The sequence below is a fragment of the Malurus melanocephalus genome, unplaced genomic scaffold (assembly GCF_030028575.1).
Source record: "Malurus melanocephalus ecotype Western Australia unplaced genomic scaffold, MMel_1.1 scaffold_653, whole genome shotgun sequence".
NCBI lineage: Eukaryota > Metazoa > Chordata > Aves > Passeriformes > Maluridae > Malurus > Malurus melanocephalus.
The window spans coordinates 181199-325377 of NW_026623885.1; the positions used below are offsets into that span (position 1 = coordinate 181199).

At 39.4% G+C, this 144179-nt stretch overlaps 2 protein-coding genes across 2 annotated transcripts; one reads left to right on the forward strand and one right to left on the reverse strand.

Moving 5' to 3' along the window:
* The first annotated feature begins 41481 nt into the window (after positions 1–41481).
* Positions 41482–50122, forward strand: CSRP2 (cysteine and glycine rich protein 2). The gene is made up of 6 exons (XM_057383691.1): positions 41482–41555; positions 45124–45242; positions 47169–47337; positions 48333–48465; positions 49135–49228; positions 49817–50122. The coding sequence occupies exons 2-6, from the start codon at positions 45131–45133 to the stop codon at positions 49891–49893; spliced, it is 585 nt and encodes a 194-aa protein (XP_057239674.1). The 5' UTR covers positions 41482–41555; positions 45124–45130; the 3' UTR covers positions 49894–50122.
* A 2300-nt stretch (positions 50123–52422) lies between these two features.
* Positions 52423–118011, reverse strand: ZDHHC17 (zinc finger DHHC-type palmitoyltransferase 17). The gene is made up of 17 exons (XM_057383687.1): positions 117922–118011; positions 101643–101746; positions 92707–92829; positions 88995–89072; positions 87505–87649; positions 81289–81353; positions 79825–79987; positions 75196–75321; positions 73801–73943; positions 71420–71522; positions 65266–65388; positions 63348–63410; positions 62117–62210; positions 58782–58865; positions 58250–58407; positions 57362–57456; positions 52423–55533 (listed from the first exon to the last, which is right to left on the reverse strand). Exons 1-17 carry the CDS (start codon positions 117982–117984, stop codon positions 55395–55397), a joined length of 1869 nt encoding a protein of 622 aa, XP_057239670.1. The 5' UTR covers positions 117985–118011; the 3' UTR covers positions 52423–55394.
* Positions 118012–144179: the final 26168 nt, after the last annotated feature.

The window sequence follows — 144179 nt, forward strand, 5'->3', positions numbered from 1 at the left end:
GTCTAACTGCCACATTGGAAGTGCAAATACCTGCCTAACCACAGCTGATGATACTCAAGCTCTTTTCTAATGGGAGTTCATTTTTTTATGTCCTTCTTATCCTTTCAGGTTGTTTCCTGTCTGCTCATCAGCAATACAACTTGTTTTCAGCAGCCTGAAATTGTAAGTGAGAGGGGGGGGAAAAAAAAACCACTGAAAACACTTTGGAGGACAAGATGCTAAACTGAAACCAATGTTATGGAGGAGGAGAATAAGAAAAGAATTTCAGAAACCTTTGTGGTGACAATAGCTAGCCAGTCAGCTGCAGCTGAATCAGATTAGGAGGTAGGTAATTTCCATTTCAACCTAGGAAAATGTGAAACAACTGAGATGATCACAGCTTCAGAAACAGTTCTGCAAAGGGTGAACAATGCCAGCAAATCCAAGCAATCAATCACTGAGTATTGCACTGGGATGTTTTCTCATGCCAGTCCCCTGAAACTGTTCACCCGGTTATCTATGGGATTGCAATAGGTGGCACAGCTCTGGTGTTTCTCCAGCCCTGTACAACAGTTGGAGACAGTGCTGCCTTTGCCTGCGTACATCAACTGAGGGTTGATGTACAACCCTTCATGTCAAACACCCCACATGTACAAAAGAGAACCCCTCAAATGAAAGTCTTCTCYGATGTGTTCCTGTTACATCACTGCATTTCAACATATTCTGATGGGTCCCATCTCTCTCCACGGTGCAAACCAGATGCATATCCTAATTAAGTTCCATAAAATGGGGAAGATGCTACAACTTGAGATAAATCCGTAAATGTGCTGTCTGGAATGTGGGGCACAACCTCCCTCACCCATCCATCTTGCTTCAGGGAGTAATTTTCTCTAGGACTGCCCACCCTGTAGTAGCTTTCATGGGAGCAAACAAGTTGGACCCCATGTCAGGGATGTGTGCTCACATCTCTTGAGATGGGACTAAAACGGGCACGTAACTATATCGCTTCTGTAGGGACAGTCCTTGCTTCCTCATCCCAAGTTGTCATTTAGAAATCAGCAATTCTAATACACAGGAAGTATGGAGAAGCTCCTGGAAGTGGAGAGAGGGAATTTACCTCATTGCAGCAGTTTTTGAAAGTGCAATAGAGAATACATCTAGTCCTGATAACAGAGGACTGTTCCACACTATACTGTCTCCAGAACACTTATATGCCACCTCATTACTTTTTAAGGAATCTAATTAATCTGTGTCAGTCTGATCTCAGGAACTTATCTGCTATATTTTAATTGAGTCCTTGTTGCATTATGGTTGAACTTCCGTAAATAAAGGGTAGAAGTCCTTTTTCTTATTTTTTTTTTCATTTCCTATACAATCAAATCATTGATTCTATTGGAATTGCAGAATAAAATTTTTGCTAGTTAAGATAAATCATGAATACTGTCAGCAGAAACTCACAGATTCAGTGTGAATCCATAAATCACATTTGTGGTTTCTGTTAAAGGAGTCAAATCTTTTTGTGCTTTCTCTCAGGATAGTAAAAATTATACCATGAGTAAAATATCCATATATATCTAGATATAAAATGCCGAGGTATTTTTTAAACTCTCAATTTAGTGGATTCAGCATTCAGCCTTACCACCATCACCTCCTATTTTTACCAGAATATAATTCAATTGTACAGTTTTGGTTTGTTTTTTGGGAGTAGATTTTTTTTCAGTGAATATCCTGTTGCATAGTGTCCCAGTTCCAGGGGATTTTAGGGAGGAATGAGTTACTCCTACAGGACATTGGTCATGCTGTAACATAGACAAAAAAATAATCCCACTTTGGACCTGGATTCGTTATTACTGGAAACACATCAGAATTCATATTCTGACATACTACAAGGAGAATGTCTGTTGACAAACAGAAAGATTGTCAAAGGGGCTTGTTTTGATCTCTGCTTCCTAAAGCTTTCAGTTTTGTGAGGCTGGTGGGACTGGGACAGATTTCTCTGAGTACAGGACAATGGGTGTATCTGGAGATGCTTAGAAAATTAGTGCCTAAGAAAAATATCTTGACAGCATGCTGGTTAGGCTAAGGTGTCTCATTGCAAGACATTTTTTAATGCCTGCAGTAAGGTCATATCATATAAGATTGTTGTCTCACTGCATTTATCTCAATTAAATTCTATCAACACCTTTTCCCTGGAGCAAAGTGTGACAAGATGTTCATAGCTTCTGAGTTTAAGCCATTGAAAAGCACATCTGGAATGGGAACTGCACACACTGAGAATATTTCAGTTCTTATGAAACTAAGCAACATTTCTACATAGCAACAAATTGCTGTGAGCACTTCACTGCCATGCCCAAACCACAATCTGCTATAGCCAGGAAAATCACATTTCTAGCCATACCAAGTATTTTGTATTTGAAAAGCTGAGACAAGTATTATATGGGTTTTCTGGCAACACTGATAGATGAATTCCACTAAACTACAAAACTAAAATTTGGCTATTAGGACTTGATATTTTTTTCAGAAAGGTAAGAATGGGGAGATAGAAATGGCATAGTCTCCAGGAGCTTTTAACAGCCCAGCTGGCAGTGTTCCTCACAATCTATTCAACATATTTCTGTCATAGTTTTTAGTGCACTTGCAGCTGATTGCTCTTCCAAATGCCTTCTCCAGACAGAGCATTACGAAGGTTTCTTTTGGCCCTAAGAAACTCACAATTTCCAGAAAGTCCTAGACAACAGATGTATCTCAATAAAGGGGATCTCAGAGGACAAGCAAGTGGTAACATCCTTCASTGCAGAAGTACTGACATATTCAGGCTGTGCCAAACTGTGTCCACATGAATAGCTTGCTGATTTCAAATGCCAGCTGTGGTGTTGAGCAAGAAGCTTTCTTAGCTCCACTTTAACCACCTCCAAGTCTCCAGCAGCAGCAAAACTAAAGCCACTCAGTTTCAAACCATAGAAGTTCTCACCAACTCAAATTGATGATGGCCTTTGATAATGAAATCTGTCATGCTGCACTTTAGACCCATATATGCTCATAACTCAAATGAACTTTAACCAAAGTGTTTTGTTTTCTTTTGTTTGTCTGTTTTTTGGGTTTTGGGGGTTTCTTTGCATGTGTGAACCCCCCATGTAGGGGCAAGAAGAAGGACCCTGAGCAAGTTAGTGCTTTAGTCTGGGATTCTGTCAAGCCACTAGCATTGTCCCCAGCTGGAATGAATGCACAAGCTGCTCCCAGAAATGCAGCGTTGCTGACAACTCACCTGAAAGAGCAAAACTCGTCTCTTGGTCCAGCCAGCTTGCCAGTGCCTGCCCTCCTTTCCCCTCTTTGTAGCCAGGTACATATAGTTCCTTGGGATATGTGCAAAGCATAACCTGTTCAGTGAGCATTTATTCTGCAGGATGAGAACTTCAAACAGCAGTTAAGGTGCATAACTGCTGCCTCTTTATGTAAAGCTAATAGCTACTAACCTGACAGTCTTTGGTCTCAGATGATGTCAGACACTGGCTGTGCCAAGGATCAAATGATGCTACTGCCTCCAGGGACAGTCTGTATCATGTAAGGCTCCCTACTCTTTTCCCCAGCATTACAAAGTGATCATATTGCACTCATATTCCAAAAAGCAGTGAGTGATTTCAGCTTTCCTTAGTAAGCAAGAAACTAAATCTATGCAGGGTATAAACAGAGTGGGGGTTTTCCAGTTTCCAAACAGTTTAAATAACATAGATGATACTGTCTTGGAATCTCTTTCAGTGTTTCTTATGTTTATTGCTCTTCTACCAAGATAGGAGTTTTCCCAAGCTGCCATAAGTCCTCTGAGACTGGAAATGCCTCAATAGCAGGGAAGCACATACCATCACTTTTATTTCTCCAAGATGGTTTCCATCTTGGAGAGAAAGATGCTGTTCCTCACATTTTCTGCATTTTTTAAAATGATTTTTTGCAAAACATTTTTTAAAAGCTTCCTGCTTTTTAGAATTTTCAGAAAGCCTTGTCCTTGATAGCTCTTGACATCTTGACATTCTTGACCACAAAGTTGTCAGTCTTCACTTGACAGAACWGTTGCAGTGTGGGTAACATCATGCTTCAAAGGGTGGCCTCTGGACCACCATTCCATATCTGTTCCATGACTAACTGACACCTCCTAAACACTGCTGGAAGCTAAAATGTCCATTCAGTTTTCTGCACATAAACAATTGTTGGTTTGAGTGAGCAAGTGAAAACATTATAGAGAGGACATTAAAGAAAAAAAATCTACCTTCTCCTCATCTGATAAAATAAATGTTAAAAGGAATAAAATACACTGAAGAGTGAATTAATATCACCAGGGTATGTTAGAAGGCATAAATGCACACTTTTGTAAAAGAGATGGTGGTAGTTTATGCAGCTTTGCTCTTTCCTGCTTTTAGTCACTTAGCAGTAGCCCATAAATCCATCATTTATTACTGCATTTTAGTAAACTTATTTTAGCCAACTCCATGCTGGTTGGACAAACTGTCATTTTCTGAACAATACCTTACACCCTCTATAGAAGGAAAGACACTACTTTTTGCCTTCTCTAGCTAGCTGCATTTATTGCTTGCATAAAAAACATGCTGGGATCCTATACTGAACCCATAACATGATACACACATCTAAAAACATAACTCCTGCCCTGAAAATTTATTTGCAATTAAAGTATGCTCAGAGCATCACCAATAACGTCCTACAGTTAAGGAYACCACTAAAACAGACGAGGTCCATTCCCATCATCAGACCAGCTGTAAGGAAATTACCACAGAAAATGCTTACAGGGCTGTGAGTGCCTTAATGAAGCCATCAGTCAGAATAATGTAAGGAGCATGCACATAACTCCTCTTTCTTTGAATCTCATTGGTGCTTTCCTTTACACGTTTTTTTGCTTTTAGAGGTTGGTTTGGACAACATATACAAACTCTCTTTCCAAACAACCCAAATTCCACCAGTCTCAACCTGGTGAACATAAAAAAAGGAATGTTCTCTCAAGTTTTCAGGAGTTCCTAGCTCATACAGGAATCATGCACTGGGGTGGACTTCAGAAAAACTGAAATGATTGTGAAGGCACCAGTGTGTTGATGCAAAAAATCAATTTATTTTAATCTGGCTTTAAATCATAATTGTACTGACACAATAGTGTTGTTTAAATGGCTTAAATGCACATTTCTGCAACATGAGACACTCTCCTTTTTGACAGAACACTCTATTTGAGTTAACTGGATTAAAAATAATTATTTGGATGACACTGACACTATGCTTTGAAAACTATTTAGTTTTAAAGCTAGAGTTACTCTCTTATTTTCTCTCGGTTCAAGTCATTTATTTAAGAAAACATGGATGTTTTCCTTCTTCACTGGGAGAAGAGTCCAACCATGGAACTCTGCCAGGCTGAGCCCCACAAAGAACACATGCTGTCCATGTCACTGCCCTGCAGGCACTGCACAAGTGCGGTGAGCTCTTCAGGGCTCGGTACTGGGGCTTATCTCAGCAGAGACACCACTCCCTTCTGACCTACTGGACATGGGGAAAAGGAATACTTGAAGAAGACTTGTGCAATAAAATGTCTTAAAATATCCCTACTGCAAAGCTAAGAGGAGGAGAGCCCAGCACTTGTAATATATAGGACAGGACAGGGTCCCACAGCAGTCAGGCTTTTCCTCCAGGCAGCCCACGCATCCTGAAGGGCCATGATGGTTCCTTGGACACCCTCAGTGCCCAGCTCCCCCGTCAAGCCCATCACTCCAGGGGGCTGAAGTGGATGTTTGTGGGCTGAAGGCAGTGCCACACTAGCCACAGGCCCCAGCAAGTGACATCCTGGTGCACAGCACACGGAGCAGAGCTGTGGCTCTGGAGCTGCTGAATGTGTGAAACAGCCCCTGAGAGCTTCCCCCTGCTCTGCTGAAGGGGATTGTCCAGCTGACAGCTCCCCTGAGGAAGGCAAGACGTGCCCCATCTCCTTCCWGCATGGAAGGGTGTTCAACATTCGCTACCCAAGGCATTTCTTAACTACTTAACATATATTTGCATTCATATGCTACCTAATGTAATTTAGAGACTTAGAATGTAACTTAGTATTGAATTCATAAGCCCTAGGAAAAAGCAGCATCACAGAAACTCAGCTGAGTGGGGGTCTCATTGTTTCTCATGCACTCCTCACAAGTAAATGGCCTTTGCCATATTGTGATGTCCAATAGAAAAAGAATGGGAACAAATCTTCTCATTTTATCTTTTAAAAATTCAATCTAATCAGATCTGGCAGGAAAATTATTTACTTACAATCATATAAAGAACATAGCTACATGGCAAACTTACCTGCATGATTCGTGTGTGTAGTCCTCTATCTTAACTTGTCTCAGTTTCTTTTAAAGCTTAATTTTCAGATTGAGTGATCTAGTTAATCCTCAGTTTGAGCCTAAGCACAGCATTATCATGATGTTTCTCAGCCTCACAAAAACACCTCAACTCAGGTTTAACCAATTTTCCTTCCCAGGACAACATATGTGAGTTCAGTTGTTCCAGAACACGAAACATTTCTTTCTGCAAATTTTTAGCCTGTGTTACATTAACAACTGAATTTCCCCTCAGCAACAGAACCATAACAAATGTTCAGTTTGCACTGCACAAAAGGAAAATCGGAGTCTGCTTTGCTTCCTTTGCCTGTGAGCTAATTAACATAGACCATAATGACTGTCTGCAAGACATAGTTATCTATCCCTGTAAAAAGAACATACACTGCACAAGAAAATGAGATTGCAAGAAAGAGGGAGGCTGGAGGATTAATAATAACAGGAAGGAAACTCATTTAGGAGCCTAACACGATCATTACGTAACTAAGCTTTGTTCAGGACCGTTCAGATGATAAAGCAGCATAAACTCAGAATCAGCTAATGACTTGCTTGAAATGCCTTAAAAAATGAAGGTTTTTTAGCATGAGCCTTGAGCAAACCTTGATCAAAGTGACTGATATTATGAACTGATCATATTTAAATGTGGTCTGCACACACAAAGAGTGGTTTCCTTTCCACAGAGAGGAAGGTGGCTTCTCTTGCTGAGCAGGTATTTTTATACGTGGTCTGAACACATAAAAAGTGCTTTCCTTTTCACAGAGAGGAAAGTGACTTCTCTTGCTGAGGAGGTTTGTCTTTAGAGGGCATAGCTGAATTTTCCTAAGTCTCGTTCTTCTTGCTGCACATCTTCTCCAACCCAACACTGCCAACAGGGGAGCACGGTCTGTTTCACTCCTCCAGCAACAGGAGCGAGTCTCAGCCAGCTCTGCTTCTAAATCTGCTCTTCCAGAAGCAAGCCACCTTTTGAGAGTCAGCTAGCCAGAATGGCCAGCTCAGATCTCAATCATAATCCACATTGTCCCCCACCTACCTCAGCAATCCAACATTCTTCTYTGTCCCAGCAGGTGGATGGATGTCAGGCTGTCCATCTTCTGCTAGATGGCAGCAAAGCCAAAAAACCTGTGACTTCATGGGTTTTTTTTTTTTTTTTATCATCAGTGAAATGATGCTCATGGTTTTCATGGTCTCCCTTCCTACTAATCCATCCTGGTAAAGGAAAGTAGCTCAGCTACCTCCTCATGGTCCATTTCATGACATTCCAGACATACAGCTGTTTTCCCTGTATCTCCCTTCTTCATGGTGGAAAGGAACCCATCTAGCCTCAACACAAAAAAGAAGAACATAGGGAAATGGAGGCATGGACAGTAACTCTATGCTTATCAACATAGAAACAGTGTTGAACTATTCTAATAGATGATAGCTCATCTTTATTTCCATGGTGCTGCAGTTCCTTTTGCCAAAAAATATGCTAACAACCAATTCGGGACAAAGCCTGACTTAACTTTCCTAGGTGGAAATCTAATGTTCAGCAATATATACTATTTTTACTCTGCTTTTATGAGTCTGCATATTTTTTCAATGGTTTTGATTGTTCTATTGCTTCACTGTGCTAGACAGATCTCCTGTTGCATATTAAACTACAACATAAGAAGTGGCGGTACATCAGTGGAGGAAAGCTCAGAAAAGACACTTGTAGAAATGCCAATGTCTTCCAGAGATATGGCATGAAATAAATTTATGAATTTCAAGCTTGCTTCATTTTAATGGCACTCCCAGGTCCAGATAGGATTCTGCTGTTTGCCTGGGAAATTAGGTGCTATGGATTAGATGAATGAAGGAAAAATCGAAACCAAATCACCCTRTGTTTGCTTGGAGTGACAAATCATGACAGTTCATGCAAAAGATTTTCGTCTCTAGTGTGCAATTTCTGCAAAAATGAATATAATTTATTCTTTAATTGCTATAAAGGATTGGCYACTCACAGACAATGGATAGCCAGTCACCAGTCAGATTTATAGCCAGTGATATAGCTAGTGATGGCCACATTTGTAATGGCATTTAGTAGAAGATAACAGCTATGTGCAAAGATCACTGTGAAAGATGCATTTAGTTATGGACAGTTACTGTAGCCCCCAGCTGGTAAGTGGGATGCAGAGGGTAAAATGCCCTCTTAATCTCAAAACTTCAGCATTGTTGAAGTAATAACTGTATTTACGTCTTCAAAGCACTTTGTGAGCATTAACTAATGAATCTTCACAACATATCTGGGAGGAAGATGTTTTATGGATGAGCATATGCACAAAGAGATGCAATGATTTATCCAAGGTCACTGCACAGTCAATGTTAATGGAGATTAGTGCACAGTGTTCATTAGACCACATTCACATTGGGAACAGAGTCTTAAATATTTCATAAAAAATTACATTGCACACCCTTCTCATCCAAAGCAGAACACTGCTGCAGCTGTGACATATGTCCCACACAGAAACAAAATTACCTTCTGTTGGGTCATCTACTCCACCTCTTGTCAAATATCCACTCTGCTTGGTTTATTCCCATAGTATCAAATACAAAGAGAAATTATAGTACAGTGCAATTACCTACACACTCTTCCACAACTTGAATTATTTTTAGTTAGTAATTTATATGTATAAAAGAAGAGGATTTCTTGAGACAAAATGCTTTTAAGATCTGTCTAGTTTCTCAGTTGTCATAAGTAATTCTCCTAATGCAGTTCTAGCTGAAAGAGTTGGTAAAAATGTTGTAATTATATGCCTGCTCTTTGAATTCACAGTTGGAGCCATCTCCTTGTTTACAGGGTGATAAATTACTGGGCCAAATTCACAGGGCCTGCTACCAAGGACAAATGCAACACTGACAGCCAAAGAGATGAGTGCAAGTCTTTTGTGACGTCCATACTCACAGCATTGCTCATATTTTAATTTCCCTTGTTCAGGATCTCCATCTCAGCATTGTCTTTGAAATGTCTCACTTATAAGGTATCTCATTTAATCTTTGTATTGTTAATTCATTCAACCCTGAAGAACAAGGAGGATGTCTGTCCTATTTTACTACATCATTTCACTTTTTGAAAATTTTCCTTTCCTGTCTATAGTGGAAAGTGGTTTTGTTTCACTGCTTGTTTTTATCTTGCTTTTTCTGTATGCTAGASTTCATCCTGCTTTCCTCCAATTGTAGTTAGGGTAGACAAAGCCTTATAGGGAAAAATTAGTTTGAACATTGGCAAAATCATACAGGGATAACTCTGAAACAGAGGAGGTGTCTATGTGCCTACCTGAAACATCTGCAAACCATAAGGTAATTATAGTAAACCTTCTTTCTTTTTCCTTCCCAGACTGTTCCAACCAGTTCACTTTTTGGTGTTTGTTCAACTACAGCAAAAATATAACTGGATATTTATGCCAAAAACACATGATTTTTTGTTTCAGGCAAGAATAATTTTATGCCTTCTCATAGTAAAGCAATATTAGCTCACTTCTTGCCAGAGCAGACATCCTTTCTTTCCATTAGCTTCTGCATGTTCTGCCTCAGGTGAATGGTTAATAAAGGGTCAAAGTTGGATCAGTTTATTTATCCAAATAATCCTATTAAGAACAGTGGGGAGTCCAAAGACTGGTAAGAAAAATAACCCACTTGTTGAAATGTTTGGACCAAGTAAGAGAAAACGAGTCCCATCTGGTTTTTATATATTCTAAAGGCAGTATGAATAGCCAATGCAGGAAAATATATTTCTGGTGTGTTTTAAAATAATAATTTAAAACTAGGAGGCCATTTTCAGACAGTAGGGGAAAAAACGGTTTTCTGGAAATGAATGCTCTACCAGATTCCTGAGTTTTAACAGTAGGGCATGGAGATTCAGTTTGACAGAAAGCATCGCTGAGCGGTGGGTTTGCTACTCTTGGAAAAGTGGACTTCTATTTTTCCATGCACCTTTTGAGCACCTGTTCTTATAGATACCAGCAGGGTGGTAGATTGTGTTTCCTAAATGTATGTAATTATATTTAATAGCACTTCAATTACAAGCTGGGAATGAAAGGAATGCCTGGGAATTAAGAGAYCTGCCAGCCCTGAAAAAGAGAAAGCAATGGGGAGAAGTTACTTCAAAACTGGATCAGCCCCTGCTCTAATTGATTGGTTTTCCCCAGTTTCTGAACAATTCCGTAAAGTAGAATATTATTTCTTGTACATATAGTTCAAGAAAAGATAATGGGAAAATGCCAGGAGAAGAAAACAATTGCCAAGGCACCCATCCGAACAGCTAAAGCATTCCAGAACCTGTTACAGTTTATTGCAATTGGGATTAGAAATGCCACAGAATACCCTCCTGATACTTTTTTACAGACAAATCTTTGTGCTCTTCCAAAGCACTGCCTGCCAGATTAGGCCTGCAGTACTGATTTCCAAGCAGACATATGTTAGGACCCAGTGCTGACAGGCAGGATTCAAAGTCCCTATCACTTTGTATAGGCATGTGGCACTGTGAATATTTCAGATCAGCATCATCTAGAGGATAAGCAGGGCAGGAGAGCCTATTTATTTTTAAGTGTTGAATTACTGCAGCTTAAAGCCCCATGAGTCTCCAAAACATTCTCCAGAACCAGCCTGGGCAGCCAGCATTCCAACAGAAGCTTTGTGTTACATCTTTTTGGCCTCTTTCTCTCAGCTATGTGTTTGCCCAGGCTGTGACGAGTCACCTTGGGGTCACTGAGGTCCTGGACCCCTGGACCCCACCATTTGTGTCACATAATGTGTGGGCACTGTACAGAATGTGGGTGCCAAGATGTTGCTTTCTCTTATACAACACACATCCTCCAGATGATTTCCAGTGAGATGGAGCCCACTCCATCTGTAGCCAGGCCCAGCCATCTGAGTCATCCCTGATTAATCCAACATTTTGAGTCCCTAGGGAGAAGTTTGGGTCCCTCAGGAATGTGTGGAAAGTTTCAGGCATGTAATACTGTAAAATAAGGTAAATACAATCTACTGAAAGGCAACAAATATGTTAATTCAATTAAATGTCTGAGATTTTTCTTCCACTTTTTCAAAATTTCCCTTTTTGTTTACACAAATGGATTACATATCCAATAGATGCACAATGAAAGGAAAAAGGATTTCCTATACTTAGAGATACTTTTATACAGACATGCAGTGTACACTCAAACAAGGAAAGAAGGAAACTAACACTCAGCATGGGCTTGTGACTTCAAACAAGGGGGTAGCTGTATGAAACAAAAGTTAAATGTGTATTTGGACATCTGAACAGGAAAGCCAGCGTCTTTTATGGGTATCAACACCTTTGTTTCACAGAAACAACTCTTGAGGCCTGGGATGTGTTTCCTAGGCTGCCAGCAGGAAAGAGGATTTCCAGGATGCAGGCAACCTCCTTCAGCATTTCATGAATTGTGGCTTAGTCCAGCCCTGGTCTAGGGAAGGTGAACAAGAGAGAAAGATGGACATTTTCTTATGGTATCTGAGGCAAACTGAAAAATATCAACTGCCACTTGGAATTAGCTTGATTTCCTGGGCTCTTTAGAACAGTTTTTAAAAAAAATCTTTCCTGATATCATTGAGAAAGCTTGTCTCTGTGGTCCCCCTTTCTTTTTTCTGACAAGAAATACTCTCCTTAAAGTTTGACACAACTAGCATGTCCAGAAAAACTGATTTGGTAAATGTGATGATTGTGGTAAATGGAAGGGGAGACATTACGGCATTCCTTGGAATGGGAGAAGGAAGACAGTGCCATTTTTCAGAAAAGGCATTTGGAGATGGTGCTGCGAATTAACATGATTGAATCAGCTCAGGTCCAAGAACAGCCCACAGAAGCTCCTAGTAAAGAAACCTCTAGCAGGAGGAAATCCAGCCCTAAGGAAAGGAAAATGTTATTATCCTCAACACTCAGAGTGCAAAATGCTACACTAAAGGATGTTACCTTACCCATCTGTTCACAGCAGAGTCACTGAGGCTACTGATTGCTTTGTTTCCTGGATAGACTGGACAGAGTGAATCAGCAGGGTTTCAGCCCCAGGCTGGCTCAGAACATCAAATCATACAAACAACAGAATTAACCTGGAATCTTACCACAGAAAAATGTCTAGATCCTGACTTTCATACCAAAATGAAAGTTTCAGAGTGCCTCCCTGCGTCACCCAAGGCTTTCTGAGCATCCAGTCTGAGACAAACAGCCTGAAAGAGTAATTGAGGTTGTAAAGGACTAAATATTCCAGAGTCCTTTGACTACAGGAATAAGAGAACTTAAAGCATTTAGACTCTTAATTTAGATGCCACATTAATCATCAGTGATGGGRTGGGATGAATTTGGGCAAGGTGTTCATGCCACTGCAGTAACAGGACCCTAGGACGGTTTCTGTTGTGTTTTTTGTTTGGAGAAAGTCTAGCTCATGATTTTCCCACGAGCTYTGATCTCATCTCAGTGGCTCTGCTCAAGTCACTAATCCCCAAAAGCACAAAGCCTTCCATTTTCAATTTAGAAAGAGAGTGGGCGTATAAATGAGTGTACCAAAATGGGTTTTGGGTAACCAGAGCAAGATGGAGAAAATAATTTCAAAACTCTGTTCCTAGCAAGGGATGTGCTCCCTTATCCTCTCACATGATTCAGAGGGGAACATCAGACTTTCTGCTGCTGCTGTAAAGGCCAAGTGTCTAACAAGACATACTGTTCTCTTGTGTGAGGACACCTGCAGTACACAAAGTGCATTTTAAGAAATCATTGTTTTTATTAACTGGAATTATAAAGGCCAGTAAAGTAAGCTAGAAAGGACTATTACCCAGTCCCTCCCACCTACCAAGAGTCATAGCAACCAACATCAATTAACTAAGCTATAAAGAAAATAGTTTTAAGACAACCAGAAATATCCAGGGCAGGAGTGTAACTGGCCAAACTCCCAACCTTCACACACCACATTCATAACCCTCTGCATACCTTATGATTTCATGGTAAATGTTCCTGGCTGGGGAGGGAGATGACTCTGTGTGGAAAATTGAAGTACTGTCTAAATTCCACACTGATGTATACCTAGATAGCGGAGTCTTTCATACTTATTTTCTGGGAAAAAAAAGTTAAGTTATTTAAAGACTAAGCTGCTGTTGAGATTGAAGCTAAAGGATCAGGGATATGTGGGTTGGAATAAACATTTAAGTGTACTCTACCCCAATCTCCTGCTCAAAGCAGGACTGCTGCTGTCTTTCTAATGGAAAGCTACATTAGTTCTTGTCTTATTTGCGAGTGAAATAGGGGTTGACTTATTTGGATTGAGAGTGCCCTGTCAGCACCCTCAGAAACACCCCAGACTTTTTGAGCAGGACTACCGCTAGTCAGACACTTCCCAGCCTGTGCTAACACTTGGGGTTACTCTGCAAGAGGTGCAAAACTCTGCATTTCTCCTTGTTAAACTATTTGGCCTAGTGCTCATGTTTAGCAAAGGTGTTTTACATTGAAGCTCTGCCACTCATCTTCTCAAAGGTTGATTCTAATTAAATATCTTGTATAAATTAGCTCATTCTGTGTAATCATTAAGGCTGCTGATGAAAATGTTAAGCAACACCTGCAGTCCTCCTCTCATAAGTGACCCTAGCCAGGTGTGAGCCACCCTTTGAGCCCAGAGGTTCAGCTGCTCTTCAGTCCACCAAGCATTTTGTTTCTGTAGCCCACATTTCTTCAGTGTCCAAATGAGAATTCTGTGGGTGATAGCACCAAAATCATTAATAAAGTCAGAGTGTGTACAAGCCCATTGTACCTTCATGGGTAGGATCAATACAGCTCTACAATTGTCTGCTTCTGTCTTCTGATGCAGTCTCAAGAAATATGGCCTATGAAGATGTAACAWTGACATCTTATTGCACTGCTGCTTTTGGCGCCTTGCACATTCTGTAGTCACTTCTGCTCATGAAAAGCTGACAGAATAAATAAATTAAAAAGCCAGCAAACCCAAGGAGTCATTGAAGTTATTTATTAATTTTTGTTTCCCTCTGATTTCAAGCACTGGTAGTGCAGAATAAGGGCTCCTATATTAAATCGTATTCCTGAAGGATATTTATAAGAATGCACACATTTCCTTGTAGAGAATACAAGAAAAAATTCTCTAGTATAARAAGGAGCAAGAACTTATACTTTCTTGGGAGGGGAAGGCCATAACCATGTAGGCTTTGTGTGCAAAGGGGACAAATATAACCTCAGGGAACTCACAGAGTTTTACCAGCATCTGAAACTATCAGTATCCTGGCAGTGTCCCTGTCCATCCTCTACCTAGGTAGTTCAATCTTTTATTTTTACATAATCTGGATACAAAATACTTGCTGGTCTTTTTCCTTTGCTTTGTTTTTCTTTTTTCCTTGTGTGTCTGAGACATTCTCAAAGAAAGGTCTGACAGGACTTACTCTCTGTCCTATCATCCTAGTCCTTCCCAAAAGCATATGCTTTGGCCACAAAAATGACAGAGTATAATAAAAGTAAGGGTGTAAGGGSTGTGTCTCTGCTTCTTTCTACTCATATGGTTACTTTTTCATTGACAATAAAATCTTTTTTCCTTGTTTGCATTCTGCACCTCAGATTGTGAAAATCAGAATCCCATTACCCTTGGAAGCAGAGTCTCTTGCAGCCTTAACAGCTTTTTGGATCATCTTCTTGTCTCTTAAATCACTCCCAGCCCCTTCAACAGTGCTGTGTTTGTTGGCCTCTTTCCTTATCTTATACACACACAGAGTTCCTTTAACTCCTTTCAAATGGGCTTTTGAGGTTTTCTTTAGCACTTTGGATATCAAGTTATCCATTAATTCTCTTTGCTGAGGTTAAGCACTCAATGGTTATATTTAGCATTGTTTCTCCAGCCTCCCACCCTAACCAGGATGTTTATTTTCCATAAGACTCTTACAAGTTTAATCTCCTCACTGGAATTTGCATTTGTCTAGCGAGCACAAATCCCCTCCCACTGCACCCGCTCTCCTCTAACAAGGTAAGCCGTTCTTACAGGATGTCCAACAGACAAAATCTCTTCTACCGAAGATCCCTTTGGCTTTTGCAATACGCTGGCTATGGAAACAAGTTGATAGGGGTGCTTTCTGCAAGGCCTTGAGGGTGCTGAGTCTGAAGGAACAGTCAGTATCAGCTAGCTCAGCCTGCTTCCGCCAGCTGGCCGTGACTCTTGCCAAATAGAATGGCTGTTTACCAAGATTTACCCTTAGCAGAATTTTGTAAGGACTTACCAATAATGGGGATTAGTCCTGATTTGAGCTTTTAGGAGACCAGATGCCAGGCACATCCATGCCATCCCCAGTGCACAGCAAGAATCTTCTGTGCCCAAAGCTTGTCCCGGACTGGAGGTGCAACCTGCTTCACCCATGGGAAGCACTGGTCTCTGGGCCGTGCTCAGGACAGCAGCAGCAGCTGCCATCCCCTGCAGGAGTGTTAAGCCCAGTTCAGGGACAATAACTCTGCCTCCAAGGCCCCAGGAGCTTGCACAGGAGGTTCTAGCTCAATTCCCTGAAGGGATGCCAAGCGCTGGCAAGGCAGTGTATCGGTGCCATGCTTTGTGTACGCTGTGCTGGCAAGAGCCCACGTGTTAGCACGGCTGCATCTGCACCGGGGTGCTGCTGGCACTGATCTCCTGCATTAAACACATGCTTTACCCCAGCCAGCATTACTGCTGCAGCCAGCATTTCCAGGGTAAGCCTTGCTGGAACTCCCCAGGCTATGATCCCACAGCCCACAGCATCTGTCTGCCCTCCTCCAGCACGGCATTCCAGCAGTGGAATGGCTCAGCAGTGATCCTTAACCAGGCAGGGAAGGCTTCTGCACTTTCCACCTTTCAGCCTAGAGAAATGATCTCAGGAATGGTAGATTTACACTCATTACATCACTACGAGGATTCCTGCCTCACTGGAAACCTTTCCTGGACCTCAGAGAGAATGGAAAGTTTGGAGGAGATTTGTTTTTAAAGCAAAACCATTCCAAAAGACTCACCTCCAGCCAAACACTAGAGGTTTGGCACCATCTGTCACAGTCTAACCAGCTTCCAGCTGCATCTGAGCATGCTTGCAAGAAAGAGCCATGCTGAGAGACAGCTACTGTCACATATGGCTAAGGAAAATGAAATACAGCGAAAAGCTCTGCTTCTCACCTCCCACTGATTCCCCCATGATAAWTTTTTCCAGAAAATTAATTAAGGTTCTTTGTGTTTTGAATTCTATATTTGGCTGCAATTCTTTGCACTTGACATTCTCTAAGTGCCACAGGGAAGGAAAGTGCTATAAATTGTTGGATGTTATGTTGCAGGAACCCTTTCTTTCCAAGGCAGTAAAATTACACTCACTCGAGGTTAATCAGGCTATCTCCCAGGGCCTGTACTAACAGAAAACCTTCCTGAGGTTAAGCAAATGTTCTGAAGATATTAGATATGTGCTGCAGGGATGGTTATAGACAGTCAGTGTAAACAAGTCCAGCTACCTGCAGCTCAAGGACACCCCTCTGAGGGGTGCCCACTTCAGAGGACAAGGACAAACAGATCCATCAAACAACAGCAATCCCCAGCAGGGGCAGGCAGGGGTGAGAAAGATTGGGAACTGAATGTCTTAGGTCTGCTGCTGCTCCACTCATGCTGCCCTCAAGGCAGGTCTTCTCCAAGTGATATTGGTAAATTTTAGTGGCCAGGCTTTACACCCAGTGCAGGAGAGCTCAGTCCAAGCTGTGTTTTATGGCTTCTTTATGTCATTGCCAAAGGGCTGCCACCAAGCTCACAGGTGTCAGGACAAACTGTTGTACCAGTCCATAGGAAAGAAGACTTTGTGTGGAAGAGGCAGCACAGGTGCTGAGTGGCAGTGATGTCCAGGGAAAATGGAAGGGCACCAATCCATCACTCAGGATGCAAGACGAGAAACTCCCTAAGGGAGTTTTGGTTTTCATCCCCAGGATTTTCTCAGCTTTTTCTTTTTTTGATAGTCTCTTGGTTCCTGCTCAGTGACAGTGTGCATAACGCCATTTACCTAATTCTGGCTAGGATTTAGCTTTTCTCCAAAACAACTGAACCTGTGGGTCACAGTGCACAGAGCAGAGTTGCCAGTAGGAGAGTTGCCTGTGCAGGCAAACAGACCCAAAACCACAACAAGCTGCTGCAGTAGTGACCAGCTTTCAGCTGGCTGCCTTCCAGAGAGGGATTTACAGWCCTTGATTGTGCCAGCATTGGAGGTTAAGAGGCAGAAACCCGAGCTAGTCAAAAGGAAATGTTTAAAGGAAGGGCGTAATATAACCTAAACCAGTTGCACTCATCCTGGGCTTGGATGTTTTCCTGCAAGCTCCTGGAACTGGACTCCCAGCCCCTCCTGGCTGGCTGTCTGAGCAGGAGTGCATTCCCCTCCGTCAGACACTGCTTGCTGTGCACCAGGGATGTGACCTCCTCTTTCCAAATCATGGTCRAGCAACTCCTGTGTTCAGCTCTGACCTCCTTCCCGTTTCTTCTGCACCCACTGCTCACTTGTTCTCCCTCCCTGGCAGCACTCTGTGATGCACTTTTGGGAGAAGTTGCTCTGTGCTCGGGGTGGTACCTCAGAGGAATCGTGACCCACATCAGGGCAGGGACACTCCTGCAGCTGGTGAACAGATACAAAAAAGTAAGAAGGAACTAGAAAAAAATAAGAAACCCTTATGGACAGATCCAACATCCAGCAGTGCCTATCACCTCACCAGAGGAGCTGGAAGAGACTGGGTGTGAGAGCCGGCAGAAACAAAGGAATCTGAGGCTTGGGAGGTGTCTGGTTTAAGTTGTGTTAGGACAATGGGGAGGAAAGGTGTTTTCCTGATTGTTTGATCATCTTCAGTTCCTCAAAATCCAAATCAGTAATAAAAGATTTATGTCAATTTGCCAAAAATTAAACTAATTTACAAAGTCAAGCCTATTTTGCTAGAGTCATACCTCCACATGTTCACTCCTCCCACACCCTCACCGGTTGCACAGCTCATCTCACCAGCTGGGGAGATTTCCCAGTGTGTACAAAGAACACTATCACCATGTACTGCTTCATTTTATGCAGAAAATGGGGAAATAGTTGTGCAAACCAGTTATACATATGGAAACTATCATACCCAAACCTTGGCTAGCATCACTGGAATTCCGAAAGTTTTGTCACCTCTCCAAGGACTGTTTTCCTATACTATTTCAGTCTTACTTGCTCCCACCCATTTTGACACCAAAGCTGTTCAAAACAATCTATTACTTTCTTCTTTTTTTCCTTAAGATGAGGGGAGATTTTCCCTGCCTACAAGAATAGCTGCTCTTTGTTAATTGCACATCTAAATGAAATGAATCTGGGGTAGAGACCTGGTCTAGAAAGCTTAAGCTCAGAGGCCCAAATTTTCAGCAGGTAATTATCATCCTACAATAGAGCTGTTAAATAGGAAAAAACATACATCCCAATTAAGAATGAGGGGAAGAAGCACTCTGTTCCAGGCTGAGCTCAGATACCTATCCCAGTGGAGGACTGGGGGGAAGGGGAGTGAATAGTGACGCTTCATTGTGAGTCCAAACCTGGGGAAGAACTGTGCCTGCAAGAGCTCTGTTGGTCCTTAGTTGATGTATTTTAAGTACTTGTATTCCCATTCATTTCTGTGATTGAACCACTCCTCCCTCTTCGTCATACTTGGCACATCTGAAGCAGAAAGGCTTTTTTCCCCCTCTTTACAGAGTACTCCATGACAGGGATACTGAGATTYGAACCCTCAAAGGGATTTTGTTTCCTAATTCCAAGAAGACTCAACAACTCAAATGCATGTAAAGATTTGGGATTAGYAACCTTCAGAGGCTGTGTACTCACTCCATGGCCCCAAATCACAGGGCTTGTGTTTTGACAGCTAATGTTCCTGAGATCAGAATACTTTCTTGCTAAAGGACCAGTGCACACATGACATGGACAGACAGGCACAAGGAGCTCCTTCACTGCAGGTTTCTGTCTTTGATGCTTTGACATCAACTCTGCATCAACTCCACATCCAATGTCTTTTTGCCTGGGGAACAGGGGCAAGCACATGGACACACACCCTGCCTTCGCCCTGCTCATGGTGTGTCACTGTTCTTGCCTGACCATAACCTCACATCACCAGTAAAATTTCGCATTCGCTCCTCAAACCTTCTTCTTTCTCCCTGTGAGGCCCAGGAACAGAGGAAAGAGCTGAACTTCACAGAGAGCTATTTGATGAACGTCTTCAACAGCCACATTTAGACCCAGTGGCAGCAGATTTTCAGAGAATTAGTTCAGGTGTTTGTATATTTTGAAACTCCACTGATTTATTCTTAAAGTTGGTTCCCGAGAATCACACCTTCAACTTCCAGAGCGCAAAAATATCTCTTTTGTTAGAGGATGTAACTACTGCTTAGATTCATTAGTGAAGGTAATTTTGACCTAATTAGTCTTCTAATTTCTATGTTATCCCTTGTAGGAATATGTCCTCAGAAATTAGTAAAATTACTTATAATATATGCTAATCACCATAATCTGATTTGTCTTTAATTATACATGTAATGGGGAAACTAATTGGAAGATAAAGGGTATTCAGAAGGGCCAAAACATGTAAATCAGGAAAAGAATAAAATATTATCATAAAGCACCAAAAAAAAAAAAAAAAGCTTTTGAACATGTGGAAGACAATTTGTTTCCTACAGCAGAAATACCAGATGGCTTCACTTCTTTTAGAGTTCCTCATCGTAGCAAAACTGATTCATAAATCTAATGACAACTGGGGGTTTGGCCTTACAACATCTGCCTGGCCTCAAATGGAACACCTAATACGAGGACAAAACCATGGAAAACTTACTTGCAGAATAGAAGGCAAAGTATACATAAACTTACAATTTATAATTGTGGTTTCTAAATGAAATTTTCTTGGTTCTAGAATTTCCTGCTTGCAGAAAACATCACTGAAGTTTCCTGAAGTTTCCTCTGTCTTTAAAAACCAGATTGAGCTGGTGGGTCTTTTACCAATTTTGCAGTGTATTTGTCTCCCTTTCCATGGATTTAATGGGCAATAACAATAAAACCAGCAGTTTCCTGGGCATTTATTATTTCTGTTCCTGAAAAGTACATTTGGTATGAAATACTGTCAAATTCTGTCCATGCTTTAAAGGTTGCAGTGTAATGCTACTTTACAAAGCCCAGAAAAGAAGAGAGAAAAAGAAATTATAGCTTTTCTATAAAGTTTTCAGAAGGGTGTAATTTAAAAACACCTTATTACACAAAAGGACATCAATCAGCAAAAATGAAGACACTAAAGCTACCCATGTCCTTTTGCATAAATATCTGAAAGTATAAATATTTTGTCATCTTAGTGCTTTCTGACTACAGGAGAATTGAGATGCAGATTTGTAATTTGTCTTGATGAAAACCATTTTTTTCTTGTTTAATACTGGGTGTTATTATGGCATATTGTTTGGCTGKTTTTTTTCCCTGTCATTAGACTAAACTGACAAACTGCACTGAGATGTGAGCAGGGGGAGCTGATGCACATGCTCTGACCCTCTCAGCCCTTTGCCAGGGCTTGGCTCACAGTCCTACCTGTCCTGCCCCAGAATTGCATCTATAATGGATTTTCTATTAACAAAGAACACCTGCAATGGTTTCAAAGCTTCCAATACTTATCTTGGCTGATCCCATGGGTAAGATACACACCTGTGATCTAGTATGTGGGAAGCATCCACACCAGATTTTCAGGTATTTTAGGAAGCTTGAGTTATTTAATTGAATGTTCAAGTGCACAGTTAAATCCAGCGCGTCCTTTTGGGCAGAAGCTTCCAGAAGGCAGAAAAACACCCTGGCTCTTCAAATCTACCCCACAAACCAGCTTCTGTAACCTAATGAAGAGGAAAAGATGCTGTCCCCAGGAAAAACACACTGTCCTSTCTTGGTACAGCCTGCTGCTCTACCTGGTCATGTTCTCATCCACAAAATAATTGGACCAACCTGCCCCAGCAAAGTGTCAGTGCTTTGCTCAGGTACAAGCCATTTTCCTTCAAACCAAAGTTCTCAAGGAAACTCCACTGAAACACAAGCTGCATGTTATTTTTCATGGAAAAAAAGAATCAGCATCTAATATCATTCTACATTTTAAATCAGAACACATTGAAATTATAAGAGACTCATACAAAATTTCTCTTTGGTACCTTCAGACTGACAAATAACTGGAAAGTGTGGCTGCACCAAGGTCRTGAGTTGGAGAGGACACCTTAAAGCAGAACACAGACAGTAAACTTCACATCATTACCTAGTACAATGTATCATGCAAAGAATCTCACCTGCACTGACCCGTAGTATTTAAAGATAAAATTATAATAGCTGATATTTTTGTTTTGAAATAAGAAGCCTTGTGCTAAAGGTCTTACTCGATCTTTAGAGTCAGTTGCATCTCTTTCTGTGGCTTTTTGTCAGCAAAGGATTTGAACTAATGACTATCATGCACATCTCCCACTTTAGGCAATATCAGGACCTCTCCTAATTTAAGTAACCTTAAGTATCAACAACTATATTTTTTAATGACTTGCACATCCCAACCTTTCAGCCACTGGCAGCTGGGATCACAGCACAGCTATGATTGTCTGCTAATCTTCTTAAGAGAACTAACCATAAACACACAGCAGGACGTGCCTTACAGCTTGTTTTCAATTTTTTAATAYGTTTTATTAAATAGGGAATTGGGGAATCAGAACACATTCATACATTATTTACTTCCTCTATCAATAGGAAAAAACCARGCCAGCTACACAGAAGAAATAAAACATGAGTCAGTTGAAATATTAATTTAAAATCATATTCTGCGCAGACATAGATCTTTCATGATGCCAAAATATTCAAATGTTCTAATTGTCTCAGAACTTGCAATATTTGTTAAATAATTTGAACAATTAACTTTCCCGTGAGGTATTACAAATTGTTTCAACCATCCACCAATCTTCTTGTTTAGCTGGTGACTTAAATCATCTGGTATTGATTACTGCTATTGTAACTTTAAATGGCAGAACAACAAAAAGCAGAACAAACACGTACCTTGTATAACTGCTCACAACAATGAACCAGCATTGCTAGAATTGGGAAGCCTTCAGCACAGTCTCACAATTTTGGTGCTTTTAAAAGAAGAATCAAATGGGAAAGATAATTACCATCCCTGTGGGCTTCATTTGACCTTCATCTAATGTTTTTCCATGGGTGTGTATAACTGAACAAGCCTAAATGTGACCACACACCATAAATTATGAAAATATGCCTAGAAAAGAAGCAGTGCAAAGGAGAATGATATGAACAAATCTGGATGACATTTAACATACAAGTTAATGGTCATATTGTTCTTGGGTTTTACTGAAAATTACCAGGCGGCCTCTGGAAAATATGTGCTATTGGGAATCTGTTCAGAGTTTTTATCAAAGCTTCTTTGCAATTAGTGGCAAATTATTGTTCATTCCTCTGGAATTCCTTGSAATAAGATCACCCTGATTTCAGCCTTATACTTTCCACAGCCTTGCAATCTGCAGCTCTATAAGRAATGTGCTTCCATAATAAATGTAGGAGTAAGTATTTGTGCAGCAAGCAGCAGTGATAAAGTGTTAGCAGAGTTCAACAGCATTTTCACTGTCAAGGGACCTGACTTGCCAGCCTTAGTCTCTGCAGCTCCCAGTGAGGGGAGCATGTGATCAGTTTATCTGGGTAACTACACTGATAGGAGTGGCTAATCTCTCCATCCCAAGGCCAAGGGTCACACCCTGTCCGGCAGCTCGCTCTGGAGTCACGGAGGTAGGCTCAGCTGGATTTAGGTACTGTTCAAATATGCTGTTCTTTTCTTGTTCGAGTACCTCACAGCCCTGTGAGTTAATTATTAACATTTCTGCCCAGAGTGAAGGCACACATGGGAGATGCTCGCCTAAAGTTGGAGCTGATCAGTTGTCAGTTTAGGAAGCCCTCTGTTCTTGTTTTCCCAGTGCTTGCAAAGGTTCCACTGTTCACCTGACAGCTTCTGGGCTGCTTCTCCATCGCTTCAGAAAGTGGAAATATTTGACTTTCTAAGTCCAATTTCTCCCATGTGGTCACCCTAAGTTGTGTGGGACTGGAAGTATGGGCATGGTCTGGTGCAGCCTGGCCAAGCTACCGAGGGTGGAGGTTCTCACTGGAGGTGTGGTGCAGCCCAGCTGCAGCTCTGCTCCACCCTCACTCCTTCCTTCCCACCACCATTGCTATCCAGGGTTGCAGGAAAAGGTGGGGAGGAAGGAAAGCAGAGACACCTGGCCAACCTATCTCCTTTAGGGAAGGTCTCCCTCCCCATGTCACCCATGGGCCGTGCCACTCTGTCCTTTCTAAGGGGACACAGCAAAGTCACTTCAGTGCAAGAGAAAATTGCAATTAAATGTTCCTCCATTGCAGAGCTGCACAAAGTCTTCATGTTGCCACATCTACCTTTCTTCRAGCATCATGGTGATAGGCCACAAGGGTACATTAATAGAAAAATAGATTATTATTAGCTACACCACTGAGAAAAAGCTGGCATTAAAAGTAGTAGAAACATCTAGGATTTTTTTCTTCAAAGCCATGAGGTATGAGGCAAAGAAAATTAACCATGAGGGAAATAGTTGAAGTGGTGTCACTATTTTCATGGTTATTCCTAGCAGCATAATTGTCCATAGCATGAACAATGGGAGAGCATTGTTAATTTAAACTGCAAAATATTTTCAAGCAACTTATGCAGCAAAAAAGGAGCCAGAGTGAAGGCATGCAAGGATTTTAAAGACAAAGATATGAGAAACAGTTCAGTTTAAACCATACTATTTCTTTTTCTCAAACAACAAAAAATGTTACTAATTTGATTAATTATGAACCTTCAGAAATAAAAAATGCAGCATGAAAATCTTGATTAGCAATCATTGCTACCCTAAGTTAATGACTGCTAATGATTAATTAACAATTGCTCAAATGAGTTCCTGCAGCAGTTGGATGGAATTATATAGGAAATTACTGTGCCATGGTACATTAGACAAATGATTCCCCTAGTGTGTATTTATAGAAGTAAATTACACAAAGCAAGCAGCAGAACAATTATCAAAACTAATCACTCCTGGAACTTAGGATGTTGTTTATCTTTTATCTGAGGGTGTGAAAGAGTCAGATAATAACCATGAAAACCATATCACCTGTGGCAAGACTCAGCATCTGGTGATGGATGCTCACCCAGAGCGCCAGCATTAGAGCAACATATGCTTTCCATGCCCCCTTGCAACTTCCTAGTTTTGGAAGAAAGTATAAAAATTCGTGGAGACTGTTTACTTCAGTGGTCAGGGTCAGGAACTTTAATGATGGCTTTGTTTCTCTTTAAGGGCTTTATCCAGCAGAGAAATGCAGTCAGGCAACTTCATACACAGCTGTGTGACCATTGGTTTCAAGGAACACTACAGCTCTATTTGCACTCATCTCACCGCAGGATCAGTTCTTACTCACTGATTTTACTGAGGTGTGCTTGAAACAAAGCGAGGCTGGAAACTGCTTTCTATTACACTGAAAAGAAAAGGAGGGGGTAAAGAGGAAATATAATGCAATCCGCAGAAAATTATTTGAAGCAGCAATAATACATTAATAATCATGAAAAGAAGAGACAAACCTACAAAACTTGTCACATGGTTGTGTTTTGTTTAATAAGAGAATTTATTTTTAAGTGAATGGATGATTCACATGGAAAAATATGTCCTAAGTATTCATCATCTGTGGGAGAGTACTGTTACAACATGCATAATGTGGTTTCAGGGAGAACAGTTTGGCTTTGTAATGAAGATGTGGGCTTCAGTGGTAAGAAATGTCTACATTACTTTAAAAATCTGTCAGAGTACCAGAAATTAAGCCTACATTAATGGAAAAATGTACTGGTATTATTCCCAAGCTGTTATTACAACCTAGTCTTGTCATGCAGAGAAATCTGCAGTTAGTTATCCATGCTACTGGATCACTTGATAGTCTCCTTGAAAGATACCATTCCATCCATTTTATAACATTATAGCAATGCAGCTATGGTTAATCACATTCCCTTTCACAATATAGGAGAGTCATAACACTGCAGTGGGGAAAAACCTAAAACTTTCATTGCTYCTTCTGGGCTATTAACTCCTTACCTACATCTGTTGTTGTACTTAATTCTCCTTACTTCCTTCATTCATTTGTTCAACACGGAAATCTACTAGCAAATAAGCTTCTTAGTCAGTTTTCCAAAAGCAAAAGCTTGTTTCATGGGTGCRAAGGGAGGACAAGTTCGTTGTCTCATCCAAAACCAGTTCTGTCCATGACTGCATTTGATGGGAACCCTTGGAGCAGTGTTTATTCGCCACAGGGCATTTGTACACAGTACGTGGGGGAATACACATGTGGTCCTGGGCATAAATCAACATGTTCATGTGGTATAACCCCCAGTGCCTTCAGCTGAGGTGACTTGCTGAAATGGGTATCAGAGACACAAGTAGGGGGCAGTTTCTCCATATCTCAGAACAGAATGCTGGTGAGTACTGAATTGAAAATAAATGTATGAATTATTTTTTTAATAGCCCTTTCTGAGGGACAAAAGCATAAAAGCATGACATTTATCACTTTGCTCATTCATTCAAAACATTGCAAATCAAGTTATTTTCTGTAGCAGAAATACACTTATTGCTTGTACAGAATAACATGGGCCAATCTGAATTTCCATTCCTAACTGTACTACTATCTGGAAACAGATAATTTTTCAGTTTTGCAATTAAACCAAGTTACAAAGGCTTAGAGAAATTGATAGATATACTTGAAACAAATAGGTGAGCTGGGAAAAGGAAAAAAGAGAGACAGAATTTGTTACTGCAAAACAGCCATTACCGGATTACCATGCATTTCAGGCTGCCAGAGTCCAGGACAGGAGAAAAAAACTTCAAAAAAAAAAAAAAAAAAAAAAAAAAAAAAAAAAAAAAAAAAAAAAAAGCGCATCATTTCTGCTCTTTGATCCTAACTTCCTGAGCAGTGTTCTGGTTTTGGCTGGGTTTAGAGCTAATTGTCTTCACAGTGGCTGGGATGGGGCTGTGCTTTGTGTTTGTKCTGAACACAGGGTTGATAACTCAGGGATGTTTCTGTTCTGCTGAGCAGGGCTTACACAGAGCCAAGGCCTTTTCTGCTTTTCATATGGCCATGCTGGTGAGGAGACTGGGGGGGCTTGGGAGGTTGGGAGGGGACAGAGCCAGGGCAGGTGACCCCAACTGACCAAAGGGATATTCCAGACCATGTGATATCATGCTCAGTGTTTAAAGTGGGGGGAAGAAGGAGGAAGGGAAGGACATTTGAAGTGATGGCTTTTGTCTTCCCAAGTCACTGCTACACATGATGGGGCTCTCCTGGAGATGGCCGAACACCTGCCTGCCCATGGGAAGTGATGAATTGATTCCTTGTTGTGCTTTGCTTCTGTGTGTGGCTTTCRCTTTCTCTATTAAACGGTCTTTATCTCAACCAATGGGTTTTCTGGCTTTTACCCTTCCAGTTCTCTCTCTGATCCAACTGGTGGGGGAGTGAATGAGTGGCTGTGTGTGGTGTAGCCCATGACTGAGGTAACTGCAATTAAAATGTCCATATACCTCTCTTTTCACCTGAAAAATTGAATGTGTTTCATTTCCTCACATGAGATGTGATGCTAAGAAATCTCTAAGGAAGAGAACACATCCACTGCCAGGTACTGTAGGATGGTGACTACGTTTCTTCAACATTACTTACCCGTTAAAAGATATTAGGAATGCACACATGCAATTTTGCACCAATTTTGACCCAGGTTATAGCTTTGTACAATAGACATCACTGACCACACCATAAAATACCTATCTAGCAAAAAAGGSAGCCCATTAAATGTGTATTTTTAGTAAGTAATAGTCAAGAAAAAAAAATGAAACTGAAAACTTCAGAGCACTAGAAGCCATGTTAAAAGAGAAAAATGAACCTTTTAGTAATGTTTATATTAGTGACTTGTTTCAACGATCTTGATGCAGACTGAAGTAAAATTGCAGCAACCAACTCTAATATATTCTGCATAGAATTTTAAAAGATCAATATTTTGACACCTTTCTTTTGGCTAAATTTAAATTGAGACCCAAATCCTATGCATTACCCTATGGAGTGCTCCCATTTGCTCCTTCCCCCAGTAATTCAAAGCCCCCTTTATAGCAGATGWTTGTGCAGATCTATTTAAAATAATAGTAACATAGGTTCCATTTTTCTCTTGGGTATCATGCTAAACCTGAGGAAATTCAAGTTCAGGTAGAAAACTTTTCCTCTGGTGATGGGAGAAATCTCAGTTCCACAAAATGAAGCTGCATACAAGTCCCCAGACTTCCCCCATGGGCCAGCTGCACCAGATCTGGCAAGTCACCAGAATGCACAAACTGAGCACTGTCTCTAATGATGAAGTTGAAGGAAATGGCTTTAATTGGTCCCTTTGAAAATGCCAAAGAACTGAGCAAAGCTGATGAGCCAACGATGACCATGGAAACAAGCCCCTACAGCTACTCAGCCAAAAACAAGCAAAGAGATGAGTTGGCCAAAAYGCAGAATCAAAAAGCAGCTGAATCTTCTTGTACCCACAATGCTTTCAATGTATTAAAATTCATTTTAGCTACAAGCCAGAAAACCTGCCCTCCTGATCAACCCCTCACCACCTTTTGCCCTTCAAATTGCCCTTTTTAAAGCATACTCTTTACTTGTAGAGGTTTACAGTTCCCTCYCTCATCATAATACATCAAATACCGATGCTCTTACTCTGTATATACCTTACCTCATACAGACAAACCCTCTGACCTTACCAGCTTCTTTGAGCTAACAGAAGCATGAGGACTTTAGGCTGTGGCCAGCAAAAGCACACTTGTACCTTCCAAGCCCTGATCAGGGCTACTCAGTAGCCTGCCGGCATCAGCTAAGGGCTGATCTCTTTGGATGACCTCCCTCCTTGGAGTTCAATACTCCCTGTCCTGTCACTTCACAGGAATAACAAACCAGCGAAATGGCATCTCTAAGATTTCAAAGCCTTGATTGCAGAATTAGGGGGCTATATACAAGAATGCTGGGGTATGTCCTTCCTCTCAGGCCCTCAAATGGTGGGGGTACAGCCAGAAGCCCAGGCCTCAGGAAAACAGGGACCTTGGGGGTAGTGTACATACCTGTGACACTGCACTGCYTGCATCGGATCTTTCAGCTGAGTTTCAGAAGACCCAGATGCCTAAGCCTCAAGTAGCCACTGAAAGGGCAAGTTACAGCCCTACATTTTACGCAACACAGCAAACTGACATTTAGGTATCTAAATTGTACAGACTGGGCACATATTGAATAAAAATTTACCAAGCGTTGAAATATATTTTCATCCCTCTAAAAATTATTTACATTTTTGTTATCRGAGCACCTGCAGCACAGGGCATCAGTGACACCCACCTGCTACATTCCTGAGGGCTAGAGTGAGATCCACATGCTGTTGAAGTGACATCTCTAAATAAATGCTCTCAAACCATCATAAATACTACCAATATCGTATCTCTGTGTTCAGGCTTTTCAAACACATGCTAATGCAAGCCAGAGTCGTACCAGCAAGGCTCTCTTGGGACTTAAAGTAAATTTGTGGGTTTTTGTTTGCTGAGTTGGGCTTTTTGCAGTGTGGCTTGGAACTCGTGATAAATGAGAATCCTGGAAAACTGGATTCCTGGAGACATTTTCATTGATTGGYATTTTAATAAGTGCCTTGAGAAAATATGGAAGTGCTTCAGTTCAAAAGGCTGAGGTGTGAAAGATATTTTATGAGCCCCAAATGAAAAAATGTTTGACATCTACCACCTCTGTTGAACTCTCTAGAAAACATGCCATGGCAGGAGAGTAAAGAAAGACAGCACAGTGCCATTTCTGTGCTATACATCCAAAGGGGTGGCCATGCCTTCTACTAAGAATCAAAGCCTGAAACCCTCACATAACTCCAAGACCAGCCCCTGCATCCCACCGAGTACAATGCCTGAGAGTCACAGCTCTGCTCTGCAAGGAAACTATGGAAAGCCTGCTCAATATTCATTCAAGCTGATGGGACTTAAATATGTGCTTAATTGGGCATTTTATCAAGAAGYTTACTTACCTCATTGGGGCCAAACAAAAAGCATTGCTGGGAACTTCTGCAATRGAAACAGCTTAAATATACAACCTGAATCCACCAAACTGCTCCCACTGACCTGAGCTTCCCAAGAGTCTGTCTCAACTGTGTAACAGGATGAAAGCCTCAGCTGGGATCAAGACCATGGATCTGGGAGCAGTACAGGTGTTCAGACCCCTATGGATGCTCTTACAGGAAGCAGTCCCTGAGTGCTGAACTAAAGCAGCCCTGAGCATAAGGAAGAGCAGGGTGGATAAGCCCTTATTCCAACAATTCAGGCTCCTTCTGCACCCACAAGTGACAGTCCCACTCCCACAGGACAGCTTGGAGCCTGGCAAGGGCACCGCTGGCATCCTTTCTGACTGGAAAGAGAACCAAATCCGTTTCTCAGTCTCTTGTTACTGCTCTAATTGCAAGGTTGTCGCTCACAATAGCTCCACAAGCTGCCTTCAGGGAAGCTGGCAATGGCATTTCTGTGAGAACAATCCTGCCTGTGTCCTAAGCACAGCAATGTCTGCAGGGCAGGAACACTTTGCTCAGGATCCCAGATGGGCTCAGGTATCCTCCACACCCCGAGGCAACATCTGTGCCCTACTCTGGGTCTGCATAAATATGCAGGTCCAACCATCTTAAAACCAGGAACTGAGGAAGTTTTGCSGTCAAGTAAAAATCCCCACACTTTAACTGTGCAAGACCTCTACCAGATTTGACTCAAAGCTGTACAYAATGAGGTAACACTTCTATGTGGAAAAAAATACGATTCAGCTTCTCCAGGTGCTATTGTATAATATGAAAATCATATCTGACATCTAGTGAATGTCAGCAAGAGTGACAGCTGCTGGTTTTAGACAAATGCTGGAGTGCTGACACGGCAAGGCACAAGCACAGTATTGTACATTATCTGCACGTGTCCCCTCCCACCCACCTGAAACTGAGCCTTCTGGGAAGACGTCCAAGAAAGAGTACACCTAATACTCGGGCCCCTTGTCTCCTTTGACAAAACCCCACAGACCGGGGCAGATTTAAGAGGAACAGAAAACCTTAGCCAAACAAAGAAAACCATTTTTAAGAGCTACACTGAGTGCCAGAAGGCTAAACAAAGACTTTATCTACTCCCAAAATAACAAATTGGTCTAGTGCCATGAGTAGTCTAGCAGTTCTGGAAAGCGTATCACTTAATGCCAACAAAAACAGATACCTTCAGTCAAATATGACCTCTTTAGAGAAATTTACCATATATGACTAATTCGGACAGACAGTAGTAAATCAAAACGCTGTTCCTCATCTATACACAAGATTATTTATAGCACACTGAAATTCTGACATTAGAGTATATTGCATGATATATTTGTGTATTAGTGGTATACTGCACAATAATTTTATTTCTTCCTTTTTTTAAAAAACATKTCTTCCCTGATGTACAGTTGAACTAGGTAAAAAAAGACTCAAACCAAAAAATACTATATAAATTCAACTGCAAACTTGCTACTAAGACAAACTAAAATAACACTGAAACTCCATGTGAGTTATTGGAAAAGGTCAGGGCAAGAGATGTGAGATGATGTAACAACCATGTTGTCCTCCCAGTCCACATGAAAATATGTTTGTATGCACATGTGTGCATTCCACACCAACCTGAGGCTGATCTCAGGCAAGAAGGAGTAAAATGAGTCAGATGAAGGCTTTGGGGTAAAGGCTGCAAAAAAAGACTGCCAGGCAAAGGGGAAAATAAAGGATTAGGCAACATGGTAGGTCCTGCACTTTCCATATGGCCGAGCAGGAGGATCAAAAAGGCAATTAAAGCAAAATGAGTATCAGGAAATGCTTGTATGAGTTAGCAAATAGCCCCTAGAAACTACTTCCACATACATTACTAAGGTGATTAGCACAGAAGACACAAGGATTACATTCGCATAGATTTGAATATGATATGAAGTTACAGTAGCTAAAGTAAACAACTCTAAGAACCACTGACTTTCCTCATTTAATAAGGAGTTTTTCTGGTTGTACAAGCCTAAAGCAACAAGAGCAGTGTCCTGATGGCARCCAAGCTGTCAATGGTTTCCACTTGCAGGACTGGCAACCCACTGTTTCCTCATTTATACAAATTCATTTCAAACAACAAGGCCCCAGAAATGTGCTGACCCCTACAAACATCCACAGGCAACTGCAGAGTCTCCATCCACTGTGGTGAAAGTTTCACAGAGCTGGCACAGGCTTGAGCACACACAATCCTGCTCCCTGAGATCCCAGCACAATGAACAAAACGTGGGCAAACAGGCTAAAAAATGTTGGGCGGAGTGCCATGCCAGCCTTGTACTTACTGCTGGGCTGTGTAAAAACTGTGCTAACCTGCAAAGCAGTTTTATTTTGCATTATATCTTTTGCAAAAACAAAAATACTCTTCTGATTGGCATAAAATAGATATTTTTGAGGAGAACTAATTACTTTTGATTTCTGTTAATCCTTCTGCTGTGAATGTATTTCCTAATTGGCAAAGTATCTGGTTGCCTGACAACAACTGCATGTAAACAAATCCAAACAAATTTTAGCTGTGAATTTCAGGCCCACGTAATTACTCTTGGAACATTAAAAGCCAGGTTTGGAAGAACATGTACAATGCCAAGGGGCCTTTTAAAGGCCTAATTCACACCAAATAATCATGGGTTAGAAACAAAAGCCTTTTATTTCTCTTATAAAGCAAATACARAGGTTGGATTTTGAAAATTAATAAGCTTTTAATGCTGTAGTACCTGCTGAAATCTTTCAGTGTTTGTTGCACTTTTGCTTCACTGTTCTTTCTGCAGGGTGTGGCCTGMGTTGTGCTGAAAATTTGCTGTTGAACAAACAGAAGTTGTTGCTCACTGCAGGAACAAGACTGAAATCACGTATGGTGGAGGAGAGACAGACAGCAGGCTGCTTGCTAAATGACCAGCACCATGAAAGTATTGCCTAACATTTCATCTTCAGACTAGTAGACTGACCTTTAATTAGTGACCTTTAATTAAAGTTGCAACCAGCTGTGATAGTGATACAGCTCTCTAAAACTTACTGCCCCTGCCCAGTGATCACAATGTTGGTTGCCATCTTCAGCTGACAGGGAGTAAGATGGCAAAGAAAAAGGAGTGAACAAACATCCAAAACTTACTGAAATCCATGAGACTCTTTTAGCTACCATGGAAGGAAAGTTGGAACGAGACAAACTTTTAAGTTCCTTTCCAATCCAAACCATTCTATAATTCTGCAATTAGTGGGTTCCTGATTTGGCCTCAGCCTTGGCTAGACAAGGGGATCACCTATTCTTAGGAGGGTTTTGCAGCCCAGCAATAGCCAGCAGCCAGAACTGCTCTAGCATGGCTGACACCAGCCCCTGGGAAAGAGAAATGCCAAGAAAACTTTTACTGTTCCTCCCACTCTGAATCATGTCTCCGAGGGAGGGTACAACATGGTAATTCATGGGTTTTCAACTGAGAGCAGAATTTTTTTGGTGATTTACATTGGACTGGTGGGTGTGTACTTGKGCTGAGCAAATGAGAATAAATAATAATGTGTATAGCCTAGGATCAAAAAAAAAAACACTGACATCACTATCACAGAATCATAGAATAGTTTGTGTTGGAATGGACCTTTAAAGGCCATCTAGTCCAACACCCCCTGAAATGAGCAGTGACATCTTTTACTAGACTGGGCAGCTCAAAGCCCCAGCCAACATGGCCTTGAACACTTCCAGGAATGGGGCAATCACAACTTCTCTTGCCTCCTTGTTCCAATGCTTCACCACTCTCACAGTGAAGAATTTCTTCCTAATACCTAAACTAAGCCTGTCCTACTTCAGTTTGAAGCCGTTCCCCTTTGTCCTATCCATGCCCTTGTAAAAMGTCCCTCACCAGCTTTCTTGTCAGACCCTTTTGGCGCTAAAAGTGCTATGAGGTGTCCCTGGAGTCATGTCTTCTCTAGGCTGAGCAGTTACAACTCTCTCAGACTGCCTTAAGAGGAGAGGTGYTCCAGACCTCTGATCATTGCTGTGGCTTTCTCTGGACCCATTCCAACATGTCCACATCTGTATCCTGATAGACAGATAGACAGACAGACAGATAGATAAACACAGATAGATAGACACATAAGCTATATACATTTCTGACTTAAAATTCAGTCCCTAACAAAATGTGCAAAGTCTTTTCAGTTAAGAGAACTTAACTTTTGGTGATAAGAAAAGATCACCCTTAAACCCTTAAATGCCAATTAATGTGTTGTGTATTAAAGCTGTGAACATCTGGACTGCTGCAGAAAAACATCTTAGGACAAAAGAACAAAATCAAAGATAGATCTAACTGTGCAAGCAGTAACATACCTTGCAAAGGAATACAGAAAATACACAAATTACTGCRTCTCAATAGCCAGTTGGGAGTTAATACACTTTTGCATTTTTAAATATTTTTTTAATCTAATACTAAAACCTCTCTCATGCTGATGACTGCCTCCCTAGACTGCTTCAGTCTCAAACAGCATTAAATGCTGCTTCCCTGTCCTCCTCCAGAATATTTTCCACTAGGATCTTGCATATTATCTCCCTACTTATCTCTGTTCCAGTTTCCCTTAATGCCATTTATCTTGTTCTCTTTATTTACACATTTACCCTTTTTACTCTTTGTTTCCTATGCTCGCTCTGAGCTTGACACTTTCTCTTCTGCCTGCCAATGTCCCCACTTACGCTTATGAAACAACCTCCAGAATATTCTCTTTTTAATCCTTTAATTCCCTACCCTTTAGACAATAAATCACTAATAAATCTCAATCACCTTCCCTTCAATCTCTGTTAGTACATCTTCTCATTGAGGTTGGGTTAAGCAGGCTGTCTTCCCAACCTCCATGCAATCTCTCTTATGGTGCAATGTGTGTTTTAATTAACTGTATGGAAGAATATAGACCTCAAGGAAGGCTAGAAATAAGCCTGTGGTACAAAATGGCAATCCACTAATTTTTAAGGTTTGTGTAGATAGCTATCTCATCTGTGCTAGAAAACAGTTTACTGTGCCTAAGGTCTAGAAAGATAAACTGACTTCAAACACAAAGCAGAATCAATAAGAAGCACAACAGCCTCATTCCATTGCCTCGCTTAATGAAGTGTAAAATAACAAACTGACAGCACAACAAAGAGAAAAGAATAATTGATTTCTAAATGTATTCTGAAGGTGACATTTGTAATCCAATTAAGGAAAATATTGGAAATTGTTTGGGTTTTTTTCTGACCATGGAATGTCACTGTTGTTGATGCTGGATCTTCTTTCCAAGTGATAAAATTTCTATAGGAATCCTTTCAGCTCTTTCATTGCTTTTTTTACACCCACATTTCTCAGTAAAAGAGATCTGTACTTTACAGGCACTGATCTATCTTAGCAGGATGGTATGTGGCTGTCACAAACCATGGGTTACATGACTGTGGTTGTCATAATTTGAATGCAGCATTAACGATGATGACTAAGCCAAGCACTGAAAGCTGACCATCACCATCAGCACCGTGCAGACGAGGTTCTGACACCCTCAGCCTCCTAGAGCTTCTGAATCTGTGCCAAGAAAAAAGGGATTCACTGCCAAGACTGTGTGATGTGCAAGAGCTGGCTCAAGTGCTCTTCCTAAGCACAGTTGTTTTCCCTCGCTGTCTGTGGAAGGGGTCATGAATTGCTGTCCAAAGAAATCATAGAGAAGCRGAGTGCCTTACAATGATTTGTTCCCGATGATGCAGCATTGCCACTAGGTAGGGTTTTGGCACAGTCGGTTTTACCTGGGAACTGTTGAGCACCCTGATTAATGCTGTGGGCAATAACAGGATAAAGCATGGGCAGGAATGGGAGTAGAAAAGAGCAGTGGGGCCAAGGACCAGGGGAGTAGAAGTGTGAGTGCTGGGTGATGGTTCCATCTGCAGATGGGGGAAAGTAGAATCCCAGGTGAGCAGCTTCTGCTGTGCAGCTCACATCAGGTGCTCAGTGTCCACTACAATAGCTTTTATGTTAATACAATCACAGACACATCTCCAAGCACTCAGTCTTGACATTCTTTCCTTGCTGAAACCCTTGCATATAATCAGCATTTCTATGGTACTATTATTACCTGGTTTTACTGGTTCAAATAATTATTTAGTGAAAGAAGCAATTAAAATACTCTGACCAGTGATGATAACTGAATTAATTAATAACCAGATTAGCTAATTTAACTGATGAGGTATTCTTTCTTCCTCAGATGGCACTGAGGAGAGCAGTTCAGCTTCAAAATGCAGACGTGAGGCATTACTGTTGTGTCACACAGTCACAATAATTTGGAGGGTGGGGTCATCTTTCCATTCTAGGACAGTTTCCACCTTCCTTGGCAGATATTTGTCTCTTTTAAACCCACACAGCCACACAGCTGCTGCCTGCACACCACATATATGTCAGAAACAGAAATGGGTCCACCCAGAGCTCAATGGAAGCTCACTTTGATGGCAGGAGCTAACGCTSCCTCACCTGGTCCTTGGCTGGTATTCACTGAAGAAAGGCACCACACAAATGCAGTGCTCTCCTGGTTCACCACAGGAGTTCAGATTCACAGCTGCTACACACCAAACCAGGAGCTCTGCAGGCTGGGAATAGCTCTCAGGCACAGGTCACCCTTGGCAAGCTGCCTGCAGCCAGCATACCCTTGCTKTTTTAGACAGAGACTGCTTCAGGTCCTCAGTTTTCAGGAAAAGGAATCAGAGGGGAGCTATAGTTTACAGCTGGCTCGTTGTTGCTGCCACACTGAGTCTTAGAAGCACCAGTAAGGTGGTGACCAGTGCCACCTGTTCCCCTTCACTGGACTGTTAATGAAGCACAACCATATTTATGGAGAATCTTGTCTTTGTCCCACCAGGAGACTCAGTGTGAGATGAGGTATGCCTACCCTTTCCTTTTCTRCTACTGGAGAAAAACGTGCTCCACAGCATGCTCATGCACTCCCAAATGACACRTGTTTGTCACCAGCATTACAGCCAGTAAAAAGGAGTCTCATGTTGTGTTCAGATGAGAGCAAAATCCCACCAAGCCCCTCTGCAGAGAGTGAGGGTAATTAAAGCACTTCTGGCTCAAGGAGACGTGTTAGAAACTGCCAGCCCCACCACTCAATAGCTTATTCCCCTTCAGGGGGACAGGTTTTCTGCCAATTTTTCCTCTCCCCTTCCCTACATCTGATGTTTCTAGCCTGGGAAAGGTAAAGCATCATTGCATTTTAGCATGTTGTGCTGCCAGATGCAGGGACACCTTTCATAGCAATGGTTTCCAGCAAGCACCAGCACGCTGCTGAATTCACTGCTGACCACCGCCTGGCTGCTTCTGTGGAGTCTGAAATGCTTTTCCTTTGATGTAAGGATGTTGGAAATTTCACATAATGGCAACACAATGCAACTTGGAAACCATCTGCCGCCTTCTTTCTCACAATGCTTAGCAGGGAGCTCTGGCACAAGACTGCCAGTGGCCCTGAGGGAGGTTGCTCACAGGTGATGTAATGCCCTGGCATGACTTGCCATTGAGCTTCCTCTTCTTATCAGGACAAGAAGCTACATTCAGGGGTGCTGCCATGGTGCAGAAGGGTGTAGAGTCCTAAGAATTACTAGGAAAAGGGATGATAGGAAAAAAAAAAAAAAAAAAAAAAAAGATCACATGTGCTCTTTTTTTAGCTTTTTGACATTATGGATTTGTGAAACTGTCATCTGCCATCTCTGGGTAACTGCCTCTGTCACCTGATGGAGCTGGGAAGCTTTCTGAAAACAGCAGAGTCAGACTGTTTCACTGGCTATCCCTTCTGTGCCTTATATCTAATACTAAACACATTTCCCTGCCCTCCTCAAAATCAATAAGGGTATTATTGGAACAAGCTGTGTGGGTTCTCCAGTTTTGTCCTGCGCTAATGATATCCTGTCAGTCAGCAACAGAACTTGTACATGGTTGAGATTACTGAAGTTCTTGCCTGCAGGTTTTTCCATGCCACAACACAAGGGATAATCTGGCCTTGTGAGCGTACAGAATAAATCCAGCTTTATTAAAGAAATCAATACTTTCAGCCTAAATTATGCCCCCTGCCAGGGGAGGTGACATCATTACTGGTCCAGGTATTCATATTCTGCTGAGCTGGCATCTGAAATAGAGCTCATGTTTCACCAGCCTTTTCAGAAACCTCTGTTCAAACCCTCAGAACTTCAATACAGTAACTTTAATGTTTTGCTGGCTTTTTACAGTGCTGTGTAACTTCATCACTGTCAGCCTACACTGTGCTTTACCTCACTAAATGTATTTAGGATTAGATGCAAACCGTGTGTTTCACTTAGAGAAGCCTGACATCAGGCTGAAAGGTTGCATGCAAGATCCTTGGAATGAATGAATCTGTCTCCCTAGGGCACCACGGACACACTGCRTCCCGAAAACTTCGCTGACCTGGAGAGGAATCTGAGAGCTTGAGTCAAAAAGCTGTCTCCTTAAAATCCCACACCAGCACCCGTAACAGTGGGCAGCTCTACAGCTGCCTCCATTTCTGCTGGAGCCCCTAAAGCAAAGTAAAATMAAAACATGACCAATAATAAAGAAATCAATAAGCTTAAAAAAGCACAATCTTCTCATACTGAGAATGTCTTYCATATCCGTATGCTAGACTTGCAGAGATGATTTTTAAAAGAAATCACAGCTCTGGTAAACTCTAGAATTGTCTGCTGTGTTTTTATTAATTCGTGCAAACTTCATTAAYTTATCATTATCATATTTATAGTAGAATGAATGTGTCACACTCTTGAGATGCATGAAAGTTTAGATAAGCAAATAAACTAAACACACAGTACCTTTTAGAATAGGGCAAATTTGGATAATACTGGGCACAAATTAATTTTTCACTAGCTGATACTGCATATAACTCACTTGAAAATACCTTTTACTAGGGACAAGTTTGAGGGATGGCCCRTGAGAAATTAACCAAGGTACCATGGTAACCACTGCAAAGTGTCTSACCTCCCAGGCTGTTAAATCATAAACTCTGACGTTAGCTCCAAAACCCCTCTCCTAATAGGAAAAATTGCTAAAATTATGCTCTTAAGAGAATATACTCGAGGGAGCTCTATCTGTAGCAACAGTATTTGGACAAAACTAGGTCTGRCAAATAAACAGTATCAGAATATGACTACACTGCCTGCAAACTAAAATCTAGACTAACTAGAAGAAACTTGCAGAAAATTACAGCAAGGATTACCAGAAGATCAGATTGACTGCCATAAACAGACATGGGGCCATGCTGACAAGATCAAACGAGGATAAGATAATCCCAGGTGAGTGGAAGGTATTTAGTGGATGTGAAAGGCCTGAGTAGGTTCATGTGTGACAAGTCTTTTGAAAAGTAACTAGGTCAAACAAGCTGATGATTTACTCAACTTTTCAAACCGTGGAAAACAACCTTTGCATAAAATTATGGCATAGCTAAAACCTTGGGAATTTTGTTCTGAGATGATAAATGCACTTCAGGTGAATTTTACAAGTGAAGGAAGAACTAGTTTTCTGTAGAGCCTATAGGCTTTCCCATGGTCAAGGAAGCAGAAGAACAGAGAGGAAACACATGTTCCCCACCCACCCTCGAGGTGCTGAATCAGCAGGGGAAAGGAACAGGAGCTGTTAATACACCTGAATGCTGTTTTCAGAAATCAACTGTCCTAATTATAATCTGCAGAGCTCAAAACAGCTAAAACCAGACAAAAAGCTGGCAGACTGCAGGAGCKAGGCTGCTTACAGGGACTTGGCACAGTGGTTAGGTGGGAGCTCCTCCCCAGGCCATGGAGAAGAGGCATCATCTGCGATTTTGGGTGAGTCAGAAAGAGTGATTTACAGCATGTGTTGGGCAGGAACACAGGGAAGGATAGGGTCAGGTCAGGAGGATGCCGAGGAGGGTGAAGGGGGCAGCGGGGCTGCTTGGGCAATGGCAGGGATGCTCAGGGTGACATGTTGAAGGAGTGCAGGACAGCAAGGAGGAATGCAGCAGGGTTGGATTCAGGCTTTATCTTGAATAAATTCTGAACTATGACCTCAGGAAAGAAACAGATAAAAAAAGAGACCTGCAGATGAGGTAGAGTAAGTATGCTTAAAAATAAATTAACTATGCATTTATAGATAATAAATAAACATATTTATTAAATGTATTGATAAAATGTAGTCCATATCAATAAAGTATATGGTAAAAGTTTTCACTCTTGGTTTTCTTCACTATAAGGCATTATTTACAAGTGTTGCAGTAAAGTATTACTTAATATTGTTCCTATAGTAATGGACTTACTGATACATTTATGTCTGACCCTCATAGTTACTCTGACAAAGTACTAAACATGAGAAAATTAAATATTGGATGTCAGACTGTCTGCTAGCTCACTCAGCATTGCCTCACCACTGAAGAGTGTTTTATTTCATACCAGCATGGCCCCTTAGTCACAGTGAGAATTTCCTTTCTTTGAATATGGCCAGACCTTGCTAGGTCTGTAATGCTTCTCTCTTCCTATTGAGAGCTCTGCTGTTTTATTTTTTATAGACTGTAGGAAATGTTATCAAAAGAGAAAATCTATTAGCTCTGGAGGCTACCTGAGGAGACATGGTAAATGACTTAGCATCATCACACGCAGTTCCAGCAGGGTTGGGAGCAAGACAGGTTGGACAAGAGAGCACAGGCATTTCTTACAATAAATGGAGTCAGCCTGCTCTGACTCATACACATCTTACTTATCCAGCTTTGAGAGAGCCTCTCTCTTCACGAAACCTCCAACTTGAGAAACAACAGTTGCTAACACTTCTGCTTCTACTGCTCACTTCCCTCAAAGCCTAGGCTAAAGATTTTGCTACAATGCTTGAGGTCACACTCTTGGTCTTGCTCACAGGGAGCACGAACTTGTTCCACAGGAACTGATACTGGTTTGCTTATGGAGCAGGACTCCGAGATGCACATAAATCATGCACAATCTGGTAATTCAAAATTTCATTTCAAGTTAAAAAAAAAAAATCAAAAACTGGAAGGAAAAAATCTCAGCAAGTTGCAGCTGCTAGCACACAGGCTTGAGCACACAGAAACATTTTGAAGGGAGAGAACAGGTAACGTTTTACTTTCTCAGATCTGATGGGGAGGTCATTCTCAATCTTCTCACAGTAGGGGCACTTTAGCCCCAGCTGCTGGACAAGGCAGGCTCCATGTCACSCAGCCGTCTGTGCCAATAGCTCTGCGGGGCATGTTTCACCCCAGCCTGCACACAGCCAGCTCACTGTGAAGCGCTTGTGGGGGAGGGTTTGTAGGTGCTGGGCTCCATTTCTGGGGCTCCATCTCTGCTGCACATGAAGAGATCGTTCTTGCTCTGCCCTGACAGAGTCACCCGGCACTCCTACGGCGAGGTGATTTGGTGCTGGATTTATAAAAAGGAGGGGATAACCCCCCCCCCCCCCATCTCCCTCTAGGCACAGGGAGCCCAGTGCACAATCCTGAACCGATAGAACCAGTGTGCGACGGCCCTGGGAAACTGGAAGATGGGGACGTTTTGAAAGAGCAGCCGAAGCCTCGGGGAGTTTTCTCCAGCATTGTGTAGATAGTCCTAATTGCTGGCCTTTTGTGAAACTATTAAGGCCCCACCGGAGCAGTGGTTCGGGATGAGCTCTGGTGCCGAATTCCCCGAGGCTCCTGCCTCAGCCCTTTCCTCACGTCCTGGGAAACTTCCTTCGCAAGCCCTGCACCCCTTCCCCGTACTCCGGGGAAACACGGTCACGGAGCCTGCAATTACTTTAGAACGTAAAGTAAAATCTTAAAATTGGGTAAAACCACAGGCTGGGGTCCTGCGGTCCGAGGCTGCAGCTGGGACATCTTCTGCCGCCCTCCCGGGTGGCCAGGGCAGGAGCTAACCCCTCCGTCCCTCGGCCGGCCCAGCGCGGGCCGCGCCAGGAGCGGGGCCGGGCCCCTCAGGGCTCCGCCCCGGCCCTTTAAGCTGCCGCGGGGCCGCGCTGCGCTGAGACGCGCCGAGCCGAGGTGAGGTGAGTAGCGGGAGCAGGGGCAGGGTGGACGAGCGGCAGTACGGGAGCCGGTGCCGGCGTGGGGGAGGCGGCGGCGGGGGCGATGCTCACCCCGCTCCTGCTGCTCGGCTCCTGCTCCATTGATGGAGCTGCCGCGCRCCCGGCTCCCCCGACGCGCCGCCGAAAAAGCCGTCCAGGATAATCGGATAGCCTGGAATTCCTGTGTGTCTGCCTTGCGGCTGGCTTAGGTCTCTTGAATTAGAGCTGCTGTTAACAAATGGGTTGGAAAAGACTTGGCGGCTGCCGTGGCTTGTCCGGATGACGTGCTGGCTRCAAGCAGCTGCCAACAAACCGCAGCCTAGAGCCGGAATTGTTGGTGCTGGCAGTGAGATCAGCTGGATGTTGAATTGCTGCTCCTGAGCTCCCCAGAGGCCTGCATGAACGAGCCCGAGAGTCTGGASGGAGCCGGGCAGGCTCGAGGCGCGACTGGAGGTCCGAATGTGGCACCTGTGGAGCTCTGGAAGGAGCCCCGGGCTGAGGAACGGCTTGCGGGCAGCGGGACGGGCTGTCCCAGGGCACAGCTGCTGCAGGGCACCAGCCCCTCGCCCCCGAGGCCCCCCCCCCCGGGCACCGCTGCCGGGAGGGAGCTCCTGCTCTTGGGTGTTTGAGAAATATTGCCGATCTTCCCACGCAAGCCGTTATGGGAACATCATGGGGAGGATAAATGGAAATACCTTCTGTGGAAGAGAATATGGTCACCTTGAAGTACCGACTTCCGTTCCTTTTTGTTTTTTGTTTAATTGCCAAAGTCCTTATCAGAAGATTTGAGTTAACTAATTATCGGGTCGTCTACTGTTTTGTCTCTCTCGGGAAGAAAGCGTGGAGCTGCACCCAGTGTTGCCCAATRTTGCGTGTGAAATCTGGGGCAAAGCTGGGGGAACCTGATTCAGGTCCTCAGCTCTAGAGTGTATGAAAACTAAATTATTGTTTGCTAACAAAATGATTAAAGTAATGTAGGCTCATATAAATGCACAAAAGAACATGAGCATGGGGGTAATGAGAGGAACAGACAGAAGTAGTTCTGGTACCAAGTACCATTTACAATTTGGAAAGCATACAGAGTGGGAAGGAATCTCTTCTCCTTTTTTTTTTCCTCTTTTTTTTCTTTTTTTTTTTTTTTTCCAGTCCATGCATTCCTTTTCCAAAGCATTGTGCAGCCTGTATTCCCTTTAACTAAGGACTCTCTTTGTCGTGATTGATGTCAGCTGCTGTGCGGTACCACAGCCAAGCATTTGAATAAAAGAAATGGAATCTTGATTTTTAGACTGTACAGTTGTGACAAGAATGACAAAAGCAAAGTGGGAAATGTCATAAAACTAATTTTATGAGCTAGGTCAGGGTATTAGTGCTAAACCATGGAGCAGTAATGATGCTAATCCCATGGAAGTATTAAACAAAGGGCTATCTCAGTAATTGGTGTCAGTGTGCAAATGGCACTGCTCAGCCACTCTGAGGAAGTTTCCTAAGCTGTTGCTTAGGAATGCACCTAYGGTGCCCCAATTTAGGTTAATAAACTAATCTTATTTTCCCACATGCCATGAATGGCTGTCTGCTTGTCTTGGACAAAGGTCTTGTAGCAGCTACCTGGCAGCATGTCTTACTTGGAACCACACATCCCACCCTGCATCCCTAAAACTTCTGAACTGCTGCTCATGCTGCTGGGGCAGGAGGCTTGTTTTACCAAGCAGGATGGGTCACGTAATTCAGGCTTAGCCAAAACTGCTGCTCTCAGTTGTGATTTGACAGTCTGSTCTTCCTTGCCTGGACTGTGAGGTGTCTTGCTCTGCACTGAAGCCTGTCCCACACATTGGGAGAAGAGCCCCTTAGGGAAAGGAGCTCTTGGAGAAAATTCTGGCTCCCTGTGGGGGCATTTCTAGTTTCTCTCTGTTGGCCAGGGAGGCAACTGGAGATTGGTAGTACTCTGCTTCTGGCTCAGAGGTATGATTGGCAAAGTTGACTCAAGGCAGCAGGTTGTGGACTTTGTGTTGTCTGTACCTTCTCCTTGTCAGACCTAGGAGAGCTTCTAAGGATAACTAAAGGTGAGTTTTGCAGATAAAAGTCAGAAGCCACCAAGAAATTCCTTCCCAGCCTCCCTCCTTGAGAGCTGACCTGTACTGCAGTGCTGCTGTGGGGACTCTGCAGGGAGGGAATGGTGCTGCTGGTGGGGCAGCATGGCAGAAGGTGCTTCCAGTGGGCAAGCCGTAGTCCTCATCCAAAAACCCTGTGTGAAACGAGGATCAGTGAGGAGCAGTGGGGGTGATGAGTTAAGCTGGCCAAGGCAGTAACCCTGTCTGGCTGCTGTGGGCCTCTGTGCTGGTGAGAGGGTCCCTTGGCAGTGAGCTGCAGGAGAGCAAACCAGCATCAAACAGCAGCCACATGCCAAGGGCTGACAGGAGGATGAGCCTTCAGCAAACACTGCTGTGTTAGCTCATGGTGGTGTCCGCAGGAGGAAAGTCCCAGGAAACCTGAAGGTGATGGGCAGTGTTCCACTTTGGAAGTTTAACCGTGGGTGGTTAATGGGAGGAACTCCTACTCGAGCAGTGGGAACTGCTGCTGGTGGTGAGAGGGAGTACAGGGGARTTTGAGAGGGACAGATTAGATTGAGATGGGGCAGCCACTGCTTCTGGCKTAATACTAGAGACTGTTCCTGAGGCTACAGGTTGACACAATGGGTCAGGTGCCTGTCCCCACGGGTTTTTGAGTGTCCATTGTAAGTAATGCATGAGAAGGGGTTTCACTTCCTTTTAAATCAGCTGTGGCTGCTTGAGCAGTTGGGTTTARTTGATATACCTACCTGGTAAAGGTGCAGTTCATGTAATAGGGGTGGAGTCCCTGGAAAATAATGCTCCTTCTTTGAAGTGCAGGTGTGATCTCAAAGGAGTTCAGAATGTTCCTGTAGCCCTAATAAGTGATTTTCTGGTGATGTGAACTTTGGCTTGTACCACATCCCAAATGACAGGCCCTTTAGTAAAACAAAATGCCATTGTTGGCACAACTGGTTTGCTTSTATCAGATGAGAGACCCAGCATTAATGAAGCATAGAAACTGAAATTACATCCCTCTGGGGGGAGGGCATTTGCTTCAGGTACAGTAAAGCTCTTGTGCATGAAACTGTAATTTGTGCATATCCAATTTATGTAACTTTCAGAATCCCCAGGCAGGGACAGGGGACACGGCTGGTRAAGACTGTGTCTGTTTTTCTTGCTGTTCAGCAGCACTGGTCTCTGTTCCCCTTGCCAGTTCATCTGCTTTTACAAAAGCTGYAGAGAGCCTGCCTAAGCCTTTAAGTCTGGTCTGGCATCTGAAGAGCTGGGAAGTTGAATTGATCCCAAAAAACCTCTCACGCAGTAAAAGGTCACGTTTTTAAACAGTTGGTGAAGCTGCAGGGTTGTGGTCTGATGCCACACAAACTTTGGAGATCTGGTTTAAAGGAGCCTGTAACCCCAGCTGTCCTGGGGCCAGCGTGGTGGGGGACACTGTGTTTAACAAACCTCTCCACTTCTCCCCTCCTGCCTGGCTGGGCACACAGAACCACCATGCCGAACTGGGGAGGTGGAAACAAATGCGGTGCCTGTGGCCGCACCGTCTACCATGCCGAGGAGGTGCAGTGTGATGGGAGGAGCTTCCACCGGTGCTGCTTTCTCTGCAGTAAGTATTCCCCTACAAAATCTCTCCTGGCACAGTTGCAGGGATCACAGCAGCAAGGTGCTGGTCTACAGGAGGTGTCCCAGACTCAGCTGGTACTTGTGATGCACTGAGGATGGCAGCAGCCAGAGGAGACTTTGTCCGTCATGAATTRGGGTTGATTCCTGCTTCCCCACTTGCTTCCTCGGCCTGGCAGTACCAAAGGGAGAGATAAAATCTCCTGGAGAGGTTTTATCATACCAAGGGGTGGGATGCACATCTCAGGGCAGATCACATCCATTTGCACTCTTGCCAGCCTTTTCCTCAGGAGTCAAAGGATCTTTAAGATGGAAACCTGGCTTAAATGTTGCTCAGGCAGAGGAAAAAGCCCAGTGGCAGAGCCCTGTTTGAACTGATCTCAGCTCAGCTGGGCTTCTCCCAGTGGTCCTGGRGCTGGCAGCAGCTGAAGGAACAGTTATCAAACTGCGCAGACCAGGACACCAGTGCGCCTGAGCACAGCCAAGTTGTTGATGMTCCAGGACAGCCAAAAGCCTAAACTTTCTTGGCACAGGGGCCTGTGGTTTATTTCAGATGAAAGGAGTCCAAAGCATTGTTTTCCAGTCCAACCAACAAGCCCAGTGAGCCATTGAAAATCACTTTCTCTGCTGAAAATACCTCTGCTTAGATGAAGGGAACAAAAGGTCCTTGGTAATCGGAGGCTTCTACTGTGTGCGCAGAAAGCCTCTCTATCTGAATCAGAGAATTTTACATTATTGCAAATACGAGGTACTGTTTTGCCCCACTTGTTGGTGATTAATACTTGTGGRCAGAGTGAGGGTTTAGCCCTCTTATATAGGCTGCAGCTACATCTGGGCCCCTCAGACAAGTCTGCTGTTAAGTTTGCTGCCTAACCTTGGTATGCTGTGCTGGCATTGAGAGCCTCGGCACACCTACACTCCTTTCCTTGAGCTCTACAGTGGTCACAAAAAMCCAAAAGATTAGATGTCTCAACTGCCTCATTTTCAGCCTTTTATGAGAGTTACTATTAAAAGAAACGTGGAATTTAGAGTCAAACAATGACTCTAGTGTGTCTGAATACATGCTTTTCCTTAGTGCATACTTCTGTTGGGGTCAAAGTCTGTAGACTTAACAGACATGCATTAGTTAATTTACTTATTAGTGTCTTATAAAAAGAACCTTGGAGCTAATGAATGCCATAAGCAAAGGTCATCCAGTGTTTTGAAGACATTAACATTTTTTAACAAAAAAAAATTCGTAAGCGTGTTTCTTTTCTTTCTCCCCAAATTCTTTTTCATGGGCATAATGCAGTTGCAGATGGAAAGGGCATGCCAGTTGGCATACAAAGGAGGTTTAAGAAGGAAATAGTTCTCCCTTCTACTGTAACCTTGAGCAGAGGGCTTGCCTTGTGCTGAAGGACAATGTAGGAATGCCAGAAAAGCACAGCCTCTCTGGTGACAGCTGTGAACCAGCCCCAGCTCTGCCCTGAAGCAGTGCTGAGGTGGGGGTGGGGGGGAACCCTTGAAGATTTGTTTTCATTCCCAGCCCCACCCTGRCCAAAAGGGCAGGACAGGGGCTCTTCTGTACTGATAGGCTTTTGCTTCATGCTGCATGGCATCTGTCAAGGGAAACTGCTGACTGCCCATTCCGGGTTTCTGAGCAGCCTCATTCATCAAACCACACCAAGTTTCCAGGCTTTAAATGTCATGGTCATGAAGAGGTGGGAGGGAATAGAGCCCTTTATGGTTCTAAGCATAATTCACAAATTCAAATGGCAACGTGCTCCCTCTAATCTCTGGTGGTCCCACAGCCTAATGGGAAGAATTTTGGGTAAGGAAACGCATAACATCACTTCTCACTTGATTTTTGGCTTACTGTGTGTGCTGATGTAAATAGTCCCTTAAGGCAGTTTAACTTYTTTTTAACCTCCAGTGGTCTGCCGGAAAAACCTGGACAGCACAACTGTAGCAATTCATGATGCTGAAGTTTACTGCAAATCTTGCTATGGGAAAAAGTATGGCCCAAAAGGTTATGGATATGGCCAAGGGGCAGGCACGCTGAACATGGACAGGGGAGAGAGACTAGGCATCAAGCCTGAGAGGTGAGTGAACTGAGTTGGGAGGTGCATGGCCCTCATCCTTCAGTACTGTCTGCAGTGGAGTCTTTCAGGCTGGATTTTGTTTATGTTCATGTTTGGAATAGAAATGCTGCAAAACACCCCAGTCTAGTTGAATGCAGGGCGTTGAACCTGCATTGCACAAAGCTCCCACTGGTGGCTATGGGAGTCAGAACAGCACAAGCAGGAGTTAGTGCACGCAAGGGTTACACTCATCCTCTGCATGAGCCATGAGGGGACTGGATTTATGGAGCTGCTGATGGCGCTGCATGAGCCCACAGAGGTGACTGTGGGTCTCACACCACTCTCCTAAATAATCTGGAAATGGAAATGTTCAACAGGTTCTTGCAGGGATGGATTTGGACTGCTGAGAATCTGGGGCTAAAGAACAAATTTYTAACTAGCAAATGAAGAACCATTTGTGCATAATTATAGCCAAAACCAAAAGTCACAGTAAACAGTAAACATGCCTAGTCTGATTAAGTTCTTGCTGTAAAGCAAARCACGTGGAAGGAAGCTGAGGTATGTCTCACAACTTATTTCATGCAAGTTCCCAAATTATTCCTTAATGTKTATATGAAGTATGCTCTCCAGCCAGGTTCAGTGATCAATTCAGGTTTCTGATTATCATCAGTGGACAGAAATTTAACAGAATTGTTTGTAGCTTACTATCTGAAAAATCCATGTCCTGTTAAAAGAGTTCATCTCTTCTAGTTAAATGAAAAGGAGCAGGCTTCTCAGGAAATTAGCCTTTAYATCGGCTTCTTTTTATCCTTTGAAATGTGGCCTTTCTCTTTTTGTTGTTGTGGCTTTTTTTTTTTCCCCTASCAGGTATAATTGGATAGTCTCTCTGGTAACTTACTTCTCTGCAGCAGTACTGTATTCTGTACCAGGTGCTGGATGCTGGTCCGTTTGTGTTTCTAAGAGCAAGAGATCATTTAGTAAAAGGGTGGAGAAAACAAATGTTCTGTTTCTTTCAGCACGCCTTCTCCTCACCGGCCCACCACAAATCCAAACCCTTCCAAGTTTGCTCAGAAGTTTGGAGGGACAGAGAAATGCTCTAGGTGTGGTGATTCTGTTTATGCAGCAGAGAAAGTAATAGGAGCTGGAAAGGTAAGAAGCTGCATGGGCTGTTTTGTACATGATACATGGACTTTAAATTGAGCAAGATGTGTAWTGTCGGTCCCAGTAGCGAACCAACTGCAGGGCAGTTACCTTAAAATTGCTTTTCTTTGCACTGGAAATAGTTGACTCAATTAACTTAATTGAAAAAAAAAGCATTTGAAATGCAGGATGATGAGTGATCACCTTAAATTTCAGAGGTGAAGATTCAGTATCATCTCATGCTAGAGACTTAAAGGAGACTACAGAAGCCCTCTCRCCCTCAAGAGGGAACAATCTTGTGATGTGCAGTTTGTGAGGGGAGCTGAATGTTTTAGCAGAAAAGGGATGGTCTCCGAAAATACCACGTAAATCTGCATATCAGTCTGCTGGCTGTCCRACTCACTTGCTACAGAGAACCAAGATGTGCTCTGCATCGGTCAGAGCAAGCCCAAACCTTTCAAAATGCTGCTCTGAGCAGGATGCCGGGTGGAATTTGGGACTTTGTGCTGCTCACAGAAATGCAGGAGCTCTTGTCTACTACTGGTGCACTTCAGCTGGTTTTCTTTGCACCAGTCTGTAATCAACACTGATGCAGACATCTCCAGTTAATGTGGTTTTTTATCAACATGGCATCCTGTGTATTTGTACTATCTTTTTTATTATTATTTTTTTCTCTAGCCCTGGCACAAGAACTGCTTCCGATGTGCCAAGTGTGGAAAAAGCCTAGAATCTACAACCCTAACTGAAAAAGAGGGAGAAATCTATTGTAAAGGTGAGAAAAGAAGCAAAGACCATTTGTTTATGGTTCAAGGTAATGTCCGACCAGGACAGATGGTCAATATATTCAGAAACCTTCAGGCTCATGTTAACATGGAAGTGCTCTGTAATCRTAGGAACAGAGTAAAAAATGAAACAGATATTACTGAAGCTGCTGGTGTAGTTGACATCTGCATCAMGCAAAACAGCACATACTGAGAAATGCAGCAGCAGCCTGTGTCCTGTGCCCAATCAGAGTAAGGAAAAAAGCCAGTGTGTATGCTGCCATGCCTTCTTGCATGGTTGTGGATATGAACTTGATCCACAGACTGGTTTGATGACAACAAATGCCTATTTAACAGATACCAAGCTGTGTGTGAGCTGCTCTCAAGAGTGGGTTGGGAGCTATACAGACTCAACAGTCCTGGCTACTGAGCTCAGCCCTGGCAGTCATGCGCTTAACAAAATGTCTCTAAACATCGCTTCCCAGGGGGATATTCTAGTAGTGCCTAAGGAGAAGCAGCTGAGAGGCTTAGCCTAGAGAGTGCTGTTCTTAATTCATGTGCCAGAAGACTCAGCTGCTGCATGTTCATCTTTCTCACAGGTTGTTACGCGAAGAACTTTGGCCCCAAGGGATTTGGGTACGGCCAGGGAGCGGGTGCCCTTGTTCACGCCCAGTGAGGGGGCTCAAAATGCCTTACCGCTCTGCTGAAATCCTGCTAGAAGGAACAAGAGAGTTTCCTAAATGTTACTAACTACTGTGAAACAGATACTAGTTACTGTAGTTACCTTCAGCCAATGATTTAAAAAAAACCCACACAGACTGCTTTTTTCCTTGCTTTATCGCACTGTAACACTTTTAATACTGAGTATCAATTCAATAAAGCTTTGCTTGTTGATATACCCTAAATCCAAGTGTTGCCTGCTTTGTCAGTAWAAAAAGTGAGGGGAGTGCTGCTGGGGTACTTCACCGGTGGAAAAACAATGCTTATAGACTTGATGCAGACCCTTGCTGAAAGCTAGACATAATCAGTCATGGCGTTCAGAGCTGAATGACTCTCCTCCAGTATCATACCATCATGTATGCATGTGCAAGGCAAAGAGCTGCTTGCTGCATAGAAGTAGTAAATCTTAATCTACTGCTCTCCATGGTGACACAGCTCTAAAAGTGATAAAGGGTAACTGTGTGCTCAAATGGCTGCCTGGCTCTAGTAAATGAAAACCAAACAATTTTCACCATAATATTCTATGGGGCTGTGCATGCTTTGGTATTGAGGTGCTGTTATGCACAGAATTTTCTGTGCAGGAATACTTCACCATGACAACTGCAGATTAATACCATCTCTTCTGAGCAGCTGGCCAAGCTCTGGACTATCACATCCAACTGAGCTCAGGAGCAGCTTTTGACCTTCCTGTGGTAGTGCTAGGACCCTTAGTTCCCTGAAGATGGAGGGTTTGGGCCTCTTGGGGACAGCATCTGACGAAGCAGCTTCAGCATGACGCAGAAGAAAATCCCCTCTTCAAATGCTCTGACAGAAAATGCAACAAACTGAAGTTGTGGCCAGGGAGTAACTGCAGTTAAAAGACATGGAATGCAGTGTAGATCTGGACCCTGTGAACGCATCACATGGATGAAAGCCACACCAGGGCTTTGACTGCTAATCCAGCTCTTCAGGAACTGTTGCCAGTAAAGGTCTATGAGTAGGAGACAACTTCTTGTGCCTCAGCCAGATCTTAAAAGTGGAAAGCTCACAGAAAAGCTTCTATTAGGGGCTTCTATTAGGGGCTGCAGCAGCTCCCAAGTTTGGCTGATAATTCTTTGGGATAAAAGAACCCTTCACAACACKGAATTTACAGAAACACATTCAAGACTGGGAATGCTACAACAAAACATTAAGCAAGTTGTGTCAGCGTGGTCTAAAGTGGTTTCAAGCAACATCTATGACCGTGGTCTGAGGCAGTGAAGCAGTTCAAGCCAAAAGACTAATTAGAAAAATATGTATTACTCAAAATACACAAAAAGAGCATTTTGTAYAGGTTTAAAAGGAACCATGTGGATAGGAGGAAAAACAAGCCAGCTCAATCTGACCKAAGAGCTTGTTCAGTTCATGAAACAGGTAAGATTAGAAGTGAAAAAGATGAACAGTAAGTCTGAAGCAGCACATTTCAGGTGAGAGTGAGGCAGCAAGCAACAGCATAGCCTAGGAAACYGAGGGGAAAAGCCTTGGCACAGCTACTCGTACCACAGACACTGCTTTCACAGCAAAATAAAATCTGATTTTACTTACAGTTAATTGAAGGTGCAAGGCACTGAACTCTAGTCAAGGTGTAATGAGGGTGAAGAGGACTGGCTTCTTTCCAAAAAAACTCCAAACCTAGGAACCAGCTTTCAAATCATCAAGACTCCCAAGCACAGCAACTGCTCTGATGGAGCACTGCAAATCTTGGATGGAGATCTTCAGAACAGAAGCTCAAATGCCTTTTTTTTAGAAAGAAAGTACTTTCCCTGGTCTTTACCTGACAAGTCAAAGAGTGGTCAGCCCGGACATAGCCTCACCAGGAACACTGTCTGGAAATGGGGAGAACACCACCACCCATCCTCAATGTAAATACCGTACCAACACTCAGTGCAAAATACTTTTTTTCCCATTAGATGTGGTTTTAAGTCCTAGTCTTAATTTAATTATTGCTGGTTATAAATATCCTGATTAAATTCCAACTTGGATTGCTACATTGTTTCTACTCAAACTTTAACCTTTAGTGTGGATCAGAAGAGTCAAAGTAGTCTGTCTCCTCAAGTGCCACCTAGAAGCATACATCTTGGTGACGCATCCTAGCCCTATGTGGATGTCTGCCTGACCCTCAAATATACCTCAAATGTCATAAAAAAGTATATTAGGCCATGTGAAACATTCTCTAGATGGAATTCTTCCCTAAGAAATGTGACCATGCCAGCATGCTTTACTCAAAAGACAGGCATATTTAATTAGTGAATGCTACTTTAACTGGTAGTGCAAAGGTGTAATTATCAAAACAGTGTAGTAACTCACAGGATTTCACATCTGTACAGAATTGGGTGCATGCCATGTATAAGACACCCATACATCTTTCCAGAAAGGCCTCTGAAATTGGACAGAAACTACACTATATGAAGTCATACCCCAAGTCAATACAAACACTGCATCTAAGAGTCAATATTTATTTGATTAATAACTTACAAAATTTAACAGATTTAATTTATGTAAGGAGAGCTAGTTTATTAAACATTTTACAGATTTTTTTTTGTTCACAATGTAATACACATCAATATTTTGACAGTATTAAAATAATACTTGGCACAGTTATAAATAAAGAATATACAAAAAAAAWTCCACAGCTTAAAATATAGTGATGCTGTTTTACACATTAATCGAAAAAAAAAATCTTGTGGACATCAAAGAATACAAAAACCTGCAAAGAAACAGCACATGTTTAGGGCCAAGACAAAATTCCTATTTATTCTACCTATGTCAGATTAAGTTGGTCTGATCTGCTGTTGGTCTGGATCAGCTTAAGTTTCAGAAGCAATGCAGTTTTGGTTCAACAAGTGAATTTCACGTTTGATAACTTGACAGAAAAAYGCTGCATAGTTGGCTCCCCCCTGCTTTATGATTTCACATCAAACAATTCAGTGTTACTCAAGACAAGTCACATTTCGCACTGGAAACTTCATACATCCCAAATCCATATATGCATGTTAATTTTCACAACTACTATTGCTCAGGTTCTGCAGGTCTCAACAAAACTGTCACCAGAGAGCTACTGACATGTAAATAGTGCAGAACTTGCTACGTGCTACCAAGGATCACCTCTTCTTCTGCAAACATTTTTGTCACRGAGTGCGTGATACAACTCATGGCCGCTAATGCTACTGGGCATTATGACCAAACTTGTATCACACACTGAACTGCTCTTCTGGTGGCTGGGTGATATTTAATAAAGTGTATTTAAGCTCCTCAAGTCAACCAACCCCCAACAGAACTGTGAAACAAAAAAAAAATTAACACATATGCAGAACATCATTGGTGATTAAATCAAACCATACTGTTAAAGCTTTCATGCTTTTTTTCTGATTAGAAAAAAATATGAATAACTGAAGTCAACTGTTTTCACAAAAATAGACCATGTCTTTTTTTAGGATTACAAATTTTGTCTGACAACAGTAGCAAAAGCCTCTTGCCACCCCTATACCCAAACCTCTCCTGTTAAATGTGTCCAAGCCAACATTGATTTTTCCAGTATTACACATTCAAGGACTCCAATGCTGCACTTCTGTAAATCCTGATATCTGGTACTTGCAAACTAAGTGTGTGTCTTGAGATCAATGAATAACTACAGAAAAGAATGTTTACTTGCAAATACTTAACATCAACTATTTACAGTTTCACTGCTCCTCTTACTAAGGCAAGGGCTGGGAATACCACTAGATTGCTTTATTACCTGTAATCTGCGTATTACAGAAAACGCTAATTTTGCCAAGCATCAAACATGCAGTGAATTTGCAGGGCATAATGCCTATTAACAGCAATATTTAACATCACTAAAAGCTCATCAGATATCTTCCTACACTTTTTTGGTTGAATAAAATGAAAATGAGCAGCTTTAAATACACTAAACACACACTCACAGAGAAAAACTATTTGATAAATTAGTTATATACAAATACACATTCTTTACACTGGTCTTAGACATCTGCTTTCAGGTCCCTCCCCAAACTCCCCTCACAGGTTCCTCGAACCACTGGGTTGCTACAGCACTTAGAAGAGAACTAACCTGATTCTCAGTCTCTCTGTAAACAATAGTTAAGGAAGCAGTGAACAATTCACTATGAGTATATGAAACCATAACAAAAATCAGTGCATCACATTCAAGAAAAGCCCCTTTGGAATGCAACTTCAGATATTCCTTACCTTCCAAACACACCTGTAGCATGAGAACTGAAAAACACAAATAAAGGGTGATTTCCACGTGCCAATACACCACCTTAGAACACTCTTTGCATTTTCTGTGGGCACGTGTTGTTATGGGGATCCTTAATTTATTTTTTTTAAGCTTTAGTTCCATTTTTTCACATCCAAATGAAAGAAGCATTTCAGGCAACTTTGGGTTCTTATTCTGCAATTACATTCAGTTTAAAACCATCTTGTCTTTTTACAGCTGAGACTTTTGCTTTCACATCTGTGGTATTCCCCATGCAATTCTCTTCCAACACGTCTCCAAATACACTACACTGTACTGTATGAGGACCAAACCTATTACTAAAACATTGCTAGTTTGTAAGTTGCTTATACAATTACTTCAAAGATAATTATTTTTTCCCCATTTTTTCCCTGAACATTATATACTGTAAACTAATTTTACAGGTGTATCATGCATTTAAGCAGGGCTTTAACTTTGACAGAAAAGCTTTCCTTATTGGCGCAGTTGTTTATTTCAGACTACATAACTTCAGAATAGGGTTATTACAAGTATTTAGTTGTACCACTAACTGGTGGCAAAGACAATCACCAAAAAATGTGGGCAACATATTTTTACTCAACATTACCTGACGTGCCCTACTGCTATAACTTAACATGTTACAGGGGATCCCCATCATAGGGTGTTTATAACAGTACTGAAAAMCACATTTTTCAATGTACATCTTACTAAAGAAAATCTGTATTAAAAAAAAATCACATTACAGGAACTACAACATAGCGATCAGTGAACTCTGTATCATAAAATTTAGTTTTATATTCTAGATTCTTGTTTCAGTGGAATTATTGATATCGGGACACAAATTTTTCTGCTCAGCACAATRTAACTACTTATGTCAATATTTCAATAATCTCATGCCCCATTGTGAAAGACCTTAAATWAAAAACCTGATAACAAATACTGTGAATATGTTGTCATGAATAATTCTCATGTTAAGAACTGTTAAAATCCCTTTTTGATCCTCCTCCTCTTCCTTATCAGGTTTGGCAGTTTATTCTGTCCATTTTTACTCTTGTTAATAAAATTCTGATGAAGAGAAGGTACCTTTATAATTCATCATCAGCCCTACACATAGCATGCTACTCTTCAAGGGATGCTGAGTCAAGAGAGAGAGAAAATTTTTCAGGCACCACTCAGTATGATATGCTCACAGGATGAAGGTGGTGCTACACCAGCTGGTAGCCTGATCCTGAAGTTTGGTCATATTCTATTGTATACTGCCTTGTCCAGTCCACAATAACAGGCCGAAAAAGACCACAGCATCTGAATTCAAAGAAGTCTATAATGTTCCTTATACATCCATGGCTAAAAAAGAAAGAAAAACACATTAGCAAGCAATATCATAGCTCATCTAACGAAGTACAACATATTTTGCCTACCTACGGATTTGATTATTTTCCCTTTATGTTTCTAACAAGTTGATGAGCAAGTACTGAAATAAGAAGTAGTCASCAGACTGGTGAATGTTTGATCCTTGGACACAATCAAAACACCAACTTTCTTCCACTGTCTATCAAAACTGTACAGAGAAATGTAACATATTACTAGCAGTCCACTACCATGTAGCACAGCATGGTAACTCAGATCCTGTTCTAAGAGGACAATTGCATTGTACAGATGGATGCAAGACAAAACAGCATGAGGTGAAAGTATTCCTAGAATTATTTCCATCTTTATTGATAATCTGTTTCTGCATACATACTGGTTCACTAGCCGCAGGTCTAGGATCAACCAGGTCCCTTTGTAACACAAAATTAAGAAAGCATTATCTGAATTAAATGAAATATTCAAGCACTTTCTGTAGCTGAGTCAAGTAACTGTCAAATATTTAAGAAACCTACATAAAAACTCCAACATGCTGGGGTTTTTTAACTTAATTACACATGGGCTGAATACATCACGGTTTTCTGGAAGAGAAGCTCATGTTACGATGTATGTGAGAGCAGGTCTAAACAAAAATGAGATGACAACTATTTGATGTCAATGCTTCATGTGACAGGTGATGCTAAGTCAGTTATTTTAGACATCTGGTGTTATTTACAGAAATAACTTTTATAATAGCAGCTATTTCAGTGAAAATGGTTTGTAAATGTGACAGTAGTTCGGGTTCAAACCATCATTTTTTTCCTATACTCTGCATACCCTGTGGTTTTCAGGCAAAGTAATTATGTGATTTTGTTACAACTCTAATCTATAGGAACATTGTAGCTATACTTGCCTGCTTAAGACTACAAGGTCCCTATGAAGAGATATTAAAAAAAAAAAAAAATCACACAAATTTCTAACACAGAAACAGAGTTACAGAATAGGTACGATTGAAAGGGACCACAGTGGGTCACCTGTTTCAACCAGGGTCATCCTGGAGCACATTGCACAGGATTGTGTAAATCCATGCTGACTGCTTCTGATCACAGTTCCCATCTCCTATCTCCTTTTCCCAGAGTGACACCTGAAAGAGCAGCAGCTCCCACAGGAGACACAGCATATGCAGCAGGATGAGACACGCTTTTGTCTTTTCCCAGCTTCTTTTGTAACATGCTCTCAACCCATCACTATACCAGCCTCATGCCTTCATTTATGTCCTGCTTTGGCTCCACCAGTTGCTCCATGTCCCTGTATTCCCATCCCAGTGCTATTTCATCCCTGAGTCTTTCATCTTGCACCCTCATCACTACAGAAACCAGAATCCAAACCTATCATTTATATACTGATGCCCAAGAGCCTGTGTCTCACCCATGCAACACCCGCTCCAGTCCTGGGACATYCGCTTCCTTCCCCACAAAAGTGCCTCATGTGGAAGTGCATGTCTAGGTCAATATCAACATGCTGCAGTAAGCAATTTCTTCTGTCTTGAGYATCTGCTTTATAAAGAGGGTATTTATTTCCCCATAAACTCTACAGAGAAATACAACCACTGCTGGAAAGCATTCTTTTCTGTGTTTATGCACCCTACACTGCAAAACATTTATCACTTCCTTTAACTGGATAGAACATGTAGCTGAGAAAATAGCTGACAAGATTSAGCACTCCAAATAGAGAAAATACTCTAAAAGTATTGTGCTCTGTTTSAGCAAGCAGCATGATTCAAATGTATGTAAAGCTACACAAATAAGAAATGTGCTTTAAAACTTACTTGAATGGGCTTTCAATAGATGTGGTTGTAACTTTAAAGTGCTTGTATCTTCTTGCATTCATTCTTTCATTTGTTGTGATACCCAAGCAAGATATCTTAAGACAGGAAGAATAAGTAATTTAGCTCACATAAAAACAYGAAACCAAGTCCTGCATCAGACAGACTGAAAAAGGGCCAAATTTACTGATTTAAATTCCTTCTTTTGACACAGGGRTTTGGACTGAGGAAATGATCAGAAACAAACATAAGCCATAAGATTTTGAAATTTATATGTGTCATAAATAATGAATATTTGTACAAAACGAGAACAAAAACTTACTGAAAACTTTTACCTAAGCCTTAGAGGATAACTTCTCTTTCCAGGAAATCTTTCTGGAAAGATTTAGTCTCATGGTTCATTAATGACAAGTCATACTTCAAGGCTTTCAGTATGACTTTTCTTTTGTTAGAAAGGATAAACACAACTTGGGTTTGGTCAGATTAGAGTACAATGATGTGGCTTCAAATCCCACTGAAGCTGAGTAAGAAACTGCATCCTCTTTGAAGCAACCACTCTTTTGCTAGTAATTATACAGCATAATCATATGTTGGCCCCACAGCTCTTATCCTCTATTAGTCCTTATTGCTTTTCTCTGGTCTGTTTTACCTTTTTGTCATTCTGAGAATGAAAAGCAGGAGGCAGGTACTTAAACTCTTGCACCAAAAAAAAGGCCATGTGAATGAGAACTGGATGATGCCTAATACTGAGAAACAGCAGATGACTGCCTCCTCCACTAAGGCTGAGAGACTTGGTCTAGCACAATGAACGTGAAAATTTAAATGACACAATTATTTGATATTCTTATGTCACTCCCAAGACACAGCATTATGAGAAGTGCTCTTCCATACCTGATACATCTGACACATGAGTAACACAGCCACCCACATGAAGTGAAACACACTGTTTAGAAACATCCAAAACATCCATGGAGAACAGGTAGCAATCTGTGTWACATAGGTCCAAAATCCGTCCTTTGTGTAACTTGTCTCACAGTGGAAACCCCAGTCTAGAGAAAGAAAAGTGTCAAAAATACACAGAAGATTTAAGGTTTATTGTACAGCAATATGCCCACATTAGAAATTAAATAAGAAAATGGCAACATGCCAGATGAGCTTTACTTGCTCTCTTTTCCTTTCCCAACTCCTTGAATACATGATATACGCACATACTTGACTGTGATGAGCAAAGGAAGATCTATGAGAAGAAAAACATTACCTTCTAAATTACAATACCCAATAGAGTAAAATATTAATGTATTATTAATTTCAGGATAAAAATATCCAAAACTCTGATAAGGAAAAATCTGTAAAAATCCATATAAAGAGATAAAGTACTTAGAAGCAATTAAAAAAAAAAGGCAAAAAAATCACATTTACTTACAAGAGATACATCCATAGATCATCCAGCAGATCATAAAAAGCAGGAAGAACAGGTATCCCATAAAATAGCGATGGTTCCCTGCTCCTAAAGTTGCACAACAGGGACCAAATTACTACACTTTCAACAGAAAGACAACATTACACCAGAAAGTTTAACTGCTTGCTTAGAAGTACTGTTTATTATTGAACACAGAAACATCACTATACAATATTAAGCCAACCTAACTTCAAGACAGTGAAATTAGCTGGTTTACTTATGGTTTTGTTTTTTTCTTTTTTACTTCGCAGAAGACAAAGCAATTTTTCTTTAATTCTCTGTTATGCTTCAACTGCAATTCATTAATTCATTTGTAACCTCTTTCATGAACTACTGATAGACAATATTGAGAGCAATGCTGGTGACAGATGTTACAGAGCCCTCAACAGCCAGAATTACACATAAATAAACATTTTTTTAAAAAGCCATTGAAAAATCATCAAACTGAAGAGYTCACTTTCTTAGTAGTAACAGAAATATGAACAAATACACAACCTTTCTGGATAATAAGCTAACTCACATCTTAGGTTTAGCTCCTTGATGAAGCTAGCTAAAAATAAAATATTTACTAACACTTGTAAATCAAATACATGCAACTGAACAGATGAGGCCTAAGAACCTGGCTATAATAATGAATGTGATRAAAAGCTACTATGCTTTAGACAGAATTCTAATGCAAGAAAATTCAGTTACTAAAATCTATTTTTAGCATTAGTAGAGCTAAAAGTATGCRTCTTATGTGAGTACATCATAATTCTGAAGTACTCAGCCTTCCTTATGTTTGYAAAATATGTCCAGTGTTGCAACCTTCCAACAGCTCCAGGCTGTAATCTAAACCCACAGAGATGATAATGGACTACAAAAGATTTGGCTGTCATCGTTTACCAGCACAGCATTTACTTCTTTATTATGTCAAATGTTTTCCCTGCTAAAACAAGAGCATCCTCTGGAGGCAGAAAATAATCAAGTGCTTTTAGCAAGTGAGCTGAAAGACTGCATAAATAAGAGATGAGGAAAAACACACATATAACACAAGCTAGACTAAACATAAGGCGTTTCCTTGAAAATCAAACAAGCTCCTGAACACACGAAATTATGTTGTAACATTGCCTTCAATCACCTAAGGGCATATGAGGAAGTGTTTGGCAACGTCCCGAAGGTATTACTTTCATTTGCATTCTAAATTTCAGAACTGTTAAGTTGCAAAAAGGACATTTTTTAAAGAACACAGATATTAAACAGTGATCTAGAAGTCCATGTGAAAGGCATCTGATGCGGATGCTTCTTTCAGCAACATCTTCAATGATTCTAAACCAAATTCTACTTAACAGTGTAAAATGAAAACGTGTGTAGAATTTAAAACTGTAAATGAAATAGGTACAATCTTCATCGCAGCATTAAAAAAAAAAAAAAAAAAAAAAAAAAAAAAAAAAACCTCTGGAAAACGAAACTGGAGAAAATGTATTTTGAGTAAGACTGGGCTAAACACAGCACTATGCTCTACAGCTGCCTCCTGGACTGGCAGGAACAGAGTCATCCTCCACTGTTAAAAGAAAAAGGTAACTACAAAAAACCAAAATGCTATTTTGRTACACCATTTAAAAGATAATCACTTCTAGAGACTTGCCTGCTGCATTTTAACTAAAATTTAGGGAAAATAATTTGCTCCAGTTGCCAGTTCATTTATTTTTCAAATAGTCTCCACTTTTTGTCAACCACTTCAAAATGGTAAAAATATTTCAAGTCTCTTTATGTGCCTAGTTTTATCCCCAAAGGGTTTATTTTAGTGTCTGTAAACACTCTTACTAGATTTCTCAGTCCTATCTTTAGCAACATTCTTATCCTTCTAACACATTCCACACAGGTCCAAATTCCACCTTTCCAGAAAGACATGATTCATGTTTCCCTTTTTGGCAAACATACCGCAAATGCTGTTTTAAGAATGGCCTCTGTTTTGCAATTCCACACTTAAAGTGACCACGTACCAATGTGAGAGACAGAAAAGCCATAGAAGGTTGTTCAGCCCATTACTCCCTCCTAGTCAGCTCCAGCTCCCACACTGTGATTACTAATGCRTTCTTTCCAGTATACTTTCAAGGGCCCTAATGCTTACTTTTGGCTCCAGTTACTCCACTCTGTACATCACCACTAGAAGATGGATTCTACTTTTCCATCATCACTGTTACTTAAAAACTATTTTTTCCAGTTAACCTAATCCCATCACTCACATACTTTCCCACTACATACAAACTAAACTTTTCTACCCCACTTGTTTTTTGTTTYTTCAGTTACTGATTAAAATACTCATCTTTCTGTCCCATTGACATGTACTTCTYAGTAATCTTGCAAAACCTGAGCCCATGCTCCCCTGCCCATTTGAATTAAAACTTACTTAGTATTTAATTGTAAAACATCTAAAATACAAACCAAAAATATCTCACATAGTAACATCTTTAGGAAATATAAAATACAAGGGAGTGATATAAGTTGATCTCAGTGAGACTTTAGAGATGTTCTATTACAATTTAACTGCCAGGATTGATTATTTCACTCTTGATTTTGAAACCAAACTACTCTGATAATTCATTATTATACCTACTGGAAAGGACTACAATGAACTATTTATGGGCTGTCAGGTGTCAGAGAACCCAGATTCCTCCCCAAGATTAAAGTTACCTCTGCTTGTGTCCTAAAAAACTAAACTTATGAAGCAAGCTGCAATCATTTCCTAGCTGAGAGGTCTCCAGTGCTCCCAGCATAATAACAGTTTCCAAATAAGTTCCTCAAAAAGTATGACTGGGAATAGCAGCATTTAGAGACTTATGTTCTATATCCATTCCTTTCATAATCACTGGGGAGAATAAAAAGACAACCTGGATGGACAAAAAGAGGCGAATACCTCAAYAGGAAGTAATTCTGTATCTAACTGCTATAACTGTAACATTTTTAAATATGTATACTTTACCATTAAATTGCTGAATATTATTGGTCAAAATGAAAATTTTCACCTTACATAATGGATAATGATCAGCTGTAGAACTGGCACAAGCCTTTTCAGCAGTWAAGCTTTGCATCTTTTCATTACTAGGGTTTACGTTAAGAAAAACACATATGTAGTAACTGAATTAGAACCATTCTGAGGACASGTATATAACAGACAACACAAATGAAAATAATGCAGAGAATCACATGTAGAAAAAGAATTAAGCTCAATATTGAAAAGCTTTTCTTAAGAAGCCAAGTCACTTCCACTGTGAAATGAGGACAAACCTTGCAGAACATTTTAGCAAATAACTCACCTACACAGTTCCCCACCCATGGGCAGTGGTGATCAAACTTTGCTATACATCGATTGCAAACACCACAGTGTTTGGACCTCACTGGCTTCCGTATCTGTAACAGACAATAAAYGTTTGTTTAGAAAAGCAAGGTGCCCTGATATATTTTACACAGAAAAAAACCCCAAAATCTCAATTTAAATGTAAATTGATTGTGCTATTATTAATTCCTTGGAGAACTYCAAACATGATGCTAATTCTTAAGGCAATCCTAGCTATTAAGCTTAATCTATACACTGTTTAACAAAAACACCCTTACAATTGCCTTGAAATTATTTTCATGCTATCTTTGTGATACAAAGGATTGTATTTCATACGAAGTTATACCACTTCCAGCTATTAAGCTTTGTACAGCAGCCAGCTTCATTTCCGCTTTTTAACCACAAAAATACAGATTGACCTTGAGTTCCATGATTCTGTATCATTCATAACCGAGCTATAACATAAACTTTTCTAAAGACAGAAACATGACTCAACGAGCATGTTTAGTTGATAGAACTAAAAATGATAAATTACTCCCAACCATTTTTCTTGAAAGGTTCTGTCATGAAAGAAGTGGTCTGAGATACATATGCATATACACACATGATTTTTAAGGTGCCACATCTGTATATAATTTTCCAGCTTCAAATTTGGTGATATTAACATTATTCATATTCGACATACTGCAGAGCTCTGCAGTGTAACACTGACAATCTTGAGAATTTTGTATATGCTAGTTAACTTCCAAAGAAAAGGCATGTTGTATTGCTTTACAAAAATTAAGATTATTTTTTCCCCGCCTGACTATTGCTAAACAGAGAAATACACTTGATTTTTGAAAAAAATATTTTACTAGGAGCACAACGTAATTTTACTATGGGCTACAGCCGTAGCGGAATTTCACCTGTGATTTTCACAGCTTGTTAGGTATACAACCAACCACCTTGGCATACATACTGGATACTTGGAATTTGACACTGGCAAGTTATTTCCAGAGTGATATTTTTTTCCCTCTCACTGTTCCAGTTTTTTTGTGTACAGGCATATTGTTTACTGAAAACACTGCTTAAATTAAGTATTACAAATAAATTCTGCCTTTAAAACTGCATTATTAAGATCAGTATGTGTTCATTACAGGAACAATAATTCTGGCTTAGCATTAAAGGAAAAGAAATAGTAACTGGTAAAATGGATTTAAAAAATTCACTACCAAACAGGTACTGCAGAATATACTGAGGTCCAGACTTCCCGTCTCTGCAAGTTCTACTATTGTCTGCAGGAAAAATAAAAATTAGAATTTAACATATAAACAAATGGTGACATGCATTTTCACACCCATGGCTGCAAGCTCTTTACTTCAGGTACTTTCTACACACAGGAACAAATTAAATTCAGATGAAACTGATTTTGAATCTAATTTATTAAACCAATATGCACATTTACTTCTAAATTAGTCCTGGCTTATACTTATTCCTAGTCACCTTCTGTGATTTCAGTGCTGCTGATGTGACTTGATATCTTGGACAAGTTCATATAATGTATTCTGAACAATTTCATRAATAGTCCCTCTGATTTCAGTGGGACTATAACACTACACTACAGATTAATGAAAGGATGCACAAAAGAATGTACATGGTCTGACACTCGACACTGGAGTTCAGCATTGCCCATAAGCAAAATTCCGAAACTAAGGAGAAGTGAAGAAGAGCAGATGAATAGCTTTGAARTAAGTCTCGTGCAGACCCAGGATCACTTAAGTTAAATCCACATCATTGTGCTTCACAAACCTTTGTCTAATTTCTATGGTTTTGAATTCTAAGAAAATTTTATTTATTCATTCACTTGTTTTAAGAGTGACTTGGGTTGTTTTGTAACATAGAAGAAAGGAAAGGACGCATTAGAACAACAAATACCTGAAATTGTTGCTTACTATACAWGTTCTACAGTGGTTCATATCCCTACTAACAGAACATTTTACCACGTGGTGAGCTGCAATGTAACCAAAACATTCACAGCCATATGTATCTGCCACAAGAAGTTGCATTTCACAATTCATATCCAGTTCAACCAGGCTTTTGTAACTACATTTGCCTATTTAGGCAAGTAAATCAAATGAACCGCATATTTGTGCAATTTGCTGAATCCAGTCCAAAGTGCCATTGCTGACTAAYCTACTTAATATAGTCCAATTAAAGGAGGAGAATTTAGTATGGAATTTATTTGGCCAACTGGCAATAACAGAAATGGAATTTTCACAGTAAATCCAAATCTGTTGACTAAGAACTCAGCTATAACCTACTGCAAAATACAAGAATCTTTTAATCTACACAGTCCTTTTAATAGCTATTATATTTTCATTCCTACATAAGGACATAACTCCAAATGGTCTGATGTTGATCCACACAGACCTTTTCACAAATAACCATGAAGTAGAAGCACAAAGTTCATTTTAAGTGGGATGCTGGCTTCTAGGAAAATTAAACAAAACAAAATAAGAAAAATGCTTCCCGCTGTTTGTATAATTTTTGGCATATTCARTACTCTATTTGGCTGCTGAGAACAATGCACTTAATTTTTTCAAAACACCTGAAATGCTAATAATTATATAATGTCTTGGATATCATTAGATCACTCATATTTTCTCTAACATGTATTGCAAAATAAAAGCCCACCCCAAACTGCTGGAGTTTTGGCTGTTTTAGCCTCAAAATGTTTGACAGTCTAATACTCTTAGACWCAAAGGTAAGAAAAATTAGAGGTGCTAAAAAGTCTGGAAAGTTTTTATAAAATCAACTAACATTTTTCCATAWGGGACTATTTGCTTCAGTAAGGCAAAAGTCTGAAACTTTGTATTTTCTTTTTCACTTAACTGCATTTCAAACTTTTTAAATTGTAAATTTAAGCTACAATTTTGTTTTGCTACTCAAAATGATCAACATGCAATTTTGCACCAGTAACACACGAGATGCATTCCACATGTTAAAAAAAAACTCAGGAAGGCTTTTCAACATTTTAAATCTTCTTAATACAACTTACTGAAATTTAATGTACTGAACATTAAACTAACTACTCTGATCAGCTGGTGGAAGGCTGCTGAAGAACATGGTCTATATATCTCTTGGCTTTACCTTTTTCTTTTGTTCCTCCGTGGCTTTGATGATTCCTGGATCAGATTTCCAGGATTTTCCAAAATTGTAGAAAAGTGCAACACTATTGGCAAGGAATGGAAGATGTATAAAGAAAAAAYTGAGATGTGTTTACAGTCAAGGAATCTTAAATGTAAAACTGAATTTCCTATTGAACCTTCTTACCAATAATTCTGAAATAAAACCTGACTAAATTTAATATTTTCTAATGTCCTTAAGTCACTGTCTTCTGAATTAATAAAATTCAGCTTGTTCTTACTGCTGTAAGAACTCAGCATTTCCTATTGCTCAGCCTTCAAAACTTACTTTTAAGAATGGTGTATTCCATAAGGCATTACTAAAGCATTTACCCTTCCAAAGAATAAATAACGATAGCTCAGTTTTTGTGTTTTCCCTTTTAATTAAATTAAATCCCATGAAATTTATCTTCCTAATAACTATTTCCTGTTTTCTGAATAAACACTTTCAAGCTTTATTTATAAGACAGACATTTGAGTGCCTATGTCTTCAGTGGCTTGACATTCCTGTGATATCACAGGACGGGCTGTTTTTAGCCATAGAAGGAATTGTGCTGCAATGGCCACTGTTGCACAGCAATCATGTCCCAACCCCACTAATTTCCAAGAAAGGCAGTGCCTGAAACCTGGTCCTGCAACAGAGTAATAGTCATATTTTGCATTACTGATGGTTATTTTTAACATACTAATATGTCTAATACTTAAAAAAACCACTGGATTTATTATTCTCTTTAAGTGTTTATAAAATCACTTACCATAAAGACAGAAAATAACCATTTATTTTAAAATACATTTCCTGCATTCAATGCTTTGCCACGTAACATGCCTAGCCTCACAGAACTTGACATTTCTTCAGAGAATTAAAGCATTTCTAGCAGTGATGTCAAAAGACTAAATACTTCAGATATTTTTTTTCCACAAAAGGAAAATTTATTTATTTTTATAAACYTACAGAAGACCTGACAAACCTGATGAAAGACACCTGCTGTCAGCTGCCAGTCATAATTGCAAGGAGATGCCCTGACAAATCTGTGGTGGCAGAAGCCTCTACAGCATGATTCAAACAAAAAGGACATGTATCACTCAGGCACAAAGCACTACACACCCAAATTGCACAATACTTTGAGTAACCTGGATACACAGAGATCTAAGTAACTTGTGATGCAAAAAAATGCAAACTATAGGCCTCTTTTTGATTTCTGAAATGCTAAAGAAGTTGCATTGTTCATGTGAAGTGTATCCCAAACAATTTTTGTTTTCTTCCTATTGGGGCAATGAATTGGCTGTAAATTTTTTTGGCTGCGAATTTTTAACAAAAAAACACTGGCAAGTTAAATTAAARTTTTAATAATGTACCTTATATATAGCAGAATGTTAGTATTAGCTCACTAAAGGTAATTAATCTTTCCAGTAAACGATATTTCCTGCGAGTTCATGACAGGGGGAAAAAGCATCAGGTATACAATAACCTAAACACTCACAGTTCTGTTTTGTGTATCAGAGATGAAAAGATCTGATTTCAAAATTTATACAATCCAACTTTCTCCTGCTTTTTTTTTCTAAAGCTACCTGCTGCCAGGAATAAGTTGACACAATTGAATTGCTCTGCTAGAGAGGGATTACACTTCCTTTAAGATACTAAAAAATGACTGGGGTTTTTACAACAGTGAAAACTGKTTTTTTTTATTAAAAGTACCTTAATCAGACAGCTGTTAACAAACAATGAAGGGACAACTGAAACCGATTTTATGGCCCATTTCTAATTACCATACGTGATGTCTAGACCTTTAAAGAAGATACGGGAAAGGACTAAGAGGGTTTTTATAACCTTAATACTTTGGAATTGTTTTTTTACTAACTAAAATTTGGGTAACGTGTAACAAAGAAGCTATCCATTTTCTCAACTTACTCTACCCTCATTTGACTGCCTAAAAATACAGACAAAACATAAACGGTGCCCCACAAAGCCTTTTACCATGGTGGTGTCAGATGAATACAATATGACAACGTAAACTGTGGCAGATAAGGTACGTCTGTGCTGTAGTTGGGAGACTACATAAGAATTTAAAAATTTTACTCTCCAGGGTATTTCCACTATGTGATGTATATATACAAATTCAGCTGTAGGATTCTTCTTACCCACTTGAAATCACTCAGTATGCCTTCATAGACATCAGAAAGGAAAAATGGCCATGTCCAATCTAACTTTAGTATCAAGATGTTTAAATTAGGTAAGAGAAGCAGARCCTTTCAAGTAGCTAATTTTTGTCACTGGCTATGAAGAGTGTTTAGACTTCAATACAAATGTCCACACTAGGGGTATCTATAAGTATGCTGAATTTCCCTCTGAAGTTTACTTCCAAAGAGATGTTACCAACTTGCATCACAGACATCTCTCAAAATTCTTCACATGTAAGAAAACTGGTAGGTTTGCAATAGCTTCAGAGTAGGGAAATTTGATCTCTATATCAAGTGCCTCGTTTTGTGTTAACGTCCTCATTTACAGCTACACAAGGAAAAAGTACATTACCATATTATTAAGGGCTGCAAAATGCRTAATATACCAGGCATTCACACCTCCTGCCTCACCACCAATTTGTTCTTTTATGCAATTCCCCCAGTTTTCATTGAGAGACAAAGCAGAAACAGCCATGAAACACTTCCTACTTTTAGTCCTGATCAGTATCCTTTAATTACTAGAACAAATACACAAAGCTGAAAATTATTCCAGGTACTGGAACCACAAAAGTCATCTTATTAAAAAGAAAATTAAATTAGCTTGTTACAGTTTTAAAAATATGCTATTGTATCAGCTTTGTGAAAGAATGAAAACCATCATGAATTCTCTTACACCTAGTTTTAAAATGATCCCTAATTGAAAAGGTATGCAATGCTTGTTTTCTTTAACTTAGACCCTATCAATTGGTGAAGTATTTCTGAAATAAGATAATCAATACAGTATTAGTCAATGATGAATTATCTTAAAAAATATAAATTGACTTACATAATCTCATTATCTCAGCATTGCAAATAAGATACTATAGCCATAAAAGCTTGCTTAATTAAAACCGCACAGTCCCATTTGCACCAAATGGAAGCAGAAGAAGCAAAAAAAGGTACTGTGAATATTCTGTGTTACAGCAAACTCTGACATCTCCGAAAAACAGAGCAGTATAAGAACCTGATATTAGAGACAGCATTTGTTCAGCTGGAACTGAAAAAACRGTATGAACAACTGAGATATGATCTTGGTAGGTGTGCCCTGGACATTTACAGGACACAAGACAATGCTCTACCTATAAATGTTAATGAAAAAGARCAAAATATGAAATTCTAGTCTCACATTATTGAAAGTGTAATTTAAAATAAATGTTTTCTTTTAAAAATTGAACAAAATTAAAATGTAGTGATTTACTGTGTAGGATTATTGAGAGCATTTTTACTCCTACTCTGCAAACAACAGAAGACTACACTAATGGAGAAAGACAGACCAATCCTTTGTTACAGGCACAATATAGTTACAGGGAAGCAGCAAAACACTGGCAGAAAGGCATAAGATCATCAACTCATATTCAGACTCAAACACACAGATCATATTCCTCATTCCCTGCAAGAATAGGATTTCTACTTTAACAAACACATCAGACTCAGAAGCTGCTGAGAAAAATCTGATAGAATTGAAACATTTACAAAAAAAATTCAGTACATTTTCAATATTGTTTTTTTGAAAGATAAATCATTAGACCTTAGAATTTAGAGCCTTATTTTCCAAGTGACCATACTGAAATACAAGAAAATGCACTGTAAATCCTTGGCTTTTTCCTTATGATGCATTGTATTGACTGCCTCTTTCCGTCCCATTAGGATTAAACAGACAAGAGCTAATGATCTTCTAGACACCTTCAACATATCCACAAGAAAAGCATATTCCTACCAAACACCCAAGTATTAAATTAGCACTTGCAGCAATTAAAATTTTAATGTTATTTATAATATAAAGTTCCAGTACGGCAATTCCTGATATTGTTGAAGGTTAAAAATTTTCTTCCCTGAGCAAAACACAGTCAGAATTTGTGAAAACTACCAGGATAGGTTTTATCAATTGAACACTACACAGTTTAAATAAGTACTCTAGTCTGCTGTAAGGCATCATATAAAGCTGTAAAAATATAGGAATTCTTTATCCAACTGCAATGCTGTGCATCATGCTACAAAAATAGAGGAAGCATGCAATCTTTTTTTGCAATAAAGCTACAGGGCAATTTTCCAGAAGAATGAATTTGGAATCTTATTACAAAGTCTTCCTTTAATTGGTGATTTTTAATTGGAAGATGGCCTCAAGCACTTGGTCTCTAAAACTGCTTGTCAGAGAATTGTGTCAGCTCTAATGAAAGTAATTAGTAACTGAAGGTCTTAGACCACCACTTCTGTGTACAAAGACTGTTGTAAAGGTTGTGAGAGAACAACGTGGGACAGAAGCAAGACAGTATTTTATTGACATTCTGAAGTCAGGTTTTATTAGGGTAATTAATTGTCTACTCTTCTAGTGAACAATTAACATTATTCTGTGACGAAAAGAAAAAGCCAAACTTCAAGCTATTTAATCAGAATGACTAACAGAAATAAAAATCTAAGCAAATTGGTAGAAATATGAATTTCAGCATAACAACCTCACATTTTGCCAGCCTTAAGGGACAGCTTTCTATATCAAGATACAAGCCATCATCCAGTTATAAAGCCATTTTAATGTCCAAATTTGGATACATTCTTGGATTTGGTCCAAGCAGATACTATGTTAGCGCAAAAAGCATTTCACTATAGCTCAACTCTTGCAATCCAGAACATGTACCACCATTGAAAAACGTGAGCTTCTATTTCTAACTACTGTTTTTTAAGATCTGTTTCCATATTCACTTTGTACTCAGTTTTCTCATTCTGCAGTCGTTAGTAAATTTGAGTAATATCATAAAAAATCAGGCCAGGCAGAGTGACTGGTGGTAGGACAGGCATTTTTAATTTACTGTATCAAGACATACTAAAAATGGTATCATTCTAATTTTTTTAACAGCAACTAGATTTTAATTTTTAAGCAGGCTTTTTTTTTTCCCCGCTTTAACACGCCATAACAGTCACTTCCAGTTGTATGGGACTGCTATTCACAGCAGCATCTCTGCAAACACTGCTAGAATGGAAGACAAGGCAGCATGGAAGCAAGATCTCCTCTCTGTTCTCAACCCAAAAATACAAGGCTGATTTAGTTAGGATTGCAAAACATATCAACAAAGACACCAAAACAAATGGACTGCTACTATCCYATTTCATGGCAATCCCTTACAGGATGAAAAGAATATCAGTTTCTAAAAAAGCCAAACCAACATCSTCATAAAATTCTCTTCAATTATTTACAACTGTAAGAACTGTATTGAACATCAAATCTCTCTTGTTTTCTTGGCTATGGGAATTACAACACCCAAGAAATGTGAATGTATTTCCTTGCCATGGAAAACTGATATTCCCCACTGAACCCTGAATCAATTTCTACCTCCATGAGTAAAGGAAATTTATACCTTGACAGACAACAAAAACCACAAAAAGATGGGCATATGTTGAATCTCTATAATCTACCATTATTCATACACRTTTTCAAAATAACTCAAAATACAGTTATCAAATGTATCTAAAGTTTGTACAAAAGGCAATTTCCAAAATCTTTAAGAAGACCTAACTGCAAAACCTATTCTACTGGAATTGATACAGAAGTGGCCTACTGCTTTTCAGAAAAAGTGTCTAAAAATCCAGTCAATTACACTGTGTCACCTCACAGACAGAGAGTATTTTATAAAGTTGCTAACATTTCCTCCACGTAAGAAATTGGTAAAGCACAAGAAATTTTGCAGACTACTGTAAGRAAATTTTGAGGAAAATCTTTTATTTACTCTAGCACATCAAGAGCGTGCACAATTTTAAAGCAATAAATTACCATTAATATAGAAAGCAATGTTTAGTGGAGATTCCCTTTTTAAAATTTGTATGTTTACTTACTGATATATGCAGAATATAGCTGTGTAATTCCTCATACTATGAACATGAAAAAAATACTACTGTACACAAAAAAGGATATCATTCCAAAACCAGAAGAACCACGTCACGTACATCCAGAATTTTGTTGCCAAATATATTCCAAGAGGCAGTGCACTGTGCATGGAGTGATCAAAGAATGACCTGTAACATAGGAACAATGTCACACAGTAAGTTTCAATTTATAAAATGTAAATCCTGAACTACTGCTTCAGGAAACAMTTAATATTAAAATATGTACTATATGTGATATTGTAAAATATGCTATAGATGCATTTTCCTCACWTTTCCTTTTAAAGTTCATGTGAAATTCCCTTTTCAACTTGCCAAGATGGTCAAAATGAGCAAATATTCATGCTAAAACTACACTATGAAAGGAGACAGGAACCTGTGGGATTCTTAGCCACATGAACAGTGGTTGCAAACTATATTTACTTTTGAGATTCCAGGGATAAAAAACTTTTGGAAAGACATACAATGAAGACTGTGTGTTTAAATTACTTCAGTAAGAAAAAAAGCTTAAAGAGACCTTGGTGTTATCAGCCTATATACTTGAAATATTTCAGATTATTGAATATTTTGGTCCTGTTACAGTTGCCAATAGAAAGTTGGAAAAAAATCCAGACTAATTCATTTCCCATACCACTACATTTGCCAAGTTCTAAGATAAAATGCTGCTACGTTAATTTAAAAAAAAGTTAAGCCATGAGAATGATATTCCTTTTCTTACACTCTTGCATTTGAAAGTCTCTTCTGAATAAAGCTGAATATAGTTGAGACAAACTAGGTGAATGAACAGGTTATTCAATACTCAAGAAGAAATTGGTACAAAACCTATGGAAAGCAACACCCTAAACAGCTAAACTGCTTGAAATAAAACTTCTGCATCATCTGCCTAAACATCCTTATATTGATCCATTTGTGCTGGTGGTTCTCTCAGGGCTGCCACAGACAAATGTGCGCAGGGAGTAGTTTCCATTTCTCTTCTTTACTCCCTTACAACATCTCTCTCTTCTCTTTTCCCCTTATGTCTTTGGAGAAAACCCCATAAGGAACGTGAACTCATTTGATGAATAATAAGTGAATATACATTTGGACACACAGTACAGTAGTCACTCTGCACTGATCTTTCTTTCCATGACTTCTGTTTGTTTTTGTGTGTGTGCAAGTAGGGAGGAAAACACAGCTAAACAGATTAAATAATTTTCACCAGGGAAAGAAAACACTATTATAGTAACAGCACAAATTTAATTCAAACCTGGGCTTTGTGAAAAACACTTCAAAAAGGATTTATACTAGACATTAAGCAATGGATAAGAGAAAATAAGAATGTTAATCCTGAACATGTCAGGTAGGCCAAAAATAAAAAAAACTAGACAAAACAGATCTTGAGAAATTGGAAGAAATCTTGTCCTTCCTTTCTACAGGAAGCACAGTTGAGGATTTGCATTGTCAAATAATTTTTTTTTTGTGGGAGGGGGCCAGCAAATTGCACAGCCTCAGAGGTGACAAAAGGCTAAACAGATCATCTCCAAGACCCTGCAAAAGCTTGGTAACCTTCCACTTCCCTCCCGGTCTACTAAGTTCACTAAAATCTTCTGAACTTGGCTTAAGGAAMACATACATCTTCCTCTTTATACAGAAACAGAAGCAACTAGTTCTAAATCTAAAAGCATGACATCCAAGACCCCAGAAAACCAAAAAGCTCCTATGCAGAGGGGTACAACAAGTTCCCCTATCTATGCCACCCAGTATAACAAAAACAAAGGAGAGATGATGTGGTCTTCAGATCCTGAAAATCCATTGGAGCATGACTACACATACGTGTATGTGTGTATGTRTGTGTGTCTGTGTGCACACATATTTGTAGGTGCATTTACAGACATCTAAAGTAATCATAAATACAACTAAAAGTCTGTATGATCAGGTAACAAGATGTACAAAACACACTATTAAAAAGCAGCCTTTTTCTTTAGTCACTTCTTTCCACAACAACAGAAGTTACAAAATCTGATTCTGACTTTTCTCTATAAATCTCCTTAGATGCCTTTTTGTATTTGAATTATTAAAACATTTTTTATAACACACTTGCACACTATATTTTTCACTTTATAGTAACTTTTCCATTGCCTACTTTCTGCAACATTCATGCTGGCAACTCTTTGTAGACAGACATTCAGCACCCTCCTCTGGATAATGACCGAATTTCTGTTCTGCTGTTAGCTTCTATTAGCTCAGAGGTATTCAMCCAAGATAATTCCATTTGTTTTGCAAGACAACAGGGCATTACAGGAGCTATATTACACAAGATCTTTCCCAGAAATAAAGAGCAATTCCAACAAATGAAATTTAAGGTTATCAATGCCAGCAAAATACTTCTTGCATGCACACTATACAGATAGTGACCCAGTAAAACACTTACTTTGAAAGAAACTGCACCATAGCCCAAACGCCACCATACATCAGCCCTTTAATGAGCCAAGAATCAATGTCTAGGTCTGCTATAAACCCAACAAGCCAAATAACTAGGAAAGGAGTTCCCAGCATCACCTTCTGACGGAATTCCTATATAGAAACAAACACCAGTAAGTAACTCTATTTTTCAGGAACAGGTTGTATAATAATATTCTCTAATAAACAGAACAGTCATGAAAACTTAAATTCTCAGGAAGCTTGACACAGGGAGATAAATCTTCAAAAATTTTTCTCATTTCCTGTATTTACGTACCTCCAATGAATTTGCAAGGAAAAGACTTTCCTAAAATTATATGATGAATCAGTAACTTTGAYTATATAAGTGTCTTCTAGAGACTGTGCTGTTAAATCCACAAATCAAGGGAACAATTAGCTCTTTTTTAAGAATCTGTAAACTGCCACAAAACACATAACAACCTCAGTGAACTTCTATTACTCATGTAACTGCAGCCTTTAAGTCATACTGAAGCATCTAAGAAATAAAGATATGACCTTGTTTTATCTTACACTATGTGGTTACTACTCCTAATGAGAGCACCAAACTCCTTCCAGATAACTGAAGCACAGTGACAATCAAAAGTCCAAATCACTTCAGGTCAATAATCAGGGCATCATTACAGTGCCACAGGGTTAAAGCACAGATTGTAGCAGTACTCTGAACACCTCGATGCAAAGTATCTTTATATCAAGAAGTTATAACAAATCAGTGGTAGTAATACTTAATATCCAGCACAACACTCTGCCTGAGTTTGATGGATACTAAGAAGAACATTAACTCTGTACATAAAGCTAGCAAACAATAGGCAGAACAGTTCTTCATGCTAGAGCAGTATGTCAATCCTTACACCCTCATTTCCTGCCTGTTCCATCTGCAGTATTAAACACTTACCTGAGAAGCAAAAGGCCTCCACATTATATTACATTATACTGCTAAGACTGACTGCTTCTTTCATTCAACACAATAACAATAAACAATACGTAATTAGAGAAGAGATCAGAGTTCAGGATACCCAAAATGCTTCTTTTCTCAGCTATCTGACAGTCAGCTTTGCAAAGTCTTGGATAACCCAAACAATATATGACCACTCGATACATTCCTAACATTTAGTTAGTACAAAAACTAAATGAAAGTGTGTGGAGGCTTAGGGTTTTATTGCCTCCTGCCCTAAATAAAGCACCTTTTCTTTTCTTTTGCAATTACTTTTGTCATAATAAGATGTTTCTTGAAGCTGAAATGTGGGGAAACCCCAGTCCTGAATTGCTTCCCTTAAACAAACACACAGGTCCTCAAACCAAGAGCAGCAGTCAGATTGATTTACACAACTGTTATACTACTACTTACCTTATCTGCTTTTAATTTTCTCAGAAAGGATGGACTATCATACCCCTTTGCTTGTCTTGCTTCTTGTAGGTGATTGATCATCCAAACATTCTTCCTTTGTTTTGCAAGATCAAGTGGTGATTCTCCCTGTCAAGAGTATAAATGTGGAAAACGTCCAATTTAAAAATAAAATTAATTTGGGCCACTTTTGAAACAGAAGACTGGCTGTTAAAAACAAGTTTTCAATGAGTTTAGCTACATTCTAGTACACTTTTTGCTCTGCAGCTTGACACCGAACATCATTAATTCCTTTTGGTTTTTCACYCTCATAACTATACAAGTGTGGACAAATTGAATACAAAATGTATGATCCTGACAAGATGTATGTCCTGACATAGTAATAATTGTTGCCTTTTCCACAGAACATCTATGTTCCACTATTCTATACACAGTCACCTAATCTGTAAATGAAAGACTGTGCTTCCCCCTCAGCTATTGACAGGCAGCAGAAATCAAGCAAAGAATAAGAACTCGCGAGCCACTGGATCATGGAAACTCTCCAAAGTCTAAAGCCTGACTTCTTAGTTAATTCTCCGCCTCTTTGGCAAAGTTACTAATAGACACATACAGAATGTGTCTATAAGGATTTTCTTTTTCCACAAGCTTAATGTGCTTATGTTCATTTCAGTTACTGAAGTCCTAGGAAGAAAAAAGGGAAGAATAAACTGATTGCTCATGTCCAACTTCTTCAAAACTCTGAGCTTTTACGGTGAGCTTGTGCTTAATGTATTTTGGGTGCTAAGCCAGCAATGGCCCACGTTTTTATTTTCATAATTTCAGAAAAGACTAACAGACRAAGCAAAAGAGAAACACAGAGCGAGAGATACAGGGACCAAAAGGTGCCTACCAAACTGATTTGATTTTACTGCGTTTTAAACATTTAGGAAGAGAGCTAAATGAAAGTTATTGACTTGGTCTAAAATTATAGAGGAGGCAAGAGACAACCAATTGCAGGTACCTCCAGCTTCAGTTTTGCTTTTGACTCTTCCTCTCTTCTACTGGAGTTAATTCCCCTCCTAAACAAACCATTCATGGAGGCTTGAAAAATGGCTGAATCCTCCATCGCTCGGCCCCCTCCTAAAAAAAAAGTGAGACAGGTACTAGAAACTGAAACCACCCAGAAAGGGCAATAATTACTATAGACAGAAGTGATTTCAAWGATTAAAACCTACTTAGCTACCTATATCCCATAGAAAGACAGTGGGAATTGAGTACTTAACTGTCAATTCTGCCTTTGAAATCTTGCTCCAAATCTCTAGGAGAGTAAAAACCATAGACTACAAATGATGAGGTGAAGCTTTTTAGTACTTAACAGAACCTTTCACACCTTCTGTGTGAGAAGTTTAACTAGCAAAATCAGTTAAAAAAGAATAACCTTCTGACTTTACTTGGCTTCAAAGTCATTTAGCCAGACTGTTAAGAAAAACAGAGTAAGTTAACTCCATTCTCAACAGAAATGCCTGAAATCAAACTACTGGTGCCTGTTTCATCACAAGTTTAATAGCACCTTGAATTACTAACATCTGGGCAACTCCAGAGATGCTGTTATTTTAGTATCACCTTATATATCCAGACTGTAAAGATTACCTGTGGACAAGCAATCCCCAYTGGGAGTTGATCTCCCAAGTAAATCCTGAAGATGTCTTGGGATCCAGCTGAGCATCCCTTCCACTAGAGGGCCATGAGACACCTAGGAACTGCCTAGATAAAAAAATTGAGGGAGCTTTAAAGAAGTCTTTGTATAGGCTTCTCATCATCTGGCCACTTTAACATTTTCCTTGTCTTTACAGGAATAGTGGATGGCTGACTTGCTTAAAAAATTTTAAAAAGTGTATTGGGGAACATAATCTAATAACACACTTAAGATTGTCAGCAAGCAATAAAGCTTCAATAATATTTAAAGTATTATTCAATACGTATTTAAAGTATTTAGATAGCAAGAATAATCTGAAGGATCATTATGATAGGGAACGGTACATGTAGACTTCCACAGGCAAGCCTAAGGTACACTACATAATCAAGAAACTACATTTAAAGTTCAAAGAATAATTCATTTAGAGATTAAAAAAAATCTTCCTTACACGGTAAGAGCTCTTTCAGGTCTCTATATCTCTCTAGTAAAAAAAGGAGCTTCTGCTYATACTTAAACAAAATTTACAAGTTTTCCCCAAGTCCCCAGTGATAACGTGGCTCCCTGGGAAATCCTGTCCTCATCTGCTCAATCTGCCTACTGGTGTGGCAAGGTAATTTCCTTAAGAAAAAAAGCAACCAACCCCCCAAAAAATCACTCTGATTACTGAAAAGCAGTTTCCAACTCTTACATTAATCTAGTTCTCAAAAAGGAAAAAAAAGAAGTATCTTACTACCAAAAGGAAAATATTAATTTCTTATACAGCATAATTAAAAGAGGGAAAATAACAAAACAGGACTAACTGCTTGTATCAAGTTTTGCTCTAAAATAGGAGTGCTATTGTTCAAATACTTCACAAACTGTCATGCAAAGTAAACACCTTACCGAGAAAACTGGTCCCAGTTTGTTTCAAGCCTAGGCAGCCAGCAGCCCATGACTTTCTAACACTGACTAGAGCTGGTAACAATAAAGTCAAAGCTCGCATCTAATCTTYCAGTCACTTCATGATTTGAAGAAGATGAACAGCTTTCAGCCAATTTATTTCTCTAACCTCAGCTTTATTACCACCATTCTTGGTCAATTCTGTGGGCTACAGAAAGTGCTGCAGAAACCTGGAAGTGAATGCATCAGAAAGACTTTCACAATTCCTTTTATTTCTGAGGAAACATGAGCCACAGACTTATCAATTAGCTTTTGGCTCAAAGAAAACTTTTTTGCCGAGCAGTTATAGGAGGGGCAGAAAACTGAGTTTCTATTTGCCTTTAAGAACGAACCAAATTTTTATATTTCCTGTGTATTTACTGCCACTTAAATCAGCATCTGTTATAAAGCCACTGGCTGGATGGCAAAACTGCCATTGCTCAAATGATTTTGACCCTCTGAAGATCCTAAAAACCTGGGAAGGCATGCAAGAAAGATTCCACTGCAGAAGATAGGCAGTGGTCAGCGAAACCAGGCACATGTCTTCGGGCATGACTGGAAAGATATCATGATCCAGCAGGTTCAAAAACCTATTTTTCTACTGACTGCTGCTGTCTGTCAATAAAGAAGAGAAGACCATGAACTATGTAAGGCTAGCAGATACTTTTTCATATAGCCATTTTTTTTGTTACAGAACAACCCAGAATTTTTTGCTACAAGTTTCCTAAGAGTCCAGAAATGTAGGCAGGTTTAGAACTCGACACATTAATCAGTCTGTCAAGACAAGCAAGGTATGACATACTGATTTTTTTCCCCACAAAAATACCTTAATTTTTTTTACCATAGATGGCATAAGAAAATAGCTTTTCAACACAAGCACTGAGACTAGAAGTGTAATTCATCCACACAACTGACCTTACAGACCAGGAATAATTACTATTTATTTACCTAAGAGCATGCAAGAGGCTAGCTGATTTGTTTAAAACATGTAAAACACCATGCATTTCCTTCTAATGAGTTTTCATTTATGATCATGAACATTTCTGATATGCTGAAGTGGATGTAGGACCTAAAAAGCTGCCAGCAAAATTCGGCTGCACCCTCAAAAAGCCTGTTCCATGCTTTTCAAGAAAACTGATGTGTACTTTTTTTTTTCATATTTCTATCACTTGAGGCCAAGCAAAATAGGCCCTGGACAGCTTCATCAGTAGTAAAAATGGTGAAAGGACAAATAAATTAAGTTACAGCTGTGTTTTCAAGAGCAACCACTCAGTAACACTCTTTAAGAGAAAAATACAAGTATTTGAAGAGAAATTGAGTATTCTTTTTCTGAAAGTGAGTTCTTCTCTGACACCACAGCTCTGGTAACAAAATACATCTAATTTGATATAGAGAGTATCTGGAGACAAAGGACAAAAGCACATTTCAAAGGCTAGAGAAGCTCTAAGTCAGTGGCAGAAATTCTAAGAGCTGTTTTGCTGGTCTAAAATGTGGGAGATGGGCTCTGGTAGTATAGAATATAGATTAATTGTTAAGAAATTCTGGTAGTCAGGCAAGTTAAGTTCATACTCAAAAAAAGAGCCCATTTGCTTATTTTACTCCTACCGGCATTTTCAGCCTCCAATTTGCTTACTTGCACTGGGAGACTGACCAGAGCATTTGTCAGCTCTCTGGAAGAGATGTCTCTCATCTCACTCCAATAATCACCCCCGAAACTTCCACTAGAAGATATTGAGTCAGGTTTCCAATTTTGCATCCAAATACACCGGTCTTCGTCTATGTAGTTTAACTGCACACCCATATATTTATATATAATCCCTGTTATATTTACTTGAGTAACTTTTACAGTGCAAATCTAGTAGCTATGCATCACTGTTAGGAAAAGAAGTGATTCCCACATGACACCATTACTGGCATGACTTCTGCTCCATCTTCACAATCCCACCATACCCACAATAACAATCTACTCTTGAGATTTATCATTGGCTCTGTTACTTCTGCCTCAAACCACTTACAATTAAAACAGACCAAACGTTTACCTTAATATTTTGAGCATCAACATTAGCTCCAGCTTCTAACAGAAGACTAATAACTGTAGTATTTCCTGCTAGCACAGCCCAGTGCAATGCTGTGTTTTTGTGGTATTTGTCTCCCAGATTAACCGAAACATTAAATGTGAGTAGTAATCGCGTTGGATCCACACTAGAAAAGAAAACCCKTGTTAGATCTACAGGTGAACTCAAATACATACCAACTTATTATTGATACATTCAGTTTCTATGAAGATCATTGATCAGGTACTATGTAATAGCAAAGTGACATTTTTTGCTGCCAATTGAGAATGATTCAAAATCTCTTCCAACCAAAACCAATCAAAATTCTGTTGACTTTTAAAGAGCTCTTTAAGACAGCTCATTCTGGGATGTCATGAAACATTTGTTCTACAATTCTAATTTTGTGTTTACCAAAATCTAACGCTACTAACAGATTTGTAAAAATATGCACATGATCATATACTTGAACAATGAAAGTTCAAAACGTGCATGTTTCCACTTCACAACCCAGAAGATGAAAATAAAATAGGATGAGAATGTTGATAATGGCAAGTATTAGTAAGAGCTAGCTTGTGTTCCTACCAACAATCAATGGAGATTGAATTAGGCCCTTCCAAATGGGAATCTAACTAATTTGCTCTCTGGAGAAATGTTATTTTTCATCTATTTTTTCCAATCATCCCCAAAGAAAGGATTAGCAAGTACTTCTTCACAGTACCTTCTTGCCTAAAAAAGTCATTGTATTGGGTTTGGCTGAAATCGAGTTAATTTTCTCCACAGTAGCRCCTATGGTGCTGTGTTTTGGAATTATGACCAAAGCAGTATTGATAACCCAGAGATGTTTTAGCTATTGCTGAACAGTGCTTGACACAGGGYCAAGGCCTTTGCTGCTCCTCACGCTGCCCTGCCAGTGCAGAGCTGGGGGTGCACAAGAAGCTGGGAGAGGACACAGCTGGGGCAGCTGACCCCAGCTGACCCAAGAGATATCCAATATTGCATGGCAGTAGCTCAGCAATAAAAGCTGGGGAGAGAAGAAGAAAGCAGAGGACATTCAGAGTTACAGCATCTGCCTTGCCAAGTAACTGTTACAGGTGATGGAACTTTGCTGAGCTGGAAATGGCTGAACATCTGCCTACTGATGGGAAGTAAGAAAAGAACTGTTTGTTTTGCTTTATCTATTAAACTGTCTTTATTGCAACACGTGAGTTTTCTCACTTTTACCCTACTGATTCTCCTGCTCATCCCACTTGGTGGGAGTGAGGAAGTGGCTGTGTGGGGCTGAGCTACCAAGTGGAATGAATTCACAATAACCATAAATGATGAAAGATAAAATGGCAACTGTGGAAAAAACATCAACTAGTTAACAACAGAGAAAAAAACCTCCAAAAATGCCCAAAACTATATGCCACTTGGTTAACATTAAGAAAAAATCAAAACTGTCCTTATTACCTATGTGTTCTGTAGGCTGCCCACATTAAAGGTGTCATTCCATTTTGATCCATCATATCTACATCCTAAAAGAAGAAAAAAAAAAGAAAAAAAGAGTTGGTGAGATAAGTAAACATACTCGAGATCTAGCAGATGAAAGGCTTTCAATGAGTTTGCAGTGTTCTAAGACTAATCATCTGAATTGGAAGAAAAACTGGCAAGCTTTTAGCACTCAAATAGTATTTTAAAAATGAAAATAAACATTAATGCCACCACTGCCAAAATATAACTATTCCGMTCTATTTTGGAAATTATGAAATGGTCATGCTGTGTAAAACCAGTAATTTGTAACTTAGTWTTAATCTTCAATATTAAAGATATATATAGATGATGTATTATTGCATTCAAAAACAGAAGATTAAAATAATGCACTAGTATTTTAAAAAATACTTGATAAATTAATATAAATACCCCTGTCTGAATCCTAAATTCTACTAAATGCTAGTTGCATCTATTTTTTCACTTGCAAAGCAATTTTCCTTAGTTCACTGAATTCCAACGGTATTTATGTACATGGCTATCAAGTTAATGGATGCCAGAGAATTTTAAAGTTGAAACAAAATCCATTAATAAAAACAACCTGCTCAGAAATAAAACTAATCTATAATCAAGTGGTGACTAAACCAATSGTCAAAAATATATTAAAAAAAMMCCCCAACATTATCACATTTAACAGAAGGTAGCCACAGAATGACAAAAAAGCACCACCCAGACAATTCTTTTAGACCCACCAGAAAGGAATTCGTATCTAAGCATTTCTTCCTCCTTCCTTGCCTGCTTCACTAACAGGGAAGTTGGTAATTCCCAAATACTCCAAGGCAAATTAGACTCTCAAGCACACTTGGGGAGGTTTCACAGAGCAGCACTAACAAAATCACTGCAAGTTAACACAATGCAGGACCTGAAGAGTTTTCTTTAGAGGCAACAGAGTTATGATAGCATTTCCTATGCCACTTCCCTCAGTTCTTATTAGGAAAATTAGATTGAAAGTGTTTCAATGAAGTCTTCTGCTAGAGAAATTCCTGACAGAAACCCAGGAAGTAAGTGATGCTTTCTGCCACCCCCAGAACCTTCTTTGCCCCACTAATTGCAAAATGCCCAGCACCCTGGGATCCCCACTCACGCTGCTGTTAGCCTGACCTAGGCAGTAGTTTCCCAGAAAATCCAACTTAATTCTTTCAAATAATTGTTTTTAAAACACCTCTAGCCTGCAGATAACTCTATAYATTTTTGAGTTTTTACTCTGTTGCTTAATTTAAAAAGAAAATACAGGAAATTTTAAAAACATAATTGATGGGAGGAGGAGAGCAGTTACTTGATTTACTTGCTTGTAAACTGTACTGTTTGTTCAGAGGTTTGAGATCAGGATCCAACTCTGTTTGCCCACAGTACTTGTACAGATTAGATTCTTTTGAGCCTACCAGGACTGCACAACTGCTGGCATTGCCTTTAAGCACCTGTGGTTGAGATCATGAAGGAAATTAGAACCACAGCCCAATCTCAAGTTCATTCATCCTTGAGAAGCACAGCTGATTCACAGGTCATACTTGGAAGATTGTACAAATTACTCAACATGAACAATCAGTCTCTCATCTTTAGATTCCATATAGAAAAGCACCTCTTTGCGACAGTAGGAACATGCTTGGATATAAGCAGAACAATTCCTTCAAWGACTCCACCCAACAAATCCAAACTACACTTGGCACACTAGGTAACAGCCAAAAGGAAAAAACAAAACCCATGAGTTCCAGACTATACCCTGCAAGTAAGTTACACCTAGGCAGGCTACAGCTATTGCTCATCTTAAGCTACTACATTGGTTGAGGCAGATTACTTTTCAAARGAACTTTAACAAGAGGCAAAGCAACTACAATTGACTTGCACACTATTGTACAGACATAACAAAGATGATATAGCTGTGGATAGCACACATGCTCTAACAAACCTCTCARCAAAAATTCCTTTTTATTTCTCCAGATTATTACCATAACTATGGAACAAGTGAGACATTTCAGAAACAAAGTTCACTTCCTGCTTTTTACCAAAGAGAGGGCTGAGGCAAAAGAGTAAACCTTCAGCAGCTGGTGCATATTAACAGACTGTTCTTCTATTCCGGCACCTACCAACAGGAACTTCAGCATTAATTTCTTGTTTAACCCTCAGTGATAGATTAGTGCACATGGAGGGGTGCACCTGTTCTCTTATGACATGGTGCAAGCACTGCAAGAACCACAAATTCTAACAATAAGCAACACAATAATCAAAAATTGCACACAGTGCTGTTCTCTACATGTGGCTCAAGTGTGAACTCTGTGGACCACAACTGGCAAAGTATCCTCTTGTTTCTAGAGTGCAACAACTCTGGTTCAGAGCTGCAAAGATAACTAGCCTTAATCCTAGGACACTAAAACAAGATGCAAAATAAATCTAATTCAAAATAAATCTAAATCTAAATTCTAATTTCAGAGAGGCAAAAATACTGGGCAGAAAATGTTTTCTGCATGAAAAAGATTTGCAGCAATTCTTCTGCTGCTTAGTACTACTTTCTGAAAGCAACAGAGTTGAATGGAAGGACTCTGAGGAGCAGCTAGACATCGAAGGATTATCAGGCTTACCAGGACATTTAAGAAGCAACGGTCTAACCAGTACTGTGATACAATACAGCCTTTCCAAAAGCACAGAAAGTAACCAGGAATCTGATCCTCTTTGGAACCATTACTGTTTATTTCATAAAACACAGACCCTTATACGAAAGGCCCATCACATCATGGCTCAGAATCCTACTCTCCATACAGAAAAGATCCCTTTCACATGGACTGTAGSACAGGGAAAGAAAAACAGACTTTAGAAGCATGTAGAAGAAAATTTATCACTAACGGTGATGTAAGTCTGACAATACTTCTTAATTTAGAAAAGACGTGCGAGTTACTGACTAGAAGCAGAGATTTTGTATGATTCCTATGGAATGAACAGAGCACAGACCAACAAGGAAGGTAACACACAGAACTAAGCCTACTTCGTTCCTTTAAATAAAAGCTCTGTTGTGAATACCCTAGTCCATCTAACACAGAGTCAGCTTTGACATTCATAAGGAAGAAAACAACTGGACTTACAAAATCTGCAAGTGATGTGCACTGAGTTGGTCTAGGAAATAAAACACGGTGCAGTGTCTTAACATTGGCCTAAGCTCGGTAGCAACTGAGGTGACAGTGCTTAGGAGCACTGCTCATGGACTGCAGCACCAAAGCAATTAACGCTGCTGGTACCACACTGGCATCTCCCAATCTGGATGCCACCTACTTCTATAGCTCAGGTGACCCTACACAGCTCGAGACATTAGTTAACATACAAAATTGCAACTCTAAGAACAAAAAAAAAAAACAACTGTACTTGAAGAGTAAGTGCTAGTTAAACTATGAAAGTGACAGTTGAACTATGAGTGTGAAACAGTTAAACTATAATTTTAGAACTAGAATATTTCCTACATGGTTTATCCTACAAGCAACTTTACAGTTACTCATTATCTGTGATTACATTACCTCACACACATGCGGATGAGAACACATTATTCAACCATCTTATACCACATCCATATCTTTACTTACTCCAGGTGAATGTTTGCGTATACAAGGTCCTGATATGCCTCTGGCATTTTAAGTAGCATAAGCTCAATATTAAGCAGTCAAATTGTACACTAAACATTTTCAAGTGCCTTTAAGTTATTTTTCAGTTTTTCTTTCTCRCATTGTTTTAAAATAAAGGTCTTACCTAAACCTGTACTGTGTTATAGATGGCTATTTGATTTCTAATAACATGTACTTGTCCCAGGCTTGATTTTGACCAGGCAACTACTGACACAAATAACATGCTCAAATTCTGACACAGTCTGGCATCAGTCTCTCAGAATTCAGTCAGAGACATGATTAAATAAAAAGCAACAGCTATCAGCTACTGCTGTCTCTTGGCTGAGTAGTACTTGCTGGCATAAAGTAGGTTCACTTCCAATCAAAGCCAGAGGGCATCTGACCAAGAGTTCTTCCCCTACACCACACTCCAGAAGCCGGAGGGCTGGACTCAAGCCTCAGATTGCAAATATTACCATTGGCTGCTGCAGCCCAGAAGAAACAGCAACACTGAAGTTGGATTCCAGCTCTGTCACAAAAATGGGCAAGCAGCAATTAGGAGCAATTTCTTAATCCACCTGTTAATCCTCTACTCAGTTACGAAAGTTGGCTCTTCTCTGACCATGCTCATCCACAAAGGCACCAATACAAGAACTAACAGAAYTAACACAACACAGCAACCTACACTGACCCGTATTTTGACATTTTTCAAGTTATCATTTACTACACAGGTACTACATTAGTTTCAGAACAAGCCTACTCTTCGGGTACAAGAGAACCTGATCTCTGTAAAGAAAAAAAGGCATTGTGGTAATATTTAGGGTTAGCCCACACAGGCAAAYGTAGTTCAAGTTTCCAAATCCAAATCTCAACACTGCAAAAAAGGTGGGGAAAGATATAAAGGAAAGAGATTAATAACCTCATATGTACTAATTAAAGGAAAATTAAAAAACAGAATCATGTTATTTCCCATGGCTTCTAGATAAACCATGTATTTTCTGTAATTGTATGTAATATAGCTAGAGAACTATGAGTTTAGGGATTGTTATTACAATGCTATTGATATTACTAGATTTTAAACATATAAATCAATACATAACTTTTAAAGCTGAAATTTTTGAAGTGCTGTGAAAAATTAATATTAAAATTAWTTCAAATTTACATCACAGAAAGGATACTAAAGTAATACTTGATAATATTTGAGTGATTTAATAAAAGTTAGTGTTTAAAAAATATTGATAAAAAGAGTTTCCTAAAGTAACAGGTTTTAAATTTTAAGGCAATTTTTGTGTCTTTATGTACGTATGCACGTAAAGACATACAGCTTCTTTTGCATTGAAGCATTATATGTTCAATTAAACAGGACAAATGTGTATATAAACATGAAGATAATCACAGGGAGATGTCATAATCACTGCAGAATACTCTTAAGGCTATTAGTATTTATTTATGCTCTGCTTTAAACAACTTCACACTTGTATAATATCAGTATGATTTTTCAGGTAACGTAAAACCCATATACAATTATACATAATTTAAGAAGAAAATACAAAACTTGCTCCTCATGAAAATGCATTCCTCTCCAATCATTATTTCTTACAAAAYGGTAATTATACAAAATTGGATCAGACTCTTCTTTTGCCTCGCTTACTCTTTATCATACACTAAGCACTGTTTTASCAAACTGAATACTGCCTGGAGCAATAGCTCGGGTTTTTTACATGTACAGGTGTAAGTAATTTTCTGCAGCAAATTTAGGATTTGTTTCACACAGACCAAACTCACTGATTTAATATTTTACATGATTCATTGGATCATATCTCACTTGATATTTGAAAGAATAAGCAGAATACAGAAGTGAGAACARCATTTGTATGACTGTCATACAAGAGGAGGGCTTTGTTTTTTTTATATGGTTACACAGTGAATCAAATCTGTGCTTTGGACACATACCTATGGGTGAATAAACCCACAAATTACAGTGCAGGGTGTGTATGACCAAGGTTTTGAGCAGACAGAACGGAGGGACACAACAGGAACAGTAACGAATACACATTATACACACACTTTACAAATCTAGCAGTAATATATGAGACTAGGAAGAAGGTTTGGGGATGTTTGGTTTTCTTTCTATTTACACATGCAAGTAATTAGGAAAAGCAATAAATTAAAAGTTGCGGACTGATGTGTCACTAGATTGTTTATCCATGTATAACTGATGATTCTGTGAAGAATTCTAGAACACTTGCTAATACTGTCCCAGTTACATTTAAAGATTAAACTCATTAAAAAAAAAAAGAATTAGAATTTCCATATACTATACTAGACAGGTGTGAATTAAAGCCAAAGTATTCAGACTACTGTTGCAGGAAATTAATTTATTAGGTGGCACATCAAAACTGTAGTCTACAATAAAGGACATGGAATTATTTTTATATTTACTCAAGCAAAGATTTTGCAAATCCTTAATAATAGGTCTAAGATTCAACTTCTTGGTGTTCCTACTCTAAAGTTTAGTAGAATCTATTTAAATATGATATCACTTAGAATTTACCTGTCCCTTTGCTATCAGGTAAGCAACAATCGAAGTATGTCCAAACTGGGCAGCCAAATGAATACAGCTACATCCTTCTCCATCAATTAGCGACGGATCTGCCCCATATTTCATCAGCTGTACAACCATGGATAAGTGACCCTGTCTAAATGTAACAAAACACAAAAAACAAACAACCAAGTAACTATATGCAGGAAAACTATTAAAATTYGAACACTGAAATAAAACAAGCATGTTTAGCAGGYAATTACACTATCGGAGCTCCCACACTTTAATTCATACTTTAAAAACAGCAACTGTCATGATCTGATTCTCCAACTGAGGAAACAAACTCCCTCATCCCTCATATGAGAAATTCCATGCATATAATGCATTCAYCACATACAATATGCTTAACTGTACTGCATAGCAAAAAAAGACAGCAAAGAAAATAAATCACAGTTTRGAAATATAGTCTACTGTGACTTCTTCCAAGCCACATATGAAACCTGGTATTTTAAGAGATGTCAAACAGGCTAGATACTGTCACTTTTTGTTAGCCTTAAAAACTGTAGTGAAACAAAAGTATGAAAAAAGAACCAAAAAATTTAAAGTCTAAATTTTCTCCATAGTATGTTAAAAGCTTATGCATACTTTTGACATAATAAGCATAGGCATATCTTTCTTTTAGACACAGTGCCTAAGTGTCATGAGCAAAAAGACCTTTTTAATTTTTCAGAAGCAGATTCAGACAATGCTTCACAGAACAGATTRTGGGTATGAACAAACACCAGGAAATTAAATCAAGATTTTGTGCTATTAACACAGAATTACAGACTGTGTTCTGTAACAAAAAGAAAAATAGAAGCTAAAATCTTTAATGGAGGCTAACAAGCAAGTCCTCACCTTTAGCAAACAGATTATTTTGATACATTAAAATCCTAAAAGCTAATTTTCCAAGTCTCCTTTTGCCATCTACAGTCAAAAACRTTAATATGGACACTGTTTCTTTCCGACCTATTTCCAGGTGGCTGTCTGAAGGAGCACGTACTGCTCAATGGGTGTCTTCAATTTTTCCAGCCATTTATATTCTCTGACCATCTTCTACATAAGAAACCTGATGATTTCAAGTATATCTTAAAAAAAAAATCCACACATGCAGTAGAACACTGCAAGGACAATATCACACAAAATTATCCCCAAACCCAGAAGTGCCACTAAACTTCAGAAGACTTGACACAAATAAGATCTTAGAAGAGTAAGGCAAGTTGCCTATACTTTACTTGTTTTCCTATTGAAGCAATCATCTTCCTCTACATCAGAAAAAACCATATGCTGAAAGCTCCTTTAACTTAAACATACTACATTCACACTCAGTAAGCTCAGTAATCAAAGACTGTATCAGTTCTAGTACAAAGTATTCCCAYAAAATACAACAATTTCATAAAACTATCAGTACTCCATGTTAAGCAAAGAAACAGAGAAGAAAATTTTAGATGACTTTTTCCTACCTTGTTGCCCAGTGAAGTGGGGTAGAATTTAAATCTCCTCCAAGCTGATCAACAATAGCACCTTTTGATATATAGTATCTGGAATAACAGGAATAATAAACATTATTGCTTGTATTGTTTAAATAGAAAGAATACAAAGAGCATGTCTGATATTATGAAAAACATGCAGTTAGAGATCAGAAGACCAGACCCTTTTCTTGCCTTCATATAACTTTCCTTTCTAGAGGAGGTCATGCATATACTTTCAATTTTTTTTTCTTCCCTGAGATGAGTTGGGAGACTAGGGATTCCTCCTACTGTGTTTTAAACATTATGCTGCTTCCAAGTTTTATTCTAAGGTAAAACAGAATAATTGCTATATACAGCAGYACAAACCGTGCTACCACAGAAGCTTTTAATAAACTATTCTTAAATAATATGGGGCTGTTGCAGTTGAAAGGAATGAGAAGGTAGTGTCTTTACAAACAGACTGATTCTGGGGGTAAGATAARGCTGATACTGGGAGATAGAAGGAAACAATGGGAAGGATTTCCATAGGAATTCCACTGATTGACTTATCCCAGACTATGTTAATAGACTACCAGAGCAGAGACACAGAGAGGTATAYTGAAAGGGGGCAATGTATGATAGAAGGGGGGTTTCATCAGGCATTTTGGGGAGCCTCTACCTCCCAAGTACCTCAGCCAGTGGGGAAAGAGAGAGGGAACTGCGGACGGGAAATTGCGATAAAAGAGGCTGCGTCCTCTATGAATTTGAGAGACCCCATGGGAAATGCCGATGACCTCTCCCTTTATTCATGAATAAATAGGACTCCTCTGTCTCCTTTTTGGACATAAACCTCTGGTGCTTGTGGATTAATTTTCCTAACACAGTAAACAGAATTCTGAATTACTGACAAAAGATTAGGGTGCTAGATGATTATCATCTGTAGAGAATTTTGGCAAAATAGCAAAATTATATACTCAGAGTTGCAGGTTGTATCATCACTGGAATAACCATGCTGAAGTCATTGATACCAGAGATCACACTTAAGTTACACATTTAGTGGACTAAGATTTTTACATATTTCTCAATTGGTACTAATCAAAAAATAAAAAACATCTGAGTATTTTAAAAATGTGTTTCCCTCAAGAACATTTATAAAAAGATGAGCTACCTGTAGGACCAGAATAAATTGCCTATTTTTAACTGTAATAATTCATATTCATAGTAATTTGTAATGTTCCTGTGAACTGCTTTCATTGCTGTTTTATCTGGGACACTAAATTGGCAGTATTGCTTCTCATATGTGAAAGAAAATGCATGCTTTAGAAAGAAAATAATGTTTCTAAATACAAGCCTTTCCAGAAGGCTTCTAGTTTTTCATTCACCACTGTCTAACCTTTGAAAAGTACTGCCTACCTATAGATTTGTAAGTGTTTGCATGTTTCAAGTACCTGTGCCTGCAGACTTTTCACTCTGAAAATACCTATCAGGTATATATAAACGCTGCTCTCCCACCCACACAAGCTGTCCTTCAAATCCTCAGCACTGAATTTCTGGCACCTCAAACTCTGCTGTTTCAAGACATGGCAAGAAGAAGAGCAACAAACAGAACAACTTGAAAAACATTACTCTTAAGTAACTGCCTTCATTTTTGAGTGCTTATTGATTCAGAGAATGAAATTTCAAAAACAGCCCTTTTAGGAACCTTTAGAACAGAAACTGAGAAATGCATGTCACGCTAAACACATCTAAAGAAAAAGTTCTTTTATACAGGTGCTTTAGAGCCATCAGAAACAACGGAGTTCTTCAATGGATTTCCCAAAGTAAAAAAAGAACAGTGTGTAAGATAAGATCTGCTCTGATTGATGCTAGTCTCCAACACTAGAAGAACAAAACTTCAACATCTCTTTGAAGAAGATTTTTTATTTCTCCATGAGAAAAACCAAAGATTTTGTCAGTGCCTTGGTCCCATCTAGGTGAAAACACAAAGCATATATATGGTAAAGAAACTAATTTTGTTACAGTGAAGTATCAGCTACCAACTGAGGAGCTATTTAATCCCCCTTGGAAGGAGTTCCAAAGCAAATCTGGTCTAGATAAAAAGTCAGCACAGAGAAATTCACAGTCAAAACTTGGATTCATCTCTTTGATGTGACAGTCACTCAAGAGGAGGTGAACACTAAACAGATTGTCTTCATTCAAACACTGGTCCTTGAAGAAACGCAGAATATGTTCAGATTCTACTGGCARCAGAACTGCTTACTGGTTAGTAGGTTTTATTTAGAAGGAAGAACTTGCAGTTTGACAACTGGGAAAAGACAAGGCGACAATCTCCTGCCAGATGGTGCATTGAAATAACATGTTTCTTTAAGGGTGTTTTTAGACTTAGTTGAGACTTATCACTGCATTTCAGTATCGGTACACAAAAAAGGTAAGATTTTGCTGCAAAACCAGGCTGAGAACTTAATCTCCTTGTCTAAGCAAGTCTTGCAGAAGGAAATTTGTTCTAGTTGAGAAGCTCCCCAAAGAAAGAAAGAACTGGGCAATCCTACTCTGAGTGAGTCATCTAAGCTTCCACTAGAAGATGCCAGGCATGCAAGTCCTATTTAAGCAAGCTACTTACACTCAAAGTAAGCAGATCTCATAAGAGGTCGCCTTAAGAAGAAAATACTTCCACTGATCTTCACATTAGGATCACTAAGTCTTTGACAGGCATTTGAAAACTACCTCAGCTTGCATTCAGCACTTGAGGAATCAAAGTGCATGCAATCACTATTACTAGAAGAAGGAAAAGTGGAAGCAAAATTCTTGTCTGGGGAAAGCACAACACATGATCGGGAAATGTAGGCAGTAAGTAACTGTAGAGACATCAGGCCATTTTTTGCATTTTTACAAAACTGAGTTGAAGAGATACCAATAGATCAGTTTCACAATGAAAACAGGACTCTGTTGTAGACACAATTCTCCCTTATTCTACAGAAATATGAAAAGGTTCTGTAGTTTCCTTATCTATAGGTTTCACCACTATCTACACTGAATTTCAAGTCTCACAATAGATGGGATGAAGAAATGATAAAAATAAGAGAAGTCTAATCCCAAGTCTGCACTCCCCACAGACAAGCTTCTAAGCTACTTCATTGGAAAAAACAACATTACAACATAGTCAACACCCACTAAGCAAGACACGGACATCTGGTGTGACAAAAGTAGACAACTTTATCTCTGTAGTACCAAGCTTGATAGCCCAAATATTCAATGAAATTATCCACTGCACATACAGGGGAAATACAAGACACTTGGGGAAAGACGTGACAGGCTTGAACATCAAGAAAGGACACTGAATAATTTCATTCTAAGGAAATAAAATCAACCAGTATCTTGCAAAAAAGAGAGAGCACACAATCAAGTGAGTGATATGAACTAAAATCAAGATCTCCTTAAGACAGAGGAACCTGAAGTGTGAGAACTGCATCAGGAAAAGGGAATTTTAGATACAGTTAGACACATCAGTAGTCACATACACTCCAGTAAACAGCAGGAAGAAAATGCAATGTGGTATGTCACAATGGTAGAGATCCATTAATAGACAAGAGCTTTGACATACTGTCAAGGAAAAAAGGACAAATTAGACACATTAGATTTAAAGACATTCAGTTATCTTAAAAAAAGAAATCAAAGTTTTTAAGGACGTAATTGGTTTTTGTTTAACTTGAAGTGTAATACATACTTCACCAGATCTATCCTGTTGTTGATTGCAGCCCAGTGGAGAAGCGTTACATTTTCTTTGTCTGGTTGTCGTACATCATAACCAGCTTCCACCAATTCTCTACATCGTTCATATATTCCATACCTGGAAGAATAAAATAAGATTTGTCAAAATGCTTACCTTAGATAAACATACATTCAGCAAACATCGTATTTTTTTGTCACAATACAAAATCTTCAACAGAAGAGAAATTAAGAAGAAACTTTCCTTTTCTACACGATTACAAATCTCTTTCAACAAGAAGCTTCTCCTGACAAAAGTTATACTAATCAAATCGAGACATTACAGAAAACTTGTGTCCTCAGAAAACTGTACAGGACAAAATATCTACCACTAGTACACTAAATACAAGTAACTTTTTCCTTCCCAGAAACTCCGCTACGTTTGTTTCACCCACTTCTGTTCTTCTTTTCCAGCTCCTGAAGACCAAAAAAACCTCAGCCAGCTGAATTGACAGCATCTTCCTAAAATTCAGCACAAGATAAGATCATTGAGCCAATTACTAGGACTAGCGGCTCAAATAATTCCCATTTTTCTTCTCAGGACAAAAAACCAGCGATCTTCCTGATAAGTGTTGGTATAACTTTTCTTTTTTTAGGCCACTTCAAAATTCTGTACCTTAATATAAAATTTATTATTTTGTTAAAGAGAACTATTAAATGTGACATACTGCCATTTGAAMAAAATCGGTTTGTGTTTGAAAGTTGAAACAAATCAGGAAGCATAAATATCACTTAGGCATTTAATGAAGGAGTAACTCCAACATTAAATGTTTGCCTTGATGCTTAACACTGCTTCACCACCTATTTTTAGTGTCAAAGAAAGCAATGCAGCAAAGCAAGTAAAGATTACATTTCAAAAATCTCTACATACCATAGGGATTTCTCAAGTCTCAAGGAGGAGAATATGGGAATGACTTGAAATCAAGGTGATTGCCTTGTGACATCTGACTTCTGCTAAAACAGAATCTGAACAGCCTCTCAAAAGTTGGGATTTAACTACGTTTTTCATACGCTGATTCTATGTTCTACTTTCTGCAGAAGAGACCGCCTTAGAAAAGGCTCTTCTGCTCCACTTTATCAACTTGCACAACTGATGCAGAGACCTTCTTCCTAGGGTAGTTAGCATTCTTACTTTTTCTTTCATGTATTTGAATGGAACCTCAATCTGGATGGTACTACCACAAATGAATGCTCAAATGACTGAAGCCAACAAAACTCAGGAATGCTTTCTAAGCCTGTCACAGATTTGAAGTACAAAAATTAGCTTGACACTATTAAAAAAAGTACTAGACATAACAGCCTACTTAGATCATGTTGTTTTCAATTTCTTAGGCAAGTTGCACTAGAAATTATGAAAAATGTGGGAAATTGTTGTCATATTTCTTTTTAAATATTACAAAAGGTCAGAACAAAAACTATTGCTTGCAGTAGATACCAACTGGCAACACACTTGCAAACTGGTCCCTCAAACTGAGTTAAAAAGCAGCAGTCTTGAATAATTTGGACAACAAAGGTTCCTTTTTAATCCACTGAGAGAGGTGGAAAGAAGATGTTTAGATTACAATGACTCAAAAATATACAGCTAGCTAGACAAGTTTGTATCATGCTCAGACAAACGTGACAGCTAGGAAAACTAGCAAGGTTCTAAGTCAATCCAGTCTTGAGGCACACCATCTATGAAGTCCTACTATAACAGGTAGCGTGGCTTGGTGAGTACTAGTACGAATAGCTTGACTGATACATACCATTCCTGACTTCCAATCTCTACTGGAAGAGCCACTGAAGTAATTTAGGACTACAAAAGGCAGGTCAGCCAAGAACAAGGAGTCAGGAGACAGTAGGAGAGATGGGGGAAGGAAGGACTTCCAAAAGCGGGACAGCAAATTCTGATCTTCCCACAGTACAGTATCACACTGCCATATGACAGTATCTGAAGGCAGCCTGGAAAGTGATCCATATAGAATGGCAAAGCAACTATTYGTTGACATGCTATTCTATTCCAGTCAGCTGTTACGACACTCCTTCCTACTGGAGATAGCCTGCTGCCTTCACTTAAACTACAAACTGAAACCATAACATAAGAAATTATTGACCTCAGCCCTATTAGGTTTAACCAGCTTAAATTAGGTCACCATCTTAAAAAATTACATAGCCTAAGGGYGAAATTAGCTGACCCTCATCTTTTTAAGTAAGCAGTACTAAACAACAAGTAGGAATTATTTTAATAAAATATTCTAAGTTATTACAAAGATACAAAGAACACAAGTATACAATAATGCTAACTTCCTCTAAAGTGTAAGAAGCAATCATGTAAAGCTTTCATGCAAAGGATTAGGATTTTCCTTACATTTGCTGGTTTTGGGTGGGATCAAGTTAGTCTTCTTCAGAGTGGTTCCTATGAGGCCCATGTTTAGCATTTGTCTGTAAACATTGTTGATAAACACACCAGTATTTTACATGTTGCTGAACAGTGCTTGACAAAGGGTCAAGGCCTTTGCTGGTCCTCATGCTACCCTGCCAGTGAGCAGGTTGGGGGTGCACAAGAAGTTGAGAGGGAACAGAGCTGGAACAGCCAACCCCAGCTGACCGAAGAGATATCCAATATTGCATGGCAGTATGCTCAGCAACAAAAGCTGAGGCATAAAGGAGGGACATCTGGAGTAAAGACACTTGTCTTCCCAAGTAACTATTACATGGACATGGCTGAACATTCACCTGCCCATRAGGAAGCGATGAACGAATTCCTTGTTTTGCTTTGCTTGTGTATGCAGCTTTTGCTTTATCCATTAAAATTTGTTTATTTTACCCTTTTGGTCGATTTCTCCATCCCCCCAGAGGGGGAGCAAGCGAGCAACTGTTCAGGACTCAGCTGCCCAGCAGTTAAACCACTACATCTCTATTGGCCAGCTATGGCAAGCCGCACATATGGTTTAAGACTAGTGTCCTAACAAGTTGACCACACAACACAAAACCTTTGACTCCTACCTAAGCTTTTGTTACACCATGCTGACAAGATAGGTATAACCAAAAAGGACTGTGACAGTCTTGGGGGAAGGAGACAGAGGGGTGATTATTTTTTGCGGGTTTATGGAGGGAGGGGGTTGGAGGGGTTGTTTGTTGAATTCTTTATTTTATTATAAGCGAAACTTAGGTCTTACAGAATATGTGATGCTACTTTCTGAAGAACTTGGTTTAAGAGGTATGAAAACAAAGGAAAGTTGTCACAAGTGACCCTGCAGCCCACTGAGGCAGGATGCTGTTGCCAGTGTCCCTGCAAAAGTGCCCACAGAATGCTCCAATTACACCCCCATGATGCTTACAAGTACCTCCTTCTATAATTCACCCCCATGCTGCGGTGAATTCACCCCTGGGCAAAGACTCCTGCATGGCTTCAGACACAAGAAGGAAGAGTAGGAACGGATTCCTTCTTTGGGTTTAGCATCACAGATTTCACATTCCCCCCACTAAAAGGCAAACTGCAAGTCACAATACATGATACTCCTTGGCCACAGAACATGAAATTCTGCAATATATCAGAAGAGCCTTTAAAGGAAAACAAAGCTTTTCCCAAAAGTGATACTGAGAATGAGGTATACAGCAATTTTTTAACTTAAGTCGCCTTCAGTTTGTCTCTTCCTAGCAATTTATTTTTGATATCTTGAACTCACCAATAACTAATTACTACAGATGTAGCAGACAAAGGATAATTTAATGAATCTTCAATTTACTAAATTCTCACAAGAGGACTTAGGGATCTTGACAGACTAAATCTGCCTGGCAAAAAAAGGTAGGAATTTACAACAATTTGCTCCTCTTCCTGGTAACAGCAGGCTCTCTTCAATCAAATAAACCACTGAATCTGCTGCAGTTATGGTTTCTCAAGCACTGTCCCAGAGCAGCAGCATTCTTCTCTCACATACAACCCACAGTCCTCTTCCATCAATTTGCTGCAGCTGACTTCACCTTGCCTTCTCCAAAGGTTCAATGACACACTGTTTGGTTAGAAAATGACAAAGTCACCTATTTCAGACACTCAGCATAATCATGCTTGTAATGTTGTTATAAAGGGCTCTATGCCCTTCAAGAGTAATGGAGAGAAAGATTCAAATCCTCACAGGACACTGATAGATGAATCTACAAATATTCAGCATCTCAGTGAATTCTAGAGGGTGATGCTGTAAACATCAATGCTGAGCATAATTAAAACATATTAYTGAGCTTGCCTTGCTCTGAAAGAAATGGGATTAGTCCAGGGCAAAAATACCACTGTGCAAGTTCATTTTGCTACCACAGTCTGTATGCCATTCAGTAACTAACCTGTAACATTTTATTTGTCATTGCAGGTTAAAGGTATTCTGACCTTAATACATTGAAAACCAGTACCCTACTGCCTTCTGCATTTTAAATATGTAATCATTTTCTATTCTTTTGTCTATAAACACATAGACGCTTGAAAATAGACAATGCCAGCTTTGCAGCACGATTAACATTAAATTTGGCCACAATAATAGGAAGGAATCTCTCTACAGTGAGTACATCACCATGCCAACCAAGAGTAGGTAAGCCAGGAGCTCATTCCCTCATTTTGCTATCATTGTAACTCAAATCAACAGAAAAACGATCTTTTTCCTCTTTGGAAATCTCATTCCCATGAATGATGGTGGTTAAATACTAACAAAGCCTTTAACACATTCTCAAGGCTTTTGTGTTAACAGTAAGACAGTTTTGTTTTCAACAGGAAAGGTTTAACTCAATGAACCATTAACAGCAGTGTTGGAAGACAAAAGAAATTCAGCTCTTAAATACTGTTCCAAAGCCCTAAATTGTCCATACAGTTGCAGCCCTACTACTAATGTGGTTAAAAAAGCCCCACCCTTCCAGAGAATGATCAGGTACATCTCACTTTCAACAATACAATCAACCCCATGAGTACAAATAACCAGGAACAATGGATGCGTACCTGTGTCACAGTCAGTGTACTCTCTCCTGTGAGTAGAGGAAAAGAGTCAGGAGCATTAATTCCTSTGGCCAACCCTTACCAATTTTAATTATTCCATATATACCATTTTTCATCAGTTACCCTATGACTGATGAGATACCGTCATGAAAAAAGATGTATCTAACAATTTCTTTCCTGGGCAAGATTCAACATATTTCATATTTTATGTTGCACTATTTCACAATGTACGGTACTTCATTTTGAATGATTGCATTGAAYAAAAATAACAGAAAAGTTAATCTCRTGATAATGAAATCCTAACACTTGAGCACAAGAAATCAATCTTCCAGATGCCACAAAAGCACTTGTTAATATCATTAATGTTTAATACCCAAGATCATAATGGTCATTTAACTTACTTTCAACAAAGGCAGAATTTGATCAAACTCCCTACAACCAAAAGCACCTATTAACGCTCAACTGAACTGAAGAACACAATGCCAGGATTAATCTGTCTCAGATTTTGTTCTCCTGTGACAGCCCATCACATACTTCTCTACCTGTGAACTTTAGCTACTTCTCAGTTCCTGAGTTTCTAAGATTCAAAACAAAACAAAGGCATCACAAGACATCTATTAAAAGTTATAATTCCTGCCTTGGACAACAGAGGGCTACGGCTGCCAGACAAYAGAAGTAAATGTACCCAAGGTATCAAAATTAAAGTTCACTTTTAAATCACTTACGACGTTTTTTTTAAACAAGACTTAATTCCCTCCCTGGAGCTCCACTGAGGACTCCGAATATCAGAGGAACAAAACCAAAGGCATGCATGGATGATTTTTTTACTACTCCTTTGAAAACAGTTTTTCAAATACAGATGAATGGCCTGCTTCTGCTTTCAAATACAGATGAGTGGCCTGCTTCGGCTTTCAAAAGCACAGTTGAGACTTTCTATGAACCAGTTTTGCTATAATATAAGATGGCAAAAAATTACACACATACTCAAACATCTGCAATGTGAAGGGCCGAGACCACCTTTAAAGGGCCGAGTGTGTCGGAGCAACCATTTGTCAGGAGACGGGAGAGACGCACAACGACCTCTGGATCTGGCAGAACTCTCTCATTTATTGTGCGCACAACAACGGCTTATATAGGTACACTTCCTAACGGTAATAACTGTTTAATCCAACTTTTTCCTAATGATAGTAACAGTAACTTAACGTTTATCAACGCCTGCTAACACTATATATTGCCTTTTATGGCAACTCTGCTGTTACAGGTCTCACGCGCTGACTCCCTTGTACCATTAGATACATCAACAGGTCTAGTGGACACGAGGGTACACGGGACAGGGACCTACTGCAACTGTCAACTGCAGCTGCCGCTCGTGGCCAACGATGGCCAACGGCTCAGACAGYTCCAGAATATTCACAGGCCCTTTATCCCTCAACCAAGCCTTGAACAGGCTCTCCACACAAGTGCTACCTTTAAAGCTACCTAGATTCTCTTGGATATGCTCACTATGAAGTCAGTGAAAAGGGTTCTTTGTATGAATAAACACTAAAATCAAATATTGTGACTTTTACTCCAGCAAATTTCTACAAAATAAAAACAGAGACTGACTATTTTTGATACAAAGGAATTATGAGGAGCATAATGAGGGGAAAATGCAAATGCCAATAAACTCTTTTCAATGAGATGAACAACTGTGTTCTATACAAAGTCTTAATGTGATTATAAGAAGTTATTGTATTTGTAGCTCTTAGTGTATAAGCATGTTAATTTAATTAATGTCCAACCCACAGATTAAGAAGATAAAACACTGAAACAGTTCAGTGAGATAAGAAACAACATACAAATAGTTATGGAAAAATGTGAGGAGTTTGCAAGCTTTTATTTTTCCTTTCTGAAAAACATAATCTTAAAAATATAATCTTAAAAACATAATCTTAAAAATAAGTATTTTATTTACATGGTTTTATTTCTATGTAATCTAGCGTCAATAAAAACAAAAAAAGAATTCTACAGTCAAACAGCATATAGGAAATACAGATGTATTTTAAATTTTTTCATCGCATTTTTCTCATAATCATCTTTAAGGTTTAAGGAACTAAGCTCTCAGTTTTCATGTATGTTGAAACAATAATACAACTATTTTMACAGGAAAAATTGGACTTGGAAAAAGCCCCACCCAAACCAAGAGACTGAAAGTAAGTCTTATTATATTCTACTACATCTTGCTTCAGCTTATTGAACTGCTTGGGGGAAGAGCTCTAGAAGACTGATAAGTGACCCTGTTTTACAAAAACTTTTTGTGGCATCTTACTTACATTAGCACTGAACAAAAAAGTAAGGAAAATCAGCAAAGATTTTAAACTCAGTGAATATTAATTTTTGAGGACAAAGGATAGAGGATAAGATTACCTATTTTTTATACATAGATGTGATAGGTTATGCTTCTATAAATGTGAAAAAGCGCATCTTTTAAAGAACACTGAATTAATATATTAGCATTATTTATTTATTTTACTGCAAGTTTCATGATATTTGGTGGGTTTATTTTCTACTTCAAATTTCAGAGATATTTCCCTTTATGACATACGTATTTTATACATGGCCTTGAAATCCTAGTAAATGTGAATTCTCCTTCTAGTCAGGAAAGTACAGCCTGGATACCACAACTTGATCATGTTGACAGTCTCCCTTCCCTGCAATATTAACCCTTAGGGCTGTGATAGAAAACGGCAGTCCTTGTGGTGAAAYGGCAACCCAGACCTGTTGGTTATTGTATAAGGAGATCAGAAAAGAATTTTAACAATTCAGCTGAAAGCACAGATCAGCCTAAATCCGCGGGTTAAGAGGGACAAAGGCATTTTAGGTTTTCAAACATGCAATAAGCATACAAGAATAGAAGTAGGTAATTTGCAAAACCACTTCTGTTGTCATACTTGCATACTTGTATAAGAAGCAGCTAGTTTGATATAATGCCAATATTTTAATTTCTAAAAATACCTTAACGTGAGTATTACAGTTTGCAGTGTTACTAGTAAAGTATTTAGAGCAACAAAAGCAGAGTCAGGTTTCAGGAAGCCAAACTCCTTACAACTCAAAACAAAAAGTGAACGAAAGTACATACTTCCTATGCCTAAACTGGGTCTGTGTCACATGCAGAGCTGCAAAGCTGCTTTCAGTTCGGGGAGGTTTCTTTTAGGAAAAAAAAGGAAAGAAAAGTTTTCTCTTAAGAAGAAAAAGAGCCCTGAAAGGTACGTAATGGCTGAAGCATTCAYATTAACAATACAATAAAAATTTACAAATCTTACAAAACTATTTCAGCTCATTGAAGGAAAATAACGGTGGTGATGGTTTCTGAATGGCAATAAATAGCAAATTAAAAAATGGTGTCATGACAACTCTCCAGAAACTCTTGTGAATTAGTATCTACTAAAGGACTGTGGAACAAATTTGTATAATTCATCTGCATTAAGAATGCAACTAAATCTACACTCAATTTACTCCTACAATCCTCCTCTAGTACTAAACTCAGTTTCATAGCAGCACTGAGACTACAGAATCAGAGATAATGAAAGTCAGACATATTCTTTCTAATCTATAAATCAATCAAACCCCTATGTTTGCATACAAATGTTGCCTGCTTACCTCTTAATCATCACCTGCAGAAAATAAACATCAGTACTAGAAGAAAAACCTCATTCTCTCTTCCAACAATTTGTCCAGCAATCACCTTTATTTACAAGTTGCCCCAATTCCTCCCATATTTTTTCATACAATTATCATAAATTTGTCATAACAGTAATTTTGTAGAGTTCATGTCTAAAATCTTCTGCTATTTTATTGACAAATACAGTTTACCTTCCAATTCAATCAAGTAAAACAACCCATTGTACTGTTTCTAACCGGCACAGTAAGACAAATCTAATATTCAAAAATAGACTTACTGTGTGGCTTTGACAATGTCCCAAGTGCTGTAATCATCAATGTGACTTTTCCGTCCAAGAGATTCACTGTATCCATGGTTGTAATGGCTTTGAGGTTTTATTTCCTAAAAAAGACAAACTTACTTTTAGAACACACAAATCAGCAAGTTTCTGAGGAAAAAAAAATTTATAAGCAAAACCAAAAGCAGTACCCAATTCAATGTACTATAAAATTACCTTCATGTAAGGGTGGTATATTTCTGCATTTTGGAAAGCAGGCCACCATACTCCCCAGTATAGTTTTCAAACACTTTACAGAAGACACAATTTGCAATGGYAGCATTCTGACAAATCCGACACTAGCAAATTTCTTCAGTTAGTACCGGGCTTGGGATTTTATTTTTTAATTTGCTGCCCTTTACTTTTATAACTGCAACATAACATAACTAGAAAAGCTATTTGCCGCAAATTGACAAAGTCTCACTCTGTTACTACAAATAAACATTGCATTTTGAATAGCATAGTCAAATACCTTCGAGAAAACAAATAACTGGGAATGATTAATACTTTATTGATTCTTCAATTCCTTTAGAGGTTATCTGTGTATGTTTAACCTGCGGGTCTCAAAAATAAATGGCATGACCATGGCATGTTCTTCACAGATACAGCTCCCTAACTTGATTATGTTGATGAAGGGCAACACTTCCAGGTTCAATACTTCCCTTGGTGAAATCTATATTCACTGTATCATGAGGGCAACAATACACCATTTTTCTTTAAAAACACATGAAAGCTCAGCAAGATGAAATGGAATAATTAATTCTATACATCATATAAACAATTTTTTATGGGTTTCAGATACTATAGCTGATTGCCTCTGTGCATCAGCCATGCAGTTCAGCAAGCTACGTAAAAAATCATTAAAACTGCAACAGGGGTAAGAAAGCAAAAAAAAAAAAGTAGCAAGCTCTCTGGAAGTTCTAAAAATGCATTTCAGTTGGTTTCATTAGAATGTAATGTTAGTTTTTCCCAACATATGCTTCTATGAGAAAAATTTTTATCTTTAATCTAAACCTGGAAAACTTTAAAACACCTTATGAAAGGTGTTTAATTAAACAATTCCAGCTTCCAGTTAGTGAAATGAGCATGTATACTAGACAGATGCTTAATTTTTTTTAAAAATAAAGATAAATTAGTTAAGACAATCATCATGTAGGGCACCTAACCTTAACAAGGATTCACAGTGATAAATCACCTACCTTTCCCTAGAAGCTTCTGTTGCCCTGTTAGCTTAAGTGACTAAGAGATACATAAGCGCTGGGGTTCCTATTGCCAATGTGAGCAGGCCTTCTTATTTCCCACACTACCTCAGCTCTGCAGTAATTTCTGCAAATGGAGCTGTTGGAGTTTTTTCACAATGAGAAGTAACTTCTCACTGTGCCCAGCTGTGGCTAGTGAGCCACAAGCTCACAAGTGTTTTCTTGCTTCCTGGGACAACATTAACTAGCTCTCCATTGACTGGATGGGAGTTAAAGTGAACTGCTGTCCTGACCCTCATAATCCAGATGTTACTCATCTTGGTTGTTATTTTAAAACAACCATTTCTACTCTAAAATTATTACATATATTACCCACCTCTTTTAAAGAAGCTAAAAAAAAAATTTAAACCCGAAAACTATATTTTAAGTATTTCCAGATTGCAACATGCTGAAATACCACTTAGGCCAAGTCTAAAAACTTTGGATATYAGTTGTAACTTCAGAGTAAACTATCAAGAGATTAGTCTAGTCGCAAATCTGAAAACTCTCAGTATTAATTTAAAAATTGAGCATGTTTGTACTCGTTACATACAATATACCTATTTCCGACAGGAGGAAAGAAACCAAGAGAAATTCTAATGCATTAAGTACATTTTGTAGCAATGAATATAGTAATTTAAATAGCTAGAAAAATTATGAAAATCTATACACTAAGAAAGTTTTTCAAGAAATTGAAGGATTTTGACTTTTAAAAACAGAACACAGTTAACACTGATGACTAGTGCAGCAAGTCTTCAAAACAGACTTATTCTTATGCATGACTTTAATTCAGAAAAACAAGTTTTTCCATTTCACACACTACCTAAGTGATCAGCTTGACTACAACATTATTCTGCAGCATTTAATTTTTCTTTCCAAGCCTGAAAAATTACCTAGATGAACCAATTAAGCACTGCCAGCCCAGCACGAAGGTCGCTCTCTTGCCATCTCTCTCTAGGAGAGACAACCTAAAAATGTAACAGGGCATCTGCTGTCATCCAAGCCCCACATTACAAACAATCCTCTTACGATTCAGAAACATACTTTTGCTTTGTATCTGAAGAAGGCAAAGCTAAACCAGATCTTTTTTTTACCCAGCTACCAGAGAAGCCAGGAGTAAAAAGATGCTAGGAAAGACACCAGAGATCATTACAATTTAAAAGACAAAGTAAAGTAAAAGATAAAGCTATCTTCATTATTTTGTCCCACGATCTATTTTTTTCTTTTCCATCATATTAGGAAAAAAAGTAGGATTTATACGATCTGTTAACCCATTACTACATCCCACAACCGCAGCAGGATTTTACATATGAACTTGTAATGCTCAGATCCTGAAAAGCTAATGCATAACTAGGCAGAGATCTGTACAAAAAAAACACATTCACTGTCCTTATCTTGATGAGGAGACAGCAGTTCGATGTATTTCTTAGCCTCCCACAGCTACTGAAAGGGGGAATAATCTCTCTTCTTACCTAACAATTATTAAAAACAGAGAAGCTCTCGCTGTTTTTCAGTCACATGTTTGTGTATCACAGAGCAATATTTTTACTAACCCGCATTTTCCTGACCACTTCAAGCATGCAAACTAGGTTCTGTTCCCTTGAGCCTACACTAGCCAGTCAAGAGAGCATTCCCAAGTAGTGTACATTTATGTCAGCCTAGAGCAATCATGAAATGACAGCCTTACGATACTAATGTTTTCACAAAAAGGTTAACGGGAATACAACGAAGCTTTAGGTATTAACTAATCACGCAAATTCAAAAAAGTGAAGGGTGGTATTAGCTTCTGCTATACTAGTTTTCTAATGACTTAAAGCCAGAGACAGTACTCTTAACTTTAAAATATATATATATATATATATATATATATATATTGCTTTTGTACTGATAGTATCCCTGAACTATTCTTTTTAAAAGAATTTGAAAGTTTCAGCATACATTAATGAAAAATAGCTGAAGTGATAAACATTTGAGGTGATTGCAGCTGATGTGGGACCATGCATAAGTAGAAAACAGTTCTTCCTTTTTTCTTCCCAGTACATACATGAGCAGCTACAATGCCTTTGTTTAATATAAAGACACACAACACATAAAAACTTAAAGTGAACCCTAGGTTTAGTATTAAGAGAGTTGAGTTTATACTTTACATTTAGGAACAGTTGAAACAATTCCTAAAATCCTCAAAGTTATATGAATATCACAGCCTCCAAAATCATACCCCAGAGACTTCTATACCAGTGTGGGCCTGAAAAGAATGCAATTCTACTCATTTTGGAAGTAAACCTGTAACGGTTAATCACAGAAAAGTATACAAAATCTGAATTCTCAGTCAATATCATCAATTCTCTGCAGCCTGGACAGAGATTCCCAATTTTAAGACTCAAAATTTATCACTCATTATTATCTATGCAGCTTGACAGTTGCATGCTGGCTACTACAAGTGCCATTCTACTAGTTTATGACTGATCTGAAGAGTAACCTCTGGGTTCCCAAGTCAAAAAACTACCAAGAATCAGGAGAAAAGAAAACCTGGATTTTCTGAACCACAGTAATACTTGATTTACCTGGTGGTAGGTGATTTGGACCAAGTCAGTACAAATAATGCTGTTACACACTGCACTTGGCTGACAAGGCAAAAATAAAAGCAAGGTAGCAGCTAGGAATAGAAAAAAATCTTTTTCAGGGTTGTGAAATTTCTGGGCTAGAGCACAGTATCTTAACTGCAGAAGAGTGGTTTCTCCTAGTTATTCTAGAAAGAATGATTTAGAAAGAAATAACCAAATACTAGTATTAGAGATCACAATATAGGTTTTTTTGCCACTAACTGGGCAGGCTACCAATAGCAGAAAATCAACTGACTGCCTGAAGTAGGAGGCCATTAGAACACCTGCAACAAGTGAATGGAAACCAGGTATCTGCTCAAGGTGGCACATTTCCCATTTCTAAATGTCTAGCATAACAATTTAAAAGACTGCCATTTAAAAACTTGGCATTATTAAACACAACTTCCTTCTATATGCACTACTACCAAAGACAATGGTTTCAGCATAGGCACAATCATCGGATGCTGCCATAACATGCCCAGGCACATCTCGAAGTGGACAGCAGGCTGCCTGAACAAAGCTGCCTGTGCCCAGGCATCACACAGCCTGCTCAGCCCTAGCAGGACCAACTGCAGTGGTGCCACATCAGGGGGGAATTTGCCCACTGTTGGTGATTCTGCATCAATAGCAAAGGTAGAAAGAAATCACAAATAGGACATTTAGATAGCAACTCTTTTTGGGAGTTAACAAAAAATAGTAACACACTAAACAGAGATTACTTCCTCCAACTCGCTGGACAGAAGAGAAAGCTCAACTTTTAAATCCTACAATGACCTGAATTATCTGCCCTCTGCTATTAAAAGAACGGAAATAAAAATTAAAAAGTGAAAAATAATGAGTTTTGGCTTTTAAGTTCCTACCTAAAAGAATGAACCTGCCTTCAAACCACGTACCCGCACAAGAATTTTTAGGAATATACTTTAAATTCTTGTAACTATTATGACTTTTTTGAACATATGATATGACAGATTGGTAATAAAGTAGCAACCTAACATTTTGAGCCTAAAATATAAACTGCATTCACAAATGGCTTTAACAACATTTCCCAAGTGTTAAAATATTTTTCCTTTTTTAATTAAAATATTTATTCCAGGAAAATTTAATTTTTCAATTATGATCCACTGTTAAAAAACCCTAACAGCCAATTAAAAGATGAAAAACTAATTGAAACCCCAGTGCATTTGTTTTTCGCTAGTTTGATCTTTAGTAACAATGGCTCTTCCCCGCTGAGTGTAAAGAAAACAAATAAGGTAGCAGAGAAGAGGCCTAATGTCACTGATTCAAAAGAAATGAGATGCAAACACTACTTCTCTAGTTATTTCATCCTGTTTCAAGAAGCCATTTCCAAGCAGGACTTGAGCCTAAATTGTATCTTACCTTTGCTAAAAAAGAAAGATCATTCCTCTGCCCACTCTTCCCACTACTCTTGGCTCCATGCTCCTGCTGCCTAACTCAAGCCACCTTTGGTGCTCAGGGCTGTGGTCACACAGCGCCCACTCCACTCATTAGAGGAAAGGGGCAGAGGGGATCAACAAGAAACAGTAAAAACTCCATCTTTTACTAGGACAGAGAGTTGAACCTGTTTCTCCTGTAAAAATACAGGCTCCACAGCCCCTGTCAGAGGGAAAGCAAGTCAACAGAAGGTAGCAGGRACATTTCAGCAGGAACATTTCTGCTAATTGTTAATTTGACTAAGTAATCACGGAACAATACACTACAGTTTTTAAATATCCAGGAAATTGGGCTGATACACTGAAGAAAAATATTCTGCTTAGAAATTGCTAGAGTTGGTTGGCTTAGAAGGTTGCAAGAAAGATAAACGTTGCTTATATGTAAGAGTCAAATTTGACTCGCCCACTACTATCAAAGATCACTTCTAGATAAGCTTCCCACTTCATTGGCTATCCTTTGAAAAGGCCCTAATCACTCAAATGCATCTGTGACTATTTTGTCATTACTCATTAGTCACAAAATGTGCAGACTGCTTGCACAGATGCGCAAGTAATGCAGTGTAGGAAAAAAAAAAGAGAATAATGTTTTGAAAACAGCAACAAAAAAGACATTTTTGGAAAAAAAAAGAAACAACATGAAAGAAAAAAACTCCTCTAGAAAACAGGACCAGTAAGATGGGGAAAGAGAAGATAATACAAAMTACAAAATATAACTCCAAAGGAAAAAGCATGAAGTGCAGGGGATAGGAGGGGGAAAAAGCATTTATTCTTGGAAGATGTGCTAATATCGGCATTCCAAATCAGTTCTTATAACGAAACACACAAATAAAGTTATGCTCATTTCCCTCAAATTCCTCTTTTCCAGTAAAAAAGCCTAAACAAAATACACTTAAGAAGGATTCTGAGAATAGTATTTACAGAAAAAAGAAGAAGTTATGCATGAAAGAATAAGATGACCAACACTGAGTTATTCTGAGATGGCAATTTCATAATTCACAATTATACACAGCAGAAGGATATGAATAGGTCAATATGCCTGCTCGGACATAAGGAAGGGAGGAAAGAACTGCTGCTTACAGCTGCCACACATGGCTCTGGTAGGCATTAACAGATGGCTAGGATTGCTTTTCCTTTAACGCTATGCAATGTTGCTAAAAGGAAGCGATACCATGATCAAAATCAGATACTAAAATTCTGAATGGTGACCAAGACAACTGAGACTTAAAGAAAAATAAAGACTTAGAAATAAAAGCATTACCTTCCATAAARTATTGTATGCTCTTGCCTCCATTTCTTAATATACATGAAGAGCAGCCACTCATGAACTAGCTCACAAAATAAACATAAGTAAATCAATCAATCGCAAACAACAACCACAAAAATGACACATTGCTGGTATTTTAATACATTTCATGAAAGATTCTCTTCTAAAGCTTATGGTAACTTTACTTCCCCTAATTCTGCAACACAGAAAGTCACAGAAACAGAGGCTAAAATGGCACAATTTTACAGAAAACATTTAATTTGTTACAGGCATAAGAAGAGTAGCTTTTTCTTCTCTAGAAACCAGTTTCTCCCAAAATTTACTGCTGCAACAGCTAATCTAACTGGTTGACTGTCATCACGTGGGAGCACTCTGACCTTCCCATATTCACACAAAGCCCRGAAAATTAAGAATTCTGTAGGGCTATGTGGGTTCATCACTTTAAAGAGCCAGAGTGCTCAGCACCTATGAGTTTGATTGCCCAAACTGGGATGATTCATCCACACCTTCAGTTTAGCTAACCCATGGTAAATTATTTCCACCTAAACCAGACAACACTCTCCATGGGGGAAAAAAAAAAAAAAAGGCATGCAATACCTCTTTATTTATTAACTGATCAAACTGTGGATTAAGAAAAAGTCCAGTGTTTGGCTTGCAAATATATACCATCAGACTTGCCCTACACTGATCCTTAACCGTTTATACTAGGATTGCCCCTACCCCTATTAAAGCATTAAATTACACAAAATGAGTATGACATGACAAAATAAACTTCCATTTGATGGTCTTTCTGTTACTGTTTTCCATTACTTTTTACATTTTATTGCATTTTGTGACATCTGTTTGGTTTACCTCCTAAATTTTTGGTCTATTTGCACAGTTTTTTGACACATTTAAAAGAAAAGATGCATTTATGAAAATTCCTAAAGAAGCTCACTGTAGAATACATAACCAATGGAAATATATCCGTACCTAATACTCCAACTTTTTTAAAGACATCTATAGTTCAAGTTTAAAATGCTTCCTTTAAAAAGCAGTTAAATAGCCTGAGAAAAGCCACATCTCAAACACCTTAAAGCGGTCCTTTTCCTGCCACAGATTTCCTCCCACAAGCAAGTCAGCCATCACAGAGAGCATAATCCTGCATACTGTCCAACACAGACCTAATTTTTTACATAACAAGTTAGAGATGCTCAACTAGAGCCTTTAATCCAACCACTCTATGCAGAGSTCAGAGCTCATGTGATTTAAAGCACAGCTGATAATGAGGAAGTTATATTTCTTCAAAACAAGCACCCACAACCAGTCAACTGCTTTCTAGTAATTTCCTGGGAGATGCTCCTAAATTGAACAGTGTTATACTTTAGGAAGCCATACCATCACAAATACGCTTTTCAAAAGGCTTTGTATTTACACATGCAGCATCAAAAACAAGTGCTGTTTAAAAGAGCCATATTTACTAGCATTTGTAAAGGTTAAAGAAATTAAAAGCTTTAAATGCTATAATATAAAGCTCACTATAAAGCTTGTGTTTAGTCAGCAACTTACATTAACATGTACATTTATCTTTTTTGCTTTCTTTTCAAGGAGTATTGTATTGTGTTCTCAGCCAAAAATCTCAGGGTTTCAGCAAAAATGAAACTATTCTTTTCCCAAGTGATTTACATAGGYCTAGGTCTCACAATACATGAGCTTACAGACTCATCAGCGTAAAAAAAAAAATCCTGAAAGACCTAGCACTAGGAGTCAGTCATGAGATTAATGTAAAACTATTTACAAATTTCACTATTTAAAGTGCTAAACTTCAAAAAGCTACCCAAGTACGTATCTTGCTCAATCCTGATATTCAGCTACTTAAAAAACAGTTCTCTTTTTAAAATTCACAGAAAAGGATATTCAGAAAATTATTTTTCAAAGACAACGATTTTTGCCATTCGTCAAGAATTAGAGCACCAGCAATTGCACGACAGAATGACCAGTCAGCCTAGCCACGAATGCTCTTTTCTCCTTGGCAGATACAGAAATAAAGTTAGTACAAGTTGTGCTCAATCCTTACAAAAGAATTTCAATTTACCATTCCCATCCCAACCTTGAAGCAACCACTGGAGCTTCAGAACAGCCGGGAGAGCAAAATCTCATTCCTACTCATAATGAACACAGGCTGGTTATGATGAACCCACCACAAAAAGAACTGCATGAAAGGTGCTTCTGGTAACACTGATAGTCAGTCTTCTGCAGCAAATGAGACAATTTAGTTAATCCGTGGTCTAACATTCAGAATGGTCCCATTCTATCCAACTCCTCACTTTCCAAACCAGGACTGCCAGATCACCATCTACCTTCTGTCAGTATTTTACTCCACTTGATCCTTCCATGAGTAGGCTTACTGAAAGTTATTCACAGTGGTTTTTTTACTGGATGCACTTTCTACCGATTTACTTCCCTAAACTGGCTTATCTTGGGACCAGACAAGCATCAGTGGCACATGAGTGCAGCTGGAAGCATTTAAAGGTAGGTTTCACAATCAGCTATAGACAAGCTAAAAGTGACCTGCCATGAGGTCACCTGACTCCTGGTCCTGGCTGCACTGTCTGCATTACCTCTTACCCATTCTCACAACAGGACAGTAATGTTGTCAGATCAGGACACAGACTCACCAAGCAGGTACCACCCCAAGTCACCTATTGGGCTCACAATTGTTAGAGCTCATTCCAAGAAGGGTAAGGGRCTGTGTTTGGGTTCCACCATGGTTCGAAACCAGCTTAAAATCCATTTTAAAAATCACATCCTTCAGAGCCAGCAATGCAAGTGTTYCCAAAGCACAATTTGATGTCCTCCCTCTCTTGCTAATGTGCTCCCTCCTTCTTGAGCCATCTTCTCCTGATCTTGAGCAGCTTTCCAAATTCTGACCACAGCATTACCATTACCCTCCATTTTTGGTACCTCCTCCCTTATAAAGATAATCAAGGAAAAACTTCTGCATAGCTCAAGGCATCCTACAAGCGTAGGAAGAAATTACTAGATTTTAAAATTGCACAAGACAAATTGCAGTCTAATGTTACACCATGTACTGGGCATGACAGAGGACAGTGTGCATGCTGAAATATCAATTACTAAAGCTGCTCCTATCTAAACATGTCAGTATCAATAGCAATATTGTTCAGTGTTCAAGCAAACAGCAAACAAACATTTCACTCCTGAATTCTGTAAACCTTCTTCCACATTCATAAAGTCTCATTACTTTCCTATGCAAACAGGCAAACACAGTGAAACAAATGCTGCTGAAAGACTAATCTGTGAAATCGGAGAAAAATAAGGCCTGTGCTTAACAAAGGCAAATCGAACAACTTTGAGTCAAATCAGMCATTTACAACTTATGCTTTAAGAGGGTCTATCTTGAACCAAATTTTTAACTTCAAAATCAATTACTGCCCAAATCTGAAGAAAATATGTAGAACAAAAGTTCTAAATAGTTGAAAACTAGTTTAAGTGTTTTACCAGATGCCCAAGAAGCCACAATTTTACCACAGAGAAAAAGACCAGAGTGGTGAAAAACTGCACTATTTACAAAGGAAGTGAGAACAACTGTAAAGAAATATCTTGTAAGAATGGCAAAAGAAGCACTGACTATGGCCATAAAAAAATCAGAAAAACACTACAAAAACTGAAATGCTATTAAAAGGATACAATACATCCCTACCCCAGAAAGGGCAAGCACCACCCTAACAATAAAAGACATTAACAAAAGTCGTCAAGATTACAAAGTAAGAATGATAAAACTGTCAATAAAAACACAAATGTACAAAATTTGAAACTGTTCAGTAAGTGCAGAACAAAAACAGTCTGGCCAGAAAAATTAAAATTGCCACAATAAAATGCTTTCTCGTTGTTTAGGTTAGTAGTCCAAAAGGTGTGAATATTACTTTTCATTAAGTCACAAGAAAATCCTGCAGTTTGGATACAAGATGATATGGATCATAAATGGTTACCATTTCAAGTTATTGCTGGCTTTTCCAGGTTTTGATATAGAACTGACAAAAAAGCAAATACTATTAACGCAGCAGACTAGCACCATGGCTTCACAGAAAATCAAACCTGCCACTTGCACTTGATAAAGCAGTAGCAATGGCTAAACACAGCTAAAGTCCCAAGTGCTTGGGTTAGTATTGTCTGATGTTTTGATTAAGAAATTAGAATATCATAAAAGTTAATGGGGTCTATCTTGCATGTATTAAAAACTACAGGTGAGCAAGCTTCATTCTCATGATTTGCTTTGTGACTATTATACATACTCTCCTAGTTAAAGACTATGCTAAAAAAAACCCTCTCTTGGTCTTTTTTAGTAGCTCCCATTTTTATAACCCCAGGGAAGTGTCAATATGAAAACACTAAGCATACTTCAGAGCCTGTACCTTGACCCCACCCTATTTCACCACTGCCTGCAACCTCAAAGAAAACAAAAGTTAGAGGTAAGTCTTAATGGGGAGGGAGGGCAGAGAGGGCAGGGAGTGTGTGGAGAGAGAGAAGGGGGAATAAGTAACACTCTCTTTCTCAGGCAATTTGGAGAATGCTGGGACAGGACACAATAGGGTTTTTTTTTTAATTATAAACAAAAACAAAGTCCTATCTAAAATGAAGACCCATCCTAGAAATTACCTCAAACCAACGGTCATTATCTGGGTACAAGTTTCCAGTGTAAAGAAGTTCCCAACAAGACCAGTACAAATACATGTATGGGGAATGATGAGTAGGAATCTTAGAATGGCCTTGTTTGGAAGGGACCTTGAAGTTTATCTAGCTCAAACCCCTCTACCGTGAGGAAGGACACCTTTCAAAAGAGCTCARAGCCCCATCCAGCCTGGCCTTGAACACTTCCTCCTGATGGGGCATCCAAAGGGTGTTTACTATCATAACTGTGTGACTGCCAGAATTGTGCTCTGTTCCCAAGTTCGTGCAACAGCTACTGCACTGACAGCAAAGCCATGATGACACTGAAAGAATGAATGAATGAGAGATTCAAAAGGGTCAGGAGAACTGCAGACTGTAACAGTAGTGTAGGGATCTGGTAATCATCAGCATGTTAAATAAATACAGACAGACCTATATTTGGATAGATATCTTTCAAGATGTAATGAACAGAAACAAATTAAATTCAGACTAGAAACATGTTTAAGTCTTAAACAGACTAATTAAATTTGAGGGCAACGTTCCCAGCTATGCAATATGACCTATTACTGTAGGATTTTGTTTATTTTCTTTTTCACTTTATAATTAGTATTCTGGCAATAAAAAGAATTAAAGTAACTTCAGCCTGCACTACAAGTTGGATTAGATCTGCAATCCTCTCCACCCTCAACCTCTTAAGTTACCCAAGATACACAAAGCAAGGCTCAACCTTCAACACCAGGTATGCTACTTTGAGACTTGACAGTTATGCTCTCCTTTTTAAACAGTATAACAAGTGATACCTGATCTTTGAATGAGCTCACAAATGCACGACTAGTCCCTGGAGCAATCCTGACTAAACAACACAGTAAGTCCATCTTTCTCAAATATATCCCACATCACCTGACACTGGTAAATGCATTACACTGAAATAACAAACCAGATCTTCCTCCTCAGTAATAGTTCTTAGCATTTAGGAAGAAATGTAGCCCTTAACAGCTGGAATACCTTTGGCACTTAGGGCCATATTGGGCAGACATCTAGGGTATTTTTCAAATATAATGGAGCTTTATAAGAATAATCCCATTTTCTAAAATTCTACAGCCTCCCCGCCCCTTGAATTTCAGAATTAAATGTCCAACCCTATCATCACCTGCCACAGAATAGTCAGGAATTCACTCTTGTTTAGAAGATCCAAAGAACTTAAAGTCAGGTCTGCTGGCATATTAAAATAATTTAATCAAAGGATAACAAACATAATCAGCATGAGCAGAGCATTCCCATACCAGAGTTTACCCTGTATAAAAGGAAGAGGAGCTTGACATTCTGCCACCAGAAACTTAAACACTGGGAAAAGGAAACAAACCATCAGGGACTACTTAATCCAGTGTTACTCTGCCATCTTAGGGTGTTCTGCATCCTTCATAACGGACCTATTATATCATACTGTAGGATGCCACATCCACTCCAAGACCTACAGTCACAGGGCTCCCCCTTTGGTCAGCCATGCACTTCCCAATCCTGGTGAAGAATTTATGTATATTAATCAGTTACTCCAACACAGTCTACACTCCTCTGTATTCACCTTTTCAAAACACTGTTCAGTTATCCATTTGTGGAATTAAAATATTTGAGTTTGGTCTCTAGAAAGGTATCTAAACTCCAGCTGAAAACATCAAGAACTGGATAATCCACCACTGCCCTCCTTCCTTCGTTACAATTGGTCACCCTCAGCATTTACTATTCGTGCTTTTCAATGTGATCCCATTCAACATCACTTCCCAGTCACTGCATCTTGTTAAGTATAAACTGAATAAAGCACTGGATTTCAGTAAGAAAATAGTCACATGGGGAAAAAAAGATACTTCTCCTTTGTTCAGATGTGAACAGGGTTTTGCAGGCCTTTTACTATACAGCATTATTGAAAAAACTTTTCTTTCCCATACTCTTCAACATTTAAGAATAATTTTTAAAGACAAAACTTCATCATTAGCATTACCACRTGTTCAGCCAAAAATCACCTCCTTGTTCTTATATATTTTTAAATAAAGCATTATACTGGGAACTTCTGCTGAACTGCTTGTTCATATGTGTATCCTATCAGTCAACAACTTTGGGGATACAATCCCACACCTATGTACCTTATCTTCCATGCACTACTTTGAATATAGCTGCACTAAGGCATGCCTTGCTTTACCAGCATAACTTCACGTGAATTTTAGATGGTTTTGTACAGTTCTATCCTCCCTGCTTAGCACCTACCCATCTTGTTCATCTGCTAGTTTTATAAATGACGATTCTGATATTACTTCCACATCATTAATGAAAAAATCTGAGTCTAGTAGAGTAACTCCTCCAAGACTTTTAGGAACAATGATGTTCAAGAATAATCCTCTCTAACAATTATTTCCAAGATGTATTAGTTAGCCAGCAGGTCTCCAAGCTTTTATCACATCATATATGACTATAACATCATTCTACAAGTATTACAAGAGCAATTAATGTTATTTGTTGTACTTTACCACCAAAATTTTCTTCATAAGCTTTGTTGTTTCACTAGTAATCTTACAACTGGAAGGAAAAAGTGCGATCTACACTGCCATACTAAACTGAACTTTTGATAAGAAACAATAAACTCTCTTGGAAAGAAGAGTCATATTAAGTTCAGCTTGCATTCATGAGGGAGTGAGCAAGGGAGGCTCAAGAACCCAGTCAGCAAGMTACCATACAAATCCATCAAAAGCAGTCCTACCATAACTTTCCCAAAGCATTCAGTTTCTACCTCTTCTTACTGAAATTACTGAAACACTTTAAACTGAGTCCTTCATAAATAAATAAACTAACAGATCACCCTGTACACTAGCATGTAATTTTTTACTATTCCTAAGAACCTCTTTCCTACAACATTAATATTGTATTAATAGTATTTCATGGCAAAATGCAAAGCCTTGAAGTTCATACAGGAACAAACACATCCCTTCAAAAAAAAAAAAAAAAAAAAAAAAAAAAAAAAAAAACCAAAAAAAAAAAAAAAAAAAAAAAAAAAAAGCAAAACCAAACCATCAATTTGAAAGTAATTCAAACTAGTCAATACAAAAAGACAGTAAGAAGCAAAGGCCTCATAAAAAAGGCACAGTAAAAATATCTGAAAAAGATACCCAAAACAAACAGCCCATAAAAAAAAAAGGGTAAAGATTTTGACAGTCCTATAAAAAACATCGGTTTTATACCTATACAAATGTTGCAACTGATTATATGCTCCAATGTCATTACTCACCTAAGAACACGATGCTATTTTCTTAAAAAGTGGAAATCGGAGCATTAAGGCTCCTGACCTTCAAAATTGACTGAACACAGATCCACTGCATTGTTCACTGGGCAAGTCTGTGACAACACAGCTCTGCTGTGGCACAGGATCCTTAAGTTTGTAAAAAGAGTATTTCTGAGGTGTCTGTTAACAGCCAGTCTATCTCACCACCACCATGAAAAACTTACCTGTACAAAGATACTATGGAATAAGAGAACACTCACTGGAATCCATGTAGACACTATCTGGTGAGTAAGATCTAGTCAGCATTTCTGGAAAAATCAAACAGAGCTCCCTCCAAACTAGTGATATTTACTGCATATTAAAAGACTACAGTTGATGCTACAGCACACAATATATATTAACTTCCTTTCCCAACTTGTGTACACACATTCAACTTTATTCATCAAAGGAACAGCATAAAATTCTATCAGATTAACTAACTAGACTACCAATTTAAAATGAGGTATTTTAGTTTGCTATACAGTAATTACTCAAAGTTAATTTTACAAACATCAATCTTTAAAACACACTGGTTTTCTGACAAGCTGTAAATGTTTTTTTTATTCCATCTCGCAGTCTTAGACTGCCTATCTAAAGTTTCCACAAGTTAAGAACACTTTCTTTCAGAGAATATCAACATTCTACAGTCTGGACCACTACTGAAAACTTGTGTCACTTCTGAAAAACATGAGACACTGCTACCGAGGGTACTTCATTYAGTCTGACTCCAGTTGGTCTGAAGAAACGTATAGCAGCAGTCTACACGCATCACTTAAAATAAATCCCGAAAATAACAAAAAAAAACCCAAAACARACAAAAAATCAAGACACTTTATTGGGGTTTACTGCTTTGCTAATTACCCTTCAGAAGAAACTGATCTTTTCTAAAGTCAACAGCACCGTTTATAGAGGTAGAGTAGGTAAGGTACTCGACCACTTATAGAGGCCTACAGAGTCTCTTCAGTCATCAAACAAACAAAGAATCTTTGAAAATGCAGTTTAAGGAAAAAGATACCATCTGTTTAGAAAAACCTGGAGGCTGACATATGCACTTATCTATTTTGTAGGCTGAAAAATCAATTCTTACAGTCCTTAACGTATCAGGTGACTAGTCCACACGTAAAAGCTGTTCTAAACTATTCATAATACATTTCAAAACAATCATATGAGTCCTCAAGAACGCACACATGCTGCTGACAAAGGTGGGCGGCACAATAGAAGGGTAAAAAAAAATGGCACGAAACGACCTCTACATGTTACCTGTAAACATTCCTCCCACCGCCAACACACTGGAAAAAACAGACGGCTTGCTCTCAAAATAAGCCCACACCACACACGGCGAGAGCTGGGCTGGATGGGGCCAGACTCCAGCCTGCGGGCGACCTGCAAACCAGTGCAACCCAAACCCAAGGGGAAACATTTATTCCTTCGCCTCCCAGGCTGCTGGGCCGGGGCGGGCACCGAGCGCTGCCGCTCAGGGACCGGTGCGGCGACACCACCCGGGGGGCCTCTGCCCCCGCCTCTGCTTCGCCCCGCAGCTCGGGGGCGGGCGGGACCGCCGGCGACGGCGCACGGGAGGGCCGGCGGCGGACCCTGCACCGCTCCCCGCCACCCGCACCCGCCTCCCCGCCCGTCCCTCCCTGCCCCCTTCCCCCCCGTCCCACGTCCCGAGCCCCGCTCCCGCTCCCGGCCCGGCGGGCCGCTCGCACCTCCGGGTGCAGGATGGGGACGCAGCCCGCCTCCTTCTCGTACTCCTCCAGCGGCGCCGCCATCTTCCTGCGAGCCCCGCGCCCGCTGCATGCCGGGTAGTGCGCGCGCCCTCGGCGCCCCCGCTCGCCGCCGCTGCCCCTCGGGGCCCGCGCGCGGGAGGGACATGGCAGTGTAGGGATAGCTGTGGGTATGGTTATTAAAAAAAAAAAAAAATATATATATATACACATACACATACCATGTTTTACATATGGTATATGCGTATATGTATATACACGCCCCATATGTTTGGAGATACCAGTATCCGTTCGCCTGGAATCAATATTTAGTATAGCTTAGTTTTGCGGAGATGCTCAGCCTAATTAAGTTCATTACAAGCTGGAATGTGAGCGTAAAGAGAGCCCTTCCCCTTCTAGATTTAATGTAGATTTGGTTCCAGACTAAGCAATGTCTGTCCATTTTTCCTTGGGAGTTATCTTCACGCTTGCCAGGTGGCAAAGAGGGCATGGGAAGAAAGCAAGAGGGTTTTCAATAAAGTTTTTTKCTCTCAGCAGCAAGGATGTTTGAAAGCCCCCAGCAGTCCTGAGGACTTCCTGAAGAAGCAATTCCTTCTAACCATTCTGCCTTACCGGGCCGGTGGTTCCTCACATCCCAACACAAACCTAGTGCCCAGATGGCAGAGTATGTGCTGTGGATTCAGGGGCAAGTTTCAAAATAGGCTTGATTCTGTTTAGCTGGTCATTTGTGTTCTCACAGGCTGTGTAATACGCATACAGCCAAGACTGGGAATCCTAAAGCTCTTTATTTCTTCTTTTTTTTTTTTTTTAAATAAATTACATTTTAATAAAAAATGGTTTTGCAATTACAGAATGTTATTGCTGTTTTGACTGATGCTTTGTATTGCTATATCTATGGTGCTCTCATTTGCTTTTGTGAGAAAAGGGACTTTTAGATAATACATTTTGTTGTATCATAATACATTAAGCTCATAAGCCTAAAACCCTACAATGATACTCTCTTCATTACTCTTTCCTATCTCATGCAAAATGTAACAGAGAAGCGCTAATAAAATCTGACTGCAGCATTATTAAAATGTTAAACCCTAGATGTCCTTTTTGCTCAATTTAAATACAAAATTGTGAAGAATGACATAAGATTTAGAAACTGGGGGAGTGAAACAGGTCTCAAAGCACATATTTGAAACCATAAGAACCGAAAGAGCAGAACAAGACACTATACAGGAGAAAATCCTTTTTTAACTGTCTATATTATTAAATGTACTAGAGCTTAGATATAATTTGCAATTTGATTTGCATGAGGAAGATGGTTTTCAACCCCCTGCAAACACCAGAAATAGAAATCCTATCAATCATGGTAGTTCATCACTCCTATTTATAATAAAAGCAAGGGTGATAAAATAACCAAAAATCTTTATAGTATTTTTACTATGCAGATTATTTTTCCTTGCAACTCTGAAGAAGTTAAACTTCATCCCATGTCTCTGAACTGGATTGTAAACACATATGCTGATATCTGTCTAGGTATTTATAGCCTGTTCTTCACAGGTCTACACATTTTGAAACGAATTCTGTTCCCAGATACAAATGTACAGAGATTTTTTGCTGTTTAAACTGGAGCCTCATCAGTGAATATAATTCATGTGCAGCCTATTCTACCTTTCTTCAGAACAAGTGTCCCTTTTCCCAGTAAGTAACAGCAGAACCAGAATACAGGATTGTGCTACTGTGCCTCTGCAGTAGAGCTCCTCATTCAAAAGCTAGCAGTGATTCAGAAGTTGAAAAAGTTTTCCACACTTCAAGCCTTGCTTGTCCTTTCCTAATGGATATGAAATCCCACATGGTCGCATGGAAACATGATTCTTCATTGTTTTGCATTGTCATCGCATTGAAGTTATCATCTGTGCCAAGTAAGCGAATGCAAACCCAACAATCAGCTACTCTAACAAAATTTACTCCTATTTCCCACAAATCTAAAAGGCTGTCAGGTTTGATGCTTTTCCTGGACTCTGCCAAAAAAATCACTATCATCTGACCTTGAACAATTATTTCACTTCTCTATGATTTACTTTGCTCACTTGTAAATCAAAAAGTTTGTAGTCTTATTCATGAGGGTACTCTGGGAATTTATTATCGTTGCAGCACAATTTTATSTCTCTGATTAGAGATGCCTTGTATATGCCAGGAATTATTGTTGATCAATGGCAGGAAATATTCTTCCGTGGKATTGAATTTGAATGGCCCATAGCTGATGTGTGAAGTGCTCTCCGTATTGACCAAAGAGGTTTTATCCAGTTCTACTTAACTAGGCATGCAATAGGCACAGGTCTATAATATTGGTTAAACACCACACACAACAGAAAATTATTTTAGGTTCTATTCTCATAAAAGAAGAACAACTCACCAGTTCCACAGACAGAGATTTTCTTCCCTTTGTTTTGCTTTATGTTAATTGCTTTATGTTAATCGCTATGAAAAGGGGCATGAGGTCTGGATACCCTTTAATTTTCAGGCAAACTGAAAAACAAACTGGCTAATAGGTAGCACCAAGTTTTACAAGACTCTATTCTGCAATATGAATTTTAGCTTCTGTAACAAGTTATTAGGAAACAAAAACCCCTTTGGCACAGACAAAATGTATTTATAGAATACACATCTGTACACATGGTTCAGTACTAGGCATGACTGTGCAGCTTTTTTAGCGTCTATCTTCTGCTAAATTGTGAAATGTGACAGTGAAATAAAAGACATTTAACATACATGTCTTAATACTCGCTTTGTATTACGCTATTAACRCTGAAAACAACTAAAAGTGTGAGCAACAATGTTTACCTTTGCAACAAAATATGGCCAGTAAAGCTAAATGTTTATTCTTGTGGCAGGCCAAAACTTAAAGTGAAGTATTGGAACATCTGAGTACAAAAATAGGTAGTAAGTCAAAAGAGTCCTACCCCTACAAGAATATATATATTTTTAGAAGAGCTGCACATATCCTTCACTGTTCRTAGATAGTTTGGATTAATCATATTCTAATTAATGGATCATGAGATGGATTTGCCACTATACTGAGGTGTCTCTAAAATTTTCACTTGCATAGTGACCTCAAAAACTTTCTTCACTGTTGAGGGGTAAAATATCTGGAAAAGCCATGTCATGTTCCTATTCTCTGAGCATGTTTGCAGAGGGGCTGTGAATAATTATCTATGCCTCATTTTCTAACCATGTTACTGTTTGAGCCTTGTGCTTTATGTGTTGGAAATGACACCCACCTATCTAAATGTGTATACCAAAATGAATGTATAAAACATGTAATTCTGCATGGGTTTATACAAGTCTCTGATTTCTCTCTGCATTCACTCCTACATGGAGAGCATCCACTTCTCACAGTTTGGACCAGTTTGGGTGACTGAAAGCCTGTGAGTTTGCATGATAGCTCCACATAATTTGTCTTTAAATATATAACCCAGGTGAAAATGCTCTCAAAGCAAGTGCATTAAGAGAATATTAGATGTACATGATTGATAACAGAAATCAGATGGTGAAATTGTTCAATACAGTGCTTCCTGTAGCTGCAGGCACTGCTTCTGTTACAGTATTTCAGGGCTCTGACAGTTGTGTGGGTATGAGTGAAGCCTGAGCAACTAAACCTCTTTTTGGTCCCAAAGGGCTACCTCGCCCTCTTGAGAGGGCTATCCTGGAAGGCAGAGCCATCAGATCTCTCTGTGGCTCCAACCCTGAACCACTGCAGGCTTCAGCCCTCTCTTCTAAGGTAATGTGAGATTTCAGTGTCCTGGGCTGAAAGCCATGGCAGGTCAGGAGAGGATTCATGAGGGGATCAAGTGTCCTTACTCAGGGGTGGCAGCATCTGTCAGCAGGGATGACTGGGGACAGCAGCCACTGGACCGTGTGACCATGTAATGTGCTGCTGCRTGTCAGTCAGTGCTGCTGGTACAAGAGAGCAGTGGGTGATGTGATTTGCTCACTACCGAGCATGGTCAGGATTTTCTCTGCCCAGCTGGTGCAGAGTAATATCACAGTGGCTATGACAGGGAGTTTGTTTCTGAGGATCACCAGGGAGAGCCTGGCAATGCTCTCACCCCTGTTTTACAAGAGTGCATTTCTGAATTCCAGTAGTGATCATCTTGATTTTACGGTGTTATGAAGAGAAGAAAGTCAGATGCTGTGTTTGTATTATCCTTTACTGCTTGCCAAATAGCACTGTAGGTCATGCCAGGCAGTTTTAGATACCATGAAGCAACCCTTCTAAACCAGGGAAACCGTTGGGAAAATCTCAGCTGAGCTATCATACTCTGTCTGGGTCCTCCCTCAACCATTGCAGCCTGCAGCACGCACAGCATAGACAGAGGTCCTGAAAGGGAAAGTCACCTTCCAGTGAGCATGTCTGTTGGGGGCAAGCTACTTTTGATGGGATAGGAGGCTATAACATCATTTACTGCTGCGCAAATGATGGTGCTTCTGTGGAACAGGATGGCTCTGCCTAAGAAAGTCTGCTCTTTGGCTGCATTGGAAACTGCCCCAGAGGTTGCTAGTTTTAAAAGAGGCCTAATGACAATGTTTGATAGGAAATACCAGAAAAAATAATATYTTTGTAGTATTTCCCCTCACTTTCCTAAGGGAACAAAGTTTCCGTTTGACTACTGTAAGCTGGAAATGCCTTTCCAGTGATGAAATTCTCACCCACTTAATTTAAAAGGAGCGTTTTCTACATGTAGTTTCCCACAGTATAATTGGACTCCAAATTCCTGTATTAAATTCTCTTCAGGAAGCTTTCCCCATAAAGTTATTGAAATATACTGATGACATAAGCACATAGAGAAAACAGGAACAAACTGCAAGGTGCTAGACATCTATTTAAAAAAAACCCTAAATAAATTGTATTTGTTGACTCCTAAATGTTTTAGTGAAAGTTGTGCTTTCAAAACAGCAAGCACATCAGCCTGTGAATCCAATATTTCTTTCTGGAGAGRTTCTTTCTGTCACTTTCTGTTCCTTTCAAATAGATTTTTAGTAGAATCACTACTTAGTATTTGGACACAGAGGGGTAGAGCAGTAAATGTAAGCTGCTACTAAGCATAGCACCCTTGCACTTAATTTTTGGTGGTTTTGTCATTGTACTGTGTATTTCTTTTCTGCCAAAATAATCTTATTAACATGAAATATGTATAGCCCTTGAGAGGCATAAAGCAMTCATATTGTTTCCCTAGGCGTTTATCTTTGCTGATGCAATTCTACATGCTGACAAATTCTGCATTGATTTAAAAGTACAGAAAATGAGTGGGGTTATCTAACTCGATATTTTATTTCCACTTTTTTTGCCCTTTAAGATGACATGCTTCTATTTCCCACTGATTGGGTTTTAATTATCTGATTTTGATACCATATCATACTCATGGATGACTTTGCTGCTGTCTTTAATGCCAATGGACCRTCTCTCCTCTTTGTTCACTACAGTCAAAGTGGCTATTACTTAGTGTTCTCGTTACTTAGACTAGGTAGATCTAATGGGTGCATTAAAATAATTTCAAACTTAGCAGAGTCTGTTAGTCTCCTGTGAGTTTTGCCCTGGGAGCTTGTTCTTGGCACATTCAGGAACAAGCCACAAGTACCGGTTTGTTCTGCTAACACATCTGCCTGTGCCCATTCTTTGGGGAAACCCTGGGCTACTGTGATGCAGCCCTGTACAACAGCTGACACTGGATTATGCTCCATATTTGTAAAGGAAAATTAACAGACATGAAACGGAAGACTCGATTACACTTTATGAATGCTTTTCCTTTTCTATTTTCATTTTTATTATCCTTTCTTCTCAGAGACCTCTCTTTGCATCTTTTGCATTGGGCTGATTATTCTGGCTGCCTTTGGAGAAGGTGCAGAATATATCCAAAGCATGAATTTTTGAAACACAGGCAGTTGCTGAGGCAGAAGCTCACTGCCAAAATGAAAACTGGTGACAAACCAATAAAATAAAATTAATAGTAATTCCATTACTTTAAAAAGATACCATTGAGAATGAAGGAATAAATATTCAACCATGATTTTATGGAAGTATTGCGTCCTCAGGAATTTAGGTTGAAGTGGGCTAAATTATAAAATAAGAGAAAAATCACAGTTAAGAATTTAATGTACAATCTTTGGTTGAAAGGCAATAAATTAATTCTTTTTGGTACTTTATATCAAATGAAGTAAATATTTTCCCTGCTCAGATCTAAATCAAGCTCTGACAAACATGGTAGACTAACAATCTTCCCCTTTGCAAATGAGAATTTTTTAGATAAATTAAAATAATTTTCAGTAACCAAGGTGATATCCAAACAAATAATAATGACACTTCTATAAATAGCATGGCTGTAGAATATATTGTGTTATTATCCTCTTCTGGAACTGTTGTCATCATGGTCATGACAGTGCACATGTAGAATCCATTGTCAAGGGAAGTTTATTGCCAGGGATGAACCTGCTCACTCATTGAGCATGAAAGGTACTTTGCATTCATATGAGAGGAGAAAAAAAGAAATAGTACAGGAGAAAAAGCCATAAAAGAGGAAGCTTTGTCAAAAGTAGTAAAAAAGAAAATTAAATATTAAACCCAGAAAGTTTCTGGTATTAGAGAAGAGCAAGAGAAGAGAAGCGCAGAATTGGAAGGGACCTACAGCAATCATCCAGTCCAACTGCCTGATCACCTCAGGGGTCACCATTTTAGATTTATTATATAATTTGAATTAAGAACAGACGAAATAAGCCAACAGCACTTACGATCGATAAGCTTTCAAAATTATGATGGAAAATGTTACATGAATTACCACCTTATTTAGTTTTTTGCTTGAATACCCGATGAATTAATAACCGTTGCACACAGGCAAGTACTCTAAGCATAGGGGCATGTATAAATTCAACTGTGCTTTAGTGGGAAAGAGTGATAGCAGTTTTCTACCCTATACCCAAAGATATATAGCAGCAACCTCTTCTACTGACTCATTGATACTGGGAGGGTGGAAATGGTTTTAGCATTGGATTTCCTTTAYCAGATTCAACTAATGACTGCCAGAATACTGAAGCTACCAAATGAAGAAATAATCCCCACAACCAGTCTTTAAAATAATAAGTAAAATACATTAAACATTCATAAGGTTTGGATGAAAATGGCTAATCTAAAATGCAAAATCAATCATCCCTAATATTCAATACACCGTGTTAAACATCATGCAGCTTGTTTGTAAAAAAACAAGCCTGGAGTTCAGGAAGTTGTAATTTTAGATGGTATACTTGGGAATCATAAAAGACATCAAAATTTATGGAAGGTGAATAGCTGGTATAAYCAAGTGTAGAAACTGTAGGGACTGAACCAGTGGCACTGTTTTTGGAATAAATGCAGGAGAACTGAGCTGTCACATTAAAGCTGACAGCCCTGTTACGCAGCTCTAATCTGCTGTGCAAAGATCTGGGTTAGGAGAGGATGGAAATCTACAGATGCATTATTCCAAGTCTGCCTTTCTGAGCCTGCAGATCAAAATCAAAAACCATGCCTGATCAGAAACATCAAAAAACTTGGGCAATGTAGATAATTCCAGAAAGAGGTGGATGATTTAACCCTCTTTCACAATTCCTTTCTGAAAAAGAAGTCTCTAGATGCCAAGACATTTTCAATGCAATGACTGTGTTATCTCCCTTCAGATGCTGAGGTAACAGAGTCAAAATAGCATCTATGATTCTTGCAGCTTGATGAGGCAGACTTCTCTTGAATTGCTGCAAAGTTGAAGACTCTTTCATCCCCTGTTTTCAAAAGAATCACCACTTAAGAGATTTCTCAGCACTCTAACTGGACATCTTGATAGTAATAGAAAGTGGCAACACTTCAGAACTTGCAGGACCTTGGTCACCTTGAGTTTCATTTACTGCCAGTGCTTTTAGTCATCCTAAAAAAAAAAAAAAAAAAAAAAAAAAAAAAAAAAAAAAAAAAGCTCTCTCATGCTTTAATATAGTGGAAGTAAAAGGTTTGGCACACAGAATGGTATTTAATAGATACATATATATCTGGGCTTTAAAACTGCTACAAATGGTCATACATTGTAGCAAAAGAAGTAAGCAGTTTATTGTACTGTACCATGCTGCTGCTAAKTTATTAGCTTTTTATCTTAGATTTCAGCATTTGCTAGAAGCCCATTTATGTTTCTGTCATGTCTTGGAAACAAATGACAAAACATGTCCACAGGGAAAGTTACACCATAAAATTGAATTTTAATAGAGCAGGAGGGGGCTGACAGCAAAAATAATAATTCCATCTGCAAAGCTGCAGGTCGGCATATTGCAGCTGAGAATACTCTGGCAGTTGCATAGATGTGAGCTCCCCTGTGTAACACAAACCCAGTCCCTGCCTGTCTTACAAGGACAAGGGGTAATTCCATGAAGGTGAAATGAAATGTAATACAGACCTAGTACCCATATGCTTACTTTCTTATGAATATCTTCATTTTTCTTGACAGCCTGTCTGGTGTTCTCAATTTCTGACTCAGTAATTTTTCCTAGCATCATGTTCCACAGCTTCAGGCAAAGGAGCAGAGCTGCAGCTGCCTGGGTACCCACTGGGCTGGGGAGAGGGGGAGCTGGGGGGGACTAGCATCAGTCACAGTCCTGGGGATGGGGACAGCATAGGCAGAGCTGTAGGAAGCTGCGGGCTGTCACTGTTGCGGCATTTCTGGAGCAGGGGCTGATGGCCCTGGGGGGCTGACATGGGGTGGGCAGTGTGAGGTGAGCCCCAGGAATATGGGCAGGGACAGTCAGGGCTGGTAGTACCATTGGGATGCTCATGTACTGAGTAGATCTATAAAATCCTCTCTTCTGACTCCATTTTCCCTTACAATTGTATAGCAAATATTTCCCTACCATTTCTGCCCCAAGTAGTCTCCTGAAGCAGATAAAAACATGGACACACACAATCTAAACCTTTTAATTGTCCATCATCACAAGGTTGGTTCTGCCAGTTATACAATATTAAAACCAGATAGAGAATCAAACCTGGCTAAACTGCCTAAAAACTGCTCTGTGCATTATTGTGTCAAGGAGGGACCGGCAGAGCTCTGCAGGATGGAGCAGAGCACCGAGAGCCCCTATGTGGGCTGAGCTGAGCTCGAGCACCCCTCTGCTGCAGCATGAAGCTGCTGTGGAGACTGAGTGGCACAAGAAGGAACTGAGCAGCCCTTCTGCAGATGCCAGCTGGATAACACCCTGAGGCTCCCAGCTCCAGAATTAGCAGAGCCAGTTCGTGCAAACCCTGCTTGGGGTCGGGAGCATGCAGAGCCAGCGGTGTGCGTGGTCAAAGATGCACATCAGAACCAAGTCACAAAGATTTTTACAATATTCGTTTCGCAAGAGAGAGAGAACAAATCAAAAGAGATCTCTAACTTCGTGGAGAAAATGAAGAGACTTCAGACACTGTAATGCACTCACCGCACAGAAGCACAACTCATAGCAAACTGTTCTTGTAGGCACTGTGCTGTTTGGTTGGAAACAGCCCTCACAGTTTGCCTTTCATAAATGTTCCATTCCTACCCTAAGCCCAAGGTAGATCCAAATAGAAGGGAGAGCAGAAATGCAAAATACAGCAAAAGAAGCCATCTCTCACTGTGTTATTCTTTTAAAGAAGTCATATAGGAAGACCTGCGACATTGGGGTTGTGGTCATTCTAAACTTGAAAGGTCTCTCTTGCCAGGCTTGAGAACTTCAAATAATCTAGTGTTATGAGCTCCTTTCTTACCAAGACATGGACTTTCCTACACATGGGCAGCTGCGAGAATCAGGAAGTAGGCAGTAAGTAACCTTTGCTAGAAATTGGGTGGAAAAAAAACAAGAGTGAATTTGAAACATTAAATATTTTAATATGGACCACAAGTATTTATGTCCTTCTCAAATTTGCTGCTCGGCAAGAATGAAGCATCTCAGGGTTTTACTGGTGAAACAGGTGGATAATGAGGGAGCTGGTCCAACTTCTCCTATGCATCCTAAGTAGATAAAAGCCAGTTTCTGTGGTGGTGAGAGAGACCCTACATACCGTCTGTGAAAGCCATAGCACTATTCAACCTAATAGGCACTGTATTAGGGTTTGAGATTATGTGAGTGACCCCAAAAGAGGCTACAGCCTTTGGCACTCCTCTGGAGAGTGATATAATTACACCCTATCACTTCTCTGAGAGATATTTTTTAAGATAGCTTTGGCTCCAATGTAGGTGTTTCTGAAGATAATATATTTATGCAAAAGGATGTGACTTGAATCTGTGTGCATTTGTTTTGTAGTGGTATTTTGAGGGCTTGTCAAATGCATGGGGAAGAAGGTGTTCAGAATGTCAGGGAGAGTAAATTAAAAAAGCTTGGCAGCAAGAGCCTCAAATTGTGCAGACACAAAGCCTATATTTTTTCAGCGAAATCAGTAAAATCATTGTAGTGATTGGCTTTTTAGTGAAAAACTAATGCTGCTCTCTAACATGCTTCAGTAACAACCCACTGGAATTATGATAAGAAAGTCTATGATTGTCTTGCTGTTTCATTTCTCAAACTGCTGTTGTCTCCCAGGTTCCCCATCTTCTCCTTTGATCCTAAAGTATGTCAGCAGTCTGAAGTCTTGGCAACTACATAGCAGCCAGCTGGTAGGAAATCTCCCAAATACTGAGACTGAGAAGCCTAGCCTGATTCCTTCACATGCTGTCCTTTCAATTCATTAAGACATGTATTCCTTAAAATATCTGTTTGGAAGTGCCCATTATATGAATGAAATGGGTCATGTGCAATGCTTCCAAGAAGTCTTATTTATCTATGACATTGCTACTGGAGGAAAGACAGTAGAGGTTTAGACTTAATATTAATTAGAAAGCTAATTAATGAATGTGGTGCTTTTATCCAAAAGATGGTAATATATTTCTGTGTAGTTTTGCTGTGGCAAATGCAAGCAAAACAAACATCTGAAATATCATATTCTGGGGACAGAATTAGCATGCTTTTTCAGTGGCAATCTTTAGTGGAGTTAAGTCTACCTATGGTGGGTGAAGTTTTTCAGSATATGAAGCGGACAAAGTGAAAGGCATGGGCAGAAAGGAAAAATATGAAAGTTTAGAAAATTATCTGCCATCCTGTAGCCAGTTATTCTGCGGTGAAGAGGCTGGCTAAGAGAGGAGCCTGGCCTTCTGATGCATTTTGACAGAGGAAAAAAGATATATGCGTTCTGCTTATCTGCCATGAATCAACAAAGAGGTCAGCAGGAACATGAAATTAATTTTTATGAGAATGTTGGGCATCAAAAATTGCTCTCTCTCTTGCCTGGATTTTCACTCCAGTTCTGCTTTCTGTATTTATGCTTCTGACTTCTAGTGGGAGCAATTAGGAAGAAACAACAAGCCTCTTCTGTCCTGACATAAAATGTGCAATAAAATCTAGCCTCTGGAAGAAAAGCTTAGAACCCATCAGGGAGAAAATACATCCCCTTGATAACTGTTTAGCAATGGCAGAGCACTGAGGACCCTCTGAGGATATGAGGCATGAGATTATATATCTAATAAAAATGTCTGTAAAATAGAAAGTAATTGAGATGTTTTAGAATACATTCAGCAATTATGAACAGACACAATAGGACAAAAAGCTATCGGTCTGCTTGAAATAACAGAACCAGCAGCCTTGCAGTGTTTCCTTCAAGGACAATAGCRTGGATTTGGGGTTTTTTTCTGTACTATACCTTGGAGGAGTTTTCAGTTTTTAAAAGCACAATAGTGCCATAGCAGGTTCTGTCAAACATGAATAATTGAATTTGAACAGAAATGCAGAGACTCTGAAAACACAGCTGAAGACTTTGGAAAACACTCAGAGAAAATGCATAGGCTAGGTCTGCTGCTCACTGGTCTCATATCACTAAACTTGGCCTGTCTCCACTGAGAGCGGTAGAGTTCTGCTGGTGCAAAATTTCAGCAAAGATAGTTGTGAATCAGGCCCAGCATTTGCAGGGGTCTTTTCTTAAGCAAAAAGATCAGTGGGTATCTTTGCAAACACTGGTACAGAGACAGTATGATATCATTAACATCAGTGAAATGTCTTAAGACTTCCATCAATCAATGCTCTGAGATCACCATCTGTGCTTCCCTTTTGCTCCAGTGACGAGCTGCCACTCCATGATTGTGCTTATTGCATTAGGGATTAATGAACCTCAGTGCTTTCTCCAAGGGCACAGAGCAGATTACTGAAGCTTAATGACTTCCCAAGTTGGTTGTTCCTTGAAGAGCTCATCTGTGGGGTCCTGCCCTCTGCTAGTATCCTTTGTGTTAACCTGGCAGCAATGTGAATAAATAGATTGAGAAATAAGAAGAGGATCAGAAAAGGTGCAAATTAAGGGGTGGGGTGCACATGAGAAACCAGGAAAAGACCCTTGAGTAGAAAGGAAAGAATAGGAGAATATGAAAGCTTTGGAGGAAAGAGAGAGAATTACAGACAAACCATTACAATGGACAACAAATGGYAGAGAAAGGAGGATACTGAAGCAGGAAAAGAAGTGTGGCTAGGGAAAGAAGAGGGTATTTCTCACTCATTTTCTCTTGAAATGAAGTTTTCTTTTTGATAAAGTGTTTGTTAATCATAAAGGCACTGCTTTGTAATTTTTCAGTTGTGCTAAATCTTCCGCTACAGAATGTATACAGCCTACAGGCTGGAGCAAGGGAACAAGGCCATGGGGTCTCATGCATCTGCAGTGGAATTCTAGCCATAATTTTTTCTTTCTCTGTTGATTAAGCAGTGTCTGACTTTTAGCTTAGCTGACTTCGAAATGTCAAGAATAGCATCAAAGCTCTGGCCTGTTTCTGGTGTTCTTAAATCCCACACACTCAAAAATGGAAAAGAATATACTTTCTTCCCCAGGGCTTTTCAGATAAAGAGTATTTCCAAAAACATTGCATACAGAATTAGAAAATCAGGCAACAGAACCTCCTTTTTAACCAAGCAGGTACTATTAAAATTGAAGACTGGGTGGACAGTGTGCCATTGGTGACATTGCCTGAGAAATGCATGTTTAAGACCAGCTTTACAATACCCTCCTGAAAAGAAAGCCCCATGCAGACAATTCCTCATATATATCTAAGTCTGCATTTCTAACTCTCCCACACTATGAGACCAAAACCTATTTATTTGAAGTTCAGTTTAGTCCTGCTGGGTCGTCCTTATTTCAGCAGGGCTGGATGATATCCTATAAGTGGTTCAAGACCCTTGAGATGCAGAAAACATCGCATTGTGTCCAGAAAAAGGCCTGTGTGTTTGCCTGATTTGAAAATCCATTGACTATTGATGACTCAGGATGTCTTTAAGARCAGAAATCAATGCAGCATTCCACTAGAAGGCTAATTCATCCAGTCTAGCCTTCCAAAGATGTACAGCACTTTGTTTTCTAGGCTCAGTGGTTCATGAGAGTTTGAAGATAAAAATCACATTACTTTCACTAACATCATCTCTACTTGAATTGATTCACTGGTTCTGACCCAATTTAAGTGGCTGCTGCCTCCAAGTGATTTATGTTTGAAACAATGCCATGTTTCATCTGAGAACATATAGTCACAGCTTCCAAGCTATATGAAGCATTCACCTCCAACTTCAGCATTTTGTGGAAATTCTGGGTCCAAAGTTAATTCAGGAATTTAAAGATATGGGTGAGAATTATTAGAACAGTACAATTTCCAAGGTTGCTATCACTAACCACATTCAGTCATTTCAGAAATGTTCATTTTAGACTGTTAGGAAGTCTTCTAAGAAGATAGAGCAGCAGATTATTAAGGAAAATAAAAGGATACCTGCTGGAGCATCTATTAAAGGAAATTGAAGAGCAGCATATAAACAGGAAAATTAAACAGAAAGAGGCACACAATAGCTGTGAGCTTGCAGTGGGTGAGGCAGCAGGTGGTACTGGAAATGTCAAACTCTGTATGATTGAATTCAACTCCCTGCAATCACACTGTCATGGCATTAACATTAAGATCACATAGATCCTCAAAGTATCTTCTCCCTCACCTAAATCTCATACACAAAGCAATCTCTGAGGCCATTTAACAATTGCATGACCATTAGTCCAAAAGGCAAAAAGCCTCAAAAATTACACCATGGCATCACTTTAAAGAGAATATAAGAGAGGTGCAGCACTACCAATAACTGAAACATCCCTGGAGAATTTCTGGCAGATGGACCTGGCACCATGCCCTATAGGAAACCAAAAGCTGCTCAGCCTCTGCCAATCTGACATGAAGGATAAATTTAACCCTCAAATAAACACCAAAACTGGCAATTAGTTTAGCCCTGGGATTGTGAGCTAGATATTRCAGCCAGGAGCTTGAGAGATTGGTCACACTGTGGTCCTGACCTAGCTCATGTTGTGGTCAATCTTATTACATGTCAGAGAAAGYGGATCACAGAGTTTTCTCTGTGTCAATATCTGGAGCTGCATTTGCCAAATATCCCCTGCAACAGAGGAATAAGGAGCTCAAATGTTATGGTATGTATGAGATAGCACTTTTCCTCACTTGTCCTCTGCTTACCTGCTCAAGGTCAGACYGGAGAGTTGCCCTCTTCAATAGAGCCAATATTTTCAATTGTAAGGAATAACTCAAGCAAGTCTGTCTTAGAATTAAGTTGCAAACAGAACTATAGCTGGAGTATTACTCAAGTAACTGAACCACAGGAAAGGATAATGTGGTAAAAGAGGATGGTTTAATTAAAAGAACTCTATAAGTTTATTTTTTATCTGAAAAATATCTGTAATGTAAAGATACAATTTCATTTAACTTTGTTCAGTTTTGAATAATTTCACCATTCTGTCTCCAAGTAACGTGCAATAATGAGATTTGAACTCCTTAGATTGCTTGCTTTACTAAATTAACCAAGTAGTTAGATGTACTGCCTTGTCTCTGAATGGAAATGGGTATTTTAGCAACACAGCAGGAAAACAGGACTGAATAAGAAAGGAGTAARTTGTAGACTGAAGGTGAAACTTTCCATCTTAATATACTCTGGAGGACTCGGATAAGTGCTTTGYAATTAGCTTGCATTTCACTTGACATATTTATGGCTGTCGCTGTACAAGTAGACAATATACAGAGCTTTTTATTATAGGGTCTCCAGAGAAAAGCATACAAACCTGTCAGCAACCATGTTGCAGAGGTTTAACCTCTCTAGCCTTTATGGTTCAGTAAAAGTTCTTCCTTCACACATGCCAAACACATCATTCTGCCAAGTGAACTGTAAACTTGACTTAGGCAATTACCTTCTCTATTTATCATGCAATTGCATTCCTTCTTTTTTGTGGTAAATTTTATATGATTGGCTCATAAAACTTGCCTAATTAAATAAAGACATGGTCACAGGAATGCTAAAACTAACAACTGAGCTACAGAAAGCAGATGCAGCAAGCAGACACTGTGTTCATGAACAGAAGATCACTGTACATTGAGGCACAAGTGAGTCCTGCAGCATTTAATCCCAGCAGGAGTGCCCTGCTACAGCTTGGTTTTCTGGCCCATGCTGTGGGGCCAGAAAACCAAGCACAGATCCATTTGCTGCAGGGTGATTTTGGGTGCTTGCTTGTAATGGGGGGAGCCTGAAAGCTGCTCCCACTTGGTATCAGCAATCACACCACCTACAAAGCCTTGCCTTGATCTGAAAGTGCAGCAGCAAGTCCTGTGAAGATCCTTTCTCTCTGACAGCACAAATGATGGATAGAGTTTTGCTTTAAGAAAATCCTGAAAGAGAGGAATTAACAAAAAATAAATGACAGTGTAACTTGTACATGGATGGGTTCTGGAGGCCTGTCTGGAAGCTGCGCAACAGGGTATTACCAGCATCTGGAAGGACGTAAGATAAACTATGCTACCTGTCCTTGTCTATAAAATTGAGGGCAATGAATAGCAGTGCTTGTCAGAGTCTGAATGCCTTTCTTACTGGGATCGTAAAAATCCAGCACCTCCTGGTGCAAAGCAGCAGCTAAGAAAGCAGTGTCCAAGCCTGTACTCTTCTTTATCTACAGGACTGGTGTCATTGCTCCCATAGTTTTTCTCTAATTAAGAAGGTGCTTATCAGACTGGAAAAGCTGTATCTTGCTTGAAATTTTTTTCCTCCTCAACTGGGTGAACCATCCAAGTTTGACTTTCTTGTTCCTAATTGTGGTGAGTTTTGCTTGCCCAGTACAGTTGGTTGACACTTCCTATACCACCCTAAGGAGCTCTCTAGTTTTCTTCCCTTTTCTTAAAGTTTAGTGTCACTTAATTCTAACAAAGAATTTTCAGGTCATAAACCTACACGTCACCAACCTCCTGGCCACTCATCCCAGCACTTTCCTGACCGACCCTTGCCTAAGCATCCATGTTCATCTTGGTTGCTCAAAAACTTCTTTAGCATTGACTGGCTACTAAGCAAATGAGTTAGCTGCATGATTTACCCTTAGGGTGAACATTTTTCAGCCTGTTTCTTTTCCTATTCTTCACTGGGATATACTGATTTTAATGTATTTGTATCTATTTTAATGTATTTGTATCTGGCACTAATTAAAAAGTACCACCTGTCAGATTAATATAATGTAAATTATTCTGCTAAATATAATCTTGGGTTTATCCTGCAGAGAGATTCAGTGATTTTGTTTCATCTAGGTGCTGTGCTTTCCTTCATGATTGTTCCTTCATTTTCCCCTTTGGAAGAGAATCATCTTTTTCATCATTTGCTTTCAGCCAGAGGTTCCCTCAGGGAATCCCTCAGCTATTTCCTCAGATGTCTCTCTTGTGTCTATAAAGCAAAACGGAGTGTGATGTTGCAGTGCTGACTTGGAATAAGCTGAACAGAGCTCAGCTCCCTTCCTGAAGGTGCTCACTCTCTTGACTCTGCTGAGAAACCAAAAACATTAAATCCCAGGCAAAAGGCACAGTGATGCCACTGCCTYGTTTCCTACACCTAAAGTGTACATTGTGCATTTTTTTTTTCTCCAGGACTCCTACCCTTTTTTTAGCTTGTACATTTATTTTGAGCATCTGTGTATGAAAGCATGCTGTGAGCATTGTCACTATGCTAACTATTCTCAAACGTATTTGTATTTATTGGACACCTTTCTCCAAACTGAAACACTACAATTTTCTTGGTCTGTGTGGTGTGGTTTTTTTCTCTGTATCTCTCTATGTACTGTCCACATTAAATCTTACCCAAAGTGGAACATGCCCTTTTTATCTTGTATGTCCTCATGATGAACATCCTGAGTTAACTCACAAAGAAATTAAGAAAGTTCATTAACTTTGCTTCCTCTGCTTATGTTCAAGCAAAGGGGAAGTGAAAATGCTTACAAAGTATAACTGTAGAGGTTTGACCCTGCTGAAAGGATTGGTATCCATCAAAACCACTCTATCACTCCCCTCCTTAACTGCACAAGGGAGAAAAAATACAAGAAAAGGCTCGTGAGTTGATAGGGATAAGAAGAGATCACTCACTGATTAGTCTCATAGGCAAAACATACCCCATTTAGGGAAAATAGCTGAATTTATTACCAATCAAAATCAGAGTAGGATAATGAGAAGTAAAACAAATCTTAAAAGCAGCTTTCCTCCACCTGTCCCTCCTTTCCAGCCTAAACTTTATTACTGATTCTCTATCTCCTCCTTCTCAGTGGCACAAAGAGACAGGGAAYGGAGATTAAAGTCAGTTCATCACGTGTTGTTTCTGCCACTGCCTCCTCCTCAGGGAGAGGAGTCCTTCTCCTACTCCAGCATCCTCCATGAACTTCAATATGAGCAATTCCCACGGGCTCCAGGTCTTCATGAACTGCTCTAACATGTGTCCTTTTCATGGGTGCAGTCCTTCAGGAGCAGGCCACTCCACTGTGGGTACCCCACAGGGTCACAATTCCTACCAATGAACCTGTTCCAGTGTGAGCTCCTCTCCCTTGGGTCCATCTTGGAGCCGGATTGGTTCTGTTGGATATGGGAGAAGTTTCTTGCAGCTTCCCTCTGATGTCACCCATGTAGCTCCTCAGGTGATAGTGCAGCCTGAGGGGAAGGGGATGTCACTAAAGTCAGCTTCTCTGAGCCTCTTCGCTCCCCCACTAGCAGTGCACTTGCCAAATGCAACAACCAAACAAAACATAAGCACACAAAAATTAAAAACCAAAAGATAGCTTTGTTCAGTGGTGACTCAATAAAAAAGAAGTTATAGCAGATGTATGATATCTAGATAAGATAAAAAGTAATCCTTAGGCTGCGGAAGAAAATCAATGTCATCAAAATAAGCATGTTCAGAATCCATATGTAATTAAAATACCGTTATTTGTACAGGGTAAATATTTTTCACTTAAACAAGAAGTTTCAGCCTTTCATGAAAAGAACTGGGAAAAATCCAAATTGCTTATTGRCAAACAGCAGTAACAATGTACAAACAAGAGATGAAACATTTTTAGCTTGTCATTCATGATATATCCTGAAAACATATACATTAATAATTCTCAAGTAAGGTCTGTGCTGACTAAAGCAAAAAGGGGAATCTTGCTTCAATTCCCATAAAATAATTTCTAAGAGGTGCCTAGAACATTTGTCTTTGCCAGTGGTTTAATGCCTAAGACTGGTCCAGAAGGTCTCAGAGATTAGGGGTTGCTTCCTTGCAACAAAAAACAATTAAGGAAGCATGAGTATTAACTGTTTTGGGGAGGGGGAAAGGAAGTGGAATGGATTTCCAGAAAGATCATTTGTTTCACAAATTAAAACAAGGACTGAAAAAAATAATAAACTTAGGATCTTGGTAGCTAAAATTAAATATGTCTGTTGGTATACAGTTTGGGAAATAGTATAGAGAAGTATAGAATACAGGGATTGGGTCATGCTGTTGCATATGTAAATCTGGGTGATTGTGTACATACGTATGCACTTACATACACACACAGACTTCTCTATATTTTGATAATGCTTTGAATACTGTAGTGAGGATGAACAAGAGACATGTGAATACATTAAAGATAGCATCTTAAAAAATTCTAGCCTTCCAGTCCTCCACTTTGCCAATTATGGTCTTCTAAATTGCAGATTTGAAGTGAATTGCCTTAAAAGTACTGGAGTTTGGGAAAAAGAAGGGGGAAGAAAAGAAAAAAATGAAAGAGTAATGTTCTATTAAAGCTATTATCTGAAGTCTTGGAGCAATGTCTTTTTGTAAAATGCTTCATTATAATTCAGAAGCAATTGTCTTCCCAGGTTACAGTAATTATGTTGATTGTCATTAACCATGCAATACAGGATTGTGTTTATTAATGAAGTGTGATCCTGTAAATAACACARGCAGAGCTCATGAATACAGTATACTTAATTGGGGTCTTGGTTTGAAAAATTCCCCAGCTGACTGTGAAAGATAGACAACATTATCCTAGATGGAACCCCACTGAAGTGATACACCACAAATGTCTTACTCTTCCATGCATTTAAGGGAATTGGAAATAGTTTCCTGAAATTGATCTAAGGAATTTGCAAGWCTTTCATGCTTTCAAACTTATGTCATTGATTCTCATAATGGCCTTGGACTCCAAATAACTTTCACTGTGTGCTCAAGAGCATTTCCAGCCTCAGTACTGTTATTAAAATGCCGAGAATTTCTGCAAGAAATTCATTTGCTATTTTCCTTGTTGTGTTATTTAGCTTAGGACATAAACACTTGCATGCCCTGGTAAAGGAGAAAATTGGAAAAGCTAGCAGCATCCTGCAGCACAGAGTTTAAATTAAACAATATTTATGGACAGTGTGCTTCAGAGACTTCTATTATCCCCTCAGTAAGGGGTCAAACAAGTACAGGCACTGTTGAGAGTTACAGTAACAAGCAACCAAATGTATTTCCAACAAGTAAGGCAGCAAAAGCATCTTTTATTAGCTATCTACAAATAATATAAATTTCTATATATGACCCAGTAGAGAGGTGTCGGCGAAGGGAAGACTCGGACCACTCAATATGAGTTATAAGCGAACTTCGATTAATTGCAAACAATGTCTAAGCTTTATAGCACACATAATTAGCTCATACATATTCCATAATACATATATTTCATAGGTCCACGTCCTAAACGTCAACTCCACCTTTAATGATTCACTTGCCAATTTCCCTTATCTACTTCTACTTTTTCCCAGGGCTAACTAACACAAGTATCTTGTAGGGAGTTTCCAGCGTTTCCGGCTTTAAAACATGATGTCGTTGCATTGCCTTCCCACTGCTTCAGAATAATTGTTCACACAATCTCAGCAACTATCCTAGCTGAGTGTGATACCTCTACCCCTCCATCTCACCAAGCTGCAACATGTCCACGCCACCCCTCTCAGCTAGCCAGCCCTCCACAGGGAGGGATTTCCTGCCGAGATCATAGAATAACTCAAGCTAGAAGGGTCCTCTGGAGGTCACCTCACCCAGTTGCCTGCTCAAAGAAGGCACGGCTAGAACAGATTGTTCAGTATCCCGTCAAGATTGGTTAAACATGTCCAAGGACAGAAAGTCAGCAGTCCCTGAGGACTCCTCAGTGCCACCCCCCTCAGAATCAAGCTTTTCAAAACCTCTGAGTGACTGTGGCCTTTCTGTGTTACAATGATCGTTTGAATGTCACCTTACACATAGCAGTCTTTACGAGACCACAGAAGTCCCCAGTGGTGGCTGGAGGTGGCTTTGTCCCGCATCAGCAGTCTCAGCAGTGCTCCAGGGCTGCTGTACCACCTCGAGGCTCCAGGAAAGTGATGTGGTTTTGATGAGAGACTCCTCCTGGGAAAGGTAAATGCACAACCACTGTTGTTCGCATGTTCATGTTTTTGCTAACAAAATTAATATAAAAATGAACCCAAATATTTGTAGTGGAGATTTTAGAAAAGAAAATTTCACTTTGCAACCTTCTTTATAGCATGAAAAGTTTTGGAACTAGCTTAATATTTACATTTATGCAGTGCCTTAATATAAAAATACAAACACAGGTTTATAAATACAATATAAAATATAAATATCTAAATACATTTAATATTTATATGGCACTTTTCTCTAGATTTTCAACTTGACTCTTTTGCCTTCCAACATATAAACAAGTAAAACCTTAATAAAATTAACCAAAGTCCTAACCAATGTCTTCTGCTAACAATGTGAGTTCATGGGCACTCACTTTCATGTGGACACCATGCAAATCTCAGTAATTATCATGGCCCTTTCTCTTCTGGTATACATTTCACTAGAAACATACAGATATAGATCATGGAGGGAACTGGGGGCCTGTATAAGAGTTTCTAGAGATTTCACTCTTCTGTACCTACAGCAAACCTGTTGACTCAAGAATTGCTTTTCACCAGCTGATAATAGCCAATCTTTGTATGGCTTCACAAAGCAGCCCTCTTCTTGTTGGGCCTGGGTGCTGGCAAGAAAATTTGCTGATTCTGAAGAATAACTCAGCTCCTAGCCCAAGGATTTCAACATGAATCTCTCTCCTGGTTACCCCTGAGGCTGAATTGTATAATGTCCCACTCCCAAACACTCCTCTTCACAGGAGAAACCAGGTTATGGATAATATCTGGATACTGGGAGTGGTGCAAACATTTCATGCTTTCTCTGTATGCCAAGTCACTGCTTTCAACCCTAAAGACAGTTTATTTCCAGCACAGATCTATCAGGCCACACCTCAGGAAGTGAAAATTAACTGCCTTAATATCATCACTATTGAGCAACAGCATGAGCTCTGGTGGAAGCTGAGCATTGAGCAGTCACTGGGCTTTGGCTCGCTCCCTAGACAGCATGCACACAGAGCAGCGAGCTGAAGAGCACTCTCTCAGCCTACCAGCATTCTCGGCCACAGTGGGTATTTCTTGGCTTTTATCCACCAAGAAAGTTCTCTGCTTGATATTACATCAACTCTGGAAGGAGCAATAACACTCTACAGGTTATTCACAAAAATAAGCTGGGCAGTTCATCCCACCTGCCCTGCAATCGCCAGGGAATGAGATTTAAACAAGTTCAGCAAACCATTTTTTCACTGGTCACTTGTTTAATTTCTTGGGGGAAAGTGGTAARAATCCCCCAACCCTTGCTCTGATTCCCCACATTTCCTCCTGGGCCCAAGATATTTTAAGAAACCAGCTACTTACTGCAGGCTAATCTGGTTTTCTAGAACCCTAGCTATTGTTCTCACAGAGTTTTCCAGGAGGAGATAAACACTGATGAAGAAGAGTTAAAGAAAAACCACAGTCTTAAATCCAGCACAGTGGGGGTTTGACTGTACAAGTTACGATACTGAGAGAAAGGAGCATCACTTTTTGTGTTGGAAGGTGCCATGTCCTGGTGACCACCTGACAGGTGTATGCAGGATTTCCTACCTTGTCTGCAGTCTCTATTTCACCTCTTTGCAAAAAAAAAAAAAAAAAAAAAAAAAAGAAAAAAAAAGAATGGGAGAGGCTACAAAAACCACAAACAAGGTCATTTCACTGAAATTTACCCTGGCAGAAACGCATCCTGAGAGACTGTTTCAGACTCTCCCTGCTTCCACACTTGGCTTCAGGCAGGTCCCTCTCCAGTGTGTATCCCACACAGTCACTTTTCTGCCCAGGTGGCTTTTTTCCTGGGATGTCCCACTGCAACCTTTGATACCTTCCTTTCCTGCTGCTGGAGGCTCATGTAGCCCCAGTAGGGAGCAGGTTATGTAGGCTTCCTCTTGAAGCACAATTAATGAGCCCTTTTCATCCCACTGTTCCTACAGGATAATGTTCCTCCATTATCCTCTGCTTTCTGGCACAAGTGAACATCTGGTCCTTTTCTGTAAACARCACTTTCCAAAAAAATAGAGCAACTTCTCTTGCACTGATATAGTTGCCAAAGGGGAGAGCTGAACCGTGACATGGCAACATCCCCTGGTGAAAAGAAGCGCCTACAGGCACTAAATTTAAATCAAATTTTAGTTGACTGAGTTATCAGATTCTTTTTAACAGCAACTGTGATACTTGTCATAGACAGTAGGTTTTGGAGCAGATACTGGTGTAGCACAACGATTTGCGCGTGATACTGTGTGAATGAATACAAAGTCTAAATTCAGTTCTCCACCAATTAAAGGAGTGGATCAAGACTAAAAGCCATTACTGTTAAGACCACTGTCTCCCAGGCTATCTTTGGAAATACTCCAGGAAGAGGCTCAGGATTCATCTCATGCAGTGTGACTTCTCCACTGTGTTAGCCACCCAATATTTCATTCACAACTTTTCCATCTCCAGTCTCTTCCTCTAATCTTCCTATTTCATAGAATCCTAGAATAGTTTGGGCTGGGAGGACCTTTAAAGGTCATCTAGTCAAAGCTCTCTGCAATGAGTAGGGACAGCTTCAACTAGATCAGTCTATTGCTATTTGTTAAATACAAATTAAATACCTCCACTCTTAATTATGTTTATCACAGTTTTGCTCCTTTATAAAGAGGAGGTCGCCATGAGGTTCTTAAACACAACAGTCTGGCATTTTGTTTAAAATTAATGTAGTTATTTCTGTGGAACTTCTGTGGTGCTAAGGAAGTCCTGCATGTCAAATGTTCTGCTTGTAACAGCCCATATGCATCAGAAACAGAACAAAAAAACATCCATTTATTAAGATCTAATAAATAATTAAATATGTAGTATCACAAAGTTAAAGTTGCATAAATAGTATTTTGTATCTTTCAAGAAAGACAGAGCAAATTTCAGACTTCCAGAAAATAGCAAATTAAGATGTAAGTGTGAAGCCCTAAATCTGTTAATTCATTCAGACTCCTCTTTCAACATAGGAGTAACAGATGGAACACTAGAAAAATACAGAGGCCCCAGTTCTTTATATAGGTAAGTCAATAAATTATATTAGCTTTCTTCAAACACCACAATCATAAAACCAGTATCATGTTGGTTGGTTTGATAAAAATCATGAATTTCAAGTAAGTTTTCAGTGGAGACATTCTTTGTATCAGCTGGGTGAAYATTACTAAGTTTTGCTCTCTGTTGACCACAAACTTGATTTTACCTCTTGAATTGCAACTTTGCCCAGTTGGGCCCCAACTTGCAGTGACCAGCAAACAGGAAACTATGAAGCTTCCTTCCCTCAGAGCCATAGGCTGCCATAGGAGATCCTGCCAAGCTTATTTTATCTCCCTGTGTAATTACAGCTTTTTAGTTCAGTGGGGTGTGATTAGCTCAAGCTGTAACTCATTTAGTGCACTATAATTACAGTGTACTCAGCTTCACAGTTGGTTTTGACCTAGAAAGGGTGTGTTCCTGGGGTTATTTTAACAATCTGTTGGCAATGCTCATAGGCACTACCAAGCCTTGAAACAAAAACATCTGAAATTCGACAGGCACTTGACAGTCTTGTTAGTGCCTGCCAGAATCAAATGTGTCTGGATACTTCTGAGTGTTCTGCATGTTGGTCTCATTTGTGTGTCTTTACCTAACATGTCAAGATTATCTCTTCCTTTAGCAAYGGATGCCCAGTGGAGAAAAAAAAAGGTATGTTTATTAACTAGGAGATTGTTAATTTATGAATAGAATAATCAAAAATATAAATATGGAGTAAGTGCTGACAGTTTTAAAGGCAGTAGAAATTACAAGCTGTGCACAGGACAAGTCTCATTTTATGATGAGGAATTATATCTTAGTGCAATTAGGGCAGCAGATACTTAATGCTTGGCCTGAAAAAAATACAGTTTCCAGTAAAAATGTTTTATGACAATTTACCATTACAGATGTGCATAAAAGAGGAATGGTATATCCACCTTCAAAAGACTGTCCTCCATTTTTTGCCTTTTTAAAAACATTTTATTTGAATTAAAGTTGCTAGGTGTCATTGCATCCATTTTACCACCCCCCATGTAGAAAATCTGCCAATTAATTTCCATTATGTTGGTGGTCAGGTGACACAAAACCTTATCTGCCAGTCAATTCAAATATTCTCTYGGTTTTTTTCTGCGTTAAAAAGAGTCTTCCTGTAACGCTCTCTCCTCCTTGTTGCTTTCAACAGGTGATGCTTTCACCAATTATTTCTGGACACATGAATGCTGATACACTACTTCCGTAAGACCAGAATTGCTTTTCACCTATTAAGAAGCTATTGCTTTCACCTATTAAGAATWGATAATATGAACTATAAAGCTAAAATTAAATTGGATATTTCTTTGATCTGTAGGGAAGGAGTATTTTCCATTCAAAAAAAAAGTGTGGAGGATAGACAAATGTTTTTAAATCACACATAATTAAGCACCATGGCCTGCAATATTGTGACAATTTTGTATGACCGTCTCATGGTATCTTATACCTTCAGGTGGCAGAATGGGATGCAGAAAAGCAACATTGGTATAAACATGCCTGAGAACAGCCTGTAGCATCATAGATAGGCTACACTATTGTTGCAGAAAATGAACTTTTCAGCTTTGATTCCATGAAAAATACCTCTGCCCTGCAAGAGATTATGTTCCTATCAGGGAAGCATCCTGGAAGAGCTCAGAAGCATGTCTGTTTGCAAGGAAAAGTGGCTGCCAAAGATGTAACAGGCGGATTTTTCTCATCAGCGGGCTATTTCCACTCTTTCTTGTGCAAGATTGAGCTCTCTGAAGCTCCACTGCCACTTGTACCTCACTGATCTGGTCTTTTAACCCAAATGGCCTCCAAGGCGCCCCCAGCCAAAGCATGAAGAAGCATCCCTCCCCTCCAGATGATGAAGGTGTCCTGGCAGATTAGCAGAGCACTGCTTGTGGCAGGCAATACCTATGTGAACAATGGATTACAAAGCTGAGTCACTGTGCTTTCTTACACAGAGAAATTGAAAGAAAACTATCTATCAGGCCTGCTGAGGCAATCTGAAAGAGATGAAACCCAAGGACCTTCAAGAACCCCTTTTCTTTAGGCTCTGCATGCCAGTGCCTGCTGTACGGCCTCCATGGTCATTTGAAAGCAGCAGGAAGATCATGCAATCCTTCTGAAGTGACATTATTACAGATGGCGACTGTGTGACAGGGATTCATTTCCCATCCATTATAAATGCCGTGGCTGCTCTTTACACATCACAAGGCTATTATTACATGTCCCAAAGGGCTGCGTAATTCTAACCAAAGCTTCTACTGCTCTGGCCTGGGATGGCTGGGATTTGAGGAAGTTTTCCCAAGGTTTCTTCTGGTTAAATGTGCATTATCTTAAAAGCCCAAGTCTGCTACTGTTTGCTATGCTGAGAGATGTTGTGGGCTG

What these genes read in the sequence shown, in the direction of transcription:
- CSRP2 (XM_057383691.1), top strand. Translation starts at nt 45,131, where the DNA reads ATGCCGAACTGGGGAGGTGGAAACAAATGCGGTGCCTGTGGCCGCACC. An exon ending in CCGGTGCTGCTTTCTCTGCA is followed by an intron (nt 45,243 to 47,168) that starts GTAAGTATTCCC and finishes TTTAACCTCCAG; the next exon opens with TGGTCTGCCGGAAAAACCTG. An exon ending in GGGAGAAATCTATTGTAAAG is followed by an intron (nt 49,229 to 49,816) that starts GTGAGAAAAGAA and finishes TCTTTCTCACAG; the next exon opens with GTTGTTACGCGAAGAACTTT.